Raw genomic sequence first — 142,270 nt, 5'->3', positions numbered from 1 at the left:
GAGGGATAATAGATAAGGTGAACAAGGGTTATCGATTTCTAATTTCATTACCTTTGATGTCTGGTGTCTATGAAATTTTCAGAAGGGGAAACTCCAGTTCACGTTCGCGGTCACGTTCTGGATCACGCTCTCGATCACGTTCACGTTCTCGCTCAAGAGACAGAAGAGACAAAACACGGTCTGGAGACAAGAAAGGACGTAAGCGTAGTCGGTCCAGGTCCTCAGCTTCTCGGTCACGTTCCCGGTCATACTCAAGATCCCGATCACGCAGTCGGGAAAGGCGGAGAAGGTCTCGTTCTCGCTCGCCCCGTCGTGTTTCTTCGTACAACAGAGGTCGATGGTCGCCACGCAGACGCCGTAGAACACCTTCTCCAAGGAGGTGGTCGCCACCCAGACGGGGAAGGTCACCGCCTCGCAGAAGGTACATGCTAGTTAAGTTCGATTTTTGACCGATTTTAGAACAATTTCCTTACTGCGCCATTTGATTGGTCTAGAGAATTCGTGCAAGCCTCTCATCCAATTAAATGCACAAGCAAAACTTGCTGCATCTCAAACACTTGAAGCTGTTGAGATTTACCTCGTGCTCTTATTGGTTCCTTTGTATTTATCTTTACCAAGTTTGGCTTTGAGGTTTTATTTCAGTTTTCTTTTGTCGTTGTCAATCGACAGGAAAGCGCTTTGTACCGTGGAATTAACTTATATTTCCTCAAAGATAGTGGTTTTGTATCAGTAGAGAACTTGAGGCTCTTGGGTGAGATTATTTCAGCTTGTAATTTAACGCGAATCAAGAGAACTGAATATGGTTCACAAGGTAGAGTCTTGCAGTGCAGTGAGTCTTTGTAACAACTGGGTTATTTTTGTCGTTGTTTGGTCTTTTTTTTTTTTTTACGAAGTCCCGTCGCACTCTTAAAATCCTGAACTCAGTAATTCTGGCTCGCGTCCTGAAACGTCCAGGGGGGACTCCCGAGGAGGTAATTTTATAACCAGCCAAGCATTATTGTTTCCAGGTCTCGCTCACGTTCACCGCGTAGGAAGCCTCGCCGATCCCCATCCCCTCGCCGCCGATCACGCTCTGCGTCAGCGTCATCACGGTCACGTTCTGGAAGTTTCAGCTCACGATCGTCACGCTCACGCTCTGGATCACCTCGAGCCGACACAACACGAACAGAGAAAAAAGAAAAGGGTAAAGAAAAGGAAAAGGAGATCGAGAAGGAAAAAGAAGAAGAGAAAGAAGACGATAAAGGTAATTCAAAGGAGAAGTCGGCTAGTCCAGCAAAAGCCAAATCAAAGGGTACTCCCAGCCCTCCACCGACGCATCACCGATCATCCCACAAAAAGCAGGAACAACTACAATCACCTGTCAAACAGCCCTCCCCGTCCTCTTCATCATCTGCCTCACCACCACCCCCTCAGATCAAACAAGAGAAAGAAGCCACGGAAGAGAAAGAGAAGTCACCACCTTTACCAAAATCCAAGAAAATGACAAGCCGCCGCTACCGCAAACACTCACCGTCACCATCCTCATCTGAGGGGGATTGGTCACCAGAGAGGAAGAAGAAAGCTGACTCTTCTAAAGACCGGAAGAAGGAACGAGAACGGAGTGAGTCACCAAGGGATCGGAGACGAAAGCCTAGGGATGAGTCACCTTCCTTTAGAAGAAGGAGGAGAGATGATTCACGCTCACCCTCCCCACCCAGACGAAAAAAAAGAGAGTTTTCCCGTTCGCCTTCTCCTCCCCGGAGACGGCGCCAAGAAAGACTCTCTTCTTCTCCTCGAAGAAGGAGAAAAGCAGAATATTCGCGATCACCATCTCCTAGAGAAAGGCGACGACGGCCTGAGCCATCGCCGCCACGAAGTAGAGAACGTAGAAAGGAAAGGATGTCGTCCCCACCACCACGAAGACGCCCTCGGTCAAGTTCGTCACCTCCTGTTACTCGTCGGTCAGAGTCGCCCCAACCATCGAGTCGTCGTCGCGCCGACGAAAAAGATAAAAAAGAACGTCGCCGCTCTCCAGAACCAGAGAAAGGAGCTGTTCGGCGAAGAAAGCGCTCGGAGAGGTCTCGATCTTCTTCAGGCTCACCAGAACCGCCTCAAAAGCCACAGGCCGAACCTGATTCAGCAAAGAAGTCAAAAGCACGTCAAGATAAACGATCATCGTCTTCGTCCGCTTCCCCTGAGCCGTCATCTGCCAAGAAAAAGACTCGTGAGACTCGGGAGTCTCCTGTCAAATCTCCAAGAGACGCAACTCGAGGAAAAGGAGAGGGGAAGAAACGATCACGGTCGGACTCGCCTCGTGGGGATGCTCGGGATCGGAAGCGGTCGGCTTCTCCTCGGGAGAATTCGCGTGATAGGAAACGAGGCGAACGAAGGTCGTCGTCCATGTCGCCTGCTAGGTAAGATGTTCAGACCGTAATTTTGTGCTAGGTAACTAGTGGTTGACCAAACTCTTGCTGAGGTTGTCCTCTTTTTTTCTTGCTTCATTGTTTGAGGTTCAGAAAGTGTATTTTGTGTACATTACTGTGTAAAGAAATTGGTAGAAAAATTGTAATTATTTCTTTAATAATAGCGTTTTTGTTTTTGTGCTCTCGCTTTTGAAACTGGGTGAAAAATGAAAACACTGGCTTCCTAAGGATACTCATCATTTTATTTTGTTTCAAGGCCCAAAGGTCGGAGATCCACCCAAGTTGCCTCTGCTTCGCCTGGTCACAAAACGAAGTCTCGTACAAAGCGTTCTGCTTCAGCCTCGCCCCAACCCCCACCCGCGAAGGCTTCAAAATCACACGCCTTAGGGGGATCGCCTTCATCTTCTCCTGAACGGGAAGTTAAACCCAGATCTCGCGCTGCCAAGCAATCTTCGCCTGCTTCGCCAGAAACTCGTCAACAATCCCACGGGACCAAGAGGAATCCTTCGGCCTCCCCACCTCGTGAACGAGTCAAACGAAAGGCGACAGCCAAGAGGACCTCGAGTGAGGAAAAATCTCCAGAGCCCTCTGCAAGAAAGGCCCGAAGAAGCCCTTCAGTGCCGGAAGAAGAGGCACCAAAGAAATCCCCCAGCAAATCCCCTCCTGCTCCTGCTAAGGTATTACAAATACTCTCCCATAGAATCTGTTGTCACAGGGGTTTCAATAAAATCCGGTTACCGGTGGTCTACCGCTGCCTGTAGGACCTCTTACCGCCGTCTGTTTGGATTTCATTCGTGAAAATAAAAAGTGATTTTAGTGGTCACAGCCGCCTATTAAACCTTGAGTGGCCGCTTATAACTAATGTTATTGAAACCCCTGGTGTCAGTTATGTAGCGAACTTAAATTGAGTGTCGAAAGTAATCGAGGAATGTTTTGGTTCCTTTCCATAGCTCCATGATTGGTGTAGAACTGTGACCAATGGAATGAGAAGAGATAATCATGACTTGGTGACTTGCGTTTATCCACTCTTGTGGTCGATTGTGTGTTTACTTTGGGTTCTAGTTGGTTTCTTCAGAGCAGACATTTTTTTCTAAGAGGCTCGTTCTGATAACTGTTTTGGGTTTACGACATTCAAATCGAAACGGAGCCCTCAAATTAAGATAGAAATCGAAGTTTTATCGTGATCGTTCTAAATGACCACAAACATAGCTTATTGCTTATCCCTTTTCACTCCCTGTGGAGCATGGATCCAAGGAAACCTCACGCCATCTCCTTCTATCCCGGGCCAACTACTCTATTTTATTCCAGGTGTAGCCTGCCTTGGCCGCCTCCTTGTCCACGGTTCTCCTCCAGCTGTTTCTAGGACGGCCTTGTTTTCTCTTCCCCTGTGGGTTCCACCTCAGTGTATGCCTGGTAACATTGCTGTTCGGTTTTCTGAGGGTGTGCCCTATCCAACCCCATTTGCACTTTCTAATCTTGATATCAATTCGTTCCTGTTCAGTTCTTGGCCACAAATCTTCATTCCTTATTAGCTTATTACCCGACAGAAACTTCGCCTTTTCGAAGTCTATTATTTAAACGTCTTATTTCATGGATTTTTCACCCACTGCGAAAGACGTTAAGCTTAATTTTTAATGGGATATTCAGGAACTGATATATTTAAGGGTTTTGCTACGATGATACAGCTTCCTGTTTAATAATGATGATTTCGCTACATTTAATTTCTGTGCAGCCCAAGCAATGTGGGTGGGCTATTGTTTTTTGTTGCTTTTGTAGTTGTTGTTGTTGTTGTTGTTGTTTTTTTGAAAATTGCTAAATCGATGTGTCGATAAAATCCCTGTTTTGAGATAAACAAATATAAGTAACGAAAGATGTAATGAACAAACGTGACGTACGAGAGGGCCGAGCACCGTAACCTTGGTTTGTGTAATCTTTCACAGGAAAGCTCTGCCGAGGAACAAGAGAAACCAGAAGAAAAAGAACCGAAAGGTGAAAAGAAAAAGAAACATAAGAAGCACAAGAAACATGGAAGCTCGAAACACAAACATAAGCGTTCAAAACACAAGAAACACAAAGAAAAGGAAAAGTCACCTGGGGTTGGTAGGACTTAATGTAAATATAGTAACAAATAAATTTAATTGATTTAAATAATGTTAAATAAAATAAATAATAAAAATTAATATAAAAATTTTAATGACACGGTGCTTATAGAGCAGTTTTCAATTGTGTCGAAAGTATACCGAAAGTTTTATAACACTCCATCAAAGGCGCCCTATTTTGTAAATTGGAGTCATATTTACATGTTTATGGTTTCCGTGCACGCGCAAACGACATCGAAATACAGATTTTCTGAAGCGACAGACACTTTTTGATTCTAGTAAGTGTTCTCTGACTTCAACCTCCTCATGTCCATTGATGATTAGTTGTATGCGTGTTTTTGGGTCGAATTAACGTTTCATGGTAAACTCATGGTAAACTCACTGGGAGATTTCTTTTGTGGCTTTCAGAATGGGACTTGTCAATTTAGAACCTTGAGAAGCGGGATTTGTCCGTGACTTTTCTTTGCTTCTGAATGGTTTTACCAGAAAGCTTCGACTTGTGCAGTAAACTCAGTACTCCCTAACTCCTAACAAGCGCGCGACTGTAGCTTGCGCGCACATTTCCATGTTATATGAACTCTTTCGCATATGTATTACGCGGGCATTTGTCGAATCCAGGTTTAGTTCTTGTCTGAAGGTTTTCCATATCAGAGCTTTTTTTTCTCTGGGACAGTCGTCTATAAGGTTGCAAACGGTTTAACCCCAAGATACATTTTTCGCAGTGAGGGAATGGCTTTCAATTCTGTGAACACTCTTAATCGTTCTGTAGTAATCGAATGTCATATTTGTCTTCCCTTTTCTCAGCACTCGGAGAGCATGGACGAAGATGACACAGAAACTTTGGAGAGGAAGCTAAGAGAGAAGGCTCTTCAGTCCATGCAGAGACACGCCAAATCACCAGAGGGAAAGGAAGAAAATGACGACGATTGATTCGCAGAAACTTTACCAAAACGCATAAATTCAAAAGTAGAAACCGACTGACAAGCTTAGAGAGAAACAGTGTGCCATTACCCCAGCGTTTAATATAATGACATTTCTCCTGAAATAGCTTAGTTATCGTACACAGTATTCGTCGTTGTTCTTTTTTTTTTTAAGATCACTTCCTCCACCAAAAGAACTTGATTACATTCTATTTTTTTTTTCCCAAACATGAACACTGTAAGTGGTAGAGTGTGTGCTGGTTTAAGATAGTCGATATGCCTTCAGAGTTTTGTTCTCCTCATTACTCCATGTACAATTATTAAGCGGAAAAAATCTTCCCAACTTGCTAATCGTTTTTGCCCAAAGCAATATCCTGTTCAGCTTAAGGGCTGTTACACCCCATGACTCCAATGAAAAACCTGCAAGGTTTGTGCTGTGCATGAAATTCGAAAGAGTAGAGCCTGGTTTTAGTTTAACAACGCTTGCTAGTTGTGTTAAAACATTCTACGAAACGTATAGCTTTTTTAGATTTCTGTATCTGAACGTTTTTCTTTTACTATACCACGTGGAAAGAGACACAAACAAATGAACATCATCTCGAGGTATTTTATTTTCCGCATTTATTTGAAGTTTTATCTTTTGAGAGGAGGACAACTGAGGTAACCATTGTCAACCTGCGAGTCTTTTTAAAAACTTTTGTAATTTAGTAAGCAGATCTGTAGTAAAGTTAGTCATGCAAAATATGATTGAGGAATCCTTTTGTATTGTCGATATCACCCCATTGTGCAAGAGGGTATCCAATGGAGAACGGGCCCCTGAATACATGGGCCTCCGATGACCCTTCTCCGGTCCTGTGTCGAGACAATGTAATGATATTTCAAAGTAGGACCTTCCCTTTGATATCGGTGACACCTTAGTGTAGGACCTGAAAAAAGATTCCACATTCCCCTTCAGAACTGATATACCTTGTAAAACGCACTGAAGTATAGTACTGAAAATGTAGTTGCTCTAAGGTTGTGCCCTTGAATAGAAAGGATTACTAAGTGCTAGGGTTAATCACGCTGCGTTTTAGAGCGGTAGCGCTTGAAATGGGTGATAGTACAGGGGCTTAATATTTTGTTGAAGGAAAGACAAGATTTAGCATTCAACCAAATACAGACCACGCTCCTTTTAACTGTTTTCGAATGAATACAATTTGAATTTATCACGTATCTCCATAGACTGAGACTATCTCTTTCCCCGGGTGGTCTGTAGCGCGAGTCAAAAGGATGAGCAAACAACTTTGTTGGCGCTGGGACATGTTTTCGCCCATTTCTATCAACCCGCGCGATAGGTTACGCTTGGAAAAAGGGACTACTCGTCGTTGTATATTAGTCTTGCTGTGCCAAACTTTCAGAAGGTTAGTAAATGATTTGAATTAAAATTTGGAAACTTAGTAGCATAACACACTGTTGCTATCGCAAGGGAGGATGTTTTCGCGGTCAAAAATCGTAATTTTAGGGACTGATTGCAGTCTGTTCTCCTCTTCCCATGAGGTAAGGGTCTAGCAGGAAATAATAGAGGGATGGGAATGGCGGTTTTGACCAGATAGGCCGTAGCTTGCAATAAAAAATAAATCCCTCAGCTTTCTTTGTCGCGGGATCAAACTTTCAAAGTTTTTTCTTGGAAAGGGATTATTTTGTTGCTAGAAGAGGCACATAACGGAGTTTTCAATTAGAATTACATTGTTGTTGCGGTATAACTATAAGGATGGAAAGGAAACTCTTGGCCGTTTGTTTTTTATGCCTACCCAGTTTGTAATACTTTTTAGATGTCATCATCGCCTTTCTGCCTTCGTAATAAACCCTTACCGATCTATCTCGCACGTATTGCATCTCTCGCGCTTTTTGTGACGTTTGAACTAACTATTGTGACGTCACGTTCTCACTTTTCATATGTTGTTCATCTTAGACGTGGATGAACAACACTTCTGACCTTAAGTAGCACGATACCTACCGTAAGTTTCTCATTTTCTTGCGAATGAGCTGTCTCGTTTTTAAAGGGGGCAAGTTTCTAAAGAAACTGTGGTGCTGTGTCGGTGCGAGTAAAAAGGTAATTTGGGTTTTATCAACTGAGTTGATAATGTAATTTGGCCACCGAAAAGAGTTTCAAAGCTGACGTTTCGAGCGTTAGCCCTTCGCCGAATTGCTCCGGACGAAGGGCCAACGCTCGAAATGTCAGCATTGAAACTCTTTACGGTGACCAAATTACATTATCAACTCAGTTGATAAAACCCAAATTGTCTCGTGTTTACATTGGTACCGGGGAACCGGAACTTACCATTAAGCAAGTTGTTGTTTACTACCGAATGGAAGCTTTTGGAGTGCTGTTGCAGAGATGACTGGTCAGTATATATGGCTAATGGGGCCGGTACTTAATCGTGTTTTGATCAATAATCTTTAGCCGATGTGGGAGGAATCCGAAGTTTAAAAGTTAGAACGCCATGTTTCTTACGTCCCTCGTAAGTTTGCAACGTAATATCCTAAACTCACGTGGGCAAACTACCTTGAAGTCATTACCGCTGTTACGTTTGGAAACTCTAACCCAAAAAATTACACGTTTGGCCATATTTTTGGACTAAAGTTTCCAAATGACACGATAACTAGACACTTCAGTCGTAGACTACAAAGAGTCCTTTTAATTTTAGTCCGTCAAGTGAGTCCAAAAAGAAAAAATCACAAGGCGCACTAGCATAAATTTTTCACCAGTCTATTTTTTCAATTGCGCGACGGAATTCGCCTTAAAGGAGAGACTGCTTGAAGTCTACACTTCCCGGATAGTATGTAGCAAATTTCCCTGCATATCGTGGATGTTTATCTCTAAATAAGTACTGTGTCAGCAGACAGGATTTCACTTTCTGAATCCGCGTTAAATTTTCCTTTTCACTTTTTTCGCTTCTCGCTGACAAAATGGGATGACAAGTGAAACCAAGAGGTTTAAATACTGAGGCAAAAACGAAGGCTTGGCACTTTTATCTCTAGATCCTTTTTCATTTGTAAATTTAAAACGTTTTATCAAAGAAAAAATCGACTTTTTCATTTGAATTTTTTCAATTTTGATTTTTCGTAAAGACTTCCTCTCTCGCGCTTGACGCGAGCCTTTATGAGGTACAAACCGTCGATTCAAACGTCACTTTTTTTTCATTTTGCATTCTGTTGCCTGTGACACGAGCTGACTCGCACTGACAGAAATGATTTTTTAATCTTGAGGAAAACGATACAAAGTGTAATTAGTTTCTTCATGGAGAGCAATTTTCAGGGTTTACCACCATGTGTTCCCTGTCACTCTTGCTGAAGACAGAGAAAGCGAAAAAGGTTTTTCTTTCGATGCCGAAGTTCTCCCAGGCGGAGCACATCAAAGCCGACCAGTAAGTTTTTGCGCCAACTTGGTAAGCCGCCTCTTTTAAATTAAAACTACCGAAACACACTTAGTACTACATGCAAAAATCATGACTACCAATTCCTGATGGCCTTATCAACTTTGGTGGGAAATATGAACTGTTTGTAAGGAGAAATTTTTAGCCATCGAATCTATCGATTTTGGTTGTACCACATTACAACATAAGTAGGCAACGAAAACTCTTTTTTATTACTCTTAACATATATAAATTTCAGCACTTTTTTCAATTTAAAGATATATTAATTCTAGCACTCATTATGACGGTTTTCTTTTAATTTTGTATTTCACCCAGAAAGGGAAAGATTGTCTTAGGATTTTAAGGCGAAATTTTCGTGGGTTAATACAACGACGTGAAAGTGTTCTTTAAATTTCACTCCATTTTACAGTATCACGGGTTACGTAACGTTGAGACAAACTAGTCAGTTCTTCAAGCATTTCTTTAAATGTTTCTTCTTCAGTACCTGATTCCAAAAACAGATGATGTTTGCTGATATTTACTCTTTTTGCCCACTGAATCAACGATAGAAGCATACTGGCGATTCCAGAATTTGTCTCGAGGCGACTAAGAACACTAGTCTGATTCACTCGTACACTCTCTGGCCTTGCATATCCATCAACAACAAGTCCGTCATGAGTTACTCTAGAGCCAAAAATATTTGGAAAAGGAGGCTTGACCATACAAGCTTGACTGACATTCCAACACACAGGTTGAGTCTGAGGATGTAAAGTTTGCAAAAATGTTTGAACTATTTCATTAGCAGTTGAGCAAACTTCAAATGGGTTCTCGTGCAACACAGAATTCTGGGACTGGATGTTTCGCTGAGGTGTATGGGTAAGAGAAGCAGGGATGCCCCTTATCACTGCAGACTGAGATATAAGCGAGGAAGAATGTGCAATGCCAGGAGTTATTGACTGTAAAAGTTCTGTTCCATTTCCATTCAGTTGAGAGCCCAGAAGGGATGTTAGGGGAACAGTATCTTCTACGGGCAGAGGGAACGTTGATGAGAGGCTGGCAATCTTTCTCTCCCCGAATCCCACACTGTTTACAAAGCTGTTCATGTTAACTGCCTTGGGAGTGAGGAGACGGTAAGGCATGGTGATTGTGTCCACACACACTCCCAACACTGCACTGGTGTGGTATGACAAAGCAGGCTAGGAACAAAAAAAAAAAAATTAAGAAATACCTTAGCAAACAATTGCTCTTGAAATGATAATTGGCTCTATAATGCTTAGAAAAGGAAACTAAATTACCTTGTAATCTAAATGAGGAAAATCTCTGGCTTGTCCTGAGTGTGGCCACATCTCTTGCATAAGTGACATGGGTATAAACAGATCACTGTTTTGTGCCAACTGACCAAAACTCAAAGCTGAATTCAGGATTCTATGGGCAGCATCTTTATGACTTTCATCTGTAAATTCAGCTGGCATAACTCCAAATGAAAGAAATGACTTAGTCCCATACTCATCTCTCAGGTCTTCAAGCAGCTGGCTGCTTATGCCACCAAAACCATTATATACATCAGCAAATATCTGTGGACACAAAATATATATATCTTATTAACCAAGCGCGAGGGCCATACTGGGAGAATATTGGCCTGAGGTCTTGACAGTACGGACCAAGCGCAGCGAGGTCCGTACAAAAAAGACCGAGGGCCAATATTCTTCCAGTACGGTCCCGAGCAAGCTTGGTTACTAAGAGATTTATTACACGACTGAAGTTCAAAGGGACACAAGTGCGGTATCATTCAGGACCATTCGGGACAGTGCCCGGTCCAATACTAAGAGAATATTGACCAGCAATAGAGCATTTTGATTGGTAGATTTTAGTTATTGGCCCTCTGACTTCCTGAGTCGTGTAATAAAATACTGAGACTAAGTGAGCAGACATCAAAGAGAACTAGGAGAAGCGTCCATAACTGAAGCTGGCCACTTGAAGGAATTGTCCTTTAAAGTGGCCACTAGTACTGCTATGTTAAGGGATGAGTCACCCTTAAATGGAATGCAATGTTAGCCAGGGCAAATTTCTATTATGCAATGCAAAACTAACACCATAGTTTTCACTCCGGTCAATCAGAATGTAGGAAAAAATATAACATGCAGTCCAAGAAAACACAAAGTACCTACACCTTTATGGCCTCAAGCACAGGAAAGCATGAAAGGCTGAGCTATGTCACTTTTACATCTGATTGGTAGAGCATGTAGCACAGGTTTTCTGAACTAATAACTGATTATAGTTTAGCACACCAAAGGCTAGCCTAGTACCAGACTCCTTAGTGCAAATATGCTGGATCATCGGTTGAGGGAGAGGGGAAGGGGTGCAGAGGGACGGAATTAAAAAAAGCAAGAAATATCAGGGGACTGGGGAGGGAAAAGAAACAGTGGACTGGTCTTTCACTGTTAATTCAGTTCCTTACAGAGAAGCAAGGACCGAGGTTAAGGTGAAGTAGTCCTGGATTAAATAGCCTAGAGTCACCTCTCTGTAAATTCATTTTCCAACTGGTATAATTCTAACCTGGAATCCCTGTAGACTGTCACATTCCTCAACAAAGAAATGAAGATTATTTTCAAACTCATCATAAAAGTGTTCATTTTTTGCTACAGATTGTCCGTATCCAAACACATCAAAGGGACTAGAACTCCCACCATGTAGGTAATCCCGCACTAGCTGAATTGATTTGGGGTGTAAGCAGGTTCCTAAGAAATCTGACCACACGGAGACATCTTTATCTAGGTCATAATACTTTTCTCGTGGGTTTTTATTGACAGAATCCTGATCAAGCGTTCTATTGTCAACAGAAACTTCTGTTTCGCGATCGTCTTCAGTCTCCAAGTCCATTTGAAATTCATTTTTAGGTTCTGGTTCTGATTCGTGCACAGAAACTGCTCCTGCCCATGAGGCTTCGTGGGTGTAAGATGGAGTCTGATACAAAGTTCCATATTTCGGTAGATTTTTCAGACTACCTTTCAAATCGAACACTAACAACCTTGGAGTGTATGTTTGGTCGCCGTGCAAAGTTAAACCCTCCCTGAATGACACATCGTGGTTGATTTCTTGTTGAACTGAAGTACTAGGGTCATAGCAAAAGCTAGATTCTTGAATATTCCACCAATGAGTACCGACATAGTTGGAGTAATGACCGAATTGAAGAGTTATCACCTCTCGTGTTGAACTGCCCGCCATTTTATAACATTTCGATCGTTATGAGCAGCGGACAGTCATAAGAACTAAGGCGTAAGCATATGTTAGTATGTGAGTCCGCAAAATGATCGCAGATTCTCCCACCCTCATGTTACGGTTTATTTTCGTGGATTCTTGCAATTAATTCTTCCATACATTCTATAAGGAATGAACAGCGTTGGATCTGAGTGTAATGACTTGAAGAAAGAATACGATTCTTGCTTCAATGTGTGGTATTCGGAGAGCTTCCTCAAAGGGGACTATAAAAGTGATCCTTGTAGTGAGCTGCTGAAGAACTACAGAGCATGTGTTTTGGTAAGCTCCGCGGTTCAATTAGATACTGAATATTTTTTCCTGGAGAGGAAATTACTTTTATCCTGATCAGGGTAGAAGAGTTATCTTTGAATTCCAAGAGTTCATGCACGGAGGGGCAGTGGAGGTGTGGGAGAGGGGTGCAGACCTCTCAAGTCTCACGATTTTGTCGTGAGACTCATGATTTTCAGTTCAATCTCACGGTCTCACGACGAGACAGACAAATCTCACGATAATTAGAGGCGCAAGCTGAAAGGATAAATTTTTTGTATAATTTCATTTTTGGCTTGCTAGAGGTGAGTTTTTTTGTCCCAATGGCAAATATTAGATCTGAGCCCGCGTAAAAGCGGTTTTGTCTGAAGATGCATGGAATCGAGGCACTTGGGCCTGTAAATTCTCAAAGGTATCATTGTATATTTTGAAACAACTCGTATTTTACGCAATTTTTTTACTTTTATTGACAATCTGAAGCATTCAAAAGGCAAAGATAGCAATGGTTAGACATTGTATTGCATTTGGATGCAACAACCAGAGCGATAAACCACATTGCAAGCATCTTTCGTGGCATTCACTGCCACTGAGCAACAAGAAACTTTTGGCGACTTGGCAAGTCTAGGTTAAACGGGAAAACACACCCATAAGTAAAAATTTCTTTTATGCAGTGAACATTTTGAAAAGGAAGACTTTTCCAAGTCATATGCTGTCCGGAAAATAAGTTCTGACAATATTCAGTTTCTCCGAGCAGAAAACCAAAAGAAAGGCTCCGAAGGAAAGACGCTCGATTGATGATGACTTTCTGGCCAAGATGTTGCAGTGTGGTTTATCACTCCGGTTGTTGCATCTGAATGCAATACAATGTCTAACCATTGCTATCTTTACCTTTTGAATGCTTCAGATTCTCGATAAAAGTAAAAAAATAGCGTAAAATGCGAGTTGTTTTGAAATATACAGAGTTACCTTTGAGAATTTACAAAGCCTTTGGCCCAAGTGCCTCGATTCCGGGCATCTTTAAACGATACCGCTTTTACTCAGGCTCAGATCTAATATCTGCCATTCTGTGCAACTCCATAACAAACCAAGCTGTTACGTTCTTCATCCGTCTCCAGATTTTTTGTGTTTTGAGGTTGAGAGGTCTGGGGGTGGGTCGAGTCCCTGTCACAGCTATAACATGGGAATGTACTCCTCTACTTCTATAACAAAGATAATTTTTATCACTTGCTAAACTAAGGCTCTGTTAGCTCAACACCATTCAATGCTAATGGTAACAATAGTTCTTCTCAAGTAATTTTTCCAGAGACTTAAGGCTTGTGTGATCCATGTCTGTTGACATTGATCTTTGTATTTTTTCTCATAGAATGCCATCAAGGAGAAAAATATAGATCTTTCAGATATTGAAACAGATGTCCTTGGCACTGACAGAGAAAAGCAACCCCCTCCAGAAAAGTAATTATGTTTCGCAAAATTGTGCAGAGTCATCGTCAACATAAGCAGGTCAAGATACACGTCTCTGACAGAAGCCAAGAAACAAATTGTACCTGGCATGAAATCAAACACAATTATCTGAGAGCCTTCTGACAGGATTTATCACATGGCAAAGTGTTCGGAAGTTTGAAGTGGGAAGTGCTTGGCAGTCATTGATAAAGTCCTTAATCTTGTAAAAAGGTGTCCTTAGCCCATTACACATGTGTGTACCAATATAAATACAGTATCTCAAAGGAGAGCTATGTTCTGATCCCATCCCACCATTGATTGCGAATAGTAGAGGTGTAAACCACCCTGTTTCGACATAGAACACTTGCTGCTCCTCCTGGGCCCAGTTGTATAAAGGGCAGATAATGCTACCCAATGGATGAATTACTATTCAGCAGATAAGTAAGAACAAAATGCGCTGTGCTATACAATGGATAAAGATTTGTCAAGTGTATAGCATTATCCAATCTTCAAATAACCAGGACCAGCTCTTTGAAGATGGTGTAATAAATTCATGGAATCAAAAGCAGCTCCTCGTGCATGCAGTAAATGCTTTTGGTGAAATTAGGACTGGTGTTGATTTTATCTCTGGGAAATCTTGCGTTTTTGTTTAGAGTCTTTTTCTTTTTGTAATCTTGTGAGTGGTTCTTAGTGTAGAGTGAACTTTTTACAAAGTAGTGGTAATTATTATGAACAACTGTGATTAAAATTGATTATCTTGTTAATTTGTGGATGAGGCTCAAGTTTAATGCTGTTTTAAAAAGTGTAATGTAGATCACAGATAACATTAAATTGAGGTGAGTTGTAAAAGCTGGTGTACAAGGTGCAGCCAGGTGTGTCGACTACATTCTTACAACATTCTGTTGTCTTGTGCCTTCTATTACCAAACAGATGCACAACAACATGGTATCTATTTGTTCTATATGATAAAGAATCAAATTGTTAAAGGTGACTGATGTGTATTCTTTTAGTAGCGACAATCACTCTTCAATTGCTTTCTATATTATCTTTATTCATCAATCAAGTATCTAGTAACCTGGTACAATAATGTTTCATGATTACAGTACTTTCACATCATTCAGTAGTCCTACAGTAATATTACTAACATCAGTACAAGTACTTATACCACATTCTCAATATGCTACAGTGACTTCATCTTTGTTTCTGTTCTCAAGAGATCCTGAGTAAAAACTAACCAAAATGCATATATGATTGAGCTTATTATGTAAAATCTACTTTTATAACCTCTGAACTATTTTGATCTACAATGTGTAAAAATTTTAGAGGCCAAATCTGAAAATGGATGTGGAGAATGGCATGTTGTGTCTTGAAATTAGGTTAGGATTTGGAGAACCAAGGCCTGCCAAGAATACCAAGGATTGCAATTTCAACCTTCTGAACAGTGTCACCATCCACTTACTCATTATTCACCCTTACAAACCAGATGAGTATGGGGTATAAAAATTCTAATTGATGGTGTCCTAGTCTGTAGCGAAAACTGTGCTCTAGCTAACGTTAACTGGGGGAAGAAAACGAAATTAAACGGGATAAACATGTTTGGCGTGGAACCCGTGGGAGACCTGGGTCCCATAATAACATTCGTCAAGTTATCAAGATGGCGGACCACTACTCAATTTGCTGCACTCAGCGAGTTGTACTTTACGAGACTAAAGCGGTAAGTACCATACTCTAGAAAAGAGAAGAGTGTTTTTTAATCATTTTTAGTGCATTAAATGACAACTTTTTCCTTCTTTCCTGCAGAGGTTTTTTCTCGTTGGCTCGAATAATGCAGAAACTCGCTTTCGTGTTTTGAAAATTGATAGAACTGAACCGTACGAACTGGTTTTTTTCGACGATAAGGTTTGCCTTAATACAGTTTAGTTTTAAAAAGTAGTTTATTCTAATCAGCCATTAGTGAACGTCATCCTCCAAACGACTCTCCTAGGTCCACTGAGTTGTGACGATATGAGCGATCAAAGTACTTTTTCTCCCTAACCCGGTCACTGCTATGATCTAAGTATTAACTTTCCTTATATGTCTACTTGACAGAAACGGATTACTGATTACATCAAAATGTGGTAAGATAAAAAAAGTGACCCATGAGAAGTTCCTACCACACTTGATGTCATCTCTGATCTGTTACTGTACACACCCACAAGAAGATAGAATCTATATGTTTTGTATGGTAAAAGGATAAAATGTTGTTTAACTCCCATGAGTGACCAAGACATAATTTCTCCTTACAATATCTATACAATATCAAGCAGACAAGTCACAAGTTTAAAGAAAAATACCAATTGGGAGATTGTTGGTTAATCAAATACTGAATTCTCCAAACTAACATCATAACAATCACATGGTATAAAGTAATGAGAATTGCTAATAAGATCCAGGGAGTGAAAGGGTTTAGGATGACATCATCTGTGCATCTGTCCTCTAATAATAATAATAATAATTTACTATTTATATTGCGCAAATTAACATGTGGATATGATCAAATGCGCATCACAACACTTTTCGGGGGACTTTGGGCAGACTGCATCAGCAGTTTACAAACAATCGAAGGAAACTTATTTGAAGATGCCCCCTCCCCCCCAGTTCCCAGTAAACAGGCCAGACCACATCACAGTAGTCTCGTGAGTGGGTTCTTTAACGTCCCCTGCCTAACCAAATTAACTAATTAATAGATGCAGGGGACGGGACCTACGGTTTATTCGTCCTTATCCGAGAAGACTGGAATGTCTATTCATTTCTTGATATTAAAGAAAGGTAGCGCATTCTACTCAGTTATTTTAAGACCTTGAGTGTTGGTCCGGCCGGGGCTCGAACCATCGACCTCGACCTCCTGCACAACAGTCCAGCGCTCTAACCAATTGAGCTAACCGGGAGGCGGATCATCATTAAGAACTGATCAATATTAAATGCATGAAATGAAGTGATTTCTATGTTGATAGTTGGAACCTTAACACTGCCACTGTAGTGCAGGTTCACACGTGTGGGCGGTGATTATGATGTTGATAGTTTGACCCTTGGCACTGCCTCTGCAGTGTATGGTCTACATGTGTAGTAGTGACAATTTTTTAATTCCAATTTAAAAATGCTTTCTGAACAGCACATGGCTCTATGAGGTGGATTTGCAGCAATATTTATGGTTGGTTTCCTATTAAAATTTTGAAGCTGAAAGTATTTACCAGTCTTAAATAGGGTCAGGATTTGAAGAAATTGAAGAGGGCACGGCCTATTTTTATTCTTTATGTTAGGTTGAGTACAATCAAAGACAGATCAAGGATTTGTTGTCCATGATTAATGCTGGAAATTTGCCAAATAAAAACAAACCATATGAGAGTACAAGTAAAGGTTTACACAGGAGTATATCTGCTTACGGTATTGTGGGTGAGTTCTGATCTTGCAAGTTTGGCTTATTTTCCTCTTTACTCTTTCACCCTCTTCACTTTTTGACCCTCAAGATATCGCTATGAATTCTCCCCTCTATCTGTCAAACATTTCTCCCACTTTAAGCTGTGAGAATTTGTTGTTAGATCAAACAAGAACTCCCATTTAATACTTTTCCTTCTTGTCATAACCTCTCTTCTTGACCTTTCTTCTTTTATTTACAATATTGGGAGAATTTTCTTCTTGCTTAATCCAGGGAGTGAAAGACCCAATGTAACAGATGAGAATTATCACACCAGGCATGACAGAGAGTCTCAGAAAAATTAATGATTTTTGTCTTGAATAACTCTGTTCTTAGTTGAGACTGTCTTGGTCAAAATAAATTAGTCCTTGTGCAGCGTTCTTGGGTAACCTATTTAAATCTCATGCTAGGAGTGTGAAAAAGTTTTAACTGTTAGGAAAAAAGGACAGGACTGATATTATATTAGCTCCAGCTCAAGGACTGTTTGGGTCATTAGGTTTGTGAGCAGACTTCACCTTCTAAACTTTAAAATGCACGCTACAGTTCAGTCTTTCTTGTGAAACTTATGTGAATTGTACATTCTTTGCAGGATTTGTGAGATTTCTGGAAGGGTATTACATCATATTGATCACAGAGAGAAGAAAGTAAGTTAACAACCTGTTAAACCCTTTACACCTTTACATCAATAATCATATTCTCCATACTCTTTTACATGCATTCCCCTTAGTAATGTCAAGGAGAATTTGTTTAACAATCAAAACTTCTTAGGGGGATCATTATCTTTATTTTCATGATCTTAAAAAAGAAAGAGAGTTAGATGTTGGTCACTCTCCGGGGTTTAAAGGCTTAAGTTCTACTGACAATTTGTGCATAAAAAATTTAGGTAAAGTAAAAATGTGTGTGTTGTTATTGATTTATTGAATTCTGGCACAACCCAATAAATTTTTGTTTTTTATTTATATAACTTTTCAAAAGTATATTGAATTTTTTTTTACAGGCAGGCTGAGATTGGAGGACACAGTATCTATAAAATTGGAGATACAAAGTTGATTCCAATTGCTAATGAACTTGTCAGACAGAGGTTCAAGCACCCTGATGAGAGCAAGTAAATGTTGTTACCAGTGGCTCCATTATGATTTGAGTAATTCTTGAAAGTATTCCTTTATGAGTACATTCTCAATTCTTATTGAACTTCTTTTGCTATAGATATGTCAAGATCTTTCAGAATGTTGATCTGTCGAGTAACTTTTATTTTAGGTGTGTACAGCACTCAGTCTTCGTAAGTTTGTCTTTTGCTTATTAGTAATCAAGAACAAGAGTGACCGCTGTTTAGCATTACGTCTTGTATGTATTTCATTGTAACATGAATACAGTTAAAAGCAGTTTTGAATCTACAGAGTAAATTATGTGCTGGGATTCATTTTTTTTTTTCCTGATTTAAATATTACTAAACAGTTTGATTGTTATGTGATCTCTGTCATGTTTTTATTATCATATTATGCAACTTAACAAAGAATGTTAACCTTGAAAAAAAACTTTAAAATCATGGAAAATATGAACCCAACAAATAAATTTAGCATTCTTCTAAGCAGCCATTTTTTGTTAAAACATTGTTTTTCTTAAAAGGATCTACATACAGGACCCTCAACTATACTTTGCACAGATTAGCAATCTGACCTTAGGTTATCTTTGATCTTTTCCTATGCATTATATTATTTTATTGAGTAGTCAATTGTGTCCAACTTTTGCTCTTTTTTTCTCCTTTAGCTACAGCTATGATTTGACTCATAACCTCCAGCGTCAAATGGCTCCCATCATTAATCCCCCAGCTTTCACTGGTGCTACACATTCATGGAAGGCTTGGGGACCATGCACTCACTTAGACAAAGAAACAGCCACAGATACATCTGCTTTGTCGGATGTGTCAGAGGGCACAAAAGATAAATCTGATGTGCAGAATACCAATGAAAATGGAACACATGATCAAGCTCTGGGTAGTAGTAAAGAAATTGGTGAACTAGGCAGTGATGCTGGTGCTAGTGATGTGCAAACTCAAAGTGATGATGGGATCACTGAGCAAAGTGGAAATTTTGAAATATCGGATGGAACTTCAGATACTATGTTATCCCGTACATGTGATCAAAGGAGTGAAACAAAAGGTGGTAATTTTTTTAAACAAGATATTTCTGCTGATCATTTTGTTATGTCATCTTCAAAAGCAGTTCAGTCATCACCTAAGAAACCTGAGCAAGCAACTGATTCTACTAGGAAACAAGAGCTGAAAAGTGATACTTGTATAAATACAGGTGAAGGGAATGATTCCGTTTGTCTTAACTGTGAGAAAGTGAGGCAACAAAAAGTAAAGCCATTTTTGAGCAAGAGCAAGGCATGTAGCAAGTTTGTGTGGAACAGATATCTGCTGGAAGGCTTTGAAGGAGCTGTCCATCCTGACTGGATTTTGCACATTGTGAATGGCTTTGTTGGACAAGCTGGTATCCTTTCATTTATTCTCAACAGATTGCTAGAAATGTCAGATGTTTAAATATTGAAGATAATTATTGATCCACATGTGAAGGAAGGAATGGCACAAGTGAGGTTTTCATCCACAATTCAAACACAAAATGTCACCTACAATTATGTAAATTAAAGTAAGATGTCATGAATAGACTTTCAAAACAACACATTTGGCTCAGATTAACTGTTTTTGTCTGCATGTTTACAGTTTTGAATTGTGGATCACATCATTAGTCTTTGATCAGCCTTGGTCACTATTTTGATGTTAGCTATTCAATTTTTACAGTGGTAACCCTGCTTTCCTACAGAAAGTCATCATGTGAATCCCAGATACTGTTCAAGAAAAGGAACACACATGTTCACTCAGGTGTAGTAAATTTATGTTGAGGATAGCTTTTAAAGTAACAGGTGTCCAGAATTTAAAGAAATAATGTCCTGTTCACATATTAGGCCAAAAAATAGGGATGATAGGTAACTGAATTTGGAAAGGGAAAGCTAAGGAAACAAAAATAATGTTTGTTGATGTTTTCAGTCTTGTTTACCCTCAGCCCAACAACAAAATGTATGTATCGCTGTTAGAAAAATATGATAAATTTGTGCAAAAACCTACAAAATCTGTTGATGCACCCTTAACTTGTTATTTTGATTTAGATATTTGTGTGTATGGTCGGCCTATATATATCACATTGATTGCTCGAAGGTCAAAAGAATTTGCTGGAACCAGGTTTTTGAAGAGAGGAGCTAACGATAAGGTTTGTACAAAAAGCTGTTGAGATACATAACTGTTACACTTTTTCACTATTTTAGAAAGGTTTTGTAAATGGGTAGGAGTTTGGGAAGCAGTGGTCTTATGGCTGCTATACTTTATTTTAAAAGTTCCATGGTTGGCACACGAGTCATTGTGATTGCTTCTAGTTCCTGAGCAAGAGGGGTCACTCTTACGCTGCCTATCTCCACTCAGGGCTCCATCAAACTGGTGGGGAAACCTGATGAAATGTGAGGGGGTCACCTCTAAGGGACTAACATCCTGTCTGGGAGGATAAGCAATACTTATAGCCACTTTATACTACAGAAAATGGAATATTCTCAGACATCAGTAGGCCACTATGCTCATTACACCTGAATTTAGGCAATTTGTGTCCAACTTTAAAGAAAGCATTATGTAGGTCTCAAAATTTCAAACTTGTGAGGTGACCCCTTTAACTTTTCCTTGTAAGTACACCTGGTATCACATAAGTTTTAGCAGCTTTGACTGCTTTTTCATGTAACAGAGTTAAAGTATAGTTTAGATATTGAAGCTTTTGCCCTTTTTTAAGGAAGGAGGCAGGTGTGTGCTACATAGAATGATTCATTTATAGTATAAATATCTATGTTGAAATATTTGGGAGGTTTTGTTACAATGTGGAGGAAAAGAAAATGAGCACATTAAGAATTTAAATTGAAAAAAAGATTGCTATTAGTGGCTGAAAGTTGAACACTTTGAGCCAAAGTCAAATGAATCTTTCTTCTGAGATTTTAGTTAGTACAACAAATTGTATATACTCACCTGATCTCAAATCACTTAACAAGATCAGCAAGAATTCCTAACTGTGTCATCTATTTACTGAGCAAGAATTTACAGTTGATTTTATTATTATTACTCTTTTAGGGAAATGTAGCCAATGAGGTTGAAACAGAGCAAATTGTTCATGATGCCTCTGTTTTGTCAATCAAGAGTGGCAGATTTACATCTTATGTTCAGCTCAGAGGATCTGTTCCATCTTTCTGGTCACAGGTAAATTAAGATATTTTGGTGTACCAACATTATGCTATTCTTTATTGCTTTTGGGCTTATTCAGGTGATCTTTCTGTGCCATTTAAGATTGACCATGTTCATTAAACTTTTTCTTAAATTCAAAGATAATTTTTTTTCAGGATGTAAGACAAGTAATGGTTCCAAAACCACAAATTATTGGTAGGTAACAATCAATTACGTGAGCTTTATTTTTAAATGTATACTTGCTCAATAAATATCTAACCAACTGAAGCGACTCTGGTGAAAACGGCAATTAAGTTTGGGTCTTTTGCAAGTACTCAACGATATTGTTCCATGACTTGTGACTTTTATTTGGAGTAGCAAAGCATGATTCCAAAGTTGAAGTTTGTTTTTTTAGAGGTTGCATGTTCAAAAATTATCATAATGCTACTTTCAGTTTGTTGGGGAAAAAATAATGTTCATTTGTGTTTAAAAAAAAATGGTCTGTGAAAGAAAACCAATTAGAAATTGTGAAGTTTGAGCACTTGCTTGCGCTCTAACTCTCATGGGTGATCAAGACAGAATTTCTCCTGACACGGGTGATCAAGACAGAATTTCTCCTGACACGGGTGATCAAGACAGAATTTCTCCTGACACGGGTGATCAAGACAGAATTTCTCCTGACATGGGTGATCAAGACAGAATTTCTCCTGACATGGGTGATCAAGACAGAATTTCTCCTGACAATATCAAATTATACAATGTCGAGCAGACAAGTGACAAGAATGGAGGGAAAAAAAATAGTTAGGAGATTATTAGTCGATCCATCACCAAATTCTCTGAACCAACATCATAAGAACTTTTTTTTTTTTTAAGTTGATCGAGCAGATCCATTCTGCTCGGCTGCTGGGCAACATTTCAACCAACTTCTTAAACGGTTTGGTTCTCCTGTGGTCATTCTTAATCTTGTTAAGGTAGGTTAGGTATTTTGTACTTCTTAATTTCGGAACGTCCGCAGAATACCTGTATGTTAAGAATGCTACCTTACCTGATTTTGTTAGCCTTCGGTTTTCCAAAAAATATCAGCAATTCAGTTAAAAGCTTCCGTTTTTTTTCTCTCGTTCACGAACTGTGAAAGGTCTCTTTTCAAGACATAACCTACAGTGGCGGATCCAGGGGGAGGGTCCGGGGGGTCCAGACCCCCCCCCTATCAGACCTGACGCTTACAACTTTGAGACAGGATCGTATATCGCTTTTTAACTGGCTGATTTTTTTAATGAATCCAAGTAAACGGTAAACGGCCAAGGAATTATAACGTGCAACGGCGACTGGTGGGAGGGGATGTGGGGGGTGTGGAGGAGAACTAATTTGCCTCAAAAGAGTCCAACAGTCCTTTCTGAACCAAAGTTTGGACCCCTCCAATCAAAAATTTCTGGATTCGCCTCTAACCTATGTATACTTTATCATTTTATAGAAGAGGGAAAGGAAGAGACACGAACAGATTCTCAGCGAAGAATTGGAAAGAGCAGTGACGTACTTAAACCAATTTTTGCCAATACAATATGCCATAATATATAAAGCATGGGACATGGCACGATACAACAAGAGGTTAGATCAGGCAGAGAGTTCCGTTGTAAAATATGTGTTTGTTCGTCGCGATGATAGTGATAAATGTATGTTTACTCGTTTGTCTCTTAAGAGTGGCTATCCAGTGTGTAGTTCTTGTGTATGTTGGCCATACTTTACTTCCAAAATGAACATTTCGTTTACTTAACCTACATCCTGAGCCCTGTCAATTTTAGCTGCTTAGTTTTTCCTGGGTCCTTGTAACCTCACAATTACCCTATTAGTTTTTAATTATCCTTATTTAGTTATTAGAGATTGCTAAAATTTGATATAAGGTACAACAACGTTGTAGTTGTTGTTGTTGTTGTTGTTGCCAAGATTTTTTTCAGTCTCTCGCTGTAACTTTTAGCAATCCATCATTATAGATTCCAGGAAAATACCAAAAAAGCCACAGTATTGTTGCACTTTGTGTGATTGCTGCATGCTTCATCATTTCTGCTAAATTTGAGCTTTTCAAGTCTCTCAATCAAATAATTGCTGTATGTTGCTTTTACAGTAAAGACTGTAATGTCATGGAAAAACTGACTGTCATAGCTGATGAGGTTTGTGTAAAAGAAATAAAAAAAATTAATAAAGCCTTATTGACTTCCTTAGTAAGTAGTTGACTTATCATTGTGACTCCTTGCACGAAAGGCCACTCAACGCTATTAGTACAGGTAATAGAGTTGAGTGCAATTTGGTGTTGATAAGCACAAGTAAATTTTTCACCGTAGGGCGGGTGCAATTTGTAGCCTTTTAAACATTTACTAGTGCTCATTCACACCAAATTATACGAGAAATCATGTCGGTACTTGTTAATAATTTACTTGAAAAAAGCATCACCGAAAGTCAAGACAGCGAAATTTTGAGGCGTGCGCTTTCTATTTCTAATTTTCACTCATGTTACATGAAAAATGCACTCGTTTTCAGGCAATCAGACGTGCGTAATTTTTTTCGTATACATTATTTAGTTAAATAACCAACCATATCTTTTCCACTCCATTCCTTTGACTGTATTATGGTCTGCATGCGTTTACGTATCCGCTTTCGCCTCAGTTTATTAGTAATGTCATTTTGATGCTTTATGTGAATTTTGACTGAATGAGTGGCCAGGCTTAATGCATCTTTTTTTGACTGAATGAGTGATCAGGCTTAATGCATCTTTTTTTGACTGAATGAGTGATCAGGCTTAATGCATCTTTTTTTGACTGAATGAGTGATCAGGCTTAATGCATCTTTTTTTGACTGAATGAGTGATCAGGCTTAATGCATCTTTTTTTGACTGAATGAGTGGTCAGGCTTAATGCATCTTTTTTTGACTGGATGAGTGCTCAGGCTTAATGCATCTTTTTTTGACTGAATGAGTGATGAGGCTTAATGCATCTTTTTTCGACTGGATGAGTGATCAGGCTTAATGCATCTTTTTTCGACTGAAAGAGTGATCAGGCTTAATGCATCTTTTTTTGACTGAATGAGTGATCAGGCTTAATGCATCTTTTTTCGACTGAATGAGTGATCAGGCTTAATGTATCTTTTTTTGACTGAATGAGTGATCAGGCTTAATTCATCTTTTGTTCCTACTAACTCTGAGTAAAACCGTTTCAGGTTTTTAAATCAACTGGATTTTTCCACAGTGGACAGGAATTGTACTGCAATCAGATAAGAAAAGATTCAAGGTATGAATCTCCTAGGCCCGGTTGTTCGAAGGCCGGAGTAAAGCTATCCACAACCTGAATCTCTATCCGGTGGATAGCGCACTAGGTTTTGGTACAATGAATATATGAACTTCATATATTCATTGTATCTGATTTGTCATCACGGGTTTATTACGAATCAACTTAACGGCCTGCTCCCAGTTGGCTTGTTAGCTCAATTGGTAGAGCGCTGCACTAGTATCGCAGAGGTCAGTGGTTCGAATCCCGTACACGCCTGATTTTTTTCAGGTCTGATTTTCGCTATTATTGCATAAATAGCGCTATCTATTGCGAAAGATTGCGAAAGTAGGTTTTGTTAACATTTGTCGGCTGGATAGTGATTTACCTGTTGGATAGTGTTTTGTTTCCTGTGAACTGGGTCCTGGATCCTGTTGTAAAGTTCAGTTGAGTGTTGTAATAAGGTCTGGGCTACGCACCCTGGAAGGGGTCACTGTGGTGTATTCACCCCTGAGTATACCGGCCGCTTGAATCTCACTGTACCTCTCTCTGCCCGGGGGTACAGATTGGTACCAGCAAACGGTTAGGAAAGCCTGAGAAAATACAGAGGCTAAACCTGTGTTGTACTGGTCATCCCGTCCAGCTGCCGAAGTAATCCTTCAAGTTGGGTGTTGTTATGGAAACTAAGAGAATCTCCGGCGGATTAAGGCCACTTAGCTAGCGTGCAAGACTTTGTTAATTATTAAAAAAAAAAAAAAAAGAAAAAACACAGACAGACATACCCAGGCCCACATTCAGGATATCATAGAATCGCCGCATACCTTGAGTATTCTATCTCTTAACGTAACTTGAGTTTCAACGCTCCTTTTATGGAATTTTTTGAAAATGACCGTATTTTGTTGTAGGTTAAACGGTATGTGTGGCACTGGATACTCTGACGATCATCTGGGGAGAGAACAGGTATAATTTATAATTGTCTTGTTCTCTCTCTCCAATGTAGAGTGTTTATATTTCTGGTAGGACTACATTACTCATTGTCTGCACCTCTTACGTTTTTTTTTTTTTTCTTATTCCAAGAACAACCCAAGCTTTGACGGAAATCATTTTTGACATCGGTTACTCGCCATGTCCCGCGCTTTAGGCCTTTCGCTTCTTTCCTCTCTCTGATTTTTCTTTTGTGCCGAATGGCCTTCAGTTGAGATTAGTTCTGTTTTGTTATTACGACACCCAGTCAAAAAGCGCTCCACTCTCAAGACCTAAGAGTAGTAAAAATATAGAGTCCGATAAGCCCAGAGATATGAGAAAATCGCATGGCTATGTACGTAAGGGCGTGAACTGGTGTTCGTGTGAAGCGACTGATATCCTGCCGATGATTGAATTCTCTCTCGCTTTTCTCTAGTTGAGCCCTTTTGATATTTTTGACAAATAACTTACTGGTGTGCTTCCAGTCTATTTATTGTTTGTTTTAGTGTATAGAGCCGAAGTTTACATTTTCTTGAAAACACTGCCAAAATATCATATCACTTCAGTCCACTTACAATCGAGAATTTTGCCTTCTTCCCTTCTCAAGAATGGAGTACTCAGGACAAACTGCGTGGATTGTCTGGACAGAACAAACACTGCACAGTTTATGGTCGGCAAATGTGCTCTTGGTTTTCAAGTGAGTAGGTCATTTATGTATCACTGTCAGGCTTGTAAATGTAATGAATTATCAATATTTGGATTAAGGGAGTGGTATTTCAACGCGTTTACAGACAAAACGGTAACAACGCGTCTACTTAACCTTCTGCAGAGCGTTCACACATTCATAGACACTCGCAGTTTAGCGGTGTGTTTGGTGGAGTGTGTGTGAACGTTTCGTTAATGTGTCAGGGAACGAGTTGGTGGTGTGCCGATTATTAATTCGTCGGTCACTGATCGTTACATTTTAATAAGTATAGCTGTAAGTATCCTACGATGTGAATTAAGATTCTTAATTTTTAATCGCAGACATCCCTATTACCAAGATTAATTGCTATCACGCTGTTACTACACGCTGAAATATCTCCTTATTTTCTTTCCAGTTGCATGCGTTGGGAGTGATTGACAAACCATTTCTTCAGTTTGACTCGGATGCCGTGAGGTGCGTTTGATCATCCTCACCTCGTTTAAGGTTCTGTGAATTGAGGACTGCTGACTTAAGTACTAGCTGGGGAAAGCTTAATCCTCAGCACGCTTGTTCTTGGGCAAGACACTGAGTTCTCCCCAGTTTTTCCATCCAGGAGTACTATGATACTGACAGGGAATAAACGAATTGACTATTACTTGATCAGTGGACGATGGTTCTATCCAGGAGTTTTACTAGAATTGTATCTGGTCTTTTTTCCTCTTTAAATAATTCTGAATAGGCCTGTTCTGTTGGCTACTCTGTTCGTGAAATGTAGATTATTTATGATCGTTGTATTAAGGTCTTTTGCCGTGTTTTCTCAGGATTTTAGAAGATCTTTACGAAGCTCATGGTGACACTCTTGCTCTACAATATGGAGGATCACAACTGGTACACGGGTAAGGCATTTGTAATCTGAGCGAGGGAAATCCTATACAAAGTTGATAGAAATGCGCTGTAATCCAGAGACCAATTTATATCGTTAGATTGACGCTGTAATAGGAACCTGAATTCCCTACATTTAGTGTTTCGTTTTTCCTTATGCCACGGTCCTTTTCTTCTCAGAATTCGCACATATCGCAAGGTATCGCCGTTCACTTCTCATTCGAGGGATATCATGCAGACAGTATCTCGTTATTTCAGTAACGCATTCACAGGTAAGATAAGTCTAATTTTCCAAGTTGTTTGGTGCTTTTTTTTTTTACCCTGTCATCTAAGTAAGTGTCTCTTCATGGAGCGCTTTTCTTTGGAGTAACCACAACGGTCTATTAAAGGAAAGGATATATATATTACTAGAAGGGAATGGAATTCAATTATAAACTGCGGCTTGAAGCTCAGCAAAACGCGAGTGACAAGTCGGGGTTGATGTTTTTTTTTTTGTGTGTAAGTGATTGGTCGAGAATGTGGTACAACTGATTTCTAGACCAATGAGAGCCCGTACTTTAAGTAGGCTAATGCAACAAAATGTCACTTTTGCCAATATGACGTTTCGCTGTGAAATATAAGAAATTTCAGCTGTGCCCCCCACCTCCCCCCCCATCTCCCCCCTCTGTTTGGTTTTGAGTAATTTCAGTGCATTAGTTTCTAATTGTCTCTTGCCGGCCCTTTGCAGATGCCGACAAGCAACAAGCTATGAATCTGTTCCTTGGGATATTTTCACCGCTACAGGAAAAACACAACATTTGGGAACTGCCTAGTGATTATTATTTACACCACAACACAACATGGGACTTAAGAGCGTCCAAGAACAGAAAAAGGTGACACAGCTTGGAGAGCATTGTGATCGAGTGTCGCAAGATAGTAATAAACGAGTCGTACTTCTTATCTGTTTTGTTTTTGCTTTTTCGGTTTGTTCGTTTTACTTTTTTTTTTTTACTTTGTTTTTCGTTTTATTTACGATTCATCCTTTTAGTTATACCAAGTGGTGGGATCAGGCTGTTGTCAATTCTTTGCCCCACCCTACTCCTGATGGTTTGTACACTCTAATCTTACTAGTATGACATTACATGTATTATGTTGTTTAAGTTAATCGCTACTAATACTTGTTTTTATGTCAAACTTTCCATTTTTCCATTTATGATCGGAACCCTTTCTCGCAATGACTCGCGAAGAGAAGGCTGTACCATAGAAACTACGTAACCTTCAAATATAGAACTGATTTACCTGATTTACTGATTTCTCGCAGTGACTCGCGAAGAAAAGGCTTTACCATAGAAACTACGTAACCTTCAAATATAGAACTGATTTACCTTCGAGGTAAAAATACAGTTCCCATGACTCCAAAATTCCGAATTTTACGAAGCCCAAATAATGTGTGTCCTTATAGTCAAACGACTCGTTATGTACACCTAGGGGTGTCTTGATTATCTTTGAGAAAGAGATGCTGTTACACAGATGAAGACTGAGAATATTTCCAAAACACCACAGTCTTCTTTTCAGGCATTCGTTACAGTGTAACGCAGTGTTGTGTGACACTTCGAAGAATCGTTGCGAAGGAGAGTAACATAACTCGAGATGAAATTAACAACACGCCACAGCGCACGGAATCAACCGCACACGCATTAGTTTTTCTACTTCCGGAAAGGTACTTGCACGCGGCACCGCCCTCGAACTTTGCGACATCATAGCTAAATCTATGGTGACAATTTTACAGAAACACCATTGGACGACGCAGGAAACGAGGAAGAAAAGGAAGAGACCAGGCGGTACTCAGATTCGGCAGATCATGAACTAGTTGACATGTTTTCAGAGTATTATCACCCGCATGATTTGACCGTCCTTGAGACTGTATATCCTCATCAGATGCAAAAGTCTTGCAGGTAGGTGATCAAAGGATGGTATCTTATTAGTGTGTCAGCTTAATCTCAATTAGAAGGGTTTTGAGAGTAAAGAAAATAAAGTCTTCATGGCGGTTGTTTACACTGTTCGCAGCCTCCCCTTTTCCTAAAGTCTAGTTATTATCTTGTTTTGTCGCCAAATTCTCAGGACTGTTTTCAAGGAATTTGAGCGGGTACTTTGGTGTGTCCAATGTGGGATGCGACCAGCTGTGAGGAGAGCAATGGGAATCTTTCTTAAAGAAGGCCCTCAAAGACTTGAATATTACTGAATGGTATTCTAATTTGTCATTCTTCTTGAAAGCAAACTGCTGTCCTTATTTTAGCACCGGACAATGTCACCTGAGACGATAAAGGATTATTCACGAATCTATCGCAAATGTTAAGGGGTTTAAAAAGTGATTTAAAAATAAACTAGTGGTGTTTGTATTTTCAGGGATTTCATGCCACCGACTGCTCATAATCACAGTCCATTTGTAGTGAGAGCTCCTGCAAAGTCACCCGGGTAAGTTATCGCCGGTCTGCATTCAATTAAGTGTCGAAAGTGATAGGGCGTTGTATTGGTTCAACTGCTCTGCATGCTCCGTACGTCTAGAAAACGTGTACTACTCATCTAACCAATCAGATGCGAAGCTAAACCAATTGTGAGTAGTTAGTTACTCGCCTCCTCTAGTGCTTCAAACAGTTAGCTTGTTTTGACTTTGAATTATCTTTGGCTCCTTGTGATTTACTTTCCTTAGCAGCGGCAGCAAACTCCAACTATGACATGATGATGAACAATTTTAGTAATATCTCCGTTGATTGATTTAAGTTCTACAGTAAATTGTTTGAGCCGAGAAAATACGGTTAAACTACAAGCAGTCCCTCCTTTTCGACAAGATCCGTCGCGTGGGTCCACAAGAAAAAAAAAAAAAACGGCGAAGCGCTTCACGCGGAACTCTGGGCGTGAGGCGCACGAAAAGTAGTGCTACGATCAGTCGTGGAGTTTTTATTGTCCAATTGTGAAGAGTCCAGGAAAGACTGTCGTCGGTAGTGATGACTGACGCCTCGATTTTCTAACCGGATGTCATCTCCAGAGTCAAGTCTAATTATTGATCAATGACAAATTAATTTCCTAAACCACGTAATTACTAATAGCGATGATTGCTGTGAAGGCGAAAGTGATGATTTTTTCATTAAAGCCGACGCCCTGTTCCGACACGTAGAGCGGTTGGTGCTGCCCCCAAGCCACTCACTGTGGAAGACAGCAGCGATGACGGCTCCAGCTCAGATGATGACAGCTCAGCCATCTCTCTTCTGGAGAAGACTAACAGTACAAGCACTTGTGTTGTCTCTTTTCAGGTTTGCTACAGACTTTTTATTCGCCGTTTACGCTTTCTCGGGATCTTCAAAATGTTGAGAAATTTTTGTAGGCTTTTGAATTCCAGCGAATGTACTTAACTTCGAGTGTCAAAATAATAAAAATCGCGTCAGCGTTGATACAATTTCGGTCTTAACTACGTTGATCGTTAGAGTTGACATTTTCAAAATGTACCTTCTTCAGTTAATTGATTGATTGATTAATAGGTTAATAGAATCTACAATCGGCAACAAAACAATTGATACATTGATCTTTTCAACCCCCTATTACTTTAATTTTATCCCTTTTTGACCTCGTTAACCCTAACCATTTCGTCCCCTCCCACCCCCCCCCCCCCAAAGACAATGTTGTATCGTGATTCCATGAACTTTTAGTCAACATTGAGTGGGTGAGGGGGGTCTGGTAATGATTTAGAGTGTGATAGAAACATGACTGTTATTCTTTACATAAATAGAACTCTTCAAACATGATGTGTCAACTAATTTTGACGCTGGTAGTAGATTTGCGTAGCTGGTGATGTCTGGCTGTAATAAGGAATAAGCAAGAAAACATTCAGTCAAACAAACTGCTCCTGGAAACCTAAATGCTATAATAAATACTGAATACTAAATACTGTGCTATGACTCAACAAAATTTGCTTCATAATGGTTAGGAGCTGTTGCCGTCTATGCAGGACATATATGGTGTTGGATTGAAGGAACCAAAGGATCGGAGTATGAGAGCTTATCAGAGGTGCTTAAGTCATATACAATTTGGTTTCATCAACTGAGTTGAAAATGTAAATTGACCGCCATAAAGAATTTCTAAAGCTAACTTTTCGAACGTTAGCTTTTCATCGAGCGAATGACCAGTGAGAATTTGAATGAAGTGTACGTAATCGGCGGCAAGCGCGAAAAAAAGACCTGTCTTTCCATTTCAGGTAATTGTTTTAAATCCACGTCAGTGTGATGATTCCTAAATCAGTATCTTTATGAGAAAATCTTAACCTAGACTTGTTTTTGCGTAGGTTTGTTCAATTTGGAAAGACTTCTCTGCCTGATAAGGAGAATGCAGGAGTGAAACACATCCATTACGACTGGTAGGCAATTTACTTACAAATGGTTCACACGTTTTTGTACAAACGTTCTTTTGCTTACGACGTGAACCGCGATCGTCGGATGTTTTTTACTGTTTTTGCATATCAACCAATCAATTAGAAATGGAATCTTTCTTTTAACAATTGAAATCTCTGATAAACCTCTGAGAAAAGAATAGAGAACATTCGGCTGTCGTTTGCGGCGTTTTTCACAAACGTCTGTTCCAAAGCTGACGCGTGAGAAATGTATCTGATTGGGGCTCAAATCCATTTTAAATCTCTCTGTCGCTTTTTAGTCGACATAGGCTTTGCAATTTGTTATCATCCAGCATTTAGGGAGGGAACTAATGGCACCGCAAGTTATTTTGGAGGGCTCAGGTCATAACTGGAAATTTTTTTATGAATTTTCCAACAAAATGCGTCCTTAGTTTTAGACAAAAAAGCATGTTCACTGCATGAATATTTACTGAATATTTACTTTCTCTCAATGACGGAAGTGTAGTACAATTTTCTAAACGTCTTGCTTCTTGCATTTTGTTGGTATAGGGAGGCGCATAAACCCTTTAAGTTCGACTGTAATCATAAAGTGAAGCTTTCCACAGTGGACCATCCATCGAAGGCCCTGTACAAAGCATATGTTCATGCCGGACAGAATGGTCGCTTTTGGACATCGCCTGTTAGTGTTGATGTCTATAGGAAATACGTTAGTAAGAACTATCAATGAAATTAAAGAAAAAGCAACTCTCCCTCGCAGCCGAGCCGCTTTCTAAGATGTCACGCAACGCTCCTGTGTGACATTGTTTAGAACGAATGCATTAGGAAACCAATATCCCGTTTTTGAGGGTGTGTTTTATTTTGTTATTTTTTCACTGGAAGGATCACTCAAATGATGAAGGATGACAGATAACCTCTATTTTTATGCTTGTTATGTTTACGGATTTACAAATATAAGTAAGTTACCTCTATGATAATGATGTAATGTTATAGTATTGGATTTGAATTAAGTACGCGCGGTTTCATCTGACAATTGGTGTGTTAACACGAGGAAAAAATAACATGGTTGTGACGTTTTGATTCCTGTGAGAAATATTTTACTTGAGCAAGAGAGGACTTGTTTTTAGCCCCATCCGAACACTCAGGGTAAATTATAATTCTCGAAAGTTATGCAAACTCTCGACTGAATCTCGGATTCGCAGAACTTTCTCAAATCCTCCCAACTCCCCTCGTGTTTAGATGGGGCTAGATTTAAAACGGGAAAAATCCTCTATTGTTCAATTGTGTATAAACCGGTATTTACTAATATTTTTGTAAAAGGGATATTCAGAAGCAAGTTCAAAGCACTGCAAAAAAATTTCAGAGGAGTGAAATTTGTTAAATGAAATCTTTTTCATTTTTTTTTTTTTTTGCATGAAAATGAAAAATTGATATTTATGTTGACTGCCTTCAGCTAACATGTAAAATGTTCCACTGAACATCATCCAAGAAATTGAGATTTAAAGAAGTAAATGTTTGTCTCTGTGTGGTCTGTAAGTTTTAAAAGTGTGGGTATACTTTCAATATAACAGCAGCCAAATCAACATGACCAGTTTGTTTGTCCCTTTGAAATTCCTGGGCTTACACTGGCCGTGAAGGGAAGGAAGAGGATTCAAAAGGCTGTGCTTTCTCACAGAGTTAAGCGAAACTGTTCAAAATGAAAGCAAAGAGTGCTCGCGCAAGGTACTTAAACTGTAGTACGAAGGCAAATTTGGTGTTTTTTAGTATTTCTCCAAATGATTCTATTCTAAAGGACTAAATCAAGTTGAAAGCGGCGTTCAGCCAAAAAACAAAAAAGGTTTACCAATCTTAAGAGGTAAAGAGTGTTTTTTTTTTCCTTTTTTCCTTCATTTCATGGCGCTATTCAACAGTATATTGAAGTTTGCGCTGTGCTGAGACGTCCGCTGAACAAGAGCAATGCTCTGGTATAGACGTTCCCGTAGTAGAACCTTACACGTACGGTCGTGCGCTACCAAATTTTGACGGCTAAGTACCGCTCTTTGTAAGTTTGGGGCTTCGTTGCGCGTGTACTTAACTCTTGCGCCAAGCTTCGCCACTATAATATTATACGTGCCTTTATCCAGTCCGAAGTGGCCGAGTAAACCAGCCCCTTCGTCTGTGACATATTTCGTCGACACTGATGCAGTTTGAAAAACAAAAGCACTTTCTTAACTTGAAATACCCATTGAAAAGAAAAACTAATATACTGGGGAATTATTGTTAACCTAAGTTATATGCTTCTGTAATGAATTAAAATTGCTGTTCAAGCAAATTTTTTCGAGTTCGAGTTCATTTTAGTTTAGTTTAGTTGATATTTTTGAGACAATAATCCTATTCAACTTTTTCAAGTTGAAAATCAGCCTAAAGTGAGTCATCCTACTTCGTTTTGTAATTGAACGAATCCGACCGCACTCGGGTGTGGATTATTTTGAAGTCGCCTTTTGAAGTTAGAAAACTCATTTGAATTACAAATAATATTTTCAAATTGATATTCGCGACTGCGCTGAGTCAGCTCAGTCTTGCACGTGCAAAGAGCTTGCCAACTTCAAGAAATTTGAGCGTCTTTTTGAGCTTCTTTGGGAGTAAAAAAACACGTCATTTCGACTCTATTACCTTGGATATCATCTGTTCTGTCCAGGACGGCAAGTGTTTCTTATGCTGGATCAGATGGTCTAGATACCGTGTCAAGGAATAGAGCCTTTCCCTTTGTCACGTCGTTTCTTCAGGTAAAAAAAAAAAAACCTATGGAAAGATACGTTTGGATAGAAAGACAGTGTTCATCTTTCTCGTTATGATCCTTAATTAATTTACAGAGTCAGATGAAAGTAGGAAGAGCGTAATGCACGTAGCACAGTGTAGGACAAACCCTTATTGGCAGATGCCATGAACAGTTCTTCTTGAACGTGACTTTAGTGCCAACGCAAGAAATTTTTACTACAAGCATATTGTTGAAGTACTTAATGCTTATTTATTTATGCCTCTTTTAATACCTGTACATATTTTCTAACTAGCTTTTATGGTTATATTGTTTTGGCCTTAAGTGTGTTGTATACGTACTTATTCTTTTCGCGATTTAGAGGTCGACTAAAGTTCGAAATGAAGCAATTATACCACTCCATATTTCTCGGTGGCAATCATTGGTTTTGAATTACCATAGCCACAGTAAGCTTGTCAAATACCCATGCCGTAGTTTCAGGTAAGAAGCTGATAAATTAAGTTAACTAAGTTAGGAAGGGCTCGGTGCGAACAGCAGCTCGTAAAGATATCCAGTTTCTGTTACTTTTTGGCTTTCTTGTCGAAAAATTTGAATAGGAGATGATCAGCATTTCTTATTTACAAGGGCTTTGCAAGTGATTGAGTTATAATCTATGAAAGCAGAATATAAACTTATGCAATCATTTGTGAATTCCTTCGTGATCTCAGAGGAATGGCTGGCGAGCAAAGATTAAAGTGCACCTGAACCCAATAATTTTTTCCGCTTAACGAAATAAGCCATTTTTTTGGAGTATTTCTGTGCAAAAATTTTTTAATTTTCTCAAATCTTTAATTTTCTGTGCCCAGTCAAAATACGGAAAATCGGCCGCCATCTTGCCCCACGACCGAGTTTAAAGAGAAATGGCTTTAGCGGGTAATGTGACGTCAAATCGATAACACAAAAGTCTGCATTTCACACATTTTCCCTTGTTTGGGAAGGTTGTCGTAGTTATTGTCCGAAATATGCCGACTAGGTGTGTTGTATGAGGAATGTATGAAGCGCGATACCCTCTTGTACATTTCGCACGTTGCTACATCCTTATACAATACACTTAGTCGGCATATTTTCGGACAATATCGACTACAGCCTTCTCAAACAAGTGAAAATGTGTGAAATGCAGACTTTCGTGTTCTCGATTTGACGTCACATTACCCGCTAGAGCCATTCCTCTTTAAACTCGGTCGTGGGGCAAGATAGAGGCCGATTTTCCGTATTTTGACTGGGCACAGAAAATTGAAGATTTGAGCAAATAAAAAATTTTTGCACAGAAATACTCCAAAAAATACGCTTATTTCGTTAAGCGAAAAACAAATTTTGGGTTTAGGTGCACTTTAACTGCTTGTTGTTACTTGACAAGAATATGAACTCTTTACTAAAGACGTAATAGTTTTACACCTGAAAACAAGCAGGCGAAAGGCTAAAAACGAAATAAATAACTTTAACCCATTTCAACAACAACAGCTACAACAAAATTCCTCGACCCACTTGAAATATCCACCAGTGATCGTTTTGAATTTATTGTTGTATCCATGTTACGTTCACGTTTATAAGTTGACCAAATTTTACTTGTCTAACGTTTCTAGGACAATAAACCAATTCTTTATTGTCGCTTGAAAAGCAAGGTTTACATTCTGTAGCATATGTTAATTTATGTTTTGTATTCACTTTTATGCAGACTGCTTGGTGAATATCCCTGATGCCTCGAGCAAGAATCAAATAGGAAAGACTTTGATCCAATTGAAATACTTGATAAATTCCGAGGTACAAAACCGGATGTAACACATTTCTCTCAACAATATTTCGATTCATAGCTAAGATTGACACGTTAAATCAAGGACTGAAAAGTTGTTATTCGCGATTTTATTGATGCCGAGGGCTGTTTAAAATCTAAAATTTTTCCCACCAAAAAACCTTGGAAAAAATAGGGGGGCTTATAGTTTGTATGCACCGATTTTTCTTCATTTATTCTGTAAGTAACATATGTTCAAATGTGGCGAATTTTTCCTCCAAAGACGCATGCGCCAACTTTTTTTTCGGAAATTATTCAAGTAACATTTTCAAAATATAGTCCAAATTTAATTTACATAGCGTTTTCTTCTTCGAAGGTCTAGTCTGAAGATGTCTCTTTTTTTTTTAACTGTACATATCTTATTGTAATAATTTTTTTTTTTTTGGTTTGATTTTTCTTTGTAATAATATACTGTAGCTAGTCATTAGTAGGCGAAGAGCCACCTTGTGGAAGTACTACTAATAAAGTCTATTATTATTATTATTATTATTATTATTATCATCAACAAAATTTTCATACGTTATTTACTAAATTCAGTTTAATTTTCGTACTTCGACTTTTCTTATGACTTCGTTTCAATCTTGATTCTATCAAATCTTTTGAAAATTGCTAGTGAGAACTTCTTCATTAAATTTTTTTCTCGTCTTAAAGTTATGTTTTTCTTCTCGTTCATAGTTTAGCAATACATGTACCCTGTGCCTTTGTGCTCTAGGCTTCTCGAGTTACCTTATAGGTAAGTATCTGGACTACTTGAGTTTTTTTTCCAAATTTATGGTGCTCTTTGTTTTATCGTGTAGTACATGCTTAGAAGATATACCACAACAAGTAACAAAGAACGACATGAATGTTCTATTCTGTCATTTAATGGCGTGAGACGTGTTATTTATTCGATGCATTCATTAGATTTGCAGGGTCGTGATAAGGAAATGAAAACTGAAGCTGAAAAATAAGATTGGAAAGCTGGAATGTGGAAACCACGGAGGGATTTATAAGAAAGTAGCTAAACGTAAGTTCTTTATTGTGTTGTTTTACCGGTAGTTCAAATCAATTCACGACAATTAGACACAGTGAAAGGCGCCAAAATACTCCTTGTACGCTGCCATTGTTTGAATTATTTCAAACTATTTCGTTGATATGGCATTGGTACAGACATTTATTTGTTTTCTTGCTTCTTGATTACTGATTACTGTTGCCCAACTCTTGGAACCAATTGCTCAATTTTAATGTAACATCAAAATTCGGAGATGGAAAACAAAAATGAATAGTGGGATTTCATGGATAATTCCTAAACGAATCTGAAGGAATTGGCGTTTAACAAATGTAAACTTTCGTGAATACAAGGTTCAAACGCTAAAAGGGCTCAATTAAAAAAATAAAAAGGGAAAGGGCCTGGGGCAAGCAATATCATATCACTCTCTAATTTCACAGGTGGACACGTTAATTTTAGTAGGTGATTTCATTGGCTGGTTTTTCCTTGGTCTCTTAAATTTTCTGTAGTTTTGCATCTTTCATGCCGGGTAAAACGATATTTTCAGTTACTGAAACTGTTGACATTCAGCCAAAAATTTACGAATTACTCGGAAAGGAAACTCGTGTAGCTTGACGCTTTCTATATCACCACACAGATCTTTCTTGGTAGTTTCCAGGGCCTAGTTGTATAAAGGGCGAATGACATTATCCAACGGATAAATCGCTATTCAGCGGATAAGGGATTGCAAAACGTTTTGCGCTATCCCCCGGATAGAGGTTTATCTAGTGGATAGCATCATCCAACCTTCGAACAACCAGTGCCTGTATTATTTTCTTTATAATCACCTGGAGTCTTATTTGCAAAGTTTACCGGGCTGCGATTCTTGAATCTGAAAAGCAATTGTCTCCTCTGGTATAGCATTTTTCTTGTAGAATCTGAAACGGTTGGATAATCCTTGAGTATTTGGAACTAACAAATGTCGTAGAACGAATTTAAGTCATTTGTTTAAGAATCATCTCAATACAAGTGTTAAGTTACTAGATTTCGAGAGTGTTTAACGTAGTTAAATATTGGAGAACCCTTAACACCGTCTCAACCAAAACAATGCACTTTTAATTTGAAAAAGAACATGGATTTTGTGGGAGATTTTAGTGCACGAGGGTGGTTCTGAGAAGAAATGTTGATAATAATAATAATAACATTCTTTTAATAATATCAAACTTTATTAACACTCAAAGCAAATAACTATTACAAGTTAAAAGTAAAAACGACCTAATAGTAGTTCCGATTTCAATTAAAATCCTATTTACAATCAAATCCTTTTCATCATCATCAATATTATTATTGTCGATGCAAAAATAAAAATGCGTCTTCATTGTTCGAGAGATAAAATTACACTAGCCCTAAAATATAATCATAATAATTTAATAAATTCACAAAAAGGTAGAAACAAAAAAAAAGAGAAAGTATATATAAAACTTGGTAAATTCACAAAACTACGTTGGACAGGCGGTAGCGTTGTCGAGGGAGAAGTCCAAGTCGATGATATCAAGGGTTCTTCTGATGGATCGTGATCCTCTCAGGCATAGCAAAGCTGAACGAATGAGCGCAAATGACACCTTGGCTCTAATCCATGACATGGTGCTTGCATAACTCTCTCCCTTCTTATTTGATACTAACTCAGCTAAACGTTTATGGTATATTTTACATTCTGTGCCCATTCCGCCTGTTGTACTAAATATTAAATAATATTATAATGTAATTATAATATAATTATAATATAATATAATTATAATATAATTATATTTATAATATTATAATAATAATATTAATAATAAAAATAAATAATATTTGAAGAGGAGGTCTCCAATCACCCGAAGGTGGTTTTCAGGGGGATCCTCTAAAAGTAAAAATTAAAATTAAGATAACAGATGACATTAAGGACTAAGACAAAATTATGCAGAGGGCTGTGATCTCTCGGGAACACTAAATATCTATCGGACATTTAAAGTTGTAATACGAACAATGAACATCGCTTTCTATTTAACTCTTTGCCTTCAAAAATTCTGTGGATTATTAGAAACTTAGGAAGTGATCGTCACTAATTAAGTCTTTCATAGCCGAAATAAGTAATAGGTCTTAAAAGATTTTATAACGACGATTTTAGATTCGGATACCCGAAATACCTATTTTTTTTATTTATCGAGGGTTTTTTTTTTTTTCACTATAGTTAACAGGCTACGCTCATGCGCCCCGTCATACTATTCTGACTGTCTGTAGCATACAAAAGTTTTCAACTGCTGCATAATAATAATAATAAATAATATTTGAAGAGGTCTCCAATCACCCGAAGGTGGTTTTCAGGAGGATCCTCGAAAAATAAAAATTATAATTAAGATAACAGATGACACTAAGAATTAAGACTACAAACTAAGGTTTAAAATTAAGAACTAAGATTGAAACTACTAACTAGAGGTTAAGATAGTTCAATAGAAGCTGTTTCAATTTGTGTTTAAAAATCGTTTTTGGCAGCAGTCTCTTGAGCTCACCATAGTTAGTAGAGGGGTCCCCCTCTACTAACTATGAGCTCATTCAGCAGTAAGGTCCAATCGTTAATTGCTTTATAATGTTTTGTTTCTGTTCCATTCCGTTCTTAACCTACTGACTTTCGGCAGGTAGCCATTTCGGGTGTTATAACCGTCTTGTTGGCTCATTGTAGAATAGAATACATCGAGATGTTCAAGGATCTCACCCTCAATGCATCTTCAGTATATTGTTGTCATTAAAAATCACTGACTTTTAGAGAGCTAAAGCGAAATTCTTCTGTCATTTGATTAAGAAGTTTCTAGTTTATTCGATTGTTACTTTGTAATCTGGTTAGCTTTTATGATTATCTCTAGCGAAACCACGGACGCTTTAGAAAAAACAGACCCATTCTAATATATGACTTCTCGAATAATCTTTCCAGCCGAAGCCAGATATGTTACAGCTATAAAGACCCTAACAAGATCAGTGGTATAAGATGTTGAAACTTCGAATCGGATCGGCGCATAAATCAAGCCAATCCATTACAATAGAACGAGGTTAAAATTTTCAACGAACGTTACCCTAGGTTTAACATTACAAAATCGTTGAGTTGATGTAGCGACATTTTCAAGGTACTGTGTTTGCCTTTTTGCCCTTATTGCTAAGTTCCGGGAACATCCCAGATAGTCACAAACTTTTTTGAAACAAATAAACTTTAGCGCTGAAGGAATTAAAAAAATGCTTTGGAAAAGGACAATGGGAAATTTCGTGAAACTATGTTGAAAGGTTTTCGGTTTAAAAGGGATATTTCTCAACCAAGTTGCATTAAAAACGGAAATGTTTTGCTTAAAAATTGTACAGATATAACTCAAATATGTTTTAGAAACAAATGTAAACGTAATTTTCATCAGAAATAAGCTCATACACGTTGTAAATTGCTGAATTTCGTGGACATTTTCAATTAATCAAATATTGAAGACATAGGATTAGGTGTTAGAATTAAAATGACATACTTTTTAAACCTTAACAAGGACTTAATTTAAATATATCAACAAAGTTGAAATAGTAAATTGGCCACCGTTACGATTATAAAAGCTGACGTTTCGAGCGTTAGCCCTTCGTCGGAGCGAATAGGGGAATTGTGGGTTGTGTGTGGTTTTGAAGGCAGAAAAAGGAGCTACGTGATTGGTGGGAACATGGCAACGAGAAAAGTTATTCGTGTTTTTCTCGTTGCCACGTTCCCACCAATCACGTAGCTCCTTTTTCTGCTTGTAAAAGCACACACAACGCACAATTCCCCTATTCGCTCCGACGAAGGGCTGAAATTTAAGTTAGAAATTTAAGACTTTGACAAACTTTTGAATGATCTACTTACTACTGTTAGACAAAAGTTTGAATGACTTACTAACGACCGCTAGACTTTGAAAAACGTTTGAGTGACTCAGTTACTTACTACTGTTAGACTTCGACAAACTTTTGAATGACTCAGTTACTACTACTCTTAGACTTCGACAAACTTTTGAATGACCTACTTACTACAGTTAGACTTTGACAAAAGTTTGAATGACTTACTAACGACTGCCAGACTTTCACAAACGTTTGAATGATTTACCTACTACTACTGATAGACTTCGACAAACGTTTGAATGACTCAGTTTCTACTACTGTTAGACTTTGACAAACTTTTGAATGATCTACTTACTACTGTTAGACAAAAGTTTGAATGACTTACTAACGACCGCTAGACTTTGACAAACGTTTGATTGACTCAGTTACTTACTACCGTTTACCCTGGTCCCAGAGGTTCTCTTCTCTCTACCGGAGTACGAGAATTCGGCGCAAAGCGCCGACCAACGAGCTGTAAAGCAGCGAGCGGAGAGAACCTCTGGTCAGGACCGTTGAGAATCTCACTTTCATGCCACCAAGCTTCGGGTGACAGCCAGCAATCACGCCCCTTTCCGATAACCAATCAGAGTAAAGTATTAAAATACCTCTGGGGGTAGGTGTAGTGTTTTTACTTGTATCTGGAGTGGGCGTGGGGAATATATTTTGTTTCGTGGCCGTATTTACAATGTCTGTCAAAATGTTTGCTACACGTGCCAAATGACAAGTTCGCATGTAGTACGAACTTCAACAAAAACCCCGATTAAAATCTACTTCCCTCGGACGAACGATTATTGCCGATTTTGCAACGAAAACGTCAAGGTAAATGGCTATTCTCAATTGAATATTTTCACCGAGAAGAATCGAGATTTTCTGCGCCGCTTTAGGCTTGTTGTGAACGCCAAAGTTGAAAACAATTCCAAGGTCTCACAAATGCTCTGTAATAAGTGCTACAGGCCTGTCCTAAAGCATGAAAAGGCACTTAGTCAATCCGAAGAATTACAAGAGTTCAGGAACAAATACAAAGTAGTAAACATAGATGTCGGAGAATTGACGCGACGCAAGAGATGTGCGAAAGATTCTCCTTGTAAATCACCGAGAACCGCAAGAACACCGAGTTCACCAGCGACGAAAACATTTGAACGAGTTCGCAACCCCAAAAGTAAGGAATGTATGTTGTCCTCGGAATGCAATAATTAGCGCAGAAATTGAAAATTCGATCGAATCGCTTGCTTTCGTTTTTCTCAGTATCGATGGATCTTTGGTGCTGCACAGTGCACTCGATTCTTTGTTGATCTCCACATAGATCTTGACGATTATCTTAGTCTTGAGTTCGGGATGCTTCCAGACAGAATTTATCACTCCATTGTATTCTTGTAAACAAATTTGTCTTACAATGCTGGAACCATTTTTTGCGCTAACTATTTTCTTAACTAGACCAGACGGATAGTAAATGCGTACCTAAGAAGAGAAGCAAAGAAAATCAATAATATTCTCACATACTTCTAGCAACATACAATAACTGCAAACTTCTCAGCTCCGTAGGTGATGCATTCCGAGGTTGCCCTACGAATACAGCTTCTTCGTCCCTTTCAGCACTATCATTAGCCGTGGAAATAATCTTTCTTTTACTTTTGGAGTTGCGAACTCGTTCAAATGTTTTCGTCGCTGGTGAACTCGGTGTTCTTGCGGTTCTCGGTGATTTACAAGGAGAATCTTTCGCACATCTCTTGCGTCGCGTCAATTCTCCGACATCTATGTTTACTACTTTGTATTTGTTCCTGAACTCTTGTAATTCTTCGGATTGACTAAGTGCCTTTTCATGCTTTAGGACAGGCCTGTAGCACTTATTACAGAGCATTTGTGAGACCTTGGAATTGTTTTCAACTTTGGCGTTCACAACAAGCCTAAAGCGGCGCAGAAAATCTCGATTCTTCTCGGTGAAAATATTCAATTGAGAATAGCCATTTACCTTGACGTTTTCGTTGCAAAATCGGCAATAATGGTTTGTCCGAGGGAAGTAGATTTTAATCGGGGTTTTTGTTGGAGTTCGTACTACATGCGAACTTGTCATTTGGCACGCGTAGCAAATATTTTGACAGATATTGTAAATACGGCCACGAAACAAAATATATTCCCCACGCCCACTCCAGATACAAGTAAAAACACTACACCTACCCCCAGAGGTATTTTAATACTTTACTCTGATTGGTTATCGGAAAGGGGCGTGATTGCTGGCTGTCACCCGAAGCTTGGTGGCATGAAAGTGAGATTCTCAACGGTCCTGACCAGAGGTTCTCTCCGCTCGCTGCTTTACAGCTCGTTGAAGCGCCGAATTCTCGTACTCCGGTAGAGAGAAGAGAACCTCTGGGACCAGGGTAACTACCGTTAGACTTCGACAAACTTTTGAATGACTGTTACTACTACTCTTAGACTTCGACAAACGTTTGAATGACTCACTTACTACTACTGTTAGACTTTGACAAACTTTTGAATGATCTACTTACTACTGTTAGACAAAAGTTGGAATGACTTACTAACGGCCGCTAGACTTTGACAAACCTTTGAATGACTCAGTTACCTACTACTGTTAGACTTCGACAAGCGTTTGAATGACTCAGTTACTTACTACTGTTAGACTTCGACAAACTTTTGAATGACTCAGTTACTACTACTGTTAGACTTCGACAAACTTTTGAATGACTCAGTTACTACTGTTAGACAAAAGTTTGAGTGACTTACTAACGACTGCTAGACTTTGACAAACGTTTGAATGACTCAGTTACTACTACTGTTAGACTTTGACAAACGTTCGAATGACTCAGTTATTAGAGAGCTTAAGCACCAGACGTTCTTGAGGTCACGAACGCCTACCGGAAGTCATTAGAGGACCTATGTACATACTGCGCATGTCATGACGTTTGCGTGGTCACGTCGCAGACGCCAGAATGCCACTTCTCAGGTTGAAGGTAGGACGCCACAAAAATATGCTGTTAGTTTGTTTATTGGAGATAAATTATTGTCTCAAAACCATAAAAAGCTCTTCTGCTTTTCATTAAGTGATTAAAAAACGTTTTTGTAGCGCGTAAAGTGGTTTTTGCTTAATCGATAGATTAAAAGGGATTCGACAATGGCAGACAATCTTCTCGCCAAGTCTGGGTGAGTTAGGTCATTTGATTTCATGTCCATTTGAATCATCACATGCAAAACTAAGATTTTTTTAAACCGGGTTTAAGCTTATCACAAATTACTTTGAGCGATGATTTAGAATTAAGACACTTAAGCGACATTTAGATACAATAACAAAGTGCAAAATGAGATAGATGATTGTCTTTCTGCATCGGTTGTATTTTGTAACTGCACATTGTATATCGTATGCATGCCTGCTAGGTTTTGAGCAACCGACTACAAACATAAGAATAACAAATCTCGCTGTGGTTAACGAATTTGGAAAAAGAGAAATGGTCTTCTAGGCATCCAGATCATGCACTGAAAACTTTAAGCTCGCTCGTTTGTTCGCACTGTTTACACAACTATGAAGTGGTAAATTTCAAGTCGCCTAATAAATATGAAAGACGAATTATTCATTCTGTTAAGAGAGTGGGGTAAAGAAACTTATTCCCTGGCTCATTAAGGTCATATCTCTAGCATCTTTTAGCAAAGACATGTTAACACGGGTAGAAGTCCGTGTCTGAAAAACGTCAACTGCTTAACCTTCCTATTTCGCGCCAAGAACGAAGGCCTCGATCCAGTCTTACGCGGCTTCTCTGCCGTTCGTGTTGTCAAGAACGTCTGGTGCTTAAGCTCTCTAATTACTATTGTTAGACTTCGACAAACGTTTGAATGACTCAGTTACTACTACTGTTAGACTTTGACAAACTTTTGAATGACCTACTTACTACTATTAGACAAAAGTTTGAATGACTTACTAACGACCGCTAGACTTTGACAAACGTTTGAGTGACTCAGTTACTTACTATTGTTAGACTTCGACAAACGTTTGAATGACTCAGTTACTACTGTTAGACTTCGACAAACTTTTGAATGACTCAGTTACTTACTACTGTTAGACTTCGACAAACTTTTGAATGACCTACTTACTACAGTTAGACTTTGACAAAAGTTTGAATGATTTAATAACGACTACTAGACTTTCACAAACGTTTGAATGATTTACCTACTACTACTGTTAGACTTCGACAAACCTTTGAACGACTCAGTTACTACTACTGTTAGACTTTGACAAACGTTTGAATGACTCAGTTACTTACTACTGTTAGACTTCGACAAACCTTTGAACGACTCACTTACTACTACTGTTAGACTTCGACAAACGTTTGAATGACTTACTAACGACTGCTAGACTTTGACAAACGTTTGAATGACTCAGTCACTAGTACTTTTAGACTTCGACAAACCTTTGAATGACTCACTACTACTGTTAGACTTTGACAAAAGTTTGAATGACTTACCAACGACTGCTAGACTTTGACAAACGTTTGAATGACTCAGTCACTACTACTGTTATACTTTGACTAACTTTTGAATGACTCAGTTACTACTATTCTTAGACTTTGACAAACTTTTGAATGACTCAGTTACTACTAATGTTAGACTTTGACAAAAGTTTGAACTACTTACTAACGACTGCTAGACTTTGAATGAGTCAGTTACTACTGACTACTGTTTGACTTTGACCAAACGTTTGAATGACTTACTTCTACTGCCGCTAGACTTTGACAGTTTTTTTTAAGGATGAAGTTACATTCAGTACTTCCACTGCTGTTAGACATTGACAGATTTTTTACTACTACTACTGCTGCTAGACTTTGAACAACTTTTTTATTACAACTACTACTTTACTTTGACAGACTCTAGAGTAAATGTTTCAATTGCACTACATCTGCTAGACTTAGACAGCTTTTTTTAAAGAGACATTTCATTTGTACTGCTAAAATTTGTGCTACTCCTAACAGATTTAAAAAGAACTCTTGACTTGCGCTATGATTAGAACTAGACTGATCTTTGAAGTATTTTCAAATCGAATTTTTACGTCAAGTCTTTCACAGATTCAACAAAATGTTTTCGCTTGCAGTTGTTCTACTGTTTGCAAGACTTTCACATGTTAGTTTTGAATGACTTTAATTTTCACTTGCACTTCTACTGAAAGAGTGAGATATTTTTGAACGACTTTTCACTTGCACGTTTAGAACAAACTTTTAAACTACTAAAATAAGCAGATTTTCCGGGACATTTTGCTTTCTCTCCCAGAATCACGGAGAAATTCATGAAACTTACTCAGTCTGACATCGACATGAATAGAATCTCAAAATCTAATATCTCTGCTAAAATACAACGTACAAAACATTTCTTACTTGACAATTCCTACCATTGACTTAAAAAACACGGACTTGAAAACTTTCTCTCGTTTCTTTCTTCAACAGAGAAATTCAAACAACCTGCAAAAAAGAAAGCAAGAATGTAAGGTGAACACAATAGAACTATAAGTCTCAGGAGGACGAGAGTTACTAGCACCAATCGCAGTTGTTTCAATGAACAATGAGAGTCAACCTACTTCTAGTGTATTTTTGCCGCGCTTTCTTACCAAAAGCCTCTGTGGTCTAGCGGTAGTGCACATTTGATAACTCAAATTAAACGACGGCCGTATCCCGCCGTCGTTTAATTTAAGTTGTTAAAGCAACCACAAGGGGCCCAAGACCCCGTTCGTCGGTTTTCTTTTTCCTTTTAATCTTTAAAGGAGCAGAAATTAATTTAATTTTGAGAGCTCCTAGAATTTTTATTTCGATTTTGTTTTTCAGAAGAAAATTCTTGAAGCTGTCAAAACTATTTTTCCTCCTTTTTAAGGCTAAAGCTCCTTGGAATTCCAAGATCACAGCTTACGTTTAAACGACGATGGGAGGATACGGTCGCCAAACGTGCTAAGCACAAGAACTACCACAAGAACACAATGGCGAATAAAAAGCAAAGGCTAACATAATAAAAGAAGATTGTCTCTGGGAAAAAATTTTTGAAATGTAAAAATAACCATCGTTAATCATTCGACATGCAGATAATTTTCCCTTTAAAAAGCATTCAAAACTTTTTCTAGGAGACGGTTCGTTTGTTTCAAATTTCTGCGTTGATGGACACTTTTTTGACTTGTCTGCTGTAAGAGTTACATTTTATTCTTAAGAAATTAGATACGGTCCATAAGACAATCTCAAATTTATTTTATAAGTAATTATTATTTGCTTGAAATTAAACAGTTCTAATAACTTCTAGATGTTAGTTTGAGAAGTGTTAAGAAGTATTTATATTTTATTTTAATTTCATATTTTTATGTTAAATTTTTCAAGATGAATTTTTTAACTCCGTTCAAGATTTTGCAATTTTAAAAATCCTTATTCATAGTTAAACATTTCGGTCTCTTTCGAAAAAATGATTAAGTTAAGAAAGGTCACTATTTTCAATCTGCACAATTTAAAACAAAAATTTCCTCTCTCTTTGTCACGGGTAGACAGATAGCGATAGACGGCTAGAGCACCCAAGGAACATATCTTATTCTCTCTTTAAGACTTCGAAACTCAACAAGTGTGCAACGATGTTACATAACGTACAGAAAATAAATCATTGAAAAGGAAACTTTTTCAGTTCCTGGAAAACCAAAAAATCCGTCGTAACTGCACTTTTAGATTTTTCCTTGTGTTTCCTTTTGCTTGAACACTTCCGTGATGATGGAAACGAACCGTTAAAATATCTGTTATCATGGATTTCGGTTCGATCTGTCTCATTCATTGCAAAAACATTCTCATGGTTTTATTACAGTGAATTGCTTGAGTTGGAAAAGATTTCAGTTCTTTACAATATTTTCTAAAGTTGTTTACGTATTACTTTTTTCATCAATGAATTATCCCTTTGAAAAAAAAATTAGCCTCTTTTTTGTTTCAAGGTTCCATTATCCAGTTGTCACGATCTCTTTCTATTAGTTAGACAGAACGTATGTTTGCCAAATGAGTTCCTGTATTTGTTGATTTAAACTTCAATTTCACCCATGGAAGCACTAATTTTCTTTTATAGAGTAAACCACAACTTTTCCTATGAAGCTAGGAATTTTTCCATTATCCAAGCGTCATTTAGTTTCTTTTGAAATGCTACAAAAGGGGTCGAAACGTCAATATCATTTTGTGTGTGTGCTGATTTGAAGCCCTAGAGCGAAAAGAATAGTATTGTAATTTGTTTGATAACAACTCTTTGACAAACCTCAAGACGCTTTCCCTTGGTGCACACAACTCTTACTAAAAGCTGAAGGCTGCTCAGTCCAAACGAGACTCCTTAGTCCCCAATTATCTTATTTCTTGATGCATGCTCAAATGAAGACATGCAGGCAGTGCTTGAAGCCCTATCAGAAACGCATACCTCACTGATGTAAGGAAAATATTTTCAATTCCGATAACAGGTTTTTTGTACTTCCTGAAAAATGAAATTCACGTCGTTCGTAGATAGATCTTGTTGACCTCAAGACATCCAAACTTTCCTTGAAAACTAGATGACACATCTTTTTCAGCGGTCTTGTTCATAAAAATTCGTTGATGGTGGATTCAGTGCTTAAAACAGAGGATGCCCTGGAGCATATTAACTATGCTTGGAGTGAGAGCTCATCCTTAAAAAAAGTGAATGATATCAAATGATATCGTTTGTTTGAAAGTATTTTTTGCATTATCATTATTAAAGAAAGTCTCCAGGTCAAGAAATTCATTTTTAAACAAATTAGACATGGCATGGACTCCGGGGGAGGGGGGGGTACTTGATATATTCCTGGGTGGGGAGGTGCGGCGCGGCCCCTCATACCCTGACCCTGTTTAAGACAAATATCGCTGATTTTCCTACCCTATTTAAGACAGAATTCCGATTTTTGATACCCTGTTTAAGACATTTAATGTGCCTGGTATCAATGCCAAAATTAACGGAATTCAATATTAATTAAAATTAGAGCTTGTAAAAATTTTGCTGTTTATCTTCCAAAAAAAGGTATCCTGTTTAAGACAAAAAATTGATAAATCGATACCCCGATTAAGATGTTCGGGCCCGGACCCGCAGTGGGAGGATCTCACGCCCCCCCCAGTGAGACTGGACTTATGACGGGACCACCCTACTGAGGACATTTTGCTCTGTTACTATTATGGTATATAAAAATACGTGTGGTTTTCGCTTGAAATTATTTTAGTAGTCTGAACAAGTTATTTTAGTAGTCTGAACAGAACATAAGACAAAAAATGATAAATTCGATACCCTGTTTAAGACAAAAATCTCGAAAAACATACGCTGGCTGGCCGCACGTCCCCATTAAGCCCTTATAAGGGAGTATCCCCCCGGGCATGGACTGGGAGGGAGCTTGGACTTTGCGGCTTAGTTTTAAATATGACATCTGTTGTTTGTGTCAATAAAAAGCACAAGGACAAAAAGAAACGTTTTATAGAACGAAGTCAATTTGAAGGCCAAGAAAAAATAAAAGAGGTATCCCTTACACTAAACAAGTTACTGTCTTAGTTTACATCAGGAGGTCACGATCTCTCTCGTCAAATTTTTTGTTGGTCTACTTTTATGTAACAGACTGGTAAAGGTAAAGTTTGGTAAAATATTGGCTTTTTCTGAATGTATGGTGTTGAATAAAATTAACTTTTGAAGGACCTTAATAGACAGCTTAGAATTTTCTTGTTATTTCAACTAGAAGTTGTTATGGCTTTTGTTTATTGATTTCGTTTACATGTATTAACAAATCTTGAAAGAAATTAAAAAAATTTTAGACTCTATCTCGCTCTTTTTAGTGCTATTATATGACTTTCCCCAATGCCTTTCGTTCGTTTGATGATGGATACCCAGTTATTTGAATCACAAGCTACTTGAGGATGAACATTTTTATGCAATATCTGTTTTTCGGGTCTGAAACAATAACGTACATTGATTTGATTATTTATCTCTTGCATCATGTGCTTCACATCAAAAGACTTTGCTATGATTTTGTCGCAACAGTTTCGAGTTACAACTGGTTAAACATTTAAGATTTCAGTAAAATGACAGGTACAATCCAGGTTTAAAAAGCTGTTTTGGGGTTAGAGGTTGTCTTTCTTGATAAAAATCCTCTTTCACTCAGGAAAGGTTTTTCTCTTGCAAAAAAGCCCGCGGCTCTGATTAGCAATAAGGCAATTTCATTAAGCTGTATTAAAAAATTCGTTTTACAAGGCATCTTGAATGCGAAAGATGTTAACCGTGATTTTGCTGCACAAGCTGAAACATCAAATCGATGGTTTTTATGGTAAAACGAATAAACCGAAAACAAACACATCGTTACCTCTCTGTTAAGAATTCCTTTCGACAATCTAGAAACCGTATCCCTATGAACATCACATGACATTCACAGAAGAACTTCTTTTCAAATTGTAGACGTTTAAGGAAATAGTTCCCAACACTAGAGTTGTTCTATCTAATTGTTGTGGCTTGCTTGAGGTTAATACTTAAGGTCTTTTCTAAACTGGAAACTGGAAAGCAGAAAAAGAAATAAGTCTTGTTTCCAAACAAATCCTGAAAAGTAGGGATAGCGATTGCATTCCTTCGCTTTATTTAGTCCACTCATATGTCTTGCAAGGTTTTCCACCTTTTTCTTTTATGACGAACACATTGCTTGAAACACTAAGCGCTAACACAGCTGTCTTAAAATGAAAATTTGTATTCTTATCAAATTAAAGATGCGAAATTTCTCTCTTTATAGCTTAAATGCATTGCTCCATTTTCTCGACACAGTCTGTTTCTTTGCAATATTACCGTATACAATTGTATCTTTTGTTTTTAAAGATTTTGATTTCATTCAGTTTTCAGCAACAGTATGGGGTGATAGTTATTCTCCTTTACTTTCATCATTTTTTTCTATCCAACTTTAAAAAGGCTGTTTCTAAGATGAAAACCTGTTTTTCTTCGTCAAAATCAAGTCCTCTCTCATTTAGCAAAGTTCTTTCCTTAAACAAATTCTTCCTAAAAATATCCTTTAAACCCTTTACTAACAAATTCTTTTTCAAATCGTTACACTTAGGAACTTGAATGTGAGAAGAACGCATATCCTTAATTCTGCTGTACAATGATAAAATATCTTCTGCTGGTTTTTGCTCGAAAACGGCTAAAGTACCAAAAGAAACTGATATTGCAATCTCTCAAGTGAGACCTCATTTTAAAACGCTGATAATTATATCCTTGAATTAATATGACATTCAATGAAAACAATCTTTTATTCTATCTGTAGAACTTTAAAGCTAAAGTTACTCATTCTAATTGTTCCGTTCCGTTTTGACGTAGAACTATTTGAGAGGTACGTGTGGAAATGTTCCAGGCCCTCCCGCGGCCCGCAGAAGGCAGCAGTGGGAAGAATCAACCCCAGACGGATGCCAAAGAGAGAAATTCATGGAAAATATTTGTTATTTCCACAGTAGCTTTTTCTAACTTAAGAAAATAAGGAGACTAATCGAGGTTTGTTCGCAACGCTTTCACCGGATTAAAAATCATTTGATGACATTCAGTGTTTGAAACAATGAGAGTGAGGTTCCGTCGCTTGGAAATTAAATAATGTTCAAATGACGTCCTCGACGTGTAAACTTTGTATCGATATTCTCACCATAAAATTTTGTTTCTGATTTTGAAGAAAGAGACCGACTTGCAGTTTTTATATTTCAAGATAAGAATTTCAGTCTTCATCACCAAAATGTCGCACATTAAGTTACCTCCTCTCTGCTCAATAAAAAAAAAAGCAAAAAAACAAAAAACAATTTTCAACCTGGAACTGATGTATTTCTCTCTAAGGAAAACCAATCAAACATTTCCTTTTTAAAAGTTATCATTGGCAACGTGGATGTAGAAGACTGATCTTTATGTTGCTGTCCAAAGATCAGCAACATAAAGATTACCAAAGATCAATAAAGATCATAAAGATTACCAAAGATCAATATTTTAAAATCTTTTGCCGATCAACAGCTTCAGCGAGGGAAAAAAACAAGTGGTTATTATACTATAATAAGACCTCCTTCCAAATAGCACACGACGATACTTTTAGGAGATAGTTCACAGTCTGGCTCGTACAAAAATAACTCCCTAACTGTTCCTCTTTGTTTTACTGTAGTATGTTCATAGAGGTAATTCATTCCCACGTACTGTTTTTTCTAAGAGGAGGGTTGAAAAACTGCAATTCTTCAGTTATGCTTTACCAAGAGAATTAACTGAGGTGTATATCTTTGTAACAATATTTTCGTAGTGAAAACGTCAATTGATTGGTTCCTCCAAAAATTCCTTGAAAACATCAGAGATACAAATTCTTGTACTGTCTTCAAAAGTGACTCACATTATTTGTTCTGAGGCATTTAGCTGCCTAAAAATTTTTGTTTGATGATGAATACATTTAATGATGGCGAAGATACGTTGGAGGGAAATTTCATCCTAAAAAAAAATTACTTATGTTCAATTCAAATTGAAAAAAAAAACAAAAAAACTAATCACTCTCTTGGTAGTTCCCCTTATCTGTTTAGAGCTATTAAAGACTGTTAAATATTCATGTTTGGTGTATGATTTCTCGCCTAAAAATGCTGCATTTGAACAGAAAACTGTATTAACCTGGTCGATCAGACAACATGATATGCAATACGCTTTGTGGTAGTTTAAAACGTGGAGTGTCCGAGTCGGATTAATCTTCAGGTGTCAAGTTATTGTTTGACTAATTAAAAATATTTACGAAATTTAGTAATTTATCTGTTGCGTGAACTTTTTTCATTTGAAGGTAACTTTTTGACTGGATTTAACTGTTCATTTTGTTTACCAAACTTTTCTTTCTCTACTGGAAAACTGATAGGTAATTTTTTAGCTGAAAAATGTTTTTCTTTAATTTTTTTAGCGCTGACAAATATTCCTTGAAAGTTTTCCCACATCGAAAAATATAACTTACAAAAGTTCTGACTTTCCACCTTCTTACTTTTGTAAGAATCTGGAATAATCCTTAAGTTTGGGAAAAGAAAAAAAAAGCCAAAAAAAGAACGTTGACATCATCAGAATAATTTGAAGAGTCAAAATGATTAACAACTATTCGCTGAAGGCGAAATGAATGATTGTTTTGGTAATATTGCTTGGGTTCTCTCAAATTCCGTTGTAAGTTCTTTTTGTTTTTGAAGGCATTCTCTAAATAAGGAATACTTTGCTCATGTTTTGTTACAAATGCTTTGATTGCTCGTATTGAGATAAATAGCTAGTTTCTACTAGAATTTAACAGCAAAAACTTCTTTCCTACTTTTGAAAAGTGTTAGGCTAAATTTAGTTGCACCTTTTTCTTTCTAATTTCTGAATTGAAATTGAAGTTATCTCCTAATTCCTCGGTACAATCAACAAAACGTGAAACAGTCATTTTGAAATAAAGTACCCCTGCTAGAGGTGATCATTGCGAGATATGACGCAATCCTCGGCCAATCAGAACGTCAGCATCTCAATAGCCACCTGAGCAACTATAATAATGAGTATTTTAGCGGCGTCTTTAAATTCTTATCGCAATGGATTGCTTTGAATTACTCTCGCATTACATGCATTATCTGCTGTATATACTCAGTAATTTATTTGAAAATGACGTTTTAACTGGTGTTAACTGTTTGTTTGAGCTTACCCTTTTCTTCTCTATTGGAAAGTGTGATGGGTGCTTTTTTTTTAATTATAGAAACGTTTTTCTTCAAATTCATCCTTTTCTTTTTATCTATTATTATTTCCTTGGAAATTTGTCCAACATCGAAAAACGTAACTTTCAACAGTTTTGATTTTTTTTAACCTTAGCGTTTTTGCAGCAATCAGGGAAATTCCTCGAGTTTGACAGGAACAAAAACAAGACGAGAGAAAAGTTGCGCAATCATCAGATGAGTGAGAACTTTAGCGACGTTCTAATTCCCATTGTAAGGGATTGCTTCAAATTATTAACAAAACAATGATTCAAACAACCTACATTTAGCCGACCTCTCCATCCTTTTTCTGTTCGTTTTCCATTCCATTCATCCAATCCTCCTCGATTCGGTATATTTTCTTCATAATGGGTTGACTAGCACGTATGGTTCGTCAGTTCCCTTCTAGTCTTCCCCACTGCCTTGTTATGTAACCTAATTTGTTATTATTGTGTGTTCTTTTGTTTTATTTTCCCATGTAATTGCAGTGAAATGGAATAAATTAAATTAAATATTCCCTGTTTTTATCCTCTTCTTTTGACCCTGTAAATCCAATGAAACAAATTGACTAATGACATAGAACGCACACGGTTGATTTTCTCTCCTTCAAATGAGATATAGAACATTCTTTTAACTAGTACCACTGGTGGCATTAAAATCTCACAAAAATCACTAACAACAACACAAGCCAGAAAGTCACGGTGTTTTGGAGGCACCGTATAACTCTTTTGGCGACGCTCAAAACAGAATGGTAAATCAACAACTGAAGATAGCCGTTCTTGAGTAATTTTGTGTTCGAAAAGTCTCGAGTTTTCCTTTTCCCTACTTTTGCTTCCTTTTTCAGATTTCTATGAACATTTCAATTTTCTCTCGCTCATTTTCCGAAACAGCTGTGGTTTGTTATGTTTTCCTTGAAAAATTTGCACGGGAAATGGGCGCGCGGGTGCCGAAAATTGATCTTAATACGCATGCTCGACGTTTGACCGCTGTGTTTTAGAAGCCTAATTTTATCCGATGTTAGTTCGATGTCAATTTACAGGATTAATTGTCAAGCAATTCGACGGTATTGAGCAGCTTCCCTTGAGTGTTGCTCATGGTGTCGTTTGAAAAAGTAGAAATCGATAAGAACAGCAATTTACAAATAGTTTGATTTTAAGGCTTTGTTTGCTTGCATCAATCTGGAGTATCTCCTGGAGTTCAGCAATTAACAACAGATACAAGAAAAGAAAACATCTTTAAAAAATGACATAACATAAACGGAATGATTTGCAATAGTCCAATCAATGGCACCATTCGTTGCAATTGAGTATTTTTAAAAGAAATTTATTTTCCCCAAATGAAAAAGCTTATGTGTCCTATCTTTTGTAAATTGTTAATTTGCGACTAAGATCCTTAAGTCAATAAGGAAAGACGGGGAGTACTGAAGGGGTCAAACTAAAGGGGAACGGGTCATAGCATCTGAAATTGATTGAGCAATGATCATAGGGACTTTCATAATAATAGACTGTTCTTTGTGCAAGAGTCGCGTGTTTTGATGGCAATTTGCTAAGTCTCCGGTTATACAAGACGGCATAAGGTGTGGCGTGTTTATCGAGTTCGTCCTATTTGTCTCCAGACCTGACACACTGAGCAATTTGACCCTCCTCCTCCTTTCGTCCTCCTCGTCTTTAAATTTATTCGTTGTCGTGGATTAACACAGGTTTACTGAACTAACCTTTGGCTGAGTTCTCCAGCATCTCTATGATAGATCCCTGTTCCACGTTCACTATCCTCGTTTCCAATCCGAAACTTCACTCCCTTCTCTAGACACTGCAAATCCAATTATAAAGCGATTTTAAAATAACATATGGAACGCTATTAAAGGACAAGGAGCATCAAGATAAGCTTCTAGATAGTCTAAGAAAGGGCTGATACGTGTGCAACAACAAACAAGAACGCAAAGAAGAGGATCCAATCATGAAGTTAAGTTGACCAGAAAATTTAGAATAGTCCAAAAACTTTAGGCAACTTAACTTAATTTCCTATTTCAAGGATTGCTTTAAACTATTAGCAAAACAGTAAATCGTTTAATTGACTTACATCACTCAGATTTTGTTGGAAAGATTTCCATAACCCCATACATTAATTATGCGTTCCATTTCATAAAGACTAAATATATAGATTTCTTTGCAATACTATGTATAACTAATGTATGGGATTATATGGAAATCTTGCCATTTTTGTTTTATTCTTTATTGTAACCTTGCAATCCTCCTTGTCCATCGCAGTTTTTATTTCTTCCATTGGACACTGAAAGTAAAATAAACAAATCGATTAATTACTCAGTTAAAGCAAAACTTCAACTTCTTAAAATAAGCCCTCCAATTTGTTGTCAATAGTCGGTCTCGTTGGAGTCTCAGTAGCCGAAACTTTTAGTGATGTTTAGGCTGTACTAATCTGTTATTATAGGTCGGTGATCTACAAAGTTCGATCTATAGTGTTATTTGTGGTTACTCTCAAAATATCCCAATGGACTTGTAACAATCGATTGATAAACAGCCACACATTTAACTCTATGCAGACTTCCGCTCAGATTGATTATCGAAACGAAAGAAAAATCAGTTTCGTAAACCAGCCTTACAAGCTACAGATAGCTATTCAGTCATCACAAACTGAAAAACAGACCTCATTGGATGCCACTCTCTTCTTTTTCCTCCCTTGCATCTCTTGATTTCTACATTTTCGTTTTCATGCTATGCTTGACGCTGCCATAGGAGAAAAAAACATTCATACCTTTCTTTAAATAAGTACTCGTAATAAATAATAACGTCTTTTTTTCAGACTCGAAAAGAAAAACATAACCGGTAGTTTTTTATCAGATAAACCCTTGGCAATAACTTTAAGGCCGTACCATTTTAAAGAAGTATTAATTTTTTTTTTACACCTTTTCAAGATCAGTATTTTCTAAAAAGATATCGAGGTTAAGGGAATATTTGATTGACTTATCCGTCGCCACAGTAGGTAGGTGAGATGGATTTTCATGCGCGATAACCCTTACGTATTTCTTCGACACCAGTGTTTTACCATCAACAGAAACAAAGTGATTAATTCATCAAACCAAAACTGCTGTAGACCAAGAGATTTTAAAAATCAATTTTTGTGGTGTTTAAGAAACCAGTTAGTTTTTAATTGCAGCCCCGCCGTTAAATCCAAATTTGAGCCCCTAACTCCTACGAGTGATCAAGACAGAATTTCTCCTTACAATATTGATCCAATATCAAGCAGACAAGTGATAAGAATAAAGACAAATATCAACAAGGGGATTTATTGATTGATCCAATACCAAGTTCTCCAAACTGACACCTTAAGAATTGTTTAAAAGTGAGTAAGGAGAACTGCTTATAAGAGAGTGAAAGGGTAGAAGTGTTTAAAGCAGATCAGACGTACAAGCGCCTAATTCGCTATCAAAAATTGAATTACTAACCTTAGAAAAAGTTGTCCAACTTCTATTTCCTTTCTAGAATTTCTTATATCAAGATGTTCTCATTTCATGCTTGACGCTGTGCTGAAGGGAGAGCCAAAACACAAGATACACTTCAAATCAATTTCGAATAGGACTGTACCCTTCTTTTACTGAGTGAGTACAGGTACTGAGTACTGTGAATGATAAAGCTCGATGTCTAGATCGAAAGAACTCGATCAAGAGATCATAAACGCAACCATTCTAAAACTGTGAAGTAACGTTATACTCGAAATCGCCTAAAAAGTGATTCGAAATAAAAGCCAATCCACGCACACGAACCTAATTATAACTTTCACAGCTGCTACTAGAGCACATTCCGATATCTTTGGTATGAAGATACAGGAGCCCCGTCCCTTGAGTATTCTGATAGATTTCTCTGACAGTTCACTGATACCTATTTAGACTATTTATATTCCCGAGTGGAAGGAAAAATTGTCGGGTTGAATTTTTTGCACCTTTGTACACAACACAACGACACAGCCGAGGTTTAATCCACAGCGTGAGGGAAGCAATGAGCGCGTTTAGAGCAATTCTAATATTGACAGTCTGTGAGCATAAGAAATTATATGTAAAGAAAAAACGAGGATAGAGATTAAAAAAAGCGATAAATAAACTACACAAGCTATCAATAACCTAGCCTCAAAGTAAAAATTTCTCAAAACTGAATCACGTGGCGCAATAAGAACTGTCATGGCGGCTACAGTTGTAAGTTGCGTAAGTCTTATTCTGAACCGTGTATGGTACGCTTTCCTTTTTGTATCCTACCCTGTAATTTAAACTGATTTTCTAGGGCAACGGCGAGTCACTGTACTTCTATTAAATATGTATTTACGCTTAGGTTATGTACCTCAGGAAAGTTTGAGACAAAGTGACAGTCATCAATCCTTGACGTCGAATTTGAGCCACCTTACTCAGCAACTTCGAACGAAGAAAAAAACACACGCTGGAATTGACAGAACGGACCATATCTAAGGTTATAATTCTGAAAGTGATGCGTTTTGTGGCCCAGAGAAGCTGCAAAAGAAGCTAACATTTCTGGAACTCTTTACGCTCTATGCACGTGGCAGACTGATAGAAAATATGAACAAAAACATGAACATCGCTGTGCGAAAACTATTTGTAATTCAAATGAATTTTGCCGACTTTGAAAGGCGAACTGAAAAGCATCAATTAGCTCTTCGGTAACCGTTGTTCAATTACGTAGCAAAATGGGAAGGCCAACTGATAGCTGACTTTGACTTGGTAAATTTCAAAGGGTGCAAATATCGTCGTAGAAATATTGCGTAAAACTCAGATGAGATAAAACTGAAAAGAGGTGAGGGCGCTCGCCTCCCACCACATTAGGTAAAAATGGCGCATGTATCAGTGTCGCTTGCACAAATAGTTTTTTGGTGTATCCACTCTGAACGAGGAAATTTCGTCATGAAAGTTCGTGCCGGTTAAATTTGCTACACTATTACTGCTCAACATTTCATGCTTATCACACTACCTAAAAAGTGTGTGTTTTGTGTTTTCGGTTTCCATGGAAATTAAATTTAGCTGTTTCCTCTATATTCCATCTCTGGATGTATACAACAAAACATTTTCTACTGATCTACCATCATTAGCAGGTTTAACTCAAATTCAGCGAGACCCAAGGATATTTTTCTCTAAATCTAGATCAAATGGTGCTATATATAATAACTCTTAGTGTTTTGTGAAAGGTATTTTTTGATACGGTTGTAACTGTGAAGTAATTCTAAATGTTGAGGTGCATCTTGAGGTGCCATAGAGGCTCTACGATGAGCTCTGTCATTTCGAGGTCTACATGTGACACGCATCTTGCACACAGCCACGATAAGTAACGTCGAAGGGGTCATATTAAGACGGAGACAAAACGAATGAAAATCTCTCTTAATCACTTAACTGGACTCAAAATTTATCATCTGCCTTATTTGAAAGGTTGTTGGGAGTTATCAGTCAACCTTAGAGATAGACAGTTATCTGCTTCAGTGTTTTATCTTTATGTAGTACCAAATCAAAAAAAAAAGAGAGCCGTAAATTTTGAGTGAGTAAGGCAATGTCCGCTTTTTTGCTAGAATATTCCTAGTAGTCCCACACTAAAAAAATGGTCCATCCAACAATTGATAATAAATCCATTTTCCAAGGTCGAAGATATTTTAGTAAAATGTTTCGTTCAATGAACCAGGCCGAGTTTACGAAACACTTCCGTCTCCAGGGTCTTTTGTTCTCAGAACGGTGGAAGTTACTCGTATCACGTCCCGTAGGCCATGGGTCTGAATGCGAGTTTTTTATTTGCGCGGAAAAACATGCGAAATTGGGCGGAGACACGCCGTCGATTTGGTGGTACTTTTCTTTAGCGTTTCATTCCTTAACTTTTTTAAAATCGTTTTGAGCATTTCGCCATTCGTTGAAGCAAAAGGTTCCGACTAAGGACAAAAGTAATCTGAACGAAATTCATCTGTCACGCGTGAAACAGTTCTGTAGTGAACAGATCATTTGAATCATTGAAGTCATTAAGTCTTCAACATAACCGTTTTGCATTTGGTAAACCTTTATTAAACTGAGAGACAGCACAAAATAATGAGGAATATTTTAACTCTCTTGGGTATGAGTCGAACTTGTAAACCAGCGCTAACAGGATTAATCAATATTGAATAGAGAATACCTCTACGTGATGCTTCCCGTGTTTGAAAATAGCCCAAATAAATATTTTTTATCGTTTTCTGGACAAACGAGGTTAAAAGATGCGAAATGAATTAAAATAATAATAAAAAAAACGTGATCAACATTGTCTTCACGGGCAATGATTTGGTACAGTATAAAAGAACTCCTTGGCACCTTCCTAAGTGCCTTCCTCGCTTCTTCTTAACAGGTAGAAACTTTTTCTCGCAATTTACCTATCAGTGTGTTTAGGACCTCACTGATTCCCGCGCATCGTCCACAAATTTTTGATAAGTTATTGTATACGGCCTCACAGAACATTAAGAATGGTTGTTGAGGTGTTTGTTTATTAAATTTTAGAAACTTCAAATGAAGTCTCATTTCGTGAAGAGACCGCAGCTTTGTAAGGAACATCGCACTAATTACAGTTTGGGGCAAATTTTCATCTATCTCCTAGCCGCTTTGAAACAAGTCTGTCTCTTTGAAGCTGTAAGTTACATTTTGACTTGAGAGCTCGAATTTAAAAGCTATCCAAAGTTATCCATTAAGATAGCCCAGCACACAAAACCATTTTTCCACGCGGATGCCTAACAAACCATTTCCAAGATTAGTACTTGATTGTTGCTAAGTTTACTGATCTTTTATTTGCAGTTCTTTTATTTCAGTAATGGATGAATTGGTCACAATGGCAAAGTTAATACCTTGATTGCAATAATTTCACCTTGAAGCTTTGTAAAAGAAAGGAAGCTTGATTAAGTGTCGGGAAGATGGATGTATGCAGAGTGTAATTAACGACGTTTGTTTGTTTGTAAAGATGAAATAAACAACTTTTAATATAAGAGAAAAATCGAGTTTCCAGATGGGATTTGAACCCACGACCCTCCGTGATCTAGTCGGATGCTCTAACCACTGAGCTACAGGAGACTCTCTGGTGGGCAAGGGTCAATTAGTGGGTATTGACTGGAACCGCATCACGCGGCTACACAGCCAAACAACAGCTAGCGCATAGAAGCTCACTAACAGCATCACGCTGTCACATCAAAGCATCACATGCATTAAAGCATCACATGCAGCCAACCAGCCCCCAAAGTGAGCATGTAAAGATGAAATAAACAACTTTTAATATAAGAGAAAAATCGAGTTTCCAGATGTTTGTTTGTTTACAATTTTAATAGGAGTTGAGTGGTACGGTATGGTCTTTGCTAACATGGAGTACAGGGTTTCTGCACCTTCCAGATTTACGGGATGTACACCAGCCGTTGCAGGCTCACGAAGAACCAGTCACATTTTTATCGCTCCGACAAAAGGAACGTTTACAACAAACGGTATTTATGCAGTCGAGGAACCGATCAAAAAAGCCCCAAAGCGACCGAAGCCTAAAGACTACGATATCATCTACAAAGCGTACCTAGAGATAAGGGAAGAGAACGCAACGTTAAGGCGAGAGGGTCAACAGTTAAGGGATGAACTTCTGCAAACGAAATCGAAACTTTTGGCAGTTTCCCAGGAAAACGAAGAACTGAAGGCCCAAATTTCTCAGCTTCTGTTCCCTGAAAACTGGGGACAGGTTATCCGCGGAAAGGACGAGGAATTGAAAAGATTGAAAGAATCAATTCGTAAAATGTCCTTCGACCGAGCTGAAGCAATCAACAACAAGTCTATGGTAGAACTGGCTGTCGATGAACTGAAATTAAAACTTCGCAACAAGGATAAAGAAGTAAGAGACGCAAAAGAGCTGGAGAAAATTCAGAGCAAAGCAAAAATTCTCAACGAGACAGAAAAATTGCGAAACGAGAGGAACACCGCCGTCGCCAATCTCACACGTCTGGAAGCTGTTGTTGACAAGCTTCGACAGGATGCAAGCCACAATAAACGAATAAGCGAAGAAAGAAAAATGGTAATCCAAGAAATACACATGAGACTTACAAGCAAGGAAAAACATGTTGACGATTTACGAAAACAGCTTGCTTTGTCACGTCTTTTTAGCAAGTAGGACTCATTAGTCCCTGGGGACACCGCATGTAATTATCATTAGGTTCGTTTTCCGAATTTTGCGGAGAGTAATTTGTGTTGTTCATACGAGAGTACGATAGATCCGAATGTAATTTTTGACCGTCAAACCCGAGACAGACTTGTTTGCCACGGAAACTCGATAGGGAGGTGATTTAAATGGTAATTTATACTTGTTTAACTCACGAAGCAGCGGCGGAACGTTAAATATTTACTTTTGAAAGTGGAAGCATAGAGTGTTGAACAAACAAGTGAGTATTTTGAATGTAATTGTATTAGCACTGTACGTAAAGAAAGAGTAATAATTTAAAAATGACGTCATAAAATAAAAGAAACATGTCAACTGATAGCGATATGTGCTGTTCAAGGGTGAAGAATGGATCCTCACAGACTAACTAGAATTGATCTGAAGAACACGCAAAACTGGACTCTGAGGAAAAATTCAGACTTCCACGGGGTTCAATCGCGCGCCTACCGGAGATTTGTGAAATGTTATTGAACCTAGTGAAAACTGTGCCACGAAACCATTTAAACAATAGAGTGTTTCTGTCGAGGAACTATAGGCTCATAGTTGCCCCGCGGAAATTTGATGTTCTTAAAACAAATATGCTAGTTTTAAGAACATCAAATTTCCGCGGGGCAACTATCAGACCGATAGTTCCGAGACATAAACACTCTATTGTTTTTATTGTTCACCACTAAATTTTCTTCCGCACCTACAGCTTGTCACAAATGTCAATAATTCGCAACCGTACCTTGGCTAAATAATACGTTATACCTGTCAGAATTGAAAAGTCACTGTTTTTCCGATCTGCCTAACTTCGCGGCCGTCAAACTATTCAAAACTTTTCACGGATGAGTACTATCAATCCAGGTATTTTCTGCGGACGGGCACTATCCATCCGGGTATTTTCCGCGGGCGGGCACTATGGGCTGCTAGTCTCTCCACGGATGAACACTATCGCGTCACGTGATCGATTTAAACCAATAAGAACCGGAGAAAATTTAGTGGTGAACAATAACTGTTGATAACGTGTTCTGCTGTAAGCGTCCCTCTCCCGCGCTGCAGTTTCGATCCGTTTTGCATATCCTTTCACATGATCTACCCTTTCCTCTCGCACTCTCAGTAGCGCGCTAACAATCGTTTATGAATCCGTTCATGTCGCGTCATTTATGAAGTGTTGTGATCTTTGTACAAAGGGAACTGAAAACAAAGTCACTTCTGTATTCCAATAAACGCTGAGCAGGGAGCCAAACGAATCCTTTCTATTCTGGACCAGTTTGCCGATACCCACCAACAAGGTCCGGTTGCCAAGGACGAGAGGAACTGGCTGCGAATGAAACAGTCAGCGGAAAAGGGGAATAAAGGAAGGGGAGCGTTGTTCTCCCTACCCCCACCCCCTCCTCGCTCTTTTTCTGCTCGCTTTACTCTTCGCCCATACCTCGATTAAGAAGCCAGCGAGATCACAGGCTAGTTAGCCAACTGACGCAAACTCCTACCCAACAGTTTCCTTTGCGTTCCTTTGTGTTTTCTGCACAGTGCCATAAGGGTCGAAAACTAATAGTGGATGGACATTTATCTCATTAACTCAATCCTCTTATAGAGAATTCCCACGTTAAAACCGCGGTGCAGGTTACACCTCGCCTAAATAACCGGCCCTATTTGTTTTAAATGATAAAAAGTCAAAGTTTTCTCTGCGGTGATATCTTCTGCGCTCTCTGTCCCACAAGAGACCATAAGTAAAAACTGGTAGAAAATACACGGATAATTCAGCTTATCAAATAAAGGATTATATCTCACACTCTTATCCTTGTCGATTAAATGTAATGTTTTTTTAACCTTTTTTGGTGATTTATTGTTACTCTTGTTTTCACGATGGCAAGAAAAAGTAGCCATATCCAATAACTAAGGAGATTTTGAACCTCTTACAATACGAAAGCAGTTCAATTCAAGTCATTATGTAGCTTTCTTAAGAAGCTTAAAAAAAAATCTTTATTATCATTTATTTGATAATGCAACCGTTTTAATTATATTTCACCAATTGAAATATTCATTTAGAACCACACACGATTTTGTCCTCATCTGTTAAAAAAAAAAAATCAGGTTGAAAATCGTAAAGTCTTTTCGCATATCTTGCGCAAACTAAAGTATAGCTTCATTATGTTTAGGGGGTTTCATCTTTATCCTAGTTAAGATTGTTGGCCCAAATCAATCAATCTTGGGCAAATTGAAAGACAAGTTCGTTAAATCTTAGAGATGCATTTACAGTTTCTAATGTAGACTCCTGTTACTATTGGAATGTTTCCCACTCAATGCACAAGAGCGCAATGTGACTGGATGTCGTCTAACCAAAACCAAAGTAATTGCAGCAGCCAATAACAACAACAACAACAACAACAAAATGTTATCCGTTTACAAACATAAAGAGGATCCGTGCGGAGAAGCTTAAAAATGCAACAATGGGTTTTTAATGTCACTTATTAGTTTTGTTTTTCCCTTTTAAATTTTCATCTTCTGCGCCATGGTTTGTGTGGCGGCTTCCCAGTTGACTCCAAATTCCAGTCGAGAGTAGAGAAGAGGAATCTTTCTCTCCTGGATCTTTATCCACTTGAGCGCTTTTGTAATGTCTTTGGAATACTCTTTCCCCAAACCAGAAACAGTTAACTAGAAAATAAAATCCCAGATTAAAACAAATGTATCTGAATGGGCCTCTGACTTTACAAGTAGGTCCCAGACCATTAACCAGTGGTCCCATCATAAAAAAAATGTTTGGTACGACCTCGTTTCCAGTGTTCGGAACGATTTCTCGGTATAAGTAAAAAACCTAAAAAAAAACGCAAAGACACGGAGAATAAAGTTTAAGACTGCTAAAATTCAGTGGGTATGGACTTTTTCCCCCACCTAAATAGAGCCAATTAATAACTCACTTCCAGGTTTTAGTGCATTAAGGATTCTTAATTTCGCAAAAGGGAAACACGTACACGTCCACCCTTGTCGCATTCTTCCAACTGGGACGACCTAACCAACAAATCGCTTCGTCATTTCTCTGCCTCTGCACTACCGAGCAATGCAGTCCACGAAATATTGTTTAAGTAGCTAACGTTTGCAGCTTGTTCAGGTTGTTTGAACCAATGTTAACGGTTGCTAGGAACTACAAGTTCTGGCCAAAAGACAACAGTGCCACTAACTACCCGGACAAATTCTCACCTCAGATTCAGGTCGTCCGAAAGGAAGCGTGAGTGGAAACTCGACATAAAGCCTCAGTTTGATGAAGGCCAACATCATGAAGGTGGCCAGAAGTCTTTTCACACTTTCAAAAACTTTAAGACCTGCAGTGTCGTTTGAAATGCTGTTTAAAAATATCATCCCAAGTAATTTCTTCATTTAACTGCATTAAAACGTGTCTTCTCCATCAAAGTCGGTCCAACCAAAGTTTGGCGAGAAATTATCCATTTTCGAATTTTTCATCGCCTCTGTTTCAAAACTAGGGTAAGTGCAAAATCTTTGGAATTTAAAAACCGATGCTGATTGGCTCGCCTCGGAGACTTTGTTTCTTTTCAGACAAACGGGAGAAACACAAGACTCGAGGAGGGAAAAATTATAATTAAAAAAATCACGAGCGGAGGGGAGGGGTTGAAAGAGCGGGGAGGAGAGGGGTTGAAAGAGAGGGGAGGAGATGGGAGAGGTTGAAAGAGCGGGGAGGGGAGAGGAGGGGTTGAAAGAGAGGGGAGGGGAGAGGCTGAAAGAGCGGGGAGCCAGATCCTGGTTACAATTAGCCCACTCTCGACAAATTCCAAGCATTAATTAGCATTTAAACTCTTGAAAATTTAAACATTCAACAAATTCCTACATTGTTTATGCTGCGACCTTAAAAGAAGCCTCGATTTAGCCCCTCAATAAAAAATGTCTGTTGTCCCAGATATGATTGGTAGAAATATACTGAAATAGAGATTTCAAAACAAGATCTTATACTGAAGGAAAGTCGTTTATACAGGTTTGATTCTTCAAATTGTGGACCCATCTTAGATAAAACAATAAAGCAAAACAGACAAACAAAAAACAACAACAGAGAATTTTCAGAAGTAACGCACCAAGAGACCTGGCACCAGCACTTGCCAGCAAATCAGTAAAGGCTCGGGTGTTTATACCAACGATAGGCAAGTCATCTACATTCCAGAAACCCTCCTAAAAAAAACACCAAAAAGGTCATCATAGAGACAAGATCAACAAATATTTAAACATAAAATAAACTATACTGTTTACATTATTGAACCCTAACCCTGACCCTAATTCAGAGGAAGAGGGACATAGAATTCTCCCTTACCGGGGTTGTATATACCCCATACATTGCGGTTTTAGCTCAAGAATCCAAACGTTTCGATCTTTTTCTTACACTGTCGTTTGGGGAGCTTGTATTGCCATAGGAAGAAAGGAATCACTTTTACTAACGACTAAATATATTAAGGTCTCTGGGGTGCCATGGTATCATGCGACAGTGAAACAGATGAGGTTTAACTATCTGAAAGCTAACGAACTACTACCAAATCTCCTTTTTACAATTTCAATCAAAAAATAATACCAATTCTGTGGTAGATAATGTAAATTATTTACTCAGTTTGTTGGTAATTTGCTGGATTTGATCAATGATGTGATTTCTATAGATAATAACATGATTTCGAGTGCAATTTGGTGTTAATAAGCACAGGTAAATTTTTCAAAGACAACAAAGTAGTCTTTACAGTTAGTTCCAAGACAGGTCAAAGGGGTTTACGGTCCAGAACGCCAACCAGAGAGTTTGATGATGGAATTATGATGACGGGCCACGCAGCTACATTACAGCAGTCGATCTAAATCTCGAAAATTGTGTGGCTTTAATGAATGCAAATAGAGCACCAATAATGGGATAATCAAAAAAACTTTGCACTACTCACCGAATTTTGAGCAGTAAATATCCGTTTCAGCTTTTCTCGTCGTTCCCGTGTATAATCCAACTGTTCACGTTGGACTCCCTCTCCAAAAACGGAGCGCGTTACCGTCCGTCCCACGTAGGGGAGACGCAAGGGTGCATGGGAAGTGGGTGGTGCAGGAGGTGGAGGAAGAGGCTGATGGAGATCTCCTGGGACTGGACAGGTGTCCTGCTTTACCATTGAAAGCAGATTCAATGGTACTGCACCTCCTTCTCTAGTTACTGGTATCTCTCGCAATACTTCTTCTCTCGTCGGACGATCTGCTTGCTTTACTCTGAACCGAGGGCTAGGTGAGTCGGTCATTTTGGTTTGCTGTGAATTGCCAAATAATCCACTAGTTTGTGGATAATTTAAGCGGTTTCGCTGCGGCGGCTGAGATTGGCCAAACGTAAAACTACCAGATGTCTGAGCTGACTTTGACATCCCCATATTCTGCCAACCAAAATCAGAGGTTCCTTCAACGACTGGGGGGGCGTCTTCTCCTTCAGTGGTTGTTGGCATTTCTTCGATTGCTTTCTTTTTCTTCTGATAAAGACTAAAAGGACGAGTAACTGGATCGGCTGTAGTTGGCAGTGATTGGGAAAATAGGCTGGTTTCTTGTGTATTGCCAAACAATCCCCCATTTTTTACCGGCTTACCAAATATTTGGTCTAGCCGACGCAGAGAAAATCCTTCTGCAAAGGAATCTGTTCCAGAAGAAATCTCCGCCCTTTGTGCTATTCCTCCTCCAAAGGTAAAGGGTGCTGCTTTTTTGGTAGGAAGAGCTGCCTTAAAGACAGACGAAGCGGCTAATTTCACATCCAAAGAAGCATCGTCGCTTCGCTCTCCTTGCAGTTTCTTTTCTGTCTTCTTGCTCTCATTTACTAGGAAGATAAATTAAAGAATAAACATTTTGATTAACCAGATTAAATTATGCCTAAGACTACGTACCTCTGTGTTCGGTTAATGCTAGGAAATCTTCGACAAACAAATATTAGAAAATGCTTATCTGAATCGTTTCAACTATTGACTGTCCTTTGGTCAGGGCTACTAAATAGACTGTCCTTTGGTCAGGGCTACTAAATAGACTGTCCTTTGGTCAGGGCTACTAAATAGATTGTCCTTTGGTCAGGGCTATTAAATAGACTGTCCTTTGGTCAGGGCTACTAAATAGACTGTCCTTTGGCCAGGGCTACTAAATTGACTCTCCTCTGATCAGGGAGCACAAACTTGTCTCAGAGAAAATATGGAACAAATAATAAGTATGAAATGTTGAGATATGTTTGTCGGGCGAATAAATGTCAAATACGTTACGACTACCTTTTCAATTTTGGCGACTTCCGATAGACATTTCAATTCGCCTTTTAAATTGTCTCCTTTTTCTTTGTCAAACCCAAAGAGAATTTGATCTTTCATCAGAGGTGGCCTTGGTTTTTTTTAAATGCAAACACTCCACGATTTTTTTTTTAAAACGGTACTGTTTGCAAATTGTCCGACCTCAGCTAAGACAATGACAGGAACGTACAATGCGCCATGATAATCATTAGAAAATTAAAAACTCATCTCAAAAACAATGTTTTCTCAAGTAATTTGCCATGAAATTTGAAGGCATGCTGACTAATGCTGATAATCGGAAGAGCAACGACCTGAAATATTTTACATTTTAATTTCATAGGTGACAAATTACTCCTTAATTTTGGCGCGAAATTTCAGCGTTAATTTTCAATTTCACATGTGAAATTACAAAATTGCCATGGTAACATCTCTTGTATCTCGATCAGAGCCAAGATGGCGTCGAGATTTAAGACGGTGACCCTTGAAGAAGTTACGAAATTAAAAGAAGCGGCCGAAAATTATTAACAGGCACGAAGAATTCGAAAGGTATTTTTTGTGAAAAAACTCAGAAAATTAAAATCTTTAATTTAATGTTTGTATGTTTTAAATGAAAACTATATTCTTCTTCATGTTCTCGGTTTTCGATCGAATAAAACAGTAAAAACAATTACGGTTGTGAACGCAACTTGTCACCCACAATATCGAAAGGTAATCAAATGGTTTTCTCGTGAAATTAGGAAAAAATTTCACTTGCGTTTTGTCAAAATTCTCATAATTTCCCTCGCCTAAAGGCTCGGGAAATTATCAGAATTTTCACAAAATGCACGTGAAATTAGTTCCTAATTTCACTCGTCGCCATTTGATTACACATACAAACACGTCTGTTTGAGTAATGAGAGGAATGTCATTGTCACCTTTCAAATTTCACTTGTCTAATTCACAGAACAAATTGCTACATCAATCTGCGAAATATTAACGAAATAAGGGGTTCCTTTTTAAGAACAGTTATAAATTTCTACTGATAGTGACCAAGCCAAGCCAAGCCAAGCCAAGCCAAGCCAAGAAAGTGGCTTAAAAAAGGTAACGAAACGAGGTTCCTATTAACCCTTTATACCTTAACATCAGTATGCATATTCCCCATAATGTTCTTTATACATTTCCTAAGATGTGGACAAGGAGAGTTTGTTCAACAGTTAAGAGCTCCTTTAATTGATGATCATTTCCTGATATTTAATTCAGGGTGATGTTAAAACGAGAAATTGGATGCCAGTCGCTCTTGGGGGTCAAAGAGTTTACTACAATAGCCCATCAGACTGACTGGTAAGAGAAAACATGTTCAACTGTACCTGCAGCTTCTGGTTTAGGAGCTGAAAACTGTCTTCTTCGGGCTACACGCGGGAAGGGCGAGATTAACGGCGGGGATGGCCTCTCGTAAGCCCTGCAGCGTATTTTTTCCTTATCCGCGTCTAAAAATTAAAAAGAGAATTTAGATGTTGTATTTTCATGATCCCTAGCAATAGAACACAACACAACACAACGCACCCTACAGCAAGGGAACGGATACACCAATCAGATAACCAATGCCTGGTACATTACATGTTTTCAACGGATTTTCTGCGAGATGACTTATGAATTTGGAACAAAGATGACATAATAAAGAAGAAACGCAGCCGCCAGACGACCAATTGCATGTGGCCTGAACTAAGTTGGGTGTTCATTCATATTCCTCATTTTAGGACCTTTTTAATCACAACATCCCTTTATTATATCAGCACATGTAAGAGCATTTGCGTGCATCGGCGAAAACATTGGTGTCAAATTACGTTCCATACTTGTACATGTGCTGAATCAAACGCTCACAGCTTTAGAAAAGTCGAAAAAGTATTGGGGGTTTTGCATGTGTTTGCCTTCAAAGGTCTAAACTTAACGGCTGTGTAGGATAGAGTTGTCAACAAGGTCCCAAATCCCAAAACTCGACGTCTAAATCAAGGTTATTTACGGCCATCGGCCGATGGCGATTTATAGTGGTCAGAATATGCTAAAATTCGTCTCTTCAAATAAATAAAGAGGAAAATTCTAACTTCTTAGCAAAGTAGAAAGGTTTTTAAGCAATCTGATATAAATTTCGTGGCTTGACTATGCGAATCAATTATTTTACAATGTTACAAAATATGCCTATTTTTTTAACTTTCGAGACGTTGCGACGGTTCCTACGGACTGCAGAAATAATTATGGCCCCTGATGTAGTCAGAAAATTATTTCGAATCAAACCAAATCTAATTTAGTTCTTTCCCAAGTAAAGTCTTTCTGTTGACAGAGTTTCCGGTAAAATTATCTTTGACGCGAAATTGACTGGGTGGGAATAGGAGCGACAGCCTCTTAAATCCTTAATATGATATATGGGTCTCTCCAAGGTACTGCTGCTCCTAAACAAGCACAGGGACCCCACTTTCTAAGATAAATCAATCAACCTTAAGGTAAGGGTTGACAAAAATTTAAGTGCAGGTCCTATTTTAGACGAATGACCTTGATATCTTTTGGTTTGACCTGGCCTCTTAACTGTTTGTTTACAACACCAACAATACCAAACTAGTGTTTAGTTTCAAATATTGCAACGTTTTTCCTTATAACTTACCACCTGGTGAAGTAGGCCTGTAGAGAGCTGATTGATTCTCCACACGCAACACGTCGGGAGATTCCATCCCACCCTCCATCGAAACTGACATGATAGAAATAAGATATATTTCAATATTTTTAAACTTGTTCGAGAGGAAGCGTCGATAATTAGATATGTTTCGTCATTTCAAACAAAGTGACAAAAAATTCATATTTCAGAAATAAGTTCTCAGAGCAGACAAAAATCCTGCGAAACAGAATGAAACACTACTTAATGAAGAAAGGATAGGGCAAAAATTGTTAAATGAACGTGTAATAATGTGAACATACTGTACTGTAATTGTGACGCTAACAACAGTGATAAAATAATAATAAAGATAACAAATGTAATTAAACAATAATAAAATAACAATAATAGTAATAATGACTTTACCACGCCTTTTACCACAATTGGATGTAATATCGCGATCTGATTGGCCAATTTGCCGTTGTCGATAAGAGAACAGACAACGCTGCTCGCGTTAACGAGTCACGCAATGCTTTTATCAGCTCTCAAACATGGATGAATCGGAAATTTTGTCGTCGACATTGTGGTAAAAAAACAAATCGATAGTGGTCCAGCGTGGTCTGTACTCTTATCGACAACGATTATCGTCATCACAGTAGTGAAAATTTGTTTCGGACTCCTGCACCGGCTGCGCTTCGTGAGTCCACAACATTTTGACCACTGTGATGACGAATATCGTTGTCATTAAGTACGAGTAAAGACTGCACTGCAGGCTTCTTATTAGGGCGAGTTAACGTTATAAGCTCGTTATCGTTTATCCGAACGCAATGTTTGATTTAGAGTGGACGGTGGGGGTAAGGGGCGGGGAAAGGGCTAGACCACTCCCCACCCCAGCCCCTCTCCTTATTTTTGACCGTCACTCACCCCCTTTATACAAATTTTTTTCTCTTCCCAGCCTCTCGCGCCTCGCTGCCGATATAATCAAAGACGGCGGCCATTTTTTCGCTAAAAAAATACTCAGCACCCGCTCGCCCAAATTACGCTTGTTCTGCAGGCCATATAGACCACGCTAAACCATTGTCGACTTGTTAATTCGACACCTTGAGCAACTCTCTGCAAATTGGAGATACCATTATTGTCTAAACAAATCGAGAATGTAGAGCATAGCTCTCGGATAAATGTCATTATCTGAACAACTGCGTACCTACCCCTCCCGAAGTCCAACCTTAACCCTAACTTGTTACCATTCGACTGTAGTTGGGCTAGGGGAGGGGTATGTGCGCAGTGGCTCAGATACTGATATAGATTCTAATTTTTTTTACTGTCCCACGTGGCAAGATGCGTACCAGTAGCACTGAGGAGGAGTTGAGGTTACCGAGAAACAAACGCAGTCAAGAGGCAGAGATGTGAACGATAACCTAAGAACTCCAAGCCTTTAAACAGCTTCTTGAATCACTTAGCAACGCCGATCTCAATCAATCACGAAACGGAATCAATCAGGAAAGAAAATGTTCTGGTGATAGAGAGCTGGATGCATGACACCATACTTTTTGTTAAACTTTGTCGTAGAACCCAGTGCCTTACCGTCGCCACGATAAGTAACTTCATCGTCACCATCACTGATTTCTGTAAGATTCACCATTTTCACTTTGCCGTCCCCCAATAAGATGTCTGTCAGATACAAAAGGAAAGTTTAAAGACAACCACTTAAACCCTTCCCAATTTAAAAAACAACCCCTGAAGAAAAAGAAATGGGGATTTACCGAGCTCGTTTTGGAGATAATAGCTATCAGACCATGGTAGATCTTACAGCTTTAGTTATTTACGGGCATTTTGGACTCACTCTTCAGAGGCTCCCTATGGGTAAATCATTATTGATGAATTATTTTATTTATTTATTTATTTATGGAATTTAGAATTGTAATTTTGAACTTCTATTTTATCTTTGATTTAATATTTATTGTAAGGCGCAGTTAAATATTTTTATAGAAACTGCGCGGTATAAATTTAAATTTAATAAATTTAATAATAATAATAAATCGCTGGAGACAGCATCAGAGAGTATGTTTGAGATGGAACATGTGCACTGACTTATTTACCTTGTAGTCTTGCACCATTAGTTCCCTAGAAACTGGGATGGGCGAGTAGGGCTTATCTGTTCTGCGTTCACTTTTATCAGTAACGATGTCAAATTATTCTGCAATTCCGGCCATTTCGGTTATGAAAAGTTTTCCCAATAATTTTCAACATTTCACATCAATTTGCCAAAAAAAAAAAAAAACAAAGTTTGCGAAGAATGTCAAATTCAAGTATCGAGCAAAAGACCCCGTTGCTCAATCTCAATTATCATGTCCTAAATTTTCATCTCTTAATCTAGTCAAGAAAAAATTCGATACCGATTTAATGTTTCCGAGTTTGAGAAATAAAAATTCAGGCCTGGTTGTTCTCATCGTTCTTAATATTTAAACACAATACTAAAAGAAAGGAAAATAAAAAGGAAAACAATTTTTTGAAAGTATATATACTTTATGTGAAGAAGAAAAACAAAGATCATACGTGTTCTTGTAGCCGGGTTGTTTAACTCACGGCCGAAGGTAACTCGAAGCAAAGGCTAAAAAAGTTACGAAATTATGGTTCAAAATGAACAATGAGTCTGTGTAAAAACACCTCCTAAATGTTGCTTTTTAGAAAAAGAATGTTGAAAATATGGCGTTTAACTACACTTTTCATAGCATTGGAGACCAGACATTACTTAACCCCCCAGGTTATTTTTTCTGGGAGGGATCAAATGGTTTTCAGGGGGGAACGGAGGGAAGATCAGTCGTCGCCAACAGCGTATAACGGGGAGGTATAAGAAATTGATTGCCAATTAACTGCCAATGATGAAGGGGGGGGGGGGGGATAAGAATACAACAGAGCCTTATGAGGGAATCAGTAAATTTCACCGTAACACAACCAAACTCCTCCCAACTCCCACCCCCCTTGTGATATATAATGGCCTTGGTGTAAGTTCTCTCGTACCCTGTTGCTCCACTTCAGTGATTTCGGGCTCCTCCTCTTCTACCTCATCCATACATTCGTCATTTTCGCCGCTATCCCCGGAGGAGTCACTGCCTTCTGTAGAATCGCTCAAGTAGGAATCTCTGCTTTTGGAACTCATTTGACGAGCCTTCTCCTCTTCACCCTTCAAAGTGGACAGGTTTGACAGGACTTTCACTGCCTGTGTAAAAATATAGACATTAACCCTTTAACTCCCAGAAGTGATTAACATGTAACTTCTCCCTACAATATCCGCACATGATCCAGCAAACAAGTAGTGAGAATACTCAAACTTATCCGGTAGAAGTTGTTGCCTCGATTGAACACCAAATTCTCACTACCAATTTATAAGGAAATGTGTAGAAGCTAGAGGAGAGAATTAATAATCAGATCTTGGGAGTTAAATGGTTAATAAGACGTTAGATCTTGGTCCAACCAAACGGAAATGGTCCTCATTGTTGGTTCTGCGGCTTAAGACAGTCAGGGACTCACTCAAACAGGCCCAGTTTACCTTTACTGTCACTGGCTGATCAGCACCGAGATTTTCTTTCGCTTCCCCTATAATTTCTAACCCTAACCCTAACCCTAACCCATACCCACCAAGGAGTGATTTAAAAACAAATTTCTCTTTACAGGATATATACTAGGCTCGATTTCCGCCGCTCTCTCGGGTCCGGTCTTTCTCGTTCCTCCCCGAGAGGGTTCGGGAGGAGCGCGGGCTCCGGTTCACGAACAATGGCTGGTAATCGAGCCTAGATATATACAATTTCAAACAGAAAGGTGATGAGAATAAAGAAATATATCTATTCAGGGATGCTGTTTGATTTAACACTAAACCTTAGAGCCTAAATGAGAAATATAGTGTGGAAAATGCAAAAATATCTATATCTTTACCACATTTGGTAGTAATGTCACCGATTGGCCAATTTACCGTTGTCAATAAGAGTAAAGACAACAATGCTCGCGCCAACGTGTTACGCAATGATCACGCTCTGAAACAATCTTTTATTCGACGTCGATATTGTGGTTAAAGACAAATCGACAGTGCTTTAGCGTGTTCTGTACTCTTTTCGACAACGATATACGTCAGCACAGTGGCTGCGCCTCGCGAGCCCACCACATTTTGACCAGGTAGTGTTGAATATCGTTGTCGAAAAGAGTTCAGACCACGCGAAACCACTGTCGATTGTTAATTAAATCTTGAGAGTAAGAGGGTCATCAGAAAGCACAACTTATAGGGACCTTTCAGTTTGATTGATTTAAGGCTATCATTGAAAATGGACAATCTTACCAGTTCCTGATTTTTCTCCACTACAGGTCGTTGCTCCCAAGCTATGTAGTCCAATATGTCCACATCTTCCAAAGAGACCAACTCGAGTATACTCGGTCTCCGTCCCTTGTCGAATTTCTCGTCCTATAAGAAGAAAGTGGGGAAGCAGCGCAGATGTTGTCGAGAAAATTTTGAGGGCTATAGGGGAAATTCAACTACAGCGAATAATCCTATACACGGGGTTTCAACGAGACGTATAATCTGAAAACCATTTTCATTCCCGTCATTGAAAAGCATACATATATAAATATACGTGTTCAAATGCCTGAATTTAAAAAGTTATTTTGTAAAAAAGAAAAAAAAGGATTAGGAGCCATGACTTTCTTGTGGACCTTTCCTTCTAAGCCATCTTCTCACGAAAGTGAAATTCTTTCCTTTAAAAACCTCCATATTAAAAGATACAACGCGTTTATTTTGCAGGAACTTGAAGACTTGACAGTTATGGTTCAAATTCCCCACCCCAGCCAGACAAGGTTCAAATTCCTGACGCCCCAGGAACGAACGACAGTCAAATGCTCGAGGGTTGCCCGGGATGGGGGAAGCTAAAATCACAATTTTTTACATACGGTATTCATCAACGAGATTTCATGGTAATGGTTCTTAAGGTATACTTCTCTTTTTATTTAATCTGTACCTTTTCTCTGTGTTCAACTGCAACAAAACTTGTGAACTTGGATACAACGGAGAACTTCATGCTCAAGGAAATGATGTAGTCTTTCCTCTCTCTCTTCACAATCTATGGAATCATAACATGACAACAACCGTTTCAGTAGAGGCAAACCTTGCGAGCCTGGACATATGTAGGTGCTTTAGTTTTAACATCTGACGCCAATTGTTTGAAGTGTAAATAACTCTATACCCCATAAAAACCTCTGTCCCGTGAAAACACAGTACCTTTTATCCACACTTATCCACTGGATAGCGATTTATCCATTGGATAACGTTAGCCTAGCCCTTGGTTAGCCTCTAGAACTAGGACCCAGTACATTTTTAATTACCAAGAACACATCACGATGACTTTAAGCAGGGCTTAAACCCAGACCCCTCCACTAGAAACCACCGCGCTGACATTTTCCAATCACCACCTGAAATTATCGTCCTCACCATCATTGTTCCTTTCCCTTTTTCCAGAGATTAGGGCCGATCGCTCTCTCTTTCTCTACTGGGTGTTCCACCCTCCGTAACCATGATAGCTACAACCCTAATTCCTTTAACACCATTTGAATTACTCAGTATTAACAACACGCGGCTAAAATCAAAGCAAAGATGAAAGATATTACTTCTCATTGGTCATATTTTTAGACAAACCTCGTGCCCAGAGCGCTGCTCATGCAAGCTACCTTCGTCCCAGTCTCTGATGACGGCACGCGCGGTCAGCTGATGAAGAATCTATGCAAGGAAGTGATAGTAGAAAAATAACTAAAAAAGTAACTACAGAGAGCTGGATAGTTTTGTTGTGCTTGTACTTACTTTGCCCGTTGTGATGTTTAGGTCAGCGGTAGACACCATGGTTGAAACCATCGTGCCGTTAACCTCTGCGGTCAAGGTGGCCTGGTGAGAATTTAGAGAATTTAAAGTTTCAGTTTTTCCCTTAAACAAAATTGTTGCTAGCAAACCTGTAGTTACCTGTGTGCAGTTATCAACGAATCCATAAACCACTTGTCTAGAGCCGTTGAACAGCGACAGGAGTTGGTGAGGAGCTTGAACTGGGGGACTGGATCCGGAATCGTGCTGCTGCCAGGTGACTCTCACTGATGTCAGGCCTGGTTGCTCAGCTTTGGACAACTGCGACTTTACCTAAACGAACGTTATTTTATCAACAACAAATTCTTGCATTCTCTAATAGACTATAAAGATTGGTGGAAGTTTTAATCAATAAATAATATCTTTTATCAATTTAAATTTCGAGTCACAATAGTTTTTTTCCTGTAAACAGGAGTTTCATACCCTTCTTTCCCATTTAGATTTGGCACTATCATCAAAGAGCTCTGAGGCACCAGCTCCGACTTTGGACATTGCTCGTAGAAGGTAACGATTGGCCGTGGAACTGATGGAAAAAGGAAACAAATCAAACAAGGTGTAGTTAGGAAACACTTTTACGTGTAAACAGAAATCAAGCAATTTAAGAGGCAATGCCTTAAGGCTTCAGTCGCGTTTAAATCAAATCCGATTTGTCACTTATCATCCACAGGTCGAACATCAAGAATAATTTAGTATCAGAGTATAAGATTAAGCACAAGGGAAGCTCTACCACGAAAAAAAAAGGAACATGTCTACAACGTCTGCGAGCTCAAAAGGCCCTCCGGCGTTTGCACCTCAAAAAACCCTACCAATGTTCACACTTCATTATATAATATGATAGGGAAAAATTTGAACTGAGCTGGAGCACCCTACACAGAGCTGAAGCCTTTGGGAGATTTGGTTCAATATGATCACAACCCGCAAAGGCCCTTTTCCGACTACTTACCCCACACCAAAGGTGAAAAGCCTGTCACTTTGGCAATGACTGCGGATCAAACTAAGAGTGGTTTCCTCTTCTGTCACGTGACCATCCGAGATTAAGAAAATATTACGTGGGTGGTCAGCGGTAGATAGCGTGGGTAACATGTACAGCTTCTGAAGGACTCGCCACAACTCTGTGCTGCCTTTGTCGGCGGTTAAGGACTAAGAACAAATGACGTAATTACTATCGATATTAAATTTCGACCAGGTTGAAAACTAAAGGAATGGAACGGAATTTTAATTCGTTTGAACAGTTAAACAATGTCGTGTTAAAGGAGAAGGGAGTCCACGTGCCCGGATACAGCTTTTGACAAGGAGGCTACAAGAACCGGTTGAAAAGCATGTGACGAGACTCAGGAACGAATAGCATTTTCCACAACTTTTAAAATTCTTTTCACGTGCCTCAAACGTGCCAAATTTTACCTGCATAAAAAAATTTCATGCAAAATAAGTGAGAAAATTCGTATTCGTATTCGTAGCGTGTGTTCATATTTTACCTTTGCGTGAATCAGAGTACACAAAGATATGCCTCTAGTCAACAAAGTGACTCTACACTTAAGAATTTGCTTACCTCGACAAATTTTTTAGCTTCTTCAAAAGAGTCTTTGTTTTTTTGGATGCTGTAAAGAAACAGCTCCGAGTGTTCTGAAAACAAACAAACACAACCAGTGAAATGGATTTGAAGCTGCACAAAGGGCTGAAGACGCAAGGCTAACGCTAAAAGAATGTTTTACAGAGTAAGTGGAAAACTGAGGGTGCCCCTCTCTCGCTGCCGCCAAAACGCGGAAGTTTAGTTAAGAACCAATCTCTTGTTTATAGTCTACCAACCAATGACAGAAATGTAGTGCATGAGCCTCCTCGGATCCACGAAAAGGACTTAGAAACGGAGTGTGTTATTCTTTAACTCTAATGTTCATGGAAACCGAATTTTTAACCAAGGATTGTGAGGCACGCGCGATCTGATTGGTCGATCCCGTTTGTGAGCCCATGTTCTACCAGGGTATGAATTCCCACAAAACTGATGCCGGAGGAGAGGAACTGACATATCACATATAAATATTCTAAATCAAAATGTTACAGAAGTGTTTGTTTTTCTGATCCGCAATTAAAGCTTGTTTTGGAAGGATTTTGGTCTTAGCGATTGCTGAGGGTTTTGAGTAGGATGTAATACCATTTTTAACGAAAAAGTAACGAACTATTAAACAAGAAAAGAAATAATATATTATAAAAGCTAAAGGTACAGTTCTGTACAAGGCATGTCGTTTTGGAATTTTTCATACAATTCAAATGGCAAAAGCATCAAGAGTAGAGTTCGTGGATGTAAACTTTAAAATTATTTCATAAAATCCTGGTGCAACTGTTCTAAGTTTGCAAAATATTTGTACGCAGTCAAACTTTCGCATTCACTAGTTGAACAAAATTCTGAATTTCACCATCAAAGTGGACAAGTTTTCTTTCGTCTGCCGCCGAGGTTGTGATTCATTTAAAATAACGCGAACCCTTGTCGCAGGTCTCTTCATTACTTCTGTCGAAATATCTCATCTCATTTTCTCCAACAATAGTCCTTTTTACAGTTGTGGGTTTGGTGGCCAAGCCTTTGAACAGGAGTGAGGCTAAGCGTGACCTTGTTATGATAGAGATGTTGCTGCTTTTCAAATACAAATTTCTTTGTTATCATGCTAACTAGATACAGGTCTCTATCACAACAGGGTCACCGTTAGCCTCACTCCTGTTCAAAAGGCTTGGCCACCAAGCCCACAATTGTAAAAGGGACTATTGGGCTAATGCAGCACTCCTCCTTACTTTCTCGATCATTTTGATTAGTGTCTAACGCTAATACATAAATAAGCACACCATGACAATCTTAACTTTTACGATTAAAACATTTATTTCACCTGCTGTCAAATCCATGTAAAAGTTATTACATAAAAGCAGTAAGGTACATTTTACTAGGGTTTAAACCATCTTTGTAAAACGTTGAAAATGATTAACAATCACCCGCGTCACGGTCCGCGATTTGTGTTCTCCCAACAATACGCGAGGGTTCATAACACTATAACGCCTTGGAAAAGACTATCTATCGCCACAATAAACTTCAACGGTATGCTTGGTCTTAGTCACCTATCAATACTACGTAAAAAACATAATATGAGGAAAAAATGTCGGCTCTCTCACATCCTTAAGCATCAAAAGTAACAAAACAAATATCATATGATATGAAAAAAAAAAAAAAAAAAAAAAGGTTAGGAAAAAATATAAGTATGCTGCGCGTGAAGGTTTAGTGTATCTTGAAATGAATATTCAGCCTAAAGTCTTCAACTTGATCATTTGTAATCCGTGCTCGTTTACTTTGTTCTTACTAACTCTCATTCTTTTAATCCTCTCCACCTAACATCAGTATGCATTGTTAATTGTTTAATGGTCCACAAGGTCGATTTCAAAAGAAGGCTCAGCAATATCGCTCTCGATTTCAATGGCGGTTACATTGTTTTAAACCGCGTGACAATGAAAAAGCGGCAACAAACAATTGGCCCACAACGCGTAATTGGTGGCTAAAACCTAATTTGGTAATTTCCCTTCATAAAGAGCTTTTGTTTTGTGGTTTTCCTCACGCCGAGGATAATGTTGCAGGCTGCAGAGAACAAGTCAATACATCGCTACGTAGCTACATCAAAAAGGGAAAAAAACAGATTCCTATGTTTTTTTGTTTGGTTTTTCTACACGAGAGATCTTGTACCTCTCATCCGTTTTTGAAGAAAGTCCAAGGAGCTTCGAAGAAAAGCAATTTACTCTTTGAAGCCTTAAGAAAAAGCCTAAAATCATGGTCCTAAATTCATGCGATATTTAATTGTCAGTTTTCAGGTTTGTGCTTTACAGAAATCGATCGCAGTTTTCTCGCACACCACAAAACAATGGCAACATGTCCAAACAGAACAAACATGGCTACGCCGACTGTGTTCATAAGAGTGGGCTGTGAAGAAAAACGATCTAACAGAGCTGTTCTCCTTTCTTGAAGATCCACTTGGGCCGCGTTGAACGCCTGTTGGATACCCATGGCGATCAATATATGGGCCAAGTTGTGGCTTTGGCCAAAATTATCGAACACACCCGTCATTAAACGCTCTGGAACTCTCGCAGCGTACAACGCAGCGCCTAAACCGCAGAAGATAACATGGCGTTTGAAATACACCTTGGATATGCCGTTATACGCTGGGTCGGCGTTTTCACATAACAAAATACGGACCGTGTAGGGTGATGTGATAACAAGCCAGTTTACCGCAAGGACGGCGACCCTCAGCACGGCTTTGTAATCTTTACAACGTGGATGGTTCGATGCGCAACACAAAAAAGTTATGAAAAACGAAAAGAACGTCGAAACAGACTGGAAAATGGCTAGTGAATCGTGCAGCGCCCAAGTAGACGCGCCCGCGGTCCTAGAGTAGAAAAACATTGCTTGCCCTGCGGTGAACGTGTAAAACCCGATAGCCGCGTAATCAAAGAAAAAACAAATTCTATGGGAATCCTCCGACATGCAGTTGAAGAGATGTGCAGAGGAACTCATTAAATACAGAACCGAAATTCCCATGGCAAAGGAGATCAGCGGCAGGAAAAACGAGTCAGTCATAGGTAAGGAGGTCATGTTTACAGACACGAACAGTACCAGAGCGAGCAGGTGGCTCCAGATGTTGATAGTTTCGTTGGAAGATCGGAGCAGACTTTTGATACATTCGCAGAAGGTTAACCCGGGTCGTCGATAACCAGACACGATGAATGGCGTCCTGAACACTTCGGGCATTTGGTTGCTTGACAAGCCGTATTTTGTCTTGTGAGCCTCTTCAGAGTTCTCTTTTACATTTGCAGTTTTCTTTATGTGATCGCACGCTGAAAAGTTATTTTCCCATTCGTGAGAGCTGTTCGGCGTTCTTTCTTTCATTTCGTTGGGTTGTTGAACCTGTTTGTACGCCTTCAAATGCATTGTGAAATTTAGTTATTGTGGCGGATTAACAACTCCTTGTTTCGTTTCTCTCAGCGATAAAATTGATCGATGACGACGTCTCCCTCAATTACACAGCGGTTTATTCATTTGTGGCTCGTCTGAGAATTAAAATCACTTCAGGATTCCCACCGTTAAATCGAAACTGTGGCTCACCTACGGCTGATTTCCTGAGTGCTTCGCTTTCGCTATATTTTCTTGGGCTTGCCCGGTTGTCAAGTCAAGCGTCGATACCAAACCACCAGTTCTGACAACACCAAGCGCTGATCGGACCGCTTATCAATCGCGACGCTTATCATGAATAAATAAAATATCGTTCCCCACTGCACTGGCAGGACAGATACGCAGGCAATCAGTTGAAAAGTTCTTTAAGAACAAAACGAATCCAAAGATTAATACATCGGCAAAATTCTCACCAGTGGAAACTAAACAAAGCCCGCGCAAAAATCGGCATGAGATCGACGGCACAATATAATTTCAACTGGCTTGTCGAATCCTTGGCGCGTCTGTTTGTGTTGACTAACATCATGTACATTTTAAACATTTACCAGATCTTCTTTTCCAAAAACATCTTCTAGTGTTAGAACGTCAGTACTAGCGTTAAAACGTCAGTATAACAAATGCGTAAAGATTTTTGTATAATCTCGATTTTGTCGCCTAAAGGCGCATAAATTTTGATAACTTAAGAAAGCATTATCATTCGTGCTAATATTTATTGTACAAGGTCTCGAGGGACCTTGTGTTTATATTTGAAAAGTTGTGTAAATATAGGACAAACAGAAAATAATTTAAAAATCAAAACAATAATACTTACGAACGATTTGTATTGCAAGGTACAAACTCGCCAGTGAAAAACTCTGCCAAAATTTATCAATGTCATTCTCTAAGTAATTAAACCATCGACTTTGCAATACATTACACTACAAAAACGGACCCGCATGAAGTTGGCGTCATTTAAATATGTACCCAAACATCTGTTAAAAACAATTCCGTAGTGGTCTATCTTAAGAAAATCGTAGATAGTTCTCCTTGAAGATTTCAAAACTGATCTGCCACGCTCTTCGCGTATATTCCGGTATACCTTAGAAAATGTTATAACCAGGTAATACAACACTGTAGCGAAACACAGAACGATAAGCCTGATTCACTGGATAAACAGAATGTTCCTAGAAGCAATACCCTTTCACGATGGCTTTTTCGCTTGTTTTGTTCCTTTAGAGCATCATAGCAGCTAATAACTTTTGACTATCAGGTTACTAGAAAAGTTATGTTCCACAAATCTCTATGGAAACGTTAGTATTTCATTACAAATCCGGTAATCGTGGTGCCACAAATCACGATGTTTGCTTTCATAAAACGTGCGTAAAATGCAAGCGCGGTCTTCTTGTTATAAGTTTTTTTTGGACAGATAGTTCCCATAAATTGTTGAGTAAATTTTTTAAATGCAAAAACCGATCATCAAAAGGATGCTCCCACTGGAAATAATTCCACAATTGTTTCACACCCTTTAAATCAGACTAACTGTACAAAGGTATTAAATATATCAGAAAAGAATACAATCTCTCCTATTGAGAAACGGTATCACGAGGAAACATATCGAAATTCCACGCAGCTCTTCATAAGGCAATAGCTACTTCAGACCTATAACAGCATCCGGAGGCAAGTACTTTTAACCATCCTCGCGCTTGGGCCGCTTATCACGAAGAAGAAAGAGATAGGAACTTTTTCGAGAACTGTTAATTTTACCCAAAACCGTGGCCAGACATGATCAATTCATGATGCAGAATTTCGTAAAAAAAAAGCAACATTAACTATGAATAGAATAGAAAGGTGGTAAGTGTTGGGCTCGGTTGCACTTATCTATTCGCACACATGACACTTCTTGATGTTGCTTTTCCTAATGGTAAGCAGGACATAATCATAGCCTAGCATACTAATGAGTCTTCTGCATATTGGTGGCGAAGGATCGCAGGGAAAGGTCTGGAGATCAATCCCTTCTAAGGGACTTAAAATTTTTCTTTGTCCCGCGCTCATAACATAACTGAGTACCGTCGACACAGTCGGTAGTTGTGATTGTTTTTCCAAACTTAACATGTTAACAAGTTAGAAAAAGGTCGGTACCAAATGTGCAAATATGCGGCGAATCTGATAATATTACACTAAGTACACTTAAGCACTAAGTAGAGGAAAGGCAAATGGTTTCCGTATTGCAATGATTCAGTTGAAAGCTATTATCAGTTATTGGAAGAAAGGACGGACGAGAGTGATAAACAAGATAAATAATCAAAGCCAATACCTTATCCTTTCTTATGAGACATCGTCCTTAGTTGTTCGTAACGCGCCCTTAAAAGCGAGGGGACAGAAGAGAGTGTTTTTTTCAATTTTTCTATTTTTGAATCGTTCATTTAAAGGGAGCTACTAATACGAGTTTTTTTTTTTTACTGTGCGTGAGTTAAAAGCAGTTATTCGGACAACAGTTGGAGTTAGACTACGAAAGCTGTCTCAAAGTGTGTTATAACCACAATGATAAAAAAATTTTAGAACCACTAACCATCATGAAGTCAATTCACAACTAACTCAAAGGTACTATGCCCGTAAAAGTCCATTTTAAAGCAATTTTCATGGACACTACATTACAAAAATAGCGTGTTAACAAGCAATTGATACCTGTAAAAAATGAATTCAAATACCTATAATTACATCTATAAATACCTCATAAAAAGGTCAAATCGTTATTACTTGCTTCTGAAGAAGACAAATTGCCTTGGTGATATAAAACATCGTTTCACAATTTCATGTCAATAAATCAGTAACATACAAAAAATATTCGGTTAAATTCATACTTGATGTATCTCAACGGTAAAATACAAACTTTTTGTTCTTATTTACAATGTTCATGTGTTCCTCTAGAGAAAAACAAAGGCACCTTAACAAAAATTTTGTTTTTCAAGGAGCATCCACTTCCATTAAATTAAAGTAGTTGCAACACAGGCGAAGTTCTCGCCTTCCTTTGCACAAATTTAAAAATTCAATTTATGCAGATTTATCGTGCCCAATTTTACCGGATGAATTCGAAAATAAAGACCTAGCAAACCAGAACACGATAGCGAGATTCCCAGCCAAAACTAAAAGACTTAAACCAATCGTCTCGAAAAAATTTGGTATGTGTTCTGTGATGAGGAATTCTTTCCTGGCTGCGAGATCCGAAAGGAAAACGGAGAATGCAAAATGGTCACCGATAGTGGTAAGTATATGAAGAAAATTGTGACTTTGCCCGATAAAATCGAAGAACCCAGGAACGAACCGTTCAGGTACTCGGGTCACATTCACTACAGCAGCGGCCGCGAACGAGAGAAGACACCCGGCGAAGAGACGAAAAGAATCGGGATTGCATGCAGGATCAGAAGAGCATACGAACAGACGAACGAAGTACGGTGAACAGTTGTGCATCCAGCAGAGGATGTAGAAACCGGTGCGGACGATGAAACGGAGATTGAGCCACTGATGGCGAGACTTGCAACAGTTGAAGGTGGCACTAAACGAAATCAGGGCTGAAACGAATAAGAACAATTCCCGCCAGTCGTACAAAAGGAGCCCAGATCCCAGCGGATGGCAGTAAAAATAGAAGGCTTGACCGGCGGTGAATGTGTACACGCTGATAGCTGCGTAATCCAGGTAGTACCCGACGTGAGTTTGTAGCTCAGTCATAGAGCTGAACATATGGGCCACACAACTCATCGTGTACATAGTACAGCAGCCGAGGGTGAACGATGCCAGTGGAAAATAAAAATGATCAGTGGAAGGATTGTGGTTCCACACCACTGAGCAGTAGCGAGCGATGAGTATCACGGAGGAAAGAAAATGGCTCCAGAAATTCACTGTCTCGTTGTTGGCGTAGAAAACACTTTTTACACTGTCAAGAACGGTCAGATTTCGCGGCCGGTATCTTGACACAAGAAACTCAGTGCGGAAAGCTTGTGGGATTTGATCTTCACGTAATAAAGTAGAGTAGTGGTAGACGTCATCAGTTTTTCCTTCTTTCGGTGACCCATTTTTGTAATTACTATTATCTAGATCGTGTGATATCGTCGCACCATTTCGCTCGACCTGTTTAAGTTTTCCTTGTCTAGTGAGAACCTTCGTCATTTTAAACGATTTTTCCAAACATCAACGGTCCCAAAGGTATTTATGCCTTTCCGAACCGGCGCCAACGATATGCTAGTTGATGAATCGATGTTATATATTGTAAAACAATTATGCAAATCCACCGAAAGACCTGACCAGAACTAATTTATGAGAATGTTTGGAAGGCAACTATTGTAAAATTGACCATTTTATTTTGGGCTAATTTCTTTCCAGAATGTTGAATTGGGTCAAGTTAAAACCCTTTTCGCCATTAAAAACTCAAAACAAACCTTCGATGACCAATTTTTACCGCTTCAAAGTGGTCCAAAAATCGTCCGACATTCCTAAAAACATGTTCCAGCCGAGCCCGCAATCGTACAGCAGAAATCGTCCTCACGACGTCAAAGGCTCAACAAACTTGTGCTTTGCTTTGTCACAACTCTCTTTGTTCACTGCACAGAGAATCAAATATATTACTTTATTGAGAACTGCTCTGACCTATTTGCAAGGCTTCGATGCAGAGAAATACCACCAGCATGGTCTACGCGATTAGTACACCCTTGAATTACTAAAACAATTCCCCGTCATTTTCGTATATGATATATTCGTAAGAATAGAGTAAGGCTCTGTTATGTTTGCTTGACATTTTGCCATGTGAGATTCTCGCGTTGAGCCTTTGACGTCACTTCCTCTGAGTCCTGCGATCACTTTCCGGAACAGTAGTCAAATAATGGCGGACGCGAAATCGCGAATTTAACGACCCAAAGAAAGATACTTCTGGTGTTCGAACTAGATTGAAATTTGGCAGGGTTGATGAAGGAGACACGCGGAACGCGAAAATGAAAAAAAAAAAAAAAAAAAAAAAAAAAATGATGCACGAAAATTTTGATCTTAGGGGCACTTCAACGTAAAGGATTTAGCAAAACCATTGTTTCTTTCTCTCTCTGGGACAGTTAAATCATTTTTTTCTAGTTGAGAGTTGTGAGCACATTGATAACAGGTTTGAATAATGAGGTTAACGAGAAGAAGCTTATGCCAGAGAATCTTTTATGGGTCCAAAGAGTACTTGAAGAAAGGAAAATACGTCACACCATCGAGGATATCTTTTAAATGTCTCGAAAAACGTGACGTTCACGCGCGACTGAATATCATCCTGTCCTAAACAGCAGTGGGTTTTTTGAACGTGTTTTTCAAGCATTTCGAGGATAATTATTTTAAATTCAGTTTGCGCGATTGAGTTGCTGAGAAAATACGCTACACTAGGCATATCTTTCACCATTCAATCCAGGTTTTTTAGAAGAAGTTGAGTTAAGATATAATTTTAAACTCTTAAGGGCCGATTTTCTCCACGAGGTCTAATCCAAACCATGGTTTAACGCAATGAGTGGTCCTCAGGCTTTCTCTATAAGAGGGTTGATTTAATGAAATAAATGTCCTTCCACTGTTAGCTTTCGGCCCTCTTAACGCTGCTCACGAAAATTAGTGTTCAGTTAATGAAAAGAATCAGCTAAATCGAGGATTGTTTAGGACGCGGTTTAGTTAAACAACCGCTAAACTTTGTTTAAATAATCAGACCTTAGATTCCCCTCTAATGGTTTGCAACTGTGGTGTCGGGATCCAGGAACACTGCTGATGACTATGCACATCATGGGAACGATCATATGCAAACGCCGTGATGTATGAAAACATTATTTGTTGTCTCGTTTAAAACAGATTTTTCTTGAGCCTTTTTAGATCCACGTTAAGGTTGTTTACAAATGAACACTATTCTGATCTCCGTGTTCTCGGAGTGGTGCGTTCTTATGCCTAACGTGTCTTCAACGGAGTCTACGAATGTGAGGCTACTGAGCGAGTGCAATTAGCTATCCGGACAGAAAGATGACCGAGGGCTAGTTTGAAATATGACAAATAACACTTCCTTGTCGAATCAAAAGACGCATTTGCGTTGCAATATGCAAGTCCGTGCTTTATCTTTTGCAGATTATTTAAACAAGTAACTGAACTTACTGCTTCCAAACACGAGTATGTTGAAAATCCAACCTTCCTTTATTAGACTGAGGCACATCAGCAGTAACTTTTTGGCATCGTTAAGGTTTGAACCCTATCAAAGAAATCAGATGTAAGCGTAAAGGAAGCGGACGAGGTAGTACCCCCGGAAACAGAACAACCTGAGATCAAAAAAGTTGTGGAAGTACCATAAAATATTGACGTTAATTCATAATTGATTGGTTCTGGAGTTTAAAATCAGTGTGACGAACAACTCTCATTTGATCTCCAGAGGGATTTTGTTCAGCATGCGATGAAAATTACAACTACACGCTCTTACCAAGATACGTACTAATATCATACTGAATCACACTAACAACGATGAACCCTAACCTTCATTGAGCAGGAAAGATCAAGCAAAAATATCACTTCAACTTCAGAAGGACTTTCAGCCTCGAACTCAGGATAAAATGTGAGCATACAGGCCTATGGAAAAAAAATGTGTTCGTGAGATTAATACTCTTTAAGGGAGAACACAAAATCATGCAGACGAGTCACGTGGCCCTCACCACCCATCTACCGTGACAGCAGAAAGCGACTGAGAGGATCTTAACTCTTTTGGAATGGAAAGGCAGTCCATCACAGGTTGCCCAGCACAGCGGTAAAACGTCTGTGCGTGTGTGAACGATGCAGTGGTAAGTTGGCGTGCCTTCAGGAAGTCTGAACCAATTTGGCTCAAAGCAGTACGGACAACAACACAAGCCAGTACGTCAGTGTTATAAAACACTTGTAAAGCCAGAAACAATTTGGTAAATCATCAGGATACCCTTTATTTAATTAGTTTTGTGTCCGATTTGTCTCCTTCCATTTCACCATGTTTCTTGACAATTCCTCAGTACCGATTCCTAATTTTACGTGGAGAGAGGGGCAAAGGAAGAGAATGGTGGCTTGTCTAAGAACACCAAGCGATGGCCTAGCCAAAGATCAAATCCAAACCATTTTGGACCTGGGATCCCGGGCTCTACCTCTTTCAATGTACCTTTTTATTGGTATTGCTCCTGCCATTTCGCCTCTTAACATCAAAACTACATGAGGTCGTAAGAGCTCAATGCTAAAGATGACACTAGAAAGCTAACAACTGACCTGACTATCAGAATCGCTAATGTGCCGTTCCACCCACATCCGGGGTACGTGAATCTCTGCTAAACCAATCAACAGTTGAAAACCATCCCCAAGAGACTGCCCAGGCTCCAGTGCTATCACTGCCTTGGTAGCTGTCCGCTGGATAGAGAAAATAGAATATTTAGATAATAATGTTATTCTGGGTTAAAGCTTGAAACGCCAGGTTTTCAAAATTCGCTACAGCGGCTCATCCCCTCAGCTTTAACAAGATTTAGTATGAAGTTTTTTGCTGATTGAATGAAATAAACCCGTTAAAAGTACTTGCTTATCTTGATACGAGTTAAAAACGATTTTAATAAAACATGCGCAATGCTTTTTTTTATTTACAGGAAATACAACGGAATTCGACAGCACCCGAGCAATTATACCAAAACAATTATTCGCCTCAAGCTCAGTGAACATTGTTGAATAATCCCCTCGACTTTGTCTGGGGGATTATTCAACAATATTCACTTCGCCTTCGGTGAACAATGGTTAAATATGTCACAAATAAACAAGTGTAATAAAAATGGGCAGCACTGTCTTTCCATCTAGGATCGTGGATGGAAAGAGGAATAATGAAAACCACACAATCTTAATCAATATGAGAAACTTAGTCTAGTAATCTCACTATAGAGCGCTATTCAATTGCGCGTTGTAAAACCAAAACTAGAGTAATCGGACGAGAGAAAATATCACACCGAAAAGATTAGAAATCAAAGAGAAAACAAGCAAATCTCGTGAAGCGCGGGGAAAACGCGGGCGATCGAGTAGCGATCGGTTTTAGCTTTGTAACTGATTAATTGCAGCCAATGCAGTCCCGTGTATCTTTCGATACACATTTAAACAGTGCTCCACCAAAGTGTGAGTGAATGAATATTACCTTAGTTTTCATCGCATGCGTCGGTGAGTCAAGTGAGCGAATCTCAAAGGGCATCTCCACAGACACTTTCACAGAAAAGTCAAAAGCGGGATCGCTAAAAGAAAACAACGAATAAAGAAAAAAAAAACGAGGAAATACGGCTTAGTTTAGGTTTTTTCCAGTTTTCCGAGACTGTCCTCAAGGTTGCACCCAAGAACAAAAAATAACAAAAAAAAATAAGCAAAAAATAAAAAGTAAGCCAAAAAAAAATAAGCAAAAAATAAGACAAAAAATAAGCAGCTGCCTACAAATCGACACACCACCATCCCAGAACCCACCTGGGTCCCACGTCGCCTATCCGCACCGTTTCCACATCAGTCTGATAAAAAAAAATAAGAATTTGAGAATTTGAGTCAACGTTGAAGTTGAACCGCGCGCAACACCATAAAAGAATGAACTGAAAGAAGGCACAAAGTGTAGCTCATGACCTGAGTTACTTCTTCCAAAGCCTTGTCACGTGTCCACGGTGCCACAGAGCCTGGGAGGGAGAAACAGATTTGTTCGCCGTCCACTGTTAGTTCGGTGACGTAAGTTATCTTGATTAACACTTGCGCGCCGGGAGGAAGGTTTCCAACACTGACTGTAAACACATCCTGAGTAAATATGAGAAACAAGCACGAGAAATAAATATCAGACATAAACAAAGGGTGGAATCTAATTAGCAGTTCTATCGAGACAGTTAAAGTGAAAAATCCAGAGAATTTAGAGACAGGGAGGGGGGCAACACGTTGTGTTGAGGGTGCAATCTTACTCCATATTACAAAAAATGAACAATTTCTCCAATTAATCCTGTGTTCCGAGACAACTATGAAGAGGAAACCCCCCTTCGGCTACCACTAGACCTGTCAACGGTTAACTTTATCTCAAATTGGAAAATACTTCCTTACAAAGAAGCTAACAAAATGCAAGACAGCGAAAAATTTATGTGGAGACAACATAACCAGGAAATATATTCAACACTTTCGAAGTTTTATTCCAATAAATTCCTCTTGTGTTCACTCAGTGTTATTGAACAACTTCGATATCATAGCAAAACCTTGATGAAGTTTTTTTTTCGAAAATCAGGTGGAAAACATGTAACCTACCGGAGTCTCCTCGTCCATAAGGTAGGCCCCATGCCCCTTGCTGATGGCCTCTCTATATTCTTTGTGCGCTTGTTCCTTCTCCTTCACTTCACCAACGATATGCTTACCATTGATAAACGCCTCAAAACCAGAAACTACGGAAAGAAGGACAGAGTTTGTTAAACTCCGATTCAAAAATACTGCGAGAGCTTTTTAGAAACAGCAGGCCCAATTCGTCAGCAACGTGAACCCTTAAGTTCGAATTCATTCTCTCAAGAAAACTAAGGAAAAAACAGTTACAGAAAATTGAATCCCCTGGATAACTTGATAATGTAAGATAGTTTACCCCTTTGCTAAAACCACATACATGTCCGAGAGTCATCTGCAGTAGCCAAGATACAAATTACAGTAGCTTGCTTTTCCTACGAAAGTCCATCGCACAAGTTTTTTAAAAAGAGTTTTTTATTTTTCTATAAACTATCAAGCCGTTGACTAAAGACAAACCTGCTGCCATGTCGTCCAGAGGGAAAACGTATTTAGCTTCTATGGGTGTCGAGCTGTTATTGTTGTACTGTTGAAAAACTATCACCTGTGGAAAAAAAATAAAAAAAAAAAATCTGTACAAGCTTATCATTGCCAAAAATTCAACCAAAGGCTATTGGGAAGAGGTGATAGGAACTTCGGGCACCTTAAAATATTAAGCCAGATCGCTTGCAATCCGTTTCAATCTTCTCCATCCACGGCCGCACCTTCTTCCTTCTTAAATTATTATTGCTTCTCTTGTGTTTTGCTATCTTACCAAACTAATATTTCATTGCTTCTCTTATGTTTTGCAAACTAACCAAACTAATATTTTGTAGTCATTTGCAATCCGAGTCAATCTGCTCCATCCTTGAGTATACCTCTTACTTCTTGGTTTATGTTCGCCTCTTCGATTTTTTTTCACCATGCTGATATTTTGTAGCTAATATTTTGTAACCTCCTTCAAGATGAGATTTATATTTCGCGTCACAGAAAACGGAAAAACTGTGACGCAAAATCACAGATCGCAATGCAGCTCAATCAGACATTGCTTTTTCTTTTAACAAATACGGAATGAATGATGAAGTCTAACAAATCAGCTCAAACAAATTTCCTTCAACAATTTGACCAACCTGAGCCGCCAGATCTAACAACCTGGCTCTGATATGAACTGACTGCAACGGGAAGGGTTTGTCTCCAGTCCCCTTGAGTCCTGCCTCGACTCTAGTCAGAGGATCCACAACTGACATTACATCCGTCAGGTCCACACTGCCATGGTGGTCTTGGAAAAAGTATTTTAAATCACACTGGTTACGATTTCGGCTGCTACGAGGGCATGCTCGAAAGCTCTACCAATAGCAGAGCGCAGATCAAAAGCAAGGAAAATATTAGCAGGAACAAATGAAAAATCCAGGAAAAAACAAGCAAACTGTATAAAGCTGAACTAAGTGAGGCTGGGAGTTATGTAGGAGTTTCAGGTAGCAGCAACGCAAAAAATGAGTAGCGAAGCCGCCAGAGAGTTGAAAAAAGGAGATTTCTTATCTCCATGTTCCCAAGCTCGTCGGCTGAACAAGATTATTGAGGCGCGAGAAAGCGTGGGTGACCAAGTCGCAAATGGTTTAAGTCTTGCACTTGATTGGTTTAGATCGCAGCGTGTGTTTTCTAGACCAATCACGGAGCATGGTAAAGCAAAACCAAAGAAATTCCGGATAAAATTTGATGTTTAATTCAAAATCATCATATAAAAACCCTAAACGGGATGACAGCCCATCGTACTTTATAAACTTCGTTTCCATCTTGATAGACTTATTTCACAATTTCTTATCGCGTAATATAAAATAAAAGCTTCCTGTCACCTTTATTTTAGAAACCTACAAAAATGGCAAAATGGAAGAAATTCATTCCATACCTTCAGTGTCAGTTTCCGAGCTATCATCGAAAAACCCGCTATCAATCGAGACATCATCTCGATCAGAGACTTCGACATCACCAGGCAACACAAACTCAACAAGATATCTTTAAAAAAAACAAAAAATGAAATGTAAACTGTTCCAGATCTTTAGACTGATATGTTACATCCACGTATTATAAATGGAAGTCAAAGGTCTCAAAACAGCAGCAAATAAATCGGCCCATAGCTGCCGAGGCTTAACGCGGTTTTCTTTTTAAGCATTTTGTGACTCAGGGTAGTGGTCAGCCTTAGGTAAACGTCCTTACTCCTTCCCCCCCATCCCCTCCCTTGAAGCATTTCTTGACAGTAATCAGGTACCCGTTTACACCCCTGACCGGGGTGGGGAGATACACTGGAACCCTTCCGACTTTGCCAAAAACAAAAAAGCATTTCCCGGCCGAGGCTCGACACAGTTGATTTTATATATCCAGAATTGATTATGATGTAACTTATCTTTAAAAAATAAATCCATCTAGCAACAAACAAATAATTAGCATAGAAAATATTCTCATGATAATATGTGTTGATATACCACCAAATTCTCCCGACTAATTTATAAGAAAATGTAAAGCATTTTGTGGGGAGCATTATGAATCAGATCTATGAAGTTCCCTAAACTGCAAGCCTCAAAGGCTGGCGATGGAAAGAAGCACGCACATACTATTCCAGTTACCTTATTTTCTGCTGGTTCCCGTTGTAGATGGCAAATTCGTCGTCCTGAAGGGTAAAAACGACGAGTTAATATGACACAAATTTTGTCAGTTACATTAGCCTGATGAAAGCAACTTGCTTATTCGAAATGCATTAGCAACTGACCTTAAAGTCAGAAGGCCCATCATCTGTGCTTCTCATTCCATGACAGCTGCTGTAACCTGGTGGAGGCGATGTCAAATCCATGGCAAACGTCTTGAACTCCTGAGGAACCATATAACACGAAAGAATAATGTTAGTTTTAATCACTGAATCATTATCAGTTGTTGCTTATGTTTTGAACGTCACAGCTTCCAGGGGGCAACCTGGAATTGCCTTGCATCTCATGATCAAGGTGGAGTTGCAATAATCTTGCTTGTTTTAAAGTACAGAAATCTCGACAAGCTTTGATTGCAAACTGCCACTCAAACGCAATGTAATCTGTCTAACCAGAAGGGCCTCTTAAGGATGCCATGGAGTTTCGGCAGCCTGCATGTTAACGTCTCCATTTCTATTTGCCTCATCAGAGCGTTTTCCGTGGGAAGCAGAGAAAATAGGGGATGTTTTCAAATAGGCTATAGTTTTTTGTGTTTTTACCTTGACTTTTCCCAAGGCGACCTCATTCACAAGCATGAGCCTTGATCCCTTGCTTCCAGGCGCGGAGTACTTGGCACTGGTGCTGTGTTAAGAGAGAGTAAGGAAAAGATCCATTTTGAGCTCAATTTTGATAGACACAAAATATCCGTCACCAAAATCCATCGATCTTTTGCTTCCCTTTCTTCGCCTACTTAAATGGAACAAGAGATGCAACTCGGACTATCAACCCTGCGTACAGCAAACGCCCCTCTGTCTACCAAAAGAAAGACAGAGTATCTTATTTTGAGGAACGATAACTTCACCAAGGTTGCAGACTAACAACGAGTCAACCAAAACCGGCGGAAGATATCCCCACGCCGCGTGAACGTGTGACTTCCCAGAGTTCACCCTGTGAGGAGATCTTTAATCACCGATTAATACTGTTTCAATCAATGGAGAGGGACTGACTGTCAATTATCGAGGCTGGATCAATCAGCTCACAGTTAGCTCATACCTAGCAGAATTGGCGAAGTATATTCCGCTTCCTAACATTCCTGGGTCTGAACGTTGTCCACCGAAGTCATCCACGACAATTTTAGGCATCAAAAGCCCTCTGCAAAACATTCAAACATACTTAACTTCACGTGTTGCTCTCCTATTCTAGAATATGATACTGTACATACAAGAGTCTTGAGGGTTCGAGAGATAGAAGAGAATAAAGCTCGTTAAAATTTCGAAGACTGTTATGATAATAAACCAAAATCTAGATATAATTCAAGAAGACGTACCTTGAAAGTATGCCCACAAAGTTTGCCACCTGCAATAAAAGTTCGCATCATTTAAAAATGCCATTTAAATACATGCAGCCACCTTTCTTCAGCTCCACTGTTCATTTGCGTACGTATCTTTCGTAAAGGAAACCTTCAGCTGGTAAATTTTAACTCGCTTTATTTAATATCCTGCCCTGGAGCCGACTCCGTTTAACGGTTAAAGATTTCAAGTGTGGTTAAAACTAAAACACAGAATTATATAACGAAAAACTTTGAAAGAAAACTAGAGAAAGGAAAAGAGTGAAGTTAATGAATAACATTTACATGTGCCGTTGTTCTTTTTTTTAAGCTGCGATTTGCGCGGAGAACGAACTAGGAGGCTTTATCGTATTATACCACAAAAGAAAGATGTAGTGACTGGAGCGAGGAATTACTAACCAAATCATGGCAGTTAACGCGTTACTTTTGCAAATAGCGCTCACCTTCGATGCGTGGAAAAGAAGAGTGTTATTTCCAATGTGACCAGAAAAGGCACTTTCCTCCACAGGCCGGTGGATAGAGTATACATTGAGAACATCAATCTTTGGAGGGCTGACAAACAGAAGAACATTTTCAAGTTATATTCATGAGGTTATTACAACCCTTTTACAACTGTCTTACGTCTGTTCAAGGTCTGAAAATAAATTCTCCTTACCGTCTGCGATACAATTCTTATGATGCTAGCGTGGAGAATTTGGCGTTGGCTCAACCAATAATCTGCTCATTGATATTTTTATTTATTCTCATCTCATGTCTCCTTGGTATTGTATTGATACGGTAAGGAGAAATTCTATCTTGGTCACTCATGGGACTGAGTTAAAGGATTGAGTCTGCATTTGAGCTAAGTGACCCACCCAGCCAGAGCTTACCCTGGTTTCCAAAGCATGAAGCAACTAGGAGTATCACAACCCTCCCCTGGATGGGATGCCAGTCCATCGCAAGGTTACCCCCCCGGCTTTTCGTCAGGCTTCTCTAACACTCACAGTTTGTCCATACCCGTTTATATTTCTGGGTGGAGAAGCACTGTGTAGGTAAAGTGTTTTTTCCAAGAATACAACACATTGAAGCAGCCAGGTCTCAAACCTGTGGTCCGGTGCACTACCCTGGAGGCCACCTCGTCTTCCACCCTTTCGCATGATTACAGAAAATTATTTGTAATTGATTCAAACACTTTTAGTATGCTGTCTAATCCCCGGAGGTGTTGCTACAATAGTGGTTGTTTTGTAGTAAAATTCTCAACTGCAGATTTATGCACTAAACTCACAAGCTTAAATGAGTTAAAAGATCTCTGTTCAGTTCAAGTTTTAGCTTTTCAACCTCTTTATATCTCTGCTTTAATCTCTTACCTTGTTTCACTTGATTTAACAAGCTTCTGGATTTTTTGGAACTCATCACTGTCGTGGTGAAGGCATTCAATATAGGACTTGAGTGCCCTGTACTTTGAATGCACATCTTGTCTGGTTTTCCAGTTTGTAGACTCGCCAATGCTAACCATGTCTTTAATGAGCTGTCAAAAAAGAATGAATAAGAAACAATGAGAAGAAACAGGCAGCCCTAGGATACTTCACTACACCTAATACAATCTTAAAAGTTTTTGTATTGTATCATTCAGTATTTTAAAATTGGCAAATTAATGAACTGCCCCTCAAGTGCAGTAAAATCTAAGCCATTTACAAGGATGTTTAGGATCAACGGTATAACTGACAGCTGTCTTTTAACTCTTTAACCCTCCGAAGCGATTAATATATAACTTTTCCCTATTAAATCCATGCACTATCCATCAAACAGGTAATAATTAACAACTATTCACTGAAGTGGAGGTGGTTAGTGGTGGATATTTACCGAGCCGCGAAGCGGCAAGGTAAATAATTATCCACCGCTAACCACCGACACTGAGGTGAATAGTTATTTTAGTATATACTAAAACAGTGAGATAACATACTCCACCATTGTTAATTTGAGTGATTTCTTTGCTTGTCACTGATGCAAACCGGGACGCCATATTTTCCCGAGTTGCTAGGAGGTAAATAGCAAAGGATATTCGGAGTTTGACTAGCCAATCAGAGCGCACCTTCAACGCCATCCACTGTTTTAGTATATACTAATTAAGGATACTCAAGCACAACAGGTAGAAGTTGGTATCTTTAACAAACACCAATACCTGGTAACTAATTTACAAGGAAATGTGTAGCAATTAGAGGGGATTACCAATTACCAATTATAAGATCTAGGGGTTGACTGACCATCCCCACTCACATGATCAGAGATACTCCAGTATTACCCTATATTTGAAATGTTCCTTACTTGACACAAGTCTTGTTTTTGAGCAATGAGGCGCTTTGATGTTATATTTTCTCCCCTGTTCTTATGAGGAATAGCTGAGAAAAACTCATCAGATAGCTGTGGAATAGTGCTGACCCCTTCATCACCATCTAATGATTTTCTCAATAAAAGTAAAATTGCTTCAGCTTTCTCTACATCCTCAAGTTTAATGGAACTGAGAGGAATGGCCAGAATATCCACCAGACTGCCTACTGCCTCATTCCAAATGTAATTAATGAGGTTTGCAACTTCAGGGGAGATTGTAGAATCTTCCTGTGAAAACAATTCATCCTTTGCCAACTGGAAAGAGACAAGAGACATGGATTATCATCAATAAACAAAAAAATATATATTTCCTGGTGTGGTAGGTTTAAGACATGTTGTATCTTGTCCAACAATATGACAAAATTGAGCTTACTCTTCCAAACCACAACCTTGTCTTACATTACCAGTAAATGGTTTGAACCTGTGAGCAACATTTGATCTTGTAGTCTAATCAACTGGGTGAGAGTAGTCCCAAGAAGGCACATTGTTGGAAAGTAAAGACATTAGTGAGTTAACTTTGATGATGATTTCTACTAAGGTTATCAAAGCATCAGTCACTTCTATCAACAACAATCCTTCTCAGGACTATTCACACAAGGTGCCCATTTCTCGAACCAGCAAGTTAACAGGCCCAAAGCCATATTTAAAAATCAAAATTGAAAGGATAGAAAAGCAGTTTCTGGAACCCAAACCAGTTCATTTTGTTCCTTTAGACAACTTTTGAAACCCCCATCTTTAATGAAAACAGAACAGTTTTATGGGCCTGTTAGGTAACTGGGACTTTCCAGAAAAGGGTCCCAAGACAATCAGACCACACTGTCAAATGTTCCTTGTCTGTGATGATAACTATGTAATATATAGGGAAATACCTACCTGTTTCAATTTGTCAGAGCCAATTTTGCCAGGTGATGGATATTTTGATAATTTCTTGTATCCACTTGAATACTGCTGATCTATTAGAGCAATGAAAGCTCTAAATGCCTCTTCAGAAGAGTTGAAATACCTACATTCCTTTGTTCCTTCATCATTTCCCTGCAAGAATCAAATGTAAAGGTTAATCCAAAATAAATCACAATTTCAACAATATTCTTTACATTTGTTCAGGTTTTCTTGTGCATTGGACACAATGGGAGAAGAATTAAAGTGCAGATTTTTAGTCAGAATTTGAGCACCTCTTGAAACTGCAACCCACAGCCCTGGAAATCCCCAAAACTTGGGGTATCATCAAAATGCTATCAATTTGAAACATAAAGTGAATGCACATTATTAAGTCTTGTACATCATATGCATCAGGGCTCCAAATTTACTAATAAGTGACCTAAAATCATGAGAATTGTCACTTAAAATAAAATTTTGGTCACTGGAAGACAATTTCTGCAATAGTTTATATTATCATATAGCAAGGTAGTCTTTAGGTAAATCCAAGCATTTTGAATGGTTCTTACTTATAGTTGGGGTTTTCCATACGGATGGTTTCCACAAAAACAGTCATAAGAAGTGTTCATGAAAGCTGGTGAATTCAAACTAAACAAGCTTGATCCAAGTGCCATATAACAAATTACTTACTGACCTTCCTTGCTTGAGCCATACTAGGGAATATTGGCCCTCCGTCCTTACTGCAACAACCTCGGGCCAATAGACCACTTTCATAAATGGCTGCCGGATTAATATTCTTTTGTTTAAATTTAAATTAGCCCTACTGGCCTCATTCTCCAGTACAAAATTCAAAAGAATACATTATCTCAAGCGAGGCCAGTAGGGCTAAGTTAAATTTAAACAAAAGAATATTGATACGGCAGCCATTTATGAAAGTGGTCTATATTCCCCAGTGGTGCTCTTGTGCTTGGTTAGTGAGAAGTTAATAGACGAAAGTGCTGACCACCTTGCTTGTCTTTAGCATTACAACTCAAGGGTCAATACTAGGGCAGAGTTTGCTACTTGAAGTTCATTTTACATCTGTGAGTGCACTGAATACCAATGTGAGAGATACATTGGTGTTTTCCATATCTTGTTCAGGAAACTACAACAGTAAGGCTGTCTGCACTAATATCATCAACTGCAAATTTTAAACATTTGAATGTACCTATAATCTGTGGTTCAACTTTTCTTTAGGTTTAAATTTTTTAAACTTGTTTGAGCAATGTTTTCCTCAGTCTTATATTCATTATCATAATCTAACACAAAATGAGACAAAATTCAAACTGATTTAACAGTTTCACAACTTTCCAAAATTTGAACTTACCATGATGAATCCTCCCAAGGTACCTTGGTGCGTAAATAGGCGGTATCTTGAGCTGTTACAAGGTACATGTGAAGGAATGAAGTGCAACTCCACAGAAAAAAGAGAAAGGGGACCCTCACCAGGATTTGTTTTCTGAAAGAGACAATCCTCTAGGGTATCAATTATGATTATCTAATTGCTAGGGGTTGTGATTGATTCTTTGAAAAAGTGCCAATTAAACATAACTTTAGTCTAAACTTGACATTTTGTCAGCCTTTTTGGGGAGTCTCCAAGTCATGCAAATCTTCAAAAGTTCTTACTAGTCTGGGAATCGTACTCGTAGCTCTAGTTTCAGAGCTAGAGCAGGGCTCCAAGCTTATTTTCTCAAAATGCCACCTCTAAGAAACCTTCAGTTGTAAAATGGTTACCATAGAAAAAATGTTCGTCACCCACTCAAAAAAACAGACGGTCCTATTCATGAGAAGACACTTCATGTCCATTACATGACCATGCAGTACAACTGCAACACTTTCATTAGCAAATTTGTATGTTCACACCATCTTGCCAAGTTGCAATGTATGTTACAAAAAGAAAAGAAACAAATATAAGCACTGAGTAGTTTAGACATTAGCAATTGACTCAAGTGCCATTAAGGAAGAATTCCATCTAATAAGTGCGTCTTTTAAGAGAATTAATTATCACATAATTTTTTATCGGTACTGTCAGTAGACCTTGGAAGTTGAGTGGCCATATTGCTTATATACAGCTTATAATTTTAGTTGATCAGAGCATTACCGCTAGTACGGCATCTTTAACAATTTCACAGTTTGGCTCATCAAACTCTGGACCATCCACTGCTTTATAAGACCACACCCTATTAAAAAGAAAGGTGGAGATTGAACGAAAGCATTACAGAATCATACATTTTTAATTTGGCTAGCAAGCCTGCTGGCCCATCACATTGAAGGTTTTTAACTGGTTTCCTTCGCACAACTTCGTAACATCACAGAGAGGCCAGTGTTGTCTACTGAATCCCTGTTCTGACATAAGAAAATGTTCTATTGCTAGTACCCTGGATTTCCTTCAGAGTGAAACTGATCAACCATTCTCAAGACTGTGGTACACAAAGTTTTGATAATCAGTATTGAGAGACACTAATGCTTTGACCCTTTCACTCCTAATATCAAATTGGTAATTCTCCTTATATGTCTGCCATACAATTCTTATGATGTTAGTTCAGAGAATTTGGTATTGGATCAACTAATAATTCCATAATTGATATCTGTCCTCATTCTCATCACTTGTCTGCTTGATATTGTAATTGATATTGTAAAGAGAAATTCTGTCTTGGTCACTTGTGGCAGTGAAAGAGTTGAGTCAGAACTCTAAAAGCAGATATCAATTAGAATTACATCAATGAACAAAATCTCGCATTCTGATCGGTTAACAAAGGGAGGTATTTAGTGTGGAATTGCAAGTTGAAAATGAGGCTAAGTGATATTATTTTGCATCTACATATACATGACAATTACAAGTAAAGCTGTTTTCTTTTTTTTTTCATATTTTTATTCAATTATATGTGATTCAAAGAAAATCCTTTACTTGACTTGTGAATTCTGTGTTAAATTGCACTTGAAAACTGATATTGCACTCATCACTTCACGATTTGTGTGATATCAGTTTTTGCGTGCAATTTATTGTGTAATTCCCTCATCAAGTAATGAATTTTCCTATAGTATTCAATCAAAAGTACTAATCATAATAACTAGTCTGTGACCATGTACCATACTCCCATGGCTGACATTAATAATAACATATCTGATCATTAATAATAACATATCTGATATATATTTCATTGCACCTACTTTATTCTTTTGAGATCTGGAGGTTTTTGTTTCTTTGTAGCTTTGGTTGCATTGTCTTTCCTTTGGCTCTTGGCTACCATAATGATATATGAAGTATTGCATGCAAATAAGACAAATTTAGCACAGCTAGAAACTGCAATACTCTTTTCTAACCTCCTATGTTTCTGTTTCAAGGATGGTGAAAAAAGGGAGACAGTTACGTGCAATGGGTAGGGCTGTTATAATGGAGGACTTCATGTATGAGATACAGCGATCAATTTGACTCAAGTGTTGTATATGTGGTAGGCTTAGTAAGTGTAGTTAGCCTTTAGTGTAGTAAGTGTAGTCTGTATACTTTATGTATGCCTATGTGTAATGCAACCTATCGCAATACCTCTAGTGAGTGCTACAGAAGTTACCACCTAAAAAATAACAAATAGCACTCTAGAAAAAAATATGGGAGATACAGCAGCTTAAAATTTAATGTGCTGGACTTGATTGAAAGGTTTGATGTATCCCCTGATAAGTTTACTTTAAAAATTTTGTATGCTCACAGATGGTCCGTTAATCTCTTGGAAAATATTAATTTCTTGTTATTTTGTTATGTTAAAGATTCTTCAATCGATTTGCAACTTTTGCTAAGGTCTATTTTTTTAATTTAATTAAGCACTCAAAAAAAATTTCAGAGCAACGACAGAATACAGGGCCATTGAGTGAGTTGTTCAAAGCATTTTTGGTTATTGGAGGACTTAATATATATGAGGATACAGCGATCAATTTGACTCACATCATTGAGTTGTTCAAAGTATTTTTGCCAGTTCCACATTAAAAAAAAGTCATCATGCTTTTTATGTTATATGTTAGAAAGCATAATTTGAATGACTTGTTTGGTATATATGATATCTTCCTACAAACTTTTCAAGGTTGACTGATTTGGAGTTTAGGATTTGATAAAAAAAAAAAATCTGAAAGTGAGCAGAGCTAACAATCCTAATGTGCCTCAATAACCCAGTTTATGTTGCATTATAAGTAACCAGAAGTATTCTAACTCCCCCCACTTGCTGGGTACACTACATGTAGTCACTTGAAGGTTACCTCCTGGCATTTCATCAAATTAACCCGACAACATGTGATTACCAATTTACTCCTGGGTGGAGATACTATGAAAGTGAAGTACTTTGCCAGAAACTGAACAAAATATCTCTGCAAGGCCAAAATCAACAATTCTTGGATTAAAGTCCAACACCTCATATTTGATATCGCAGTATTATATGTCAGTCAAGGGCGGGGTTCAAACAAAGACCATTGCGCTTTTGAAGCATTACATCTGATAAGTCAACAGTAACATAAAATCAACATGAGTGAGTACAACAAAAGTTTGTCCCTGCTTACCAACAATCTTTCCTGAACTAAAGTTCTGTGATTCAAGTGTTTTTGACAAAGCAAAAGGCTGCGGATCAACCAGTTTTCCAGACTTGATGCATTCAGTGATGAAATCAAATGGAACCACTGGAATTCCAAGTTTAACTGCAGTTCTTCCCTTATATGATGACAAAGTTCGTTCAGAATCACCAGTCACCAAAAAGTTTGTCTGCAGAAAAAAATTCACATTTTGTCTATGAAGCTTGCAATACAGAGAAATATCTGAGTTTTAACAACACATAACTGTTGCCACACAATTCAAGCATTTCAAATTAGAGGGTGCATGCATTCTTGTAGACTACTAGATTCCCAAGCTAAACTTCCTTATATCATGTTTTAGTATAATTTCAGAGCTGAGCAAAGAGTTTCCAGTGATCTGATTGGTTGAGCGGTTCCTTATATGATACTATATAAACCGCTCCACATGATTTATATAAAATGTTAAAATAAAATGTGAATAAATGTTACTAAAATGTTATGATTTTAGAAATTTCTCTGTTGTTTAGCTCTGAAATTATACTAAAACAATTATTTGCCCCAGGTTTGACAAATATTGTTGAATAATCCTCTTGACTTCGTCTCGGCGATTATTCAATGATATTCACCTCGCCTTTGGCAAATAATTGTTAAATAGAGACGGGGAGAAGTGGATGTATGTAAGTGGTGATTGAGGGCTTTATTCAAAGTAACCCTTAAATTTATTGTCTTAAAATCTGATTTGCTATTAAAAGGTAAGAATATTTTCACTTTTTTCAGAAGGCAGGTAGAGGTATTGCGTCTTTATGTCAGTACATCCCTCATATGTCAGAATGACACTAATGTAGAAACAAACCCCTTCCCCTCCCTGCCAAGGTCCCCAATTGCAATATTTACGTGATGATTGAAAAACAAGACTGTCATAGCTCTAAAAAAAATGAAAAAGAAACCTTTCAGGCTGTGAGAATTTCAGGCCAAAAAGAAGCAGAATTACTCTTTCATTTTCTACGATCAGTTGCAAAAATTTTTCCTTTCACCAGCCATACACTGTTTACAATAATTTTTAACGAAATCAATCACCAAGAACTTACTTTAGTTTGCCTTACAAATGGATACAGGTGCCCTACTTTCTGTGAAAGAATCACGGACCAATTAACATTGTCAGATCATCTATAACACCGAATTTAAAATCACACAAATTTGGTTATTGAAAGAGTACAAATCATGTAAACTTTTGAATAATATCCTCATGCTATTTCCGACCTACATGCTAAGCCAAGTGTCGTTGTGCTCAAGGAGATATGTTGTAACGTTTGAAAAAGCTCTTCGTTCAAATTGACGTGGAGAAAAAAAAAGCTTTTCAAATATATAGTGTGTTCCCTACATGGCAGGGAACCTCAACACGCATAGGTGGGATTACTTGTACCTGTTTCGATAGCACATGTGACAATGTACCCCCATTCTCTACGATCTTTTGTCGAATCTCTTGCTTCCCTTTGAACGTTAGAGACAAAGACGCAGCAAAATCGGCCACAAACTGGCAATTTTCAAAGATGCTGGAGACTTTCAAAATTCCCATGGCTTTCTACGACAGAAAGCATACACCTTCTGCTTTCATCTTGCACTTTCTGCGGAAAGCTGCGCTGTCAGTTCTAAATGAAGAGATGGCCTGGAAATGAACCTTCAACAAGGGCCAAGGAAAATCGGGGGGAGGGGTGGAGGCGTACCAGTCAAACATCGGGCATGAGCGAGACCCCGCTAAGTAATTTCAAAGGACAACATAATAAATAACCACTGTCACGAAGAATAAGCGAAAGAAATTTGAAACGTTCATAAATGTCTGTAAAAAGAAACAAAAATGGGGAAAAGGAAAAACTCGAGACTTCTCAAAGAACCTTTTCAAGTATGTGTTCCGGTCCCGATTGTTCGAGGGATGGATAACGCTATCCAATGGATAATTCTCTTTCTACTGGATAACGCGGTACGTTTCCTTGACACTTATCCAACATATAGTGATTTATCCGTTGGATAGCGTCATCTACCCTTCGAACAACTGGACCCTAATCTCTATCAAAGAAGTTACACGCTTTTAAAACTGGCTCGTGTGGTCAGGGCTATAACTCGAGTGAGACAAGTCGGTTAAAGTACGGTAACCAGCCAAGTCGTCCGAAAGTCATCTCGCCCGAGGTCATGTCGCCCGAAACCGAAGTCAAGTCGCCCAAAAGCTTTAGTCATGTCGCCCGAAGAAACAAATACTTAAAGATCAGGGCAAGTAATTCATGGCAGTCTCCATATAGACTCCCTGTTACCCAGTCTCCATATAGACTCCCTGTTACCCATTCTCCCTGTGTACCCTGTGTACCCTGTGTACCCTGTATACCCATGTGTACCCTGTGTACCCTGTGTACCCTGTGTACCCATGTGTACCCTGTGTACCCGTGTGTACCCTGTGAACCCGTGTGTACCCTGTGTACCCTGTGTACCCGTGTGTACCCTGTGTACCCTGTATACCCTGTGTACCCGTGTGTACCCTGTGTACCCATGAGTACCCTGTGTACCCATGTGTACCCATGTGTACCCTGTGTACCCATGTGTACCCTGTGTGCCCTGTGTACCCATGTGTACCCTGTGTACCCATGTGTACCCTGTGTACCCATGTGTACCCTGTGTACCCATGTGTACCCATGTGTACCCTGTGTACCCATGTGTACCCTGTGTGCCCTGTGTACCCATGTGTGCCCTGTGTACCCTGTGTACCCATGTGTACCCTGTGTACCCATGTGTCCCCTGTGTACCCATGTGTACCCTGTGAACCCGTGTGTACCCTGTGTACCCGTCTGTACCCTGTGTACCCGTGTGTACCCTGTGTACCCATGTGTACCCTGTGTACCCTGTGTACCCCTGTGTACCCTGTGTACCCATGTGTACCCTGTGTACCCTGTGTACCCTGTATACAGGGTACACATGGGTACACAGGGTACACAGCGGTACACAGGGTACACATGGTACACAGGGTACGCAGGGTACACAGGGTACACATGGGTACACAGGGTACACATGGGTACACAGGGTACACACGGGTACACAGGGTACACATGGGTACACAGGGTACACATGGTACACAGGGTACACAGGGTACACAGGGTACACATGGTACACAGGGTATGCAGGGTATGCAGGGTACACAGGGTACACACGGGTACACATGGTACACATGGGTACACAGAGTACACAGGGTACACATGGGTACACAGGGTACACAGGGTACACATGGGTACACAGGGTACACAGGGCACACAGGGTACACATGGGTACACAGGGTACACAGGGTACACATGGGTACACATGGGTACACAGGGTACACAGGGTACACATGGGTACACAGGGTACACAGGGTACACAGGGTACACATGGGTACACAGGGTACACAGGGGTACACAGGGTACACATGGGTACACAGGGTACACACGGGTACACATGGGTACACAGGGTACACATGGGTACACAGGGTACACAGGGTACACATGGGTACACAGGGTACACAGGGGTACACAGGGTACACAGGGTACACAGGGTACACAGGGTACACGGGGTACACATGGTACACAGCGTATGCAGGGTATGCAGGGTACACAGGGTACACACGGGTACACATGGTACACATGGGTACACAGAGTACACAGGGTACACATGGGTACACAGGGTACACAGGGTACACATGGGTACACAGGGTACACAGGGCACACAGGGTACACATGGGTACACAGGGTACACAGGGTACACATGGGTACACATGGGTACACAGGGTACACAGGGTACACATGGGTACACAGGGTACACAGGGTACACATGGGTACACAGGGTACACAGGGGTACACAGGGTACACATGGGTACACAGGGTACACACGGGTACACATGGGTACACAGGGTACACATGGGTACACAGGGTACACAGGGTACACATGGGTACACAGGGTACACAGGGTACACAGGGTACACAGGGTACACAGGGGTACACAGGGTACACAGGGTACACAGGGTACACAGGGTACACGGGGTACAAGGGGTACACGGGGTACACATGGGTACACGGGGTACACGGGGTACACGGGGTACACAGGGTACACATGGGTACACAGGGTACACAGGGTACACAGGGAGAATGGGTAACAGGGAGTCTATATGGAGACTGGGTAACAGGGAGTCTATATGGAGACTGCCATGAATTACTTGCCAAGATCAGATGATGATACCGTTGATCGGCGAAAGCTTGGATTTTAAATTTCACTTTTACTTTTTACAGAAGTTTAAGGCCTAATTCGAACAGTTTGTATACTTTAACAATGCCCCTGAAGGACATGAACAATTTAATCAGACTTACAGACTGTAAATAGCCAATATCGTCTTGTTTTCTCAAGTTTTCTAATTGTTTTTGTTTGTTTTGAACAAAACGATTGTTTTCAAACTACTCATTGCTAGTTAGATGATTTGGATATATCAACAAAGTTGAAATGGTAAATTGGCCACCGTAACGATTACAAAAGCTGACGTTTCGAGCGTTAGCCCTTCGTCGGAGCGAATAGAGGAATTGTGGGTTGTGTGTGCTTTTCAAGGCAGAAAATGGAGCTACGTTATTGGTGGGAACATGGCAACGAGAAAAACACGAATAAATTAGTGGAATGAAAATCGTTCGTTGATCCCTGTGGGATTAGACTGCCGGTTTGAAAGATGAGCTTTTGTTCAAGAGTTTTGCTATATCCAAATTGTTCAAGAGTTTTGATATATCCAAATTATTTCGTTAGCCCTACCGACGCAGCCCCTAACAGTTTCTTTAGAAACTATCAGCCTTTACTCATTGCTAGTTTTGCTAAGCCCCGATTCAGACGAGTCATGACAAATAACAGCGGAAGAAAATTCGAGCCTTTTTTAGCATGGGCAGAAGATGAGGAGAGCCCTTTAGCAGGTCACCTAATGCCAAATGATTATTCGTCATCAAAGGGAAGCGAAGCGCCCTGTGCCAACGAAAACAATAGCAAGCATTTGAATTTTCCGTCAGCTAAACGCCTTAGACAGCACAGATGGAAAGGAAAGAAGTCAACATCATCCGTTCAGATCTTTGAAGATAAGAATTACCCTCCTGATGATTGTGATAATGTGCCCTGCGTTAGCTCGCGCCTTACTCCTAATGAAGTATAGAATTTATGGCTTGGCAGGATCATCTTAAAGGGGGCGAAATGTTTTCTCTTCCTTTCTAATTCCTTATTTAAACAAAACAAAGTAATTAGATATTTTGAAATTGTTTTAGTCAAAAAGGTACAATGAATCGTTTGTATCGATTAAATCCCTTTTTAGTGTGACCAGAGAAATATAAATTAATCCCACGTGAAATAACTGTACGTGGTAAAAACAATACATGTAAAGCAAAGGGGTAAAATATTTGCATTTCAGACTGACTCTTCTAAACAGAGACAGCTTTACTTGTAATCAACTGTGTTAAATGTACTGATGCATTTTCACTTAAATATCTGATCTTCTGTCCTGTGACGGGACTTGCGTTCTGGTAACTTAAACTTCAGATTAGCTCGATTCGGGTTCCCAACTTAAACTGAGACTAAGACCGACAAAGAACAAAACGCATGAAAACAGCGTGGACAAGAAGTGTTTTAAAATAGCGTTCAGTAAGTGTTACTAGTCCTTCCTAATCATTAATAATTTTTGGTGTTTCTTTCTCGACGAAGTAGGGAGTACGCACATTGTTTTGTGGTAGTTGAGTTTAACAAATCGACAGTGTTTTAACGTGGTCCATCCGATAAGAGTCGATAAGAGTATAGGCCACGCTAAACAACTATCGATTCGTTTTTCACCACAATATCGACGTAAAATAAAACGATTCTTTCAATGTGGGACACGTTGCGTGGCACGTTGACGCTAGCAGCGTTGTCTGTACTCTTATCGGTAGCGGCAAATTGGCCAATCAGATTGCGACATTACTTTCATTTGTGGTAAAAATTCCGTTACAGGTCACTATGAACATTTGTGGACAGCTTGGACCTTATGCGGCACTCTTCAATGTTTGAATGATTGACTTGCTCTTTTCTTGGCGCGGTGCCATCCGTTTGCCTTTCAGCGGAACGGAGGGTACTTCTTTCACACCTGAGACGAAATCCGCTTTGATGGCCTCTGCACGTGCTATCAATTCACCAAGAGAATGAAGTCATGTTCTCGTAACGCTCAGGCGACCAGGAGCCAACGAATGTCTGAAAACGAAGGAGGAGATTCGCTGTCAAACACTGCCCCTCTTCTCACACCAAGTAGGGCAAGTTCTTAAATTATTCAGAATAGATAACTAAGTATTAACAGACTGAAACAAAAGCTGCATTCATCGTAGATCCCTCACACTCTCAAGCGCCGCTGAGCCACACATAAAATTTACCCTCAAAATGTGGCACCTTTTAAACACTTTTTGACGAGAGAAAACCATGTAAAGAAAGATTAATCAACAGAAGACTTTGGAGTCGATTGACTCCGATCCTTCTCGGAAAATCGGAAACACGCGTCTCATTTCTTGGAATAAACAACAGGTAACCTCACTTTCCTTAACCTTCCCTTACCGGAAAGGCTAAATAGAATTATTTGTGGGGAAAAAAAATAATAAAGAAAACAAACCGCGCTCTTGAGATTTGTCTAGCAAACAAATAGAGACAAGGCTATAACCAATCGCGACTTGCTCACCTACTATACGTTTTAATTTAACGCGCTTCAGATCGCTTACATAACTGCTTTCTGCTGAGTTCTCTTTGGCTCCCTACAATTTTCTCTTCTCATTACCAATGTTTTATTACTTTGGTATTGCTATAACGACATTTAATGGAAAAGCGCTCTGGGATGAAATTTGACGGCAACTGACCCACCATGTAACTTCAACTAACATACAGATCAAAATCTGAAGTCTCAAACAAATGGCGAAACCGTACCTTGACTAGGCACAACCTTCGTGTACCCACTTTTTGCTTGGTCCATTGTTGATGTAGGTTATTTCATCCACTCTTGCCTTAATTGGCCTCTTGCACAGGTGACAGATCTGATCAAATTTTGCGGTAAGGGACCCTCTTCTCCCTTTCGCGGGGGTACCTTCAGATTTATCGCACGGTCTCTTTCGAGGAGAGTTGGTGGAATGAAGTTTTGGAGACGAGGCAGGTTTCTGGATTGGTATTTTTGGTGGTGTAGGAGGAGCACCACTACCAAAAACTCTTCCCTCTGATGCTTGAGGAGTTTTGTCTCCTGTCACACTTGTACCGCCACTTGTGCCAACAACGCTTGCACCACTTACTTTTTCTTTAGACGAAGAAAAGGACGCTTGTTTTATTTCTTTAGAGAGCAATTCTCTGAGCTTCGTGTGTCTCTCTTTTGGCTTGGATACTGTCACCACTTTTCTTAAATGGTCGGGGTCATAGACCATTATTACTTGTCTGACGCCTCGAGTGACAGCGGTGTAGACGTGCTGCCAGTTTTGAAAGCTGGGACTACCCAGGACATAAACTATTTTATCAGTCTCTGAACCCTGCAAAACACAAACGAAGATATGTAATTTAAAATAAGCTTTTTTACCATCTGCGGGAAAATATAAGTTCAGATAACTAAGCACTACAGAACGGTCAGACTATAGATTTTTCGAGATCAGCAAAATCAGTGAAACCGAACTGATAAGGGAAGGGGTCAGATCGTTGTATAAAAAATCTACGAAGTTGGCATCCAAATCGGTATTTGTAGATTAAGGGAAAACATGCAAAGCTGTAGCCACTACTCAAAGCCAGGGCTGGTTCATAAAAGAAGAAAGTGAATTTTTAACATCGAACTGTTTTTTCTTTTTTTTTTGTACAGGGGTGAAAAATAGGAGAGGAATTCTAATAGCTTCTGATTTCATCGATTCGATCACATTGTGGCCTTAAGAATCTGAGAAGAACAAGATGGTCTTGCTCTAGTAAATAACTACCTGCTACTTAAATTGTTGATAGTACCTGGAAAGTATGAATAGTCTTTGCCCAAGCATGGCACAGTTTAGCACTCTTCAATGACTTTATGTCCACTTTCACCATCTTCTGCCCATCATCGAGAACAAAGTATGTAATTTTTGTTCCTCGGTTGTCCTTTTCTACACTGATGTTTTCAATAAAGAAAATTTCCCCATTGGATAATTTCACTTCAGTCTCCGTGCCAGCATCAAAGCACTCCTTGTTCTTTCTGATGCATACTTTATCACCAATTCTGAAATCATCTTTCCCTCTGGGGTCTTCAAGGAGTGATTTTCGTAATGTTTACAACACAGCTCATTAATTTTCAAACAGTCCAGTCGTCGAAAGGTAATGAACTGTGAGTTGCGAGGTTCCAGTGATGGCACTGCACTTATTTTGTTGTTCAGTAAGTCTTTCACAATCTCTGTTTCCCTGAAGCCATCAGATTCCTGACCATTTTTTGTTTTCCTTGATTGATAGGGTAAGGAGATGAATCCCTTTTTGCAATCATCAGGAAAGATAGGCATTTCTTGTTGGGAAATCCTTCTTGCATTCTCAACAATCAATTGAGATTCTGCCCTGTGATTAGTTCTCAGCGTGATTGCGCAATCATTTTGTTCAAGTGCATGATAAACATCACTCAGGAAGTTTCCTGGTTCAATAGATGGTAGCTGGTTGACATCTCCCAGCAAAATAATCTGTTGGAGGGCAGTTTTCTTCAAAAGTATGTTCAGTAGGGTGGAGAAACTCTTCACAGAAATGAGTGAACATTCATCACAAACAAGGAGATTTACGTCTGAAAATTTCCAAGTAGACTCGTTTTGTTTTTCCTTTACTTCCTTAAGCCAATGGAAATAACTGAAGATTACAGAGTGTAGGGTGTATGCCTCAATGCCAGTCCGTTTCCCCAGAATTGAAGCTGCTCGGCCAGTTGGCGCTGTAAGCAGAATGGACTCAGATGGTTGCAACTTTCCAGAAGTCTCCTGGTGGTCACACTGATCACCTGACATCTGACTTTCTTCCAGCTCCAAGACTTTTGACAAAACTGTTGAAACAACATGTGTTTTGCCACAGCCACCCCTCCCTGACAGGACCACCACAGGTTTTTGGGTTATGAGGTGTGCAGCCCTAATCTGGTCTTGATCTCCATTAAACAGCTACAAGAAAATAAAGGCATATCGCTTGAAGAGTAAAACATTGACCTTTTCAGGGAAAGGTAAATACAGTACAAACCATAAATGCTTTTGATTTTCCCTTTTGCATCATTATTTACTAAATAGCAGTGTACATGGTTGGATTTTAGGAATTTTCCCCAATTTGGAGGATTGTCACCAACAAACTCTGTTACATTATTGCCCTAAATGGACCTTGATGGGTACACAGTAATAACTCAAATGCTCCCAGTTCTAAATAGATCCTTGTCCAAATTAGAGACAAAAATTCCAAATTTATCACTTGGATAAAGAAATACATTTCAAGTGGTGATGACAGTTTTAAATTATTTCCAAAATGTGAAGAGATTTGTATGACTGAGGTCCCGCCATTCTAACCAGCACCATATACATGTAAGTAAATCTTCAAATTTTATATGAAATTAAAATAAAAAGCTTAAACAAAAAACAGCACCTGGCTATAAGTAAAACTCTATCAATTGTTATAAAAGTGCCACACTAAATTTCAATGAAATTAGTCATGCAATAATTCTAATTGTAAGCTGTCAATTTGAGGAAGGGATCTTTGTCATTATGAAAAGAAGACATGTCTAGTCTCCTTTTGTTTATTGCTTGAATATTGATGAACCAGTCCACCCCTGTTTGATTGACAGTAACATGTACTTACCTTTTCATCTATCTCCATGTAATTAACCCAAGGCATTCCATTCCTGACAGTGCAGATATCTCTTACAATGCTTTTCTCATAGCCATGGATATGCGGTAAAAACACTGAGCATTCATCTTCAAATGTATTACCGGACATTCCCAAAGCATAAATCTCCAAGAGATAAGTTAAGCTTTCATCCCACTTGGTTACCTGATAAGGTCCAGGTGCAACAGGCTTGTTGTACCACCTACCACATTTCAAAAGACACAGAGGCACAAAGGTGTGACCCTCTTTATAGGTTAACTTACATAGGGCATTGTAAATATAGAGGGCATCACGCTTCACAACTGGCATAGCTGTAAGAAGTCCACAGTCAATAAATGCAGCCAACTTGGCTTCGCACCCTGAAATGCCAAACTTTCCTTGAAGGACCTTTTGGTAGCCAAGAATCCATGGTTCATTTCTAACTGCTTGCTCAATGCATTTTAGCACTTCTAGGCTTGTTGATGAGAATAGTGCATCTGTGTGATGAGGAAATAACCGATGAGCAATCTTTGTAAGCTCTGGTACTAAGAAAGCTTTCCCTGTGGCTGAGAAAAAAATGGAAAAATATTTATGTGATGCAATATATATATATATATATCATGTTTAATTTCCATGGTTTTCTATGTTAGACCTTTTTATAGAAGACATACCTCATCCAACAATCATAAGAAAATCTATATCAGAGGATGACAAGATAAAAGTTACAGATGTAGCTGTGAAATATATCAGTATCTGAGCAACTGCTCACTGACATGTACCCCTCCTAAAACCCAAACACAGTCAACTGATAACAAGTAAGGGTTAATGTTGGGTTAGGGGAGGGATGGGTGCTCAGTTGCACAGATACTACAACTGTGCACCTACCCTTCCCCTAACCCAATAACAGTCAACTGATAACAAGTAAGGGTTAATGTTGGGTTGGGGGTGGGATGGGTGCTCAGTTGCACAGATACTACAACTGTGCACCTACCCCTCCCCTAACCCAATAACAGTCAACTGATAACAAGTAAGGGTTAATGTTGGGTTAGGGGAGGGATGGGTGCTCAGTTGCACAGATACTACAACTGTGCACCTACCCCTCCCCTAACCCAATAACAGTCAACTGATAACAAGGGTTAATGTTGGGTTGGGGGAGGGATGGATGCTCAGTTGCACAGATACTTTCAATGATCCATTGTTTATCCCAGCTGGCACTTTTAAAGGCAAATGACCACCACAGACCAGTTGATTCACATTTCACTTGTTATCACCGAGATATATTTAACAGGTGTAAAAAGGAAACAATTGAAACACTCTTCAACAGTGGAATAAAGAAATTTTCGTCCAGCCAGTTCGTTACAATCTTTTTGTTTGTATAAACTGGTGTTTGGGCTTTATTTCAGGTTTGTTTATACCTTTTGAGACTTCACTGCTCTCAGCTTAAACATGGCAGAGGCCCCTCCAGTTCCAAGAGTGGAAATATCCATCAATTTTTGTTAATATCCCTTCCCCACAGGCTTTAACATGTGTTTGACAGAGTGGCATTGAGCATGCTACTGGGTCCCCAGAGGTCAACCCCCCTGGATGGCTGCTGATAACCACAATACACCCCAACAACAGTAGGCATAATCTTTGTACTGTTCTCTACCTCTATAAATCCTGCAGTGCTGATAAGAAGAATTTTTCTAAGCAAATCGAGCCTCATTAATTTGTGATAATTTCCTTCATTCTTATGACCTTTCAGTTTATGTTTGATTCCCTCAAAGACTATCTCTTTACACTTTGAGTAGTAACCAAAAGCATTCAAATAAAAACTGATCTTGTTAACTATATTGGTGAGCTCATAGTTCTTGAATAACCTTGGACACCAAACAGAGAGTTAAAACCTCAAATTTTAAAAAATTAAATCTGAAAGGGCTCCATTAAAACTAGCCCTGCTAAATTGGATGCCCCTGGCTAAATATGATTATAAATAAATAAATAAATAGAAAAGTAGCCGTTGAGTCATTTTGTTACTGGCTATCTAAGCCAAGCCTTGTATTAAAACAAACCTCAGAAAATTAAGCATTAGCTTCAAAGGAGTTGATACGTATATATTATAACAATTTACCAAGTGACCTAAAAATATCCTGTTTAAATCAACTTTTAAGCAATAATTAAAAAGTCATAATCTCAGGAATAGTTTATAGAAGGATATTCAATATCAATGTAACACAAGTCATATATACGTAAATGCAAATCAATGTACAGGATCTGTAGATCATAGACCATCAGACTTGTCAGTATCAGGTAATAAAGGGGGTCTCCCAGATAAGCCTTAAAAGGCTTCTGAGACTTCCTACTCAAGATTGTGTTAATTTTATTGCGGAACGAAGTGTTGTAATAACGACGATCTTGTGCAATAAAAACTGTGATCACGAGTAAATATAACCTGTAAGAATCTCCCATTGTGCCGACGCAAAGGTAGCCGTTAAGTCATTATGGCACGCCAACAACAAATCACAACAAACCAGAGGCCAACATTCGAAATATCAACAGTCACTGTACGACTTACCCGTGGAGGTTAAACTTTTCCGAATCTGTTTGACAATATCATTGTCGATGTCACTACTGCGTTCGAATTCCGTTATGTTTTCCGATAGACAATCAAACGTCGTCCTGAGATTTCTATTTTCGAAGAAGTCCAAAATCGCAAAGGCATGTTGTTCCTGGACACGGCATCCCTGCGTCAGAAACAAAGAAATCAAAGATTTATTGACCCCATCGTCAGATCGAATGCTATAGGACGGAATGCTCTTCTGCGTTTGAGAACTTCCTTTCATTATCATTTCAGCCATCCACCAAGGGTGCGTAAACATTCGATCAAATCTAGCGCGCACAAGTTTTTCTCCCTTTGGTTGAAGTCGCCCATCCAGTTCTTTGAGTTCTCTCAGCCTTTCTGTGACATACCGGGTCCTCGATGGGTTATAGAACTTGTATCTTCCACAGGTAGTGTTAACGATGTCGTGATAATCTGGGTTCTCGAAATCTTCATTGTCACTTTCACTTTCCACTTCGGAGTCCTCTCCATCTCCGTTTGAGTTTCTTTTTTCAGGTAGAAAGTAGCCTCGAAAGCTCGCCATGATGTAAACGTCTTCCAAAGATTAAAAATTTCCGAAAAATGTATCATTCGGAACTCAAAATTATGAGGGTAAACTGCGGACACTTACATGAACAATGTTCATATTTTCCCGCGCTTCCGTTTGTAACTCGTAAGGTCACGTGGTCTCTTTAACTCACGGGAATTTTTAAGAGTTTTGTCATGCAAGAACGCTAAATATGTTAACACAGGCGGTCCAAGCTCTCTTTGAGAACCACATAAGGAACACAATTTGCATATCGATTTATAAGGATTTGTATGGGATTTTATACAAGATATCCATAGAGATAGTTAAAGGGGAAAATATTAAAAATTGCTTACCTTATTCCATACGTGTGTTGTTTGCTCCTGGTGTCGCTATTTTACCGATTTCACTTGATTTAAGCGGTTTTTTTTTAATCCTGCTTACAAACCCTTAATGGTGGCCAATTTACATTTACAACTCAGTTGATAAAACCAAGTTACCTTGTTACCCCCACCAACGCACCATCACAGTTTCTTTAGAAACTTTCCTCCTTTATTCATTTTTTCTTTTTTAGACACAGGTTGGAGCACAAACGTACACCAACAATTTTAAAATCCTCTCGCTGAATTCGAAGGATTTCAGCCGTTCAAAGAACAGCATGCAATTATTGATGGGAACATAGATCGCAAAACGCGCGAATGGGTAAGATCTTCCTAAAAAAATTAAACTACAAAAAGTGTCTTCTCCATGTATTATTGAACCAAATTTTCCAGGCTTAATAGGTTATTACTACCACTATTTTTTTTAACGGTATGAGGCTTTGCTGAGCGTGCTCCACTATAGAGGAAGACTTAAAAATAAATCATGGGTGAAAGAACTGTAATAAGAAGTCTATAAAATAAATCACAAAAGCATATAGAAAAGTTAAAACAAGTAAAATTTTGCGCTTATTGGGCGACCAATCAGGATATATTCTGCGAGACAAATTTCCCGTTCAAATTTTCAAGGAAAAAAGAATAATATTCCAACAGTAGAACCCACCAAACAATATTTCCTAAACATTTTGATACGTCCCAGCAACGAAATCTCATTTGTAATACAAATGAACGTCGGTAACTGTTACAAACTCTAAGAACTACTTTAACTGCCGACGGGAGAGATTTCATCAACCATTTAAACCCCGATATCATCATCTTTTTGACGCTTATACTGGTCCCTTTTGCGTATCACTGGTTGAGCACTTAACATGAATCCAAGATTTGCTGGAGCCCTTAAAATGATAAATAATTTGGTCTTTGCCTGCACGAACTGGACGTTTGCAGACCTTGCAATGGCCGTTGTATTTTGCAGTAGTTCCTGTTGTAGCTGTGTTCTTATCAGCAGCTTGCTGGATTTCTGTTGAAGTCTGACTCAAGGGGCTAACAGATGAAAGGGACGATGGGAATTTCCTAAGGCACGGTGGAGTCTGCGGAGGAGATAAAAGAGTGGTACCCTCAGGGTACTTTCTTTTCAGTATCGGGCTCTGAAAAATCTTTGCGTCCAAGATTTCCTGTCCGTCCTGTTTGGTGTTTTCTGGATGTTTCCTTTTGTGGCTTGGACTTTCAACAACGACTTCAAAGCCACTATTCCACCGCTGAGGGGAACCAACAGATATCTTTTGCGGGTCTCTGGCATCTGAAGCATTTACAGCCATTTCCTGACGGTGGTCTGCAGCCAATTCACGAGAAGACCTACTTCTCTGTGAAGCAGGAGCGTAGCTCGTGTCTCCTTGCTCCTTCCTATGCTTCCTGATATTCAGATTTTTTTTTGAGATAAAAAAATCAGTTGAACATCTTAGATCGCTGGTCGAGGGTGTTGCTTGTGGAAAAGACTTCTCTGATACCCGCTTTTGGTCTTCGCCATGAGCCTCTAGTACTGAATTTACAGCGGCTTCTTTCATGTCATCAGCGGGCAGAAGAGGAAACGTATTCTCGACACCAACTCCAGAATCTAGGCCAATTTGGGCGTTGGTACTCATTCCATCATGCATATTAGGCCTAAATCGGCATCTCAAAGCTTTCTTTATGTCTTCCTTTAATTTAGTCTTACGTGGTACAGGGTGTGACGTCACGGCACGCAACAAGGAGCTATGTTTGTATATCATTATAACTTGCCGCACGCCACGGGTGACTGCTGTGTACACATGCTGCCAGTTCTGGTAACACGGATTTCCCACCACATAGACAATCGTGTCACACTCTGAGCCCTAATAAAAAAGTGGCGTTGCGTTAGATTTGATGAAAAGGCCGACCAACAGAATCCGAAAATAAATGGATCAGTATCTGAGCAACTGTCCACCCATCCCTCCCCTAACCAAACTTGTTATCAGTTGACTGTTGTTGAGTTAGGGGAGGGGTGGGCTGGGTGTAAAGTCCCTTTGTTACTGTTATTCATACCCAGACATTGACCCTTTAACATCTTTCAAAAATAATTTTCAATGTTTAACTTTAAATCCTGAGAATACAATTAGGTTGCGATGTTTATTCCCCAACAAGTGAGCAATCACGAAATAGGCTTGCAGGGATGAAAGTGTAGTCTTTGAATTTTTCTAACTCAACATATATTGCACTCTACTTTTATGTATTCCTTTATGACTTCCTATATAATTGTGAGAAATCGTCGTAAATGCTGCTAGAAAGTGCTCAATACACGAGTGTTGCTCGAAATACTATTCAAACTGACTAAAATGAAACACACATGATTCCCTGTAACTCTGAGTTTCGTGCCTTCGCACTCGTCAGACAGATTGAATATATATATAATAGATATAGAAGTAGTGTGGCACACGAGGACGGACAACTTCGAGCGAAGGAAGACATATACTCAATAAAAAGTCTAAAAAGTTTAATAAAAAACGTTTCGGTCCGAGACCTTCATCAGTTGTTATATATATATATATATAACTTCAGGATTTGAAGGTTACTATACCACCACGTGAATTTATCAATAACTGACATCAGAGAGAACGCTGCCGCCGCCCAGTTAGCCCAATGGATAGTGCGCTGGACTGTTGTGCGGGAGGTCGAGGGTTCGAGCCCCGGCCGGACCAACACTCAAGGTCTTAAAATAATTGAGAAGAATTTGCTGCCTTTCAAAAAACATCAAGAAATGGTTAGATATTCTAGTCTTCTAGGATAGGGACGAATAAATGGAGGTTCCGTCTCCTGCAGGGTTGGGGTAGGAGACGTTAATTTCCCACACACGAGATTACTGTGTGACGGATGTCCTCCCCTGGGGTGGGGTGGTGGGTTTGCTGTGAAGGCCGTAAGTTAGATAACTCATTGGGTTAATTACGTCACCTTCGTTAAATAAAGAATATTGTATTGTATTGTATACAACTGGTCTGACTGTAAATTTAATCTACAGTTGGACCAGTTGAAAGTTTATCCTCCTGTTCTCTCCTGGCATTTATATATTTATGTGTGTGTGTGTGTGTGTGCGTGCGTGCGTGCGTGCGTGCGTGTCGGGTGAGGGCAAGAGACCAAGCCTTATTGCTATTTGTTCTACATCTGATTGGCTGAGAGGCCTGTGTAAGTCTATCAGACCAGTCACAACATCAAAGGTGAGGAAAAACCAAAACAATTCTGAACAACTTTCAAAACTAGATTGAAAACCACGACACCTAGCATCAGAATCAGATGTAAGGATTGTTTAGTGAAAGAAACTCCTTTAAATCTGAAAGTTACATCTTATTTTCCAGTTTGCTAGAAAGAGCTCTTACCTGGAATGTGTGAATGGTTCTTGCCCAGGCATGACTCAGTTTGGCTGATTTCAGTGTCCTGAAATCAATCTTTATTTTCTTTTCGCCATTGTCTAGACAGAAGAACATTTTCCTTTTGTTCCTTTCATCTTGTTCCTGAATGACTTCCTGAATGAAGAATATCTCTCCATTGCAAATTTTGACTGTTTTCTTATCGTATTCATCAAGACATACCACGTTACGCCTCACACAGACTTTGTCTCCAACTTCAAATTTCAGTTTCCCACGGTGGTCTTTGATGGGGTGTTTGCTGAAATGCTGGGCACATATTTCATTAATATTGTCACAGTCATTACGCCGAAATGCCACAAATTGAGATTCGTCAGGTTTAGGCAGGACAAAAGGGTTTCCCTCATTTTTTAGAACACCTTTAACAACTTGAGTGATCTTGTTACCATCAGAGTCAGCATTTGCATTGTATTTTACTGAGAAGAAACCTCTTTGTGGATCAAAATGTGGCATCTGCTGCAAAGATATTTTTCCAGCATTTTGAACAATAAGTTCCGAATCTGATCTGTGGTTAGTTCGCAGAGTGATGCAGAGGCCATCTTTCTCCAACACATGGAAAACATCGCTCAGAAAATTCCCAGGCTCTATGGATGGAAGTTGATTTACATCCCCCAAGAGAATCACCTGTTGAAGTTGGGCATGCCAATGCAAAATGCTGATCAGCTTGTAGAACACCCTCACAGACACCAGACTACATTCATCACACACTAGAAGGCAAACATTGCTGAATTTCCACTCATTGTGATCTCCACCCTTATTTTTCCAGTGTAGAAATGTGAAGATGACTGAGTGCAGTGTATGTGCAGGAATCCCAATTCTTTTCCCTAAGATGGAGGCAGCCTTGCCAGTTGGCGCAGTCAACAAAACTTGTTCATTAACTTCTTTGAGTTGCTTTTTAATGTGAGATGAAACTTCATCTTCCTTGCTGCCTGGATCAGGTTCAGTGGTTTCATGCTGTTCAGTGTAATCCTGAATGATTAAAGGTTTATTTTGCTCTGAATATTGGGTGCAAGATGGATCCAAAGCCAATACCTCACTGTAGTCTTCACAAATGTCTATGTTTGTTTCAACTGAATTTACAGGGTTCTCTTGGAGGATCTTTTCCTTCTTTTCCTCTAGTACCTTCTTCAAGATTTCTGACACAACAAATGTCTTACCACAACCACCCCTGCCTGAGAGTACAGCAACTGGTTTTGTTGATATGAGTTGGGCTGCATGGATCTGGTCTACATCACCATCAAATATCTGTTGTAGAAAAATCATAGGAAACAGTAAAAGACAGTTAAACCTCAACGCTTCTCTAGTCTTCTCTGCGCCATGTCAATACATGTGAAGTTTCAGGGGGGGTGCAATTGTGCATCGTGCATGAGAGGTATCACTTCAACTGAAAGGTACAAAACATGTAGGTCCAAATCCCTGAGCATATATATGTAATCACTTTCTACTATTATTGACCAGGAAGGTGGAGGGAGGGGCACCCTGTACAAAATTGACTTGCATGTCCCCTACCCCCAAATATGTTATCATCATACATCGGAGGACCTTTCGGTCATACCTGATACATGAACCGTATGGTTCTTTCACAATCACATGTACTGAAACTTGACCCTCTCTCTGTCAGGTTCTCAAAATCAATTCTCCTTGGTCTCTAATGCATTACTTATGTCTTTAGCTGTTGAGAATTTGGTGTTAAAGTCAAAATGCATCCCCAAGTTGATATTTTTACCTTTATTCTCAGCACCCTCATGCTTGCCAATGCAGTTATATTGTGCAGAGAAAACACTTGTTGGTCATTTTTTATGTTTAAAGGGTTTTAAAACTACTTTTTAAAGATATGCAGCACAATCAGGACCTACTTTCTCATCAATCTTCACATTATCCAACCAAGGTTTTTTATCCATGATTGCAGCCACGTGTTTTGCAATTCCTTCTTCGTAATGACGAATGTGTGTCAAAAAAACATGCTGATTGTCACCCAGATGGTTTTCGGAAGTCCCTACAACATCGATTTCTTTTAAATAGTCAAGACTTTCTTTCCAGTTAGTGATTCCCTTTAACTTCTCCATCTTCTTCAGCATCTTGAATTCTACAAAAGTATGGCCATCCTTGAGAATCAATCCTGATAGGGCATTATATATGCACAATGCATCTTGCTTGGCAATTGGCATTTGGTTAAGTAAATTGCAGTCTTGGAATGATTTTAGCTTTACTTCACAGCTTGAGAGCTCAAATCTCTCTTTGAGAACCCTCCAGTAACCAAAAACCCAGGGTTCTTTATCCAGTGCCTCATTGAGCTTTTCCAGCATTTCCATAGAATATTCCTCAAAGATGGAACAAACACGACGAGGAAAGAGCCGATGAGCATACCCAGTAAAATAAGGTACAGCAAAGGCTTTACCAGTTGCTGTAGAGACAATAAAGTTAAAATGTAAATTAAAGAAAAAATACACCACCTCCCAGTTAGCTCAATGGATAAAGCGCTGGACTGTTGTGCAGGAGGTTGAGGGTTCGAGCCCCAGCCAGACCAACACTCAGGGTCTTAAAATAATTGAGAAGAATTTGCTGCCTTTCTATAACATCAAGAAATGGTTAGATATTCTAGTCTTCTCAGATAGGGACGAATAAATGGAGGTCCCGTCAACTGCAGGGTTGGGGTAGGAGACGTTAATTTCCCACACACGAGGTTACTGTGTGATGGATGTCCTCCCCTGGATGGGAAGGTGAGATCGATGGAATGAAGCGGCTGCCAGAGGCGCCTGATATGCTGAAGTCTGTTCTCAACCTTAAAACTGCACCCGTAATTCAGCCTTGGGCTGCAAGCGGTCAGAAATACTATATTATACTTATAATATTATTATTATTATTACACTTTACAGTTAAACCGTAAAACACTGACACAGTGGATTATTAAGTTGAAGTATTGAAATACTTCTGATCAAAACAAGCCCATGGCAGGTTTCTGAAAATGTACATTTGCTGACGTGGTTGATTGCTTTGTTTTAGAGGAAAACAGAGTCTGTAAACCCATCCAGTCAAAACAAATATAGTAAAATTCTAAACTTGGAACAAGCTTATTTTCAAATGGATGAGATTGGAAATCCAAAATTAATAATTTGTTGTCCTCTAAAATTTTGAAACTTAATATTTTTTTGCACTAAATGGCTTGAACCCAGGGGTAACATGTATTTAATTTACTCCATTTTCACTGCATTAATTTTTGCAGTGGGAAGGACTAGAAAGGAACATAGGAACCATTCGTGCTAGTCCACCCTCCCCACCCCAGGGGAGGACATCCATCACACAGTAATCTTGTGTGTGGGAAATTAACGTCTCCGACCCCAACCCTGCAGGAGACGGGACCTCCATTTATCCGTCCCTATCCGAGAAGACTAGAATATCTAACCATTTCTTGATGTTATAGAAAGGTAGCAAATTCTTCTCAATTACTTTAAGACCCTGAGTGTTGGTCCAGCCGGGGCTCAAACCCTCAACCTCCCGCACAACAGTCTGGCGCTCTATCCATTGAGCTAACCAGGAGGCGGTGAAAGTGTAGTTTGATCGTCCAGGTGAGTGTAGTCCTGAGAAGGACTGTTGTCGGTGGTAGTGACCTGACATTTCGACAACCTGTGCAGAAGTCATCATCAGAGTCAAGTGAATAGTTGTTGTCAGTAAAACTGACCAATCATCTTACAAGAACAGAAATAAGAACATTCTACTGACAACAACTATTTACTTGACTCTGATGATGACTTCTGCACAAGTTGTCAAAACATCAGTCACTACCACCGACAACAGTCCTTCTCAGGACTACACTCACCCGGATGATCACACTACACTTTCACTTATATTTTTTAGTGCAAATTATCCTTGGTCCCATGTTCAGCCTCACCCCCAAAATTGGAGGTTCTCAGAAGAAAAAAAAAGTGTAGTTCAGAGAATTTGCTACTGCATCTTATTGTAGTATTTCCCTTTAATCTCATCACTTGTCTGTTTATATTGTTTTAATCCTGAAATTTTCGTCCCTCGTAGAACTGAAAAGGTTAAACAAAGGGAATACATAAAATAACATAGCATGTGGCTATCTCAGTCTATAAACTGGAAGATTTTGCAACACTATGTACAGACTGAGTTAGTGGTGTAAAATCTTCCAATTTATAGATGTACTGCTATCTATTACACCACTGAACATTCTTCTTCCATTTTTGCAATTTTAGCCAGAAAACATTCTTATCATGTTCTCATCATTGTGTGGCATAGTATTTCTGAATCAATATATAAATCAAGTTTGATCACAAACTAAGTTGTTCTTCAGTGTATTGTGTAATGAGAAAACTGCACTGTTAATGTTAAAAAAATGTCCCTATAAAGTAAGTGGTTGAGTTAATTGTCCTGTCAGTCCACACTTATATATTTATGTCTTCCACTTTTATTTACACTTCTCACAAAAAAAATGAGCAAAATAAAGATGTTCTTAACTGAATCTCAGCCTGAGTAGGTTAAGTCCATGAAATTTTGGTTAATCTCAGCCTGAACGTTCACATGAATTATGGTCTTTTTGTCCAAGTCTTATCGTCCAAAACTTTATTCATCTAAGTCAGTTCGTCTAATTGTTAAGTCTTTTCTCGAAGCAAATAAATAACTTCTAGAGGGTTATATGAGGTTTTAGTATAATTTCAGAGCTGAGCAAAGAGTTTCCAGCAATCTGATTGGTTGAGCGGTTCCTTATATGACGCTATATAAACTGCTCCACATGGTTTATATAAAATGTTAAAAGAAATTGTTAATAAATGATATGATTTTAGAAATTTCTCTGTTGTTCAGCTCTGAAATTATACTAAAATAATTATTCGCCTCAGGTTCGGTGAATATTGTCGAATAACCCCCGAGACGAAGTCGAGGGGATTATTCGACGATATTCACCTCGCCTTCGGCGAATAATTGTTAAATATAAAGAACTTATTAGTACGAGCCGTTTCCATTTTGGTTCCGATAGCTTTAGTCACCATCCTCGCTTACGAATTCAACGTCGTGAATTAAGATAAATACACAGAGAAGATTTGGGGTCATTTTTGGCTTAGTTTTATTTCTTTATCGTGTTGGACTATGTTGTTGGTTATGTCGGACATCTAGTGATGTTACACTTAACATAACAGACGCTTCACAACAAGCCTAATATTCCCTTTTTTTTGCGCGAAATAATTAAACGGCAAGCCTTTATTTTTGTCACTATCTATTTAAATATACTGCGTTACAACTTAATTTAAAATAATGTTGTAACTTTAACGAAAAGACTTCGACGAAAAGATTCTTGGACGAAAAGACCGGATACCGTTCACATAAAAAAAAGGTTCTTACAATAAGAAAAAAAAAAAAGAGGAACCTGAAAAGATAAGGAAAATTGTAATAGATCTTGGATAATTGTAATAGATCTTGGACGTGGAAGGGTTAAATAAATAAGCAAAATCAAAATAGAGCATAATTGAACTTACGCGTATGTTGCAGCGCCGCTCTAATCTGCTCAGCAACATCGTGGCCGACTCTGCCAGTTGCAGAAAATTTTTCCAGGTTTTTAACCAAATCCTCTAGTGTAGGTTTAATATTTTTCATTTCAATAAACTCTAACAACATTGTGACGTGTTGGTCATTCACTTTCAGTCCCCTGGTCAGGAACTGCGAAAGCAAGCTTTTATCCACATTATCGTCCGTTCGGATGCTGTACGAAGGTAGTGAAGTAGCGTGCTTGACGTTCTTCGAAGATTTCGACGCGTGCAATTCGAATTCCACTCTCCACCAAGGATAAGAAAAACGCTCATCAAATCTACCACGTACATAGGTTGTGCCCCGTCCAAGGCGAAATCGACCGTTTTCGACTTCCATTTCTTGCATTTTCTTCACACCATTGCGAAGTTTGTGCGATGGCTTATGAACGAAGTCAAAATCTTGATCAGCGTCTTCGAAGCCTTCATCGTCACTTTCACTCTCGAAATCAGAATCTCCTTGCTTCTTGTCGCTGTCTTTTTCCTCAGCAATAACGTAAAAGGAAGTCATAGCATGAGCGATCTCAGTTTCAAATAAAAGTTATAAACCATTTAGGTACCTTTAAGCTACCGCACTGCTGATAAAAATCCCTAACGAAGTTTCGCGCGCAAACAACACAGCGCGCTCTCAGTATCAATGAGCTATGTTTGTACTTGGGGGTATAGAGTGGGGGACATACCTTGTCTAATCAAATTATCGTCAATAAATCGCCCTTTTTTCTATAGTCGGTTTTATTTATGATTATTTTACCAGAAAATTGACGACTTCTATCAAATTTTTCTTTCTCTCTTACACTGTTAAACACGGAAAATGTTATTTTTGTTCCATTCTTATATTTATCTCACCCCTAGACGTATCCTTTTCGTCACATTGATACTCGAAGTAATCTTAGCACAGTGACGTCAAACGATATCACTTAACTGACCTCATAAATTTCACCATCAAACTGCGTAGCTAATTAATACAGGCCTCGACAAGAATCAGTTAGTGAGAAACTACGTTTGGTTGTTGAAGTATGTGTACAGAAACTTGAGAATTCAAATCAAGATTGATCCAGCTGCGAACTCTCCGAAAGCTTTTAGAACGTGACAATTGCTAAGAATTTCTGCGGCACGCGTAGAAGAGATCGTTTTTCTTGCAACCAATTGGTCCCATCGCAAAACATCAACGAAATGCAAGCACGTTTCATTATCTACTTGTTGATTTTGGTGATAATCACGGAAGGCGAGGCATGGAGAAGGAGAAGGAGAAGGCGCTGGACTCCACCGCCGCCTCAAAACTGCGTTGTCTCCGGTGAGTGAAACGGAGAAAAACATTAGTGTTGTGTTTATATGCTAGTCAGTGGTCTAATCTATGCCCATCTTCTAGAAATATTTCCTTATCTAACAGCCGAGTTAAACCGTTCAGGCTACTTTCATCGGCAAAAGAGATCATAGACCACTTAACAAAAGAGTTTAAAAGTTTTGAAAACTAGTTTAAAACTTAATTGAAATTTTTTGTCGTACAACTTTTTTGAGTACTAGTTTTATTAGTGAATGCAGCAATTTGAGGTTTAAAGGCGAGTTTGAATACTTCGAAACCAAAACTTATCGAATTCTCTGAGTACTAGTACGATTTGAATTGGCTTGCAAGAGCAGATTCTCCCTCGCGATATTTTTTCTTGAACAAAATCGACGTAAACCGTACTGACGATTCCACTTCTCTTTATTGTTTTTGCATATAATTCGTGTCCGCATAATTGGTCACGGAAGTTTATTTTGGGATTTCCTCGATCTAGCTACCCGGAACATTTAGTTATTCCTTTAAAGAGTAATTTCGTTCCAATCGACGGCACTGGTCATCACTCCGTGTTACTTATGATCAGTTCCCTGCTTGGTTTATTGAGTTTTAAAATACCCTTAGTGGGAATACAGATGGGTTTCTGGGAGTTTCTTGGGGGAGGTAAATTGGTGGTGCTGCCATGGAAGCGCAGAAGGATGGAGACTCTGAAAGATAGAAATTTCACGATGAAATATTCAATAGCTGTTTAACCCTTTTTTTTTTTCTTTTTTTTTTTTTTTTTTTAACAAAACCGCAAACGGAAAATTCCTCCTAAAGAAACGGTTTTAAAATGAATTCAACATTCAACATTCACGGCAATGAACCATCCTTTTTATCTCATTTGGCGTAGAAGTATAATTCTTGGCATGAAATTTGTCGCAACAAACCAGAGCTTTATTCTCTTTTCAAGACTTCCCTTTGCCCTGTTGGAGTGTCAACCTTGCTGTGGTTTACACAAGGAAAAAGCACTGTAGGATATTGACAGACTAAATACATGAGCTGTCACTTGAAAGTGACAAAGCAGAATGCTAATTTATTTTTGGTAATTATTGATGAAATAATGTTAACTCTCTAAATGCAAGGAAGTTGTTGTATGTACTATCTACAATAATTTTAGCCTGTACGTCGCAAGTTGATCATTAGAGATCTGACAATCTAGAACTTGCATGACAACAACATTGGAACTATTTGAGTGTATTTGTTTTCATAAGCTAATAATAGATGACGGGTGATTAACAGGTTCTTTAATAGTGCTCTTACTGGTATTTGGATTTCATTTTTAAGAGGATGTATTTTTGTTTCCTTCTAAATGTTTTTTTTTTCCTTGGCAATGAATGTGCGGTGTTTTAATTGATCTCAAGATTTGATCTTTGTTCGTTACGTGGTAAATATATGCATGTGACGTTTGTACGGAGCTGAGATTATCATTGTTGTTTGAAACAATACTACTTGTTTTGACGATGTTGCCATTAGACAACGAAGTCTATATTGTTTTGTACGACTACAAATGGCTTGCTGAAATATCAATTTTTGCACACTCTTATTAACAAATCGTAAATTTGTAATTAAGAATAACGTAAAAGCCAACTCTCTTTAAAGCATTAGGAAATCAAGTAGATTTGATATGTTTTGTTTGAAATTGTCAAGAAGCAGTTATGTAATGTATTGATTCTGCGCATGGGTTTAAAATAAGGCATTTTCTCATCGCTGCATCATAACAAACATTCCTCATTTAAAAGAAATAGTGATTATAGTCAATCTTCTTTAAAGCATGAGAAAAAAAATGATACTGAATTATGCATTTTCAAAGGCAGATAATTGCTACCAACTTAAAGAATCATCCTTGTGTGTTATCCATTGTTTATTTTTTCCTTTTTTAGAGGGGTTGTTTTATGTTAAAAATCAACTCAGAAGTTGCTCATTTTCTTATAATGTATAGACCTTGGTTTAGTGCATTTACCCTTTGACTTGTATTTAAAAATTTTTTAAAAGATGTCTAAGTTTTAGCTTTGGTATTTTGTTTTTTTAGCAGCAGGTTGTTACAGAAATGTTGAACAATAAGCATATAGGAACTTCCTTTGTTTTTGTGGACAATCAAATCAATGAAGTGAAACAGCTGGAAAGAACCTTGTTCTGTTTCAAATGAAAAATTTGTTAATTAGATCATTAAGTTACGTTTTATGTACAGTTATCAGCTTTGATTCTAGTCTTATGGTGAGTAAAAATGAAGAATTAAGTATTTATGCAAACATGTCCCGCGGTGTTCAGAAAAAAAAAAACAATCTTATACAAATGTATCCAGAAAATAAAACTGAACACTTTGAAGTTATGTGCAGTTTTAGAGCCCCCATGCATATCAGATGTTCTAATTTCAATTCAGCTAGAAGTGATTGTAAAGAAAGATATTAAGCCACGACATCAGTGTGCTCAGCGTTTTTCTCATGGTCGCTTGACAACAGTGTGATAAGTGTTTTTAAGGCTTAACTGCCTCCTATGGAGGGGAAGCCATAATGTTGTCCTATTGAGTGATTGTAACAATAGAATAAGAACAACCTCTTTGCCCACAGCAAAGTCTGCAGAGTGTTACCCAATATTCCTCACTCTTGGCTTTTGTTTGTTTCAGAACATCTTCAGTCTTTCAATGCTTGGTGACAATTTCTTCTGATCACTTCTAATGTTACTCAGAATTAACACTAGCCTCCTGCGCGGATGTTCTGGACAATGCCTAAGAATGTCTGCGCAGGAGGCTAAATTAGCACATGATCACACACTGTTTTCTGGTGCTACAAATTGTTTACTTTGGAAAACTACAGAGGGCAATAAACATCTCACATTTGTTTCAGGGTGGCATGCAAAAAAAAACAAAGCTCTATGTTGCAGAAATGTCTTCATAGTGGGTGTGATTGGTGAACTTAAAGGAAATTTTTTTTTTGAAGATGAGCATTTTTCTGCTTGAATCAGGGAATTATGCCTTGTAGATCCAAAGATATGATTTTTTCAGTTCTTGCCGTGACACCACAAAAGATGATAAACATCTCAAATTAGTTTCGCAGTAGCATCTTCAGCACTTAATCAAAAAAAGACTTTTCCTTGCAAAAATATCTAAAAATTAATTTGATCAGCAAATTTTAGAAACTTTATAGAAAAATTTTATATATTCAAAAGAGAGTGTTTTTCCATTTCAATTAATCTGCTTCCTACCCCAAAGAGCAAAGTGAAGCGAGCAAGGTCCAAAATATGATAGCGTGAGTTTAAAGGGTGATGCTATTCAATGGAATGAGGGAATGATGGCATATCCTACAACACAGAGTGCCTTTTAGTATGAAACAAAAATCTCACAAAAATGGAATTGCAATGAAAAATTTAAGAAAATCAACAGAAATTTAAACTAAAAGAAGCCTAGTTTTATCATTATTAGAGCTTAGAAGATAGACTGATAGAGGAACAGTGAGGTTCTTCAGCTATCTAAGTTATCATTGCTATTAATGTTGTTATCATTATTATTACCATTATCATTATTATTATTATGATTATTTGTTATTATTTAATTATTGGTTGAGTGTCAGTTAGTCACTTTATTTTTGAATCATCTTTCTCTTGCAGAACAGGGTACTAGTCATACATATGTGGGATGTGGCAGCAGTAGCTATATGCTGTGTTAACTGCCTATTTTTCTCATGTTGCCTGTTTCTGTTTTTAAGTTTTAAGTTTTTGTAAATTTTAACTTGGGGCATTCAAAGAAATCGGTGAAGATTTTTACTTTCAAATTTCCAGATCCTTAGAAGCAAGATTTGTCTTTTGGCAACGAATCTTTGAGTCTTCCTGATATACTTTGACTTATTTGCATTTAAGAATTACTGTCAGTAAAAATATACTTTTATTGAATTTTGGTAATATTTGTAATGCTAATTATACTTGGAAGGGATGTAAAATATTCTCTATAATCAACTATCTTAAGTTTTCTATTTGTACCTATCTACAGTTAACACTGGTACAGTTGCAAGTTAGAATTAATTTGGGGCCTCGTTTTTAACTGGTGGGGGGGGATTACAATCTACCCAGGGAAGACTGGTATGCATCCGTCACACTCTCTGAAACCTTTGGAAAGTAGACCAGAAATTGCTTCAATGCTTAAAATAATTGCTCCTCATTAGCAGCGTTTGCTAATTTCAATAACAGTATATTCATATTCAATAAAGTCATATTCCAAGTAGTACAATGGACAGGCCTTTAGAAGCAGTCATTTTCAATTTTAAGGAACTTACAAGAACTCCATTTTGTGAAGTGTGAAACAGTGAAATCGATTCAGACACCTCGCTCTGTCAGAGTCTGTCTCCACAAAGGGTATATAATTTAATGTTACTGAAAAAAATTTCTAAAACTTATTGATTAAAATGGGTTGTAGCTTACAATGTACCAGAGATGAACCAGCATCCTGTATCAGTTATAATGCTCTCAATCTGCTCTGTGCCAAAGTCTAAAACTGTAATGAACTCTCTAATAAAGGTTCAGAAAACAAGACAGATAATAAGTCTTTCTCTCTCAATTCCCTTTCAAATATATTTTGTCATGAGACAATTCCCATTTGGTCTCAGGCATTTAGGAAGAGGGCACTAAAAAATCAATAGCAACTATTGAAATCGAAGGAAAATGAATGCAATTAATTTTCGCACAGGGTGGAGCTCATGGAGTACCTGTTCACAGCAATGCCATATTGGAACCCAAAGAAGGACACGTACTGTCACCACTGGTGCTAGCTGGGGAGGCTCTTGTCCATATCATTTGTCTGAACAAAAATCATGCGGTGTAATCAATGGAGGATGTGATCAGCTATGTAACAATGGGGTGTGTTCTTGTCAATCAGGCTACACACAGTCAGGTACAGACTGATCTTTTTGCACTATTGTTTTTTCCCCTCTGTTTAAAATTGTGTCTTCATATGATTTAGTGGACTTTGTATGATAGTTAGAATTATCAACTGAAAGCTTTAATTATTTGTGGAAGTATTATGCCACTATTGTCAGGATATAAAGAGTTACGCATAAATAATTAAATGATAAAATTTATTGTTGATTCCTCAAATATACTTAATATGTTATTTAAGTTTTTACATCTTTTTTTTTTTTTAATTTGTCAATAGGTAGCAAATGTTATGATATTGATGAGTGTGCACCAAATGGTGGTAAGGGTCCATGTAGTCACATCTGTACAAACCATGATGGCTGGTATAGCTGCCAATGCCCTACTGGATATTATCTAGCCACTGATTCCAGAACATGTCATGCCTTTGATTGTGGCAGCCCTGCTTCACTTTTCAATCCATGCCCACAAGACTCTTACAGTGACCACATCTCCTCTGTTTGTCGCCAAGTTAATGTAAACTGCTTGCAAGGAACAACCTACAATGAACAGTGTTCATTAACCTGTCCTCAGGACTATGCACTTGCAAAGATTTTTGCACAGCAGAACAAAAAATTTGGTGAGGATTATTCCAAAGTTGACTTCTCCTCTGTGACTTCCATTCTAACTTGCCAGAAAACACAAAACTGGCAGACCTCAGATGTTTGGGATGTACTGGACAGTAATCTTAGGAATTACTACTGCAGACGCAAAAATGACCCCCCTAGAGACTTACTTCTAAAGGGGACTGTTCTTTTAGAACACGCACCTGTAAATAGCATTATTGGAACTTTAAGTTCTCATGATGCACAGCCAGGACAGACTTTTATGTATACAGTTCAACAACCCAATGACCTTCTAGTGGCTCAAGGAGATAAGTTGATAAATGTATGGGACAATCCAGTTCTAAATGGGAATGTGACTTTAATCCAAGGCAAATATTTAGCAGTAAAAATAAGATCAACAGATGATGGAATGCCTCCCATGTGGCTGGAGAAGACTTTTCAAATAACAGTTCAGAATGTGAATGATCCTCCTAAGCAGGTCAACCTTTCAAATTCTGTCATCTTTGAGAATGCAACTTTAGGAACCGTGATAGGAGAGCTGACAGCAGTAGATGGAGATGACCCACCAAACACTCATCTCCATGCAAATTTTAAGTGGGGGCTGATTAATGATGCAAATGGAAAATTTGGTATCACCGCGAATAAGGTCACAGTTGCCCAGAATTTGGTACCAGGATTGTACAAGATAATTGTTAGTTGTACAGACTTTGGAAAACCAGCAGAGCAAACCACAGAAGATTTCATCATAAATGTGATAAATGTTAATGACATCCCACAAGCTTTAATGCTGACAAGTACCACTGTACATGAAACAGCTCCTGTAAACACAATTGTAGGTCAACTTGTTGCAATTGACAAAGATGGTGATGACATCTCCTTTGACATCAGCCAATCAGATGTGATGACGTTGAATAAATTTGACATAGCTAATGCCCAGTGTGCAAATAATGGGCAAGGATTAGAGAAAGAGTGCAAAGTGAATGTCACAGTAAAAGCTCCTTTGAATTACGAGAGGAAATCATGGTACAGGCTGAATGTCAAAGCTAATGATTCTCAAACACAGGTGTTCAAGATGTTCAACATTGAAATTATCAATGACAATGAGGCTCCAACAACTATCACTCTGACAGGGTCACACACAGTGTTGGAAAACTCTGTTGCAGGAACAGTTGTTGGACAGTTTGTGGTATGTACACCTCTGCTGTTTGGTTTTTTTTATTTTTAGTGTAATCAGCTGTCTTCACAGTTTGCACTCTTTAGGTGCAAAGCTTTACAACTTAATTTTATGAAGCATAACCTGACAGAAGATCTGTCTCAAACAAAGTAGAATGGTGACTCTAATTTTAAGGTGTTATCTTGCTTTGGAGATAATATGACATTTTGCACAAGTCAGTTCCACAGGCCATGGGTCTTGTCCCTCATAAACCAATATGCATGTAGAACATAATCATGGTCTGATTTTAGTCAGCTGTTGCTCTTATGAGGCAAATGACAGTACTAATGATAGAAAAACCAATTTCCCCTAAAGGATCTTACTTACCAGAGCCAAGATTTCAGTGCTTGATATAGATTAGTCTTAGATATTGATTTATAATGATTGTTTTATTCACTTTTTTTCTCAGGTCACTGACCCCGATAATGCAAAGTCACCATCACATCAGTCTCACACATGTTTATTTGACGTCAATCATCCCAGCGATGAAAGTTATTTCATCATCAGTACAGGACTTGTTTTGAAAGTGAAAGGAGCCCAGCAGATTGATTATGAGAACATGAAAACTCTTTCATTTTCTGTCGTATGTACTGATAGTGGGCATCCATCTAAGTCACTGTCTACTAGTTTTTTCATATCAGTGAAAGGTGAGTGGTGAATGGTTCTTTCAGACACCTGCTCTTCTGAAGTTTTTACTTTTCCTCCATCCATTCTTTTTTTTTTATCCCCACCTACCTCACTTTATTTTATAAAAAAATATTTTTTTGTACCCCTTTTGTTCTTTGGTTTCTTTATTTATGCTTTGTTTTGTACATTTGTTGGCCCACGTATTCACTCATTAGCAATTTGCCCCTCTTCCTATCTCTCCTTCCTATTTGCCTTTCTTCCTCCTTCCCCACCTCCCCTTTCCCCACCTCTTCTTTCCCCACCTCCCCTTTCCCCACCTCCCTTTTCCCCACCTCCCCTTTCCCCACCTCCCCTTTCCCCACCTCCCCTTTTCCTTCGACGTCCTTACTTTCCTTGTTGCTAGGCTGTGAGACCTCACCTTCCCATTCCTCTTGATTCACTTCCCTCCCTTCTCTTCCCTTCCCTTTCACCAAACTCTCCTCTGCTCCTCCCTCCTTTTCCATTTTTCCATTCAGTTTACCCTCCTATCAACCACTTAAAACTCATGGAAATATAGCAAACAAAGTGTCATACATTTGATATTCTTCAGATGTCAATGAGGCTCCGGTCAACCTTACATTGTCCAGTACAAATGTGGATGAAAACTCTCCCCCGGGTACTCCTGTGGGGAGCCTTTCCTCAGACGATCCAGACCAACCTGGAGGTGTCCACACCTATACCATTGTGGGACCTGCTGGTGTACCATTTACCATTGGAGGAACAAACAACAGGGCGCTCCTTGTAAATGGTACCTTGGATCATGAAACAAAACCCATTGTCTTGGTCATTATCAGGGCGACAGATAATGGAGGACTTTTTGTGGAAAAAACCTTCAAGATAACCATTAATGGTCAGTTCTTTTTGAGGGAATGTTTGATTTTCAAGCAAGAGTGTCACAACTTGTATTGTATAAGAAGGGGGATGAAACAAGGGGGTATATAATGCAAGCTTTTTCCGAGTGTCTTCTATCTGTCTCTGCTCCCTCTTCCCTTGTTTCCTCTTAGGCCAAAAGGTCTGTATCAACTTAAGCCAAAACAATAGTGAATTTTGCCTGTAAGGTATTTGAAACTTCTCAGGGAAGAAAGTATCTAAACGCTGAAGCATTTCAAGCTAGGAAATCCTTAATGACAACTTCTCAATATAGAGTGCGGTAAATAGCATTTTGATTCAGTGTCATAAAACCAAAACCAAAGTATCAAACTGGCTGATTAGAGAGGTTGAAGTATGAAATAAGGAAATTCTCTAAAGCTTTGGGAAAGAGCAAGTCACTGAGCAAGTTATTGAAAAACTGGTGCAATCATTGATTACTTTTGGCATTCGACTGTAATGATTGTGTGTTTACCCTTGCCTCTTATGATCTCATCTTTCTGAATCAAACACTTTCCAATTATTTCTTGCTTATATCAATAGATATCAATGATCCTCCAAGCAACCTTTCCCTTGAAACACCATCAATGGAAGAAAACAGCGCCAAAAGAGTGCTCATTAGTTCCATAATACTCACAGACCAAGATGGGGACCTTCCTTCCTGTAGACTGTTGGACGACGCTGGTGGGCGTGTCAGCGTTGTGGGCACAAATCTGGTTGCAGGACCTACCTTGACTGATTATGAATCAGCTCAACTGCCATCAACAAAAGACATCAGTATTAAATTGAATTGCTCTGATGGTCATGGGATGTTCATTGCAAAACATTTTACCATTAAAGTTATGGGTAAGTGGACAGTGTTGGTCATGGTGGTATAACTTATCTTTTTTCTCTCTGGTATATTTAACAATTATTCCACGAGCGCGCGTTGGATATGAGATGATAGATAGCCAACGAGGCGCGTAGCGCCAAGTTGGCTATAATCATCTCATATCCAAAAAGCGCGAGTGGAATAATTGTTTTATTAAAAACGTTAAATTAAATTATTAAATTTTATTAAATTTTAAGCTGACACGTACGCTTGCCATATTTGTAGATTATGGTATATTGGCTGATATACCATAATGGCTAAGCCAATAAAAAGTCTTGAATTACATTATCCAATGATCTAGTTTTTAATAATTGGTTTTATCCACTTGAGTTAATCAACTTTTTGAAGCTCAGAGCATTTAGATTTTCTGTCACAAGTTTGGGCTAATCATAATCTCATTAGAATACCAATTTACTTTCTCAAAGTTGGTGTCATGAAGTACTTAGTTCGTTTTATTAACAAATGGTAAACACCACAGCGTACACTATTGAGTTATAGATGCACATGGAAGGTAGGTAAGCACAAAAGAAACACAAAGCACAAAATCAGAGTCGCGCGAGGCGATAGCCGAGAGCGACTCTAACTTCTTGAGGGCTTAGTAAACCTACCAAGTGCATCCATAACTCATGGTGGACGCAGAATTGACCAATCAGAGCGCGCGCTTTACTTTGGTTATGTTGTAATAGTCATTCGTTTGTAGTTAGAATTTAGTTACCATATGGATTCAAAGTCCGAAGTTATTTAGGTTCAAGCTGTCGTGGTGAGTTTCCGGACTGTGACAGCCTTGTCTAATTTCCCGCATAAGTGGACGTGCTTCGTTTGTTTACTGACCTTGATTCGGACCCACACGAAAGCTCTTGTTTTGGCTAACTCAGTCAGAGGTTGATTCAGTTGATCGGAAGCGTGATGATTAAGTACTTTGTTGTTCATTTCGAAAGTCTCGTGAAATCGTTTGGTTTAGTGTTATAACAGCAAATGTTTAATTTCCCAAGGTCAGCCAGCTGGCATGGCCACCCATATCTATCAATAGTGAAGATGTACGCACGTTCTTTAGAGCTCACATGGTAGAGAGAGTGGAGAGCTGAGTAGACTAGAGGAATGTAGACTGTGTGCAGAAGTGTAGAGATAGAATTCCTTAGTTGAAGTGAGTGTTTAGCAGCACAAGGGCTTGATAGCTAGTTCCCCCCGACATTTGATAGCGTAACATAGGCACATGTGCTATAGAAAGCGTGTACTGAAGAACGTGGGCTCAGTGAGGCAAGATTTCTTCCCAAACAACTATGTTTAGTTTCAATTCGGGATTTTTTTTTTCAACGTTATTTGCGATTATGTTTTCCAATGTTCACATAAATTTCTCCCTGTTGTCTGACAAAAGTCTGTTCTTTTGGTTTTGTTTTGGTTTTTTTTTCGGTGGGTGGCCATATTTCCCGCGTTGTGATATTTGAGTCAATTCCATAGTTGGTTAATTCCTCAGTCTTCAGTCCACTTTAACTCCCATGAGTGACCCACAGAGAATTTCTCCTTACAATATCAATACAATATCAAGCAGACAAATGATGAGAATAAAGACAAATATCAATGAGGGGATTATTTGTTGATCCAATTCTAAATTGTCCCAACTAAAATCATAAGAATTGTATGGAAGACAGTAAGGACAATTACTGATGAGTTCATGGGAGTGAAACGGTTAATGAACATAATGAACGCAACCACCGATTTCCTACAGTATGCTACTTGCTTTCAAAAGTGGTCGCATTTGCCTATTCAGTCTGTAATTGCATTGTGTAATAGTCATGGTAGAGTAGCCTCCTTCCTTCTGGTCTGATATTTTTCACTTGTTTCTTTAATCTAGATGTGAATGAGGTGCCATCAGATATTACTTTGAGCGCCACTTCTGTAGATGAGAACAGACCCGACACAAACGTTGGTAAAGTTACAGTAACAGACCCAGACATTGGTCAGCAGCATCGTTGCACAGTGCATGACCGTGTCGTATCAGATTCTGGGAGAACAAGCAAGTTTTTCACAGTGGATGCTTCATTAAACCTGAAAACATTAACTGGGTTGAATTTTGAAGCTCATCACAGCTTGGATATTTGGATAAACTGCAGCGACATTGTGGTAGACAGTCTATTTAAGACGCAGTTGTTTACCATTTTTGTCAAAGGTAAGCCAACCGAGACCTCTCTTAATATGTTTGAATGTAAGGCAGGGAAACGGCACAACTTCAGGTTTGTTGGTAAAGCTCCTCAACAAAGTTAAAAAATGTGATCAAAGTTTTCTCTTTTGTATGACCTTTTTCCGTTTGGCTACTCATTTGTCCATCAAAATGTCATAAAGTATTTAATCAGGTCATAATTAGTTAGTCATTTCAGTATGCTTTCGTCATTCGTTTGTATTTAGAATTTGGTTACCATATGGATTCAAAGTCCCAAGTTATTTAGGTTTAAGCTGTCGTGATGAGTTTCCGAATTGTGACAGCCTTGTCTAATTTCCATGAGTGGACGTGCTTAGTTTGTCTTCTGACCTTGATTTGGACCCACACGAAAGCTCTTGTTTTGGCTAACTCAGTCATAGGTTGATTCAGATGATCGGAAGCGTGATGATTAAGTACTTTGTTGTTCATTTCGAAAGCCTCCTGAAGTTGTTTGGTGTAATGTTATTACAACAAATGCTTCATTTCCCAGGGTCAGCCAGCTGGTATGCCCACCCATATCTATCAATAGTGATGATGTACGCACGTTCTTTAGAGCTTACTTAGTAGAAAGGGTAGAGAGTAAAGAAGACTAGAAGAATGTAGACTGTACAGAAGTGTAGAGAACTCTGTAGTTGAATTGAGTGTTAAGCAGCACAAGTCAGTGAGAAGTATTCAGTGAGAACCTGAGAGATTAACCAGAGTTACACTGAATAAAGTAAACTTGGGTTTAAGTAGAAGTGTGTACTGGAGAACCGACTAATTAAAGAAAGAAGAAAATAACAGTTCAAGAGTCTTGGTGCCTTTCGCTGGGCATGGTTTCCTCGCTAGCTATTTTTCCCTTGACATTTGAAAACGTTTCAAAAGTCCTTTTGAGAAATGAATAAAGGCTGATAGTTTCGAAAGAAACTGTTTGGGGCTGCGTCGGTGGGAGTAAGGAAGTAATTTGGACATATCAACAAAGTTGAAATGGTAAATTGGCCACCGTAATGAGAAATGGCGCGGTTTAGCCGTTTTCCAGACAACCACAACCGCCGTTCGTCGTTCACACGCTCTTTCACCCGCCTTCACAGCTTGAGGCCTTTTGAGAAATGGTTTTTGTTATGCGACTGCCTTTGGTGAAATCACAATCTGGAAATTACTTGTCGTTCCAGGGAAGTTTACCTATATTATTTTCCAGGCCTTCAAGCTGTGAAAGCGGGTGAAAGAGCGTGTGAACGACGAACAGCGGTTGTGGCTGTCTGGAAAACGGCTAAACCGCGCCATTTTTGGAGTATGCTTTTTTCACTCGTTTCCACCTTCCGAGAGCTCGGCACTGGCTAAGTTTACCAACGAGCCTCGACCTCAAGTGGGCCTGTAGCCTATTCGCACTTAACTGAGCTACCAACGGGGCTGATTTTGTATGATTTCCTTTTAAAATAAATTTTCGAAATCACTTCGTGTGTACAAAAACAATTATTTATTTTTGATTCTCGACGATCAGTGATAGAATCACGGTCAATTTTTGGGTTTGTGCACACATTCGGTTTTAATATCCCCGTCCGTTTCCTCTGCACGAACACCCCCCTCATGTTGTTGTAAATTCTATTTTGCTGTCAGCAGTCCGTTAAAAGATTTATCCATCTGCTATGATTTCTCTTCAGATGTGAATGAGGCCCCAATAGGATTATGCAATGCACCCATAATCATTGGTGTGAAGAGATCAGTTGGTGCAGTGATTGCAGAGCTACAGGGAGATGATCCTGATAACGAAATTGTCATCCAGAATAACCCTTCAAAACAGAGTGTGATCGTCAGGAGTAAACAACAACTGACATACTCATTGAGCCCTCAACAAAATCCCTGGCCGTTTGGAATTAAAAGTAATAGTCTTTTCAAGAGTGCGGTGAGTGTGATGTACAATGATATCCCCCGCGGGCGTGGACACATCAGTTTACCGCTGGGTTAAGCTCCGGCTAGATGGGCCACTTTTCCCCTCCCCCTCCCCACTCCGTGATGTTTTTGTTTTCACTCGTGTGCGTGATTTTTTGTAAATTAGCCAAACACGTCGAGGGGCTTTGGCCTTCACAGTGGAATCTATCTAGCGTGGACATTTTCTCGCGCGTATTTTAGTTGTTTTTCTTTACGGAGTTTACGTATGATGCACGATCCTCGCAGTAGATAGCGCTATTTAAGCAATAGCGAAAATCAGACCTGAAAAAAATCAGGCCTGTACGGGATTCGAACCACTGACCTCTGCGATACTAGTGCAGCGCTCTACCAATTGAGCTAACAAGCCAACTGGGAGCAGGCCGTTAAGTTGATTCGTAATAAACCCGTGAAAGTGATAAATAAGATACAATGAAATATATGAAGTTCATATATTTTGAACTGCGGTATTAGATACGTATGATGCACGATCCTCGCAGTAGATAGCGCTATTTAAGCAATAGCGAAAATCAGACCTGAAAAAAATCAGGCCTGTACGGGACTCGAACCACTGACCTCTGCGATACTAGTGCAGCGCTCTACCAATTGAGCTAACAAGCCAACTGGGAGCAGGCCGTTAAGTTGATTCGTAATGAATTGGCTTGTTAGCTCAATTGGTAGAGCGCTGCACTAGTATCGCAGAGGTCAGTGGTTCGAATCCCGTACAGGCCTGATTTTTTTTCAGGTCTGATTTTCGCTATTGCTTAAATAGCGCTATCTACTGCGAGGATCGTGCATCATACGTATCTAATACCGCAGTTCAAAATATATGAACTTCGTATATTTCATTGTATCTTACGGAGTTTAGTTTGGTTGTTTTTGAGTTTTGGTTCATGCTCATTTTAATCCCTCAGTTTGGAATTTTTAAAAAGTTTCTGAAGTTTTATTCAAACCGAATTTTGTGATTATTTTAATTACATATTTTCTACGGAGTTCAGATTCTAGCCTCCTTTTTCGCTATTGGATTTGTTTTTTTTACAATAAAATTGGACATTTGTCATTTGTTGCACCTGTTAACTCCTTACCATGTTTCCTCCCATTTCTTTTATTTTTCTCAGACGATTGTCTTAATTTTTCAGGAGATATCCCAAGCTCAAAATTTCACAATAAGCGTGGAAGTTAAGGATGATGGTATCATTGTTGGAAGTTTCTCTTCCATGGGATACAAGTACATCAAGAGCACTCCCTTATCTACTGTCTTAAACTGCACCATAATTGTTTCAGGTATGATGCAAATAAATTATCCTGTATTTTGTCAAGTTTCCCAGATCGCACTTTTCAACTCTGTCTACCGTAGCATTAGCTTTCATATTCTCCCCACTGTTGTGTATGCATTCCCTATGGTACTGACGAGGAGAATTTGTTTGATGGTCAGGAGCTTCTCAAATTAATGATCATCTCCTTCATTCTCATTTTTTTTTACATTTTTTTAAAGGGTGGTACTGTACGGAGAAATTAGAAGCCAGACACACTCCAACGGATTAAAGAATTAATTAAAAATTACATTGTTTACGGAGCATACTTTTACTTTGTATTAAACATATTTGTATTTTTTTCTCAGAGTATCAGCCGACAGATGAAATTCTTCTTCAACCCAGTGAAGTGTCCATTACAGCCAATGATGGTTCCCTGGTTGGCACCTTGACAACAATGACTCAGAATCCAGGAGAAAATTTTGTGTATGAACTCGTGGATCAGGCACAATTACCTTTTAGTGTAATCGGAGACAGCCTTGTTGTCTTCAAGAAGGATGGTCTGGATTTTCACGTGTCAAGCGCCGAGGAAGCTTTGATTCCGGTTTCTATCATCAGTAGGGGCAACATGTCTGCACCAGTAAGGGGATCGTTCTACGTAAGGATTATAGGTGAGGGGATGAAGTTATATTATTGGAAAATAGGTGTATTTTGTGTGCACTCAGCTGGGTTTTGTTCAACTAGATTTTCACAAATCTAATTAAAGTGGCTGGCTCAAAATGGTTCTGTTAATTATAATAACATATCCTTTGATGGGTCGTGGCTTCCACACTTTTATATTGGTTTCCTTGGAAGTGGTTTCAAAACAATGTGCGATTCTTTCTCAACAAGTTGTGATAATTTTTTTGACTTTAAAAGCTGCCTTAGTAACACCAAAACCTTCTAAACAGACCGTTAATTGTAGTTAAAAAGCAAACTCGGTAGACCCTATTCGCTGAATTGCCATTACTACATCAAGATTTATCGTGAGAAAACTTGAGAAACAAATCTGTACTTAAGGTTCAGAGCTACTTTAAATTTTTGACAGTTTTAGGCAGCTATTTGTGCCTGTGTTAATAAATTTCTTTTTTTTTTTCCTTTTACTTCGATTTTAGATGACAGGCCTCATCCCGTCGACATCTGTTTGAATCCTCACACTGTCCATGAAAATCAACCACCAAGTACCACTGTGGGTCAACTGACTATCGACGATTCATCGTCGCCGATATTTTCTTGTGGTAAACAA

General features: G+C 38.8%; 11 protein-coding genes and 3 long non-coding RNA genes across 21 annotated transcripts in view; 7 read left to right on the top strand and 7 right to left on the bottom strand.

The window, feature by feature from the left end:
* The window catches only part of LOC111334548 (uncharacterized), a 17,185-nt gene extending 11,017 nt beyond the window's left edge, over positions 1 to 6,168 (top strand). For 2 of the 3 annotated variants that reach the window (XM_088731829.1, XM_022940325.2), the window contains 5 exons: positions 83 to 421; positions 1,008 to 2,393; positions 2,659 to 3,079; positions 4,343 to 4,498; positions 5,306 to 6,168. In XM_088731829.1, the coding sequence (XP_088587955.1) occupies positions 83 to 421; positions 1,008 to 2,393; positions 2,659 to 3,079; positions 4,343 to 4,498; positions 5,306 to 5,431 (2,428 nt within the window). In that variant the 3' untranslated portion in view covers positions 5,432 to 6,168. Of the gene's footprint in view, positions 1 to 82; positions 422 to 1,007; positions 2,394 to 2,658; positions 3,080 to 4,342; positions 4,515 to 5,305 lie in introns of all 3 variants that reach the window. The other variant, XM_022940335.2, reaches the window with a different exon arrangement.
* Positions 6,169 to 9,026: 2,858 nt separating this feature from the next.
* Positions 9,027 to 12,080, bottom strand: LOC111334070 (protein misato homolog 1). Its single transcript, XM_022939765.2, has 3 exons — positions 11,373 to 12,080; positions 10,112 to 10,390; positions 9,027 to 10,012 (listed from the first exon to the last, which is right to left on the bottom strand). The coding sequence occupies exons 1-3, from the start codon at positions 12,039 to 12,041 to the stop codon at positions 9,224 to 9,226; spliced, it is 1,737 nt and encodes a 578-aa protein (XP_022795500.2). The 5' UTR covers positions 12,042 to 12,080; the 3' UTR covers positions 9,027 to 9,223.
* Positions 12,081 to 12,115: 35 nt separating this feature from the next.
* On the top strand, positions 12,116 to 14,551 carry LOC111334081 (TP53-regulated inhibitor of apoptosis 1). Its single transcript, XM_022939776.2, has 2 exons — positions 12,116 to 12,353; positions 13,705 to 14,551. The coding sequence occupies exons 1-2, from the start codon at positions 12,207 to 12,209 to the stop codon at positions 13,795 to 13,797; spliced, it is 240 nt and encodes a 79-aa protein (XP_022795511.2). The 5' UTR covers positions 12,116 to 12,206; the 3' UTR covers positions 13,798 to 14,551.
* A 215-nt stretch (positions 14,552 to 14,766) lies between these two features.
* Positions 14,767 to 33,232, top strand: LOC111334062 (polyphosphoinositide phosphatase). Of its 2 annotated transcripts, none has more exons than XM_088729422.1 (27): positions 14,767 to 15,495; positions 15,582 to 15,680; positions 17,081 to 17,213; positions 17,825 to 17,879; positions 18,233 to 18,340; positions 18,442 to 18,492; positions 19,003 to 19,727; positions 20,401 to 20,501; positions 21,398 to 21,523; positions 21,664 to 21,703; positions 22,361 to 22,458; positions 22,959 to 23,092; positions 23,607 to 23,652; positions 24,695 to 24,765; positions 25,647 to 25,701; positions 26,312 to 26,401; positions 26,805 to 26,863; positions 27,211 to 27,285; positions 27,452 to 27,543; positions 27,999 to 28,143; positions 28,299 to 28,357; positions 29,040 to 29,205; positions 29,657 to 29,725; positions 30,426 to 30,561; positions 31,233 to 31,312; positions 31,587 to 31,658; positions 32,202 to 33,232. In XM_088729422.1, exons 1-27 carry the CDS (start codon positions 15,436 to 15,438, stop codon positions 32,377 to 32,379), a joined length of 3,123 nt encoding a protein of 1,040 aa, XP_088585548.1. In that variant the 5' UTR covers positions 14,767 to 15,435; the 3' UTR covers positions 32,380 to 33,232. The 2 variants fall into 2 exon arrangements, with proteins under 2 accessions (XP_088585548.1, XP_088585547.1); XM_088729421.1 differs by having other exon boundaries at positions 30,402 to 30,561.
* Positions 33,233 to 35,656: 2,424 nt separating this feature from the next.
* On the top strand, positions 35,657 to 52,699 carry LOC111335089 (uncharacterized). Of its 5 annotated transcripts, XR_002695303.2 has the most exons (5): positions 35,657 to 36,204; positions 36,908 to 36,965; positions 37,136 to 37,238; positions 46,556 to 46,597; positions 46,977 to 47,392. It is a non-coding gene; the product is annotated as an uncharacterized LOC111335089 (long non-coding RNA). The 5 variants fall into 5 exon arrangements; XR_015990327.1 differs by lacking the exons at positions 46,556 to 46,597; positions 46,977 to 47,392 and adding an exon at positions 51,456 to 52,699; XR_015990326.1 differs by having other exon boundaries at positions 46,556 to 47,392.
* LOC111334092 (uncharacterized) lies at positions 46,427 to 60,853 on the bottom strand. Its single transcript, XR_002695204.2, has 7 exons — positions 57,303 to 60,853; positions 56,504 to 56,583; positions 56,081 to 56,128; positions 55,554 to 55,648; positions 54,357 to 54,382; positions 54,124 to 54,190; positions 46,427 to 46,570 (listed from the first exon to the last, which is right to left on the bottom strand). It is a non-coding gene; the product is annotated as an uncharacterized LOC111334092 (long non-coding RNA).
* A 15-nt stretch (positions 60,854 to 60,868) lies between these two features.
* Positions 60,869 to 62,362, top strand: LOC111335424 (uncharacterized). The gene has a single exon (XM_022941325.2). The coding sequence runs from the start codon at positions 61,198 to 61,200 to the stop codon at positions 61,996 to 61,998; it is 801 nt and encodes a 266-aa protein (XP_022797060.2). The 5' UTR covers positions 60,869 to 61,197; the 3' UTR covers positions 61,999 to 62,362.
* A 1,607-nt stretch (positions 62,363 to 63,969) lies between these two features.
* Positions 63,970 to 104,572, bottom strand: LOC111334265 (protein mono-ADP-ribosyltransferase PARP4). The gene is made up of 40 exons (XM_022939952.2): positions 104,347 to 104,572; positions 102,915 to 103,113; positions 101,544 to 101,616; positions 100,474 to 100,552; positions 99,700 to 99,831; positions 98,331 to 98,489; positions 97,395 to 97,712; positions 96,437 to 96,597; positions 95,534 to 95,642; positions 95,070 to 95,098; positions 94,796 to 94,894; positions 94,303 to 94,384; positions 93,832 to 93,930; positions 93,689 to 93,732; positions 92,974 to 93,080; positions 92,198 to 92,346; positions 91,548 to 91,632; positions 91,065 to 91,198; positions 90,408 to 90,572; positions 90,258 to 90,298; positions 89,941 to 90,034; positions 89,040 to 89,177; positions 88,290 to 88,382; positions 87,918 to 88,011; positions 78,363 to 78,436; positions 77,757 to 77,953; positions 77,237 to 77,336; positions 76,916 to 77,086; positions 76,760 to 76,840; positions 76,598 to 76,678; positions 75,924 to 76,025; positions 75,251 to 75,373; positions 73,942 to 74,140; positions 72,505 to 72,591; positions 70,933 to 71,016; positions 69,644 to 69,763; positions 66,948 to 67,846; positions 66,108 to 66,201; positions 65,224 to 65,345; positions 63,970 to 64,680 (listed from the first exon to the last, which is right to left on the bottom strand). Exons 1-40 carry the CDS (start codon positions 104,497 to 104,499, stop codon positions 64,516 to 64,518), a joined length of 5,535 nt encoding a protein of 1,844 aa, XP_022795687.2. The 5' UTR covers positions 104,500 to 104,572; the 3' UTR covers positions 63,970 to 64,515.
* LOC111334273 (membrane progestin receptor gamma-B-like) lies at positions 79,661 to 82,478 on the bottom strand. Its single transcript, XM_022939967.2, has one exon. It carries the CDS (start codon positions 81,765 to 81,767, stop codon positions 80,643 to 80,645), a length of 1,125 nt encoding a protein of 374 aa, XP_022795702.2. The 5' UTR covers positions 81,768 to 82,478; the 3' UTR covers positions 79,661 to 80,642.
* On the bottom strand, positions 84,370 to 87,881 carry LOC111334279 (membrane progestin receptor delta-like). Its single transcript, XM_022939978.2, has one exon. It carries the CDS (start codon positions 85,929 to 85,931, stop codon positions 84,819 to 84,821), a length of 1,113 nt encoding a protein of 370 aa, XP_022795713.2. The 5' UTR covers positions 85,932 to 87,881; the 3' UTR covers positions 84,370 to 84,818.
* Positions 104,573 to 108,202: 3,630 nt separating the features above from the next.
* LOC111333829 (DNA helicase B) lies at positions 108,203 to 116,027 on the bottom strand. Its single transcript, XM_022939455.2, is given in 6 exon segments — positions 108,203 to 109,178; positions 109,896 to 110,482; positions 110,940 to 111,196; positions 111,199 to 112,090; positions 112,773 to 113,344; positions 115,333 to 116,027. Coding segments are annotated over 5 exon segments (2,871 nt in total). The 5' UTR covers positions 115,901 to 116,027; the 3' UTR covers positions 108,203 to 109,178; positions 109,896 to 109,900.
* Positions 109,108 to 110,945, top strand: LOC148725645 (uncharacterized). The gene is made up of 2 exons (XR_015991139.1): positions 109,108 to 109,232; positions 110,803 to 110,945. It is a non-coding gene; the product is annotated as an uncharacterized LOC148725645 (long non-coding RNA).
* A 382-nt stretch (positions 116,028 to 116,409) lies between the features above and the next one.
* LOC111334786 (DNA helicase B) lies at positions 116,410 to 125,852 on the bottom strand. The gene is made up of 4 exons (XM_088731626.1): positions 125,180 to 125,852; positions 121,547 to 122,094; positions 119,643 to 120,935; positions 116,410 to 118,127 (listed from the first exon to the last, which is right to left on the bottom strand). The coding sequence occupies exons 1-4, from the start codon at positions 125,736 to 125,738 to the stop codon at positions 117,087 to 117,089; spliced, it is 3,441 nt and encodes a 1,146-aa protein (XP_088587752.1). The 5' UTR covers positions 125,739 to 125,852; the 3' UTR covers positions 116,410 to 117,086.
* A 321-nt stretch (positions 125,853 to 126,173) lies between these two features.
* The window catches only part of LOC111334424 (uncharacterized), a 24,319-nt gene continuing 8,222 nt past the window's right edge, over positions 126,174 to 142,270 (top strand). Inside the window, exons 1-11 of the mRNA XM_022940148.2 lie at positions 126,174 to 126,521; positions 131,224 to 131,427; positions 131,689 to 133,199; positions 133,636 to 133,873; positions 134,443 to 134,742; positions 135,303 to 135,605; positions 137,483 to 137,797; positions 139,468 to 139,709; positions 140,872 to 141,016; positions 141,354 to 141,656; positions 142,140 to 142,270. The exon at positions 142,140 to 142,270 is cut by the window's right edge and continues 262 nt beyond it. Of these exons, the coding sequence (XP_022795883.2) occupies positions 126,401 to 126,521; positions 131,224 to 131,427; positions 131,689 to 133,199; positions 133,636 to 133,873; positions 134,443 to 134,742; positions 135,303 to 135,605; positions 137,483 to 137,797; positions 139,468 to 139,709; positions 140,872 to 141,016; positions 141,354 to 141,656; positions 142,140 to 142,270 (3,813 nt within the window). The 5' untranslated portion in view covers positions 126,174 to 126,400. The remainder of the gene's footprint in view (positions 126,522 to 131,223; positions 131,428 to 131,688; positions 133,200 to 133,635; positions 133,874 to 134,442; positions 134,743 to 135,302; positions 135,606 to 137,482; positions 137,798 to 139,467; positions 139,710 to 140,871; positions 141,017 to 141,353; positions 141,657 to 142,139) is intronic.

The sequence above is a fragment of the Stylophora pistillata genome, chromosome 8 (assembly GCF_964205215.1).
Source record: "Stylophora pistillata chromosome 8, jaStyPist1.2, whole genome shotgun sequence".
Taxonomy (NCBI): domain Eukaryota; kingdom Metazoa; phylum Cnidaria; class Anthozoa; order Scleractinia; family Pocilloporidae; genus Stylophora; species Stylophora pistillata.
This window is presented reverse-complemented; position numbering and strand designations above follow the sequence as displayed.

Coding starts and splice junctions, on each gene's coding strand:
- LOC111334265 (XM_022939952.2), bottom strand. CDS start 104,499: ATGGGAATTTTGAAAGTCTCCAGCATCTTTGAAAATTGCCAGTTTGTG. Junction 75,374..75,923: donor CAGTTGAACACAGAGAAAAG/GTACAGATTAAA, acceptor TTCTTCTTATAG/GACGAGAAATTCGACAAGGG. Junction 71,017..72,504: donor AGTTACTTATCGTGGCGACG/GTAAGGCACTGG, acceptor CTATCATGTCAG/TTTCGATGGAGGGTGGGATG.
- LOC111334070 (XM_022939765.2), bottom strand. CDS start 12,041: ATGGCGGGCAGTTCAACACGAGAGGTGATAACTCTTCAATTCGGTCAT. Junction 10,391..11,372: donor ACAGTCTACAGGGATTCCAG/GTTAGAATTATA, acceptor TTGTGTCCACAG/ATATTTGCTGATGTATATAA. Junction 10,013..10,111: donor TTCCTCATTTAGATTACAAG/GTAATTTAGTTT, acceptor TTTTGTTCCTAG/CCTGCTTTGTCATACCACAC.
- LOC111334273 (XM_022939967.2), bottom strand. CDS start 81,767: ATGCATTTGAAGGCGTACAAACAGGTTCAACAACCCAACGAAATGAAA.
- LOC111335424 (XM_022941325.2), top strand. CDS start 61,198: ATGGTCTTTGCTAACATGGAGTACAGGGTTTCTGCACCTTCCAGATTT.
- LOC111334081 (XM_022939776.2), top strand. CDS start 12,207: ATGAACAGCGTTGGATCTGAGTGTAATGACTTGAAGAAAGAATACGAT. Junction 12,354..13,704: donor ACTACAGAGCATGTGTTTTG/GTAAGCTCCGCG, acceptor TTTTTCTCATAG/AATGCCATCAAGGAGAAAAA.
- LOC111334279 (XM_022939978.2), bottom strand. CDS start 85,931: ATGACGAAGGTTCTCACTAGACAAGGAAAACTTAAACAGGTCGAGCGA.
- LOC111334062 (XM_088729421.1), top strand. CDS start 15,436: ATGGCGGACCACTACTCAATTTGCTGCACTCAGCGAGTTGTACTTTAC. Junction 19,728..20,400: donor TGGCTTTGTTGGACAAGCTG/GTATCCTTTCAT, acceptor ATTTTGATTTAG/ATATTTGTGTGTATGGTCGG. Junction 27,286..27,451: donor GGATCACAACTGGTACACGG/GTAAGGCATTTG, acceptor TTTTCTTCTCAG/AATTCGCACATATCGCAAGG.
- LOC111334786 (XM_088731626.1), bottom strand. CDS start 125,738: ATGACTTCCTTTTACGTTATTGCTGAGGAAAAAGACAGCGACAAGAAG. Junction 120,936..121,546: donor ATGTGAAGATTGATGAGAAA/GTAGGTCCTGAT, acceptor TTTCTACAACAG/ATATTTGATGGTGATGTAGA. Junction 118,128..119,642: donor GAACCATTCACACATTCCAG/GTAAGAGCTCTT, acceptor CTTTTTTATTAG/GGCTCAGAGTGTGACACGAT.